Here is a 132,500-nt window from a genome sequence, read left to right as displayed (position 1 = left end):
CTCTCTTGCCGAGTTAACAGATACAGCACAATCGTCTCTACTTAAATGCCAAATAAAACGTCCACATCCCAGTTTATACACATAAATTATTATGCATATGTATTGTTGTGTAGAGCATGTAAAGCAATGAGCCGCCTGTCTGAGAAACAGTGTGATGACGTAGTGACACCTGGTGGAGACCTCAGAGTACTGCGGGGGGGGTTCAGTCCAGACCATGTTATTATCAAACACGTCTTTCCACTGTGATGTGAATGTTTTCCTTTGGTCCTTTCCAGTTCCCAGCCGGCCCCCGGAGAACGTGCAGGCGGCGGCCTCCTCCCCAGAGGTCATCTCTCTCTCCTGGCTGACCCCATCCAAAGAGGCCCTGAACGGGAACCTGATGGGGTTCAGGGTCATCTACTGGGCCAACCTGCCCGATGGAGGTAGACACACACACACACATACACAAACATGCACACACCTGTGTGCAAACATACACACACACAAACACACACACACACACACACACACACACACACACACACACACACACACACACACACACACACACACACACTACCCCAAACACACATGCACATAGCCACACACACTACCCCAAACACATACGCACACAGACACACGCACATAGACACACTCGCACACTCGCACACACACAAATGCACAACATTTAGAACCAAGATGGCCGCTAGGTGAATAGGGCCCATTTAACCCCATTTAAACCACTGCAGAGGGAGAGCAAGGTGGTTACAGTGAGGCTTGGTCGCCCCACAGAGGACCGCCACACAGCGTGGCATGCTACTGTCACATGCCAGGGTTCTCCACAGTGTGATGGGCTGTGACAGCGCCGTTAACTTTGACCCCCTCCGACTGTCACATCGCATCCTCCCCGCCCACCGGGCGTGACGGCTCCTGACTTGACAGCGAGGGGTGAAGGAGGAGGGGGGGGTTAGTCTGCATGGTAACAGTTCAACACGAGGAACCACGCTGTGTCCGCGGGTGGAACCCACTATGTCCAGGGGTACCAGGAGTAATTCAAATGTTATTACCAAAACTAAATTAATATTTGTTTGATATTTTTTCTATTTTTTTCTATCAAACTATGGAGATTAAGTCTTGGGATATAAAAAACGAATTGCGAAAGTCAAAAGTAAGGAAGTGCTGGTAGTCAGCAGCACGCCAGATCATCATAAATCATCCAGCCCTCCAGCAGCTCTGAGGAGCGCGTTGTCAAGGACTGCTGCAGCAGGCCTTGACTGGGGGGGGCTTTGAACAACAACTCTGTGATTGAATACAGCAATATGTACAAGGCTGTGTTGTGATATGTAGCCTATATATATATATAGATATATAGATATGTAATCAACTCTAAAATGGTACATTACTCATATCTTTTCGAGGTACAGTAGCTTGTCATAGGGGCCGCAGCTTGTCATAGGGCTGTGTTTATTCACACACAGCATAGTCTAGCAGGGGCTTTGGTGTTTGACCCCCAGCCTAAAGGTTCCCGGTTTAAATCCCAACATCCACGGCTAACCTATAAAGGGCATCCTTGGGGAAGATGCCTAGCCCCTACGCGCTTTAAAACAAAACGGACTATCTGCACAAACAGCGCAAAAGACTGAGTGGATGTGGATGAACCTCACCTCTGTTCCACTGTCCCACACAGAGCTGGGCGAGATCCGCAACGTGACCACGGCCAACCCCTCCCTGGAGCTGGACGGGCTGGAGAAGTACACCAACTACAGCATCCAGGTGCTGGCCTTCACCAGGGCGGGCGACGGCGTGCGCAGCGAGCAGATCTACACACGCACCAAGGAGGACGGTAGGTCCAAGGCTAGTCGGTCCGACAGTCAAGTCGATCCAGTATGGCAAAGTCGAAATAAACGAGGCAGCGTTGTTTAGTGGGACCCAGCGCCAATCCCTAGACCTGATCCCCGAAACTGCAGCATACCTCTGGGCATTTTTGAGCAAGAAGCTCACTGTGTACTCGCCAGCTGCCACTGAAATACATTTCTTTGAATTCAATGTAAGTCACTTTTAAAAGCATTCAAAATTACTATAATGAAGTACAATATAGCTCATAGTAGCTGCTACTGTTTTTGGAACTGGCTTATATCCCGTATCAGAAGTTATTACAAGATAACTAACAGCATATGCACATAAAAGACAACTTTTCTAGTTGAGAATACATGCTTGGCTGTTTCCTTTTTTCACTTAATGTACGAGGAAAACCCCTGATCCTCAATCCCTGCTGCTCATAGTCCCAGAGGTTCTCGGCCCCAGGTTCTAAACTGTGGTTCAATCTCCCGGCTCAACCCAGTTCCTGGACCCCCGGCCGGCGTGAAGGCCGCTGCAGCGTCCAACTCGGTGGTCTTCGTGTCCTGGCTGCCCCCCCTGAAGGTCAACGGCATCATCAGGAAGTACACCGTCTTCTGCTCCAACCCACATCCTACGGTAGGGACCACTGAACAAGACCTCTAGAACCACAAATGGAGCCTAGCTTCAACTGTATTTACATCTAGAACTACAAATAATGAGCCTAGCTTCAACTGTATTACTATCTATTACTACAAAAGGAGCCTAGCTTCTACTGCATTTAAATCTAGAAATACAAAGGAGACAGTTCCAGCTGTATCCACTCAATGAAGGCAGTTAATCCCCCTTGTGGTGGCATTTGAAAGTAAACACAGAATAACGTATTTTATTTTACTACACACACTTGAATGTGATGAAAACGAGTGCAGTGTCATTCTTTTTTTTTTTTCAAATTTATTTTAATACTAATTACATTCAGTAGATTGTTTTGGGATTACAATCAATCTCTTTTATTTTATCCTCAGAATAAAATGCACTTCACAATATTTTTCTCTTAAAATCTATTAAAATTCAGCGCATGATCTCCATCAGATTCTTTCTCTGACTTCATCATTTGGTTGACCTCAGTTTGGTGATCACGTTACAAAGTCCTCCCCCCTCCTCCCTCCCCCCTCCCCCCTCCTCCCTCCCCCCTCCTCCCTCCCCCCTCCCCCCTCCTCCCTCCCCCCTCCCCCCTCCTCCCTCCCCCCTCCTCCCTCCTCCCTCCTCCCTCCTCCCTCCTCGCAGGTGAGCAGTGAGTTCGAGGCCGCGCCCGACATCTTCTTCTACCGCATCCCCAACCTGTCCAGGAACCGGCAGTACAGCATCTGGGTGGTGGCGGTGACGGCCGCGGGCCGCGGGAACGCCAGCGACATCATCACCGTCAAGCCAATGGCAGAGGGTAGGTGGAGAGGCCCGGGAGGCCAGTTAACCCGAGATCAGGCAGGGCTGTGTGGTGGCGAAGTACCTGGAAAGGTACCGGGTTCGATTACGGATTTATGCAGGCTATCTTGTTGTAGCTGTTTTTTTTAAAGCCATGTTTTGAGTAGGTCGCTTTGGGTTTAAGTGTCTCCCAAATGGCTGGGCACCGATCATGCAGGTGTTTTCAAACTGGTTCCACCACAGACCTAGCCGTTATCGTCAAAAGTGAACCGGTATTGCTAAGCTGGGGAATAAATGTGTTTATGCCATCTATCTGTAAACTGTGGCAGAGAGCTGAAAATAGAGAGATGGTAATTAGATAAGACCTGCTTGGAACTCATCTCGTTTCACGTCTTATCTCAATCCAACACATGTCGTTTCAGAGCACTTTTTTTCGACATGTGGGTTTTCGGTCCATCATGTGAAAATGGTGAATTATTTACAGCCCCTGTATATTTTAAGCATACCGACGGCATCAGTAATAATTGTGGGATAAAGTCAACGGCAAGATTTTTCTGCAAGAAGGTTTCCCAAATGCCTACTAGATTTCCCATAATCCCCAGATACACCAAGGAGATCCCATAGGTGTAGAGGTACAGGCACAGGGAATGAAAACCAAACAGGTCACGGGAACGTCAGACAAATGTTAATAAGCCGCCATTTTGACCCTGTCGGCTCTTCACGCGCTCGCTAGGAGCAGATAAGCTGATGGTTAGCGATGATAGCACCCCCTTCACCACCCCCTCCACCCCCTCCTCCACCCCCACCACCCCCACCCCGCTCTCCTGGCACCCAGAGCTGCGACCCGGAGTCGCTATCTGGACGTCTTTGGCTTCCTGTCTTGTAGTGTGGGTGATGAACGACCTCTCCCCCCCCGATCCCTCCCCCCCCCCCCCCCCACATTACACTCCCAGTTCCCCGTTCTGCTCAGAAGAGGAGAGCCAGGAGGATGACTCCTCACACACCCCCTCACCGACCCACATCGATGACCCCTAACCCACCCCTAACCTTGCTATTATTGCAGCAAGACAGAAGATATTCATAATGAATGTTCTATTTTCGTCTTTTTCTTTATCATCCATTTATTGCGATGTAGTATTCATTCATTCAGGATACAATCCTCCCTTGCACTTCATATACCCAGCGTGATTGTATTGGTGGAACCTTATAGAGGTAGCCGAGATGTAGTCACATTGAAACAGCTGCAATTGATCGTCACTCGGGCGCCGGCTCTGACCACGTCGACCGTTGTCTGTTGGGTGCAGCGCCGGCCAGGATCCTGACCTTCAACCGCACGGTGACCACCCCCTGGATGAGGGACATCGTGCTGCCCTGCAAGGCCGTGGGAGACCCCGCCCCCACCATCAAGTGGCTGAAGGACAAGTGAGTAGCCCAGACCCTCAGAGCCTCAGATCAGACGGGGGACGGACGGGCAGACGCCACCTCACTGTTTTAACTTCAATTAATGTTGTAATTAATGTTCAATTAACGTCCATCCAAGGCGTGTCCTTTCGAGTATGTCCCCGTGTTTTCAATTTCCGACCAATCCTGTTTCGTGTTCCAGCAATGGAACCCCAGCGCCTGTTGTGATTGACAGCCGACGCAGCGTCCACGGCAACGGCAGCCTGGTCATACGCACGGTGAAAGCCGAGGATTCTGGGAACTACACCTGCGTGGCCAGTAACAGCTTTGGGCCGGACAAGATCATCCTGAACCTGCAGGTCCAAGGTAAGTCTGAGGAACCGGGTCTCTGTTGTTGCGGCTCTCTGATGATCACGTTGAGGTGGCGTGTAACAGTTTGGTCTGTTTTGCTTGCGTATCCCCCGCCTCCAGTTCCACCTGACCAGCCCCGCCTCACCGTGACCAAGACCACCACCACGTCCATCACCCTCTCCTGGATCCCAGGGGACAACGGAGGCAGCTCCATCAGAGGTCAGGCAGAAAGACCACAGCCGATGTTCTGTTTTCCTTCTAAAGCTGCTGCTGTGTGTGTGTGTGCGTGTGTCTGTGTGTGTGTGTGTGTGCGTGTGTCTGTGTGTGTGTGTGTGTGTGTGTGCGTGTGTGTGTGTGTGTGTGTGTGTGTGTGTGTGTGTGTGTGTGTGTGTGTGTGTGTGTGTGTGTGTGTGTGTGTGTGTGTGTGTGTGTGTGTGTGTGCGTGTGTCTGTGTGTGCATGCCTGTACAATATTGCATGTGTGTCAAATTTCTTTAAATAATTGTCCGTCCAGAGATTAGGAACATTCCCCTGTCTAAGGGAATCTACCTTTATAAAATGATCGTCACCACATTCCAAACATTTATCACAAAAAATTAAATTTTAGAAATTTAGACTTTAAAAAATCTCAAATGACACCTCGGCTCAATTGCCGATGTGACCATGGGCATCGCAGCTTGATAGATGGCAGAACCCTCACCGTGTGTGTGTGTGGTTTCCCCCCGTGGTCCCAGGCTACATCCTCCAGTACTCGGAGGACAACAGTGAGCAGTGGGGGAACTACGCCATCAGCCCCAGCGAGCGGGCCTACCGCCTGGAGACCCTCAAGTGCGGCACCTGGTACAAGTTCACCCTCACCGCCCAGAATGCAGTGGGGCCAGGGCGCATCAGTGAGATCATCGAGGCCAAGACCCACGGGAAAGGTAAACATCAGCACCTCGGCCATTTTGGATACGCTTGAACACTTTTCTTGTTGTACTGTTGCGTTGTTGGATGTACTGACCTGGGCTGCGGTCATTACAGAGGTATTCCAGGCTGGAAAACAGCCTTCATATCATCTCTTTCATCATTTCATTTCTTTCTTAACAGTCCCACCTTATAATATTTGTTCATCATTATTCTGCTTTCTCTGGGACTCTTGTCACACACGCTAACTCAAAGTCTTGCGTTGGATATCTCCTAACTTGGTAATACATGGTCAAGAAGAGCAGCCATTAACCCTCTCTCTCTCACCCTCTCTCTCTCTCTCTCTCTCCCCCCCCCCCCCCCCCCCCCCCCCCCCCCCCCCAGAGCCCCAGTACTCCAAGGAGCAGGAGCTGTTCACCAGCATCAACGCCACGCGCGTGCGCCTCAACCTGAACGGCTGGAACAACGGCGGCTGCCCCATCAGCTCCTTCACGCTGGAGTACCGGGCGGTGGACTCGCCCACCTGGACCACGGCGCAGCGCACCTCGCTCACCAAGAGCTACATCCTGTACGACCTGCAGGAGGCCACCTGGTACGAGCTGCAGATGAAGGTGCACAACAGCGCCGGCTACGCCGAGAAGAGGGTCAAGTTCGCCACGCTGAGCTACGACGGCAGTGAGTCCCCCTCGCCCATTCTCTCGGATGTTGAAGTTAGACTCTCGATGGTGATGTCAGGGAGAAGAGAATCGCTGAACTCTGCGGGTTCTCCGATAGATTTGTATCACAAAGCGGCACTTGCGTTGGACCGGTTTCGCCTGCGGACCATCTATGATAAGATGTACTTTAATAATCCCAGACGGGGAATTCCGGTTATGGTAAAGGACATACAGAAGAGTAAAGGCCCTCGGGGACCTTTCAGTTTCTATTAAAGAAAGCTTCTGTTCTTTAATGTTCTTTAATATATATTCATAACGCCGTCCTCTAATGCATTGTTCAGTGTGTAAAAGCGTAGGACTCCCGTGACGCGGTCTCCCTCTGCCCAGGCACCATCGCTCCGCTGGTGAAGGCGCCCAACGTGAGTGCGGGCGTGGCCAGCAGTGGCGACGGGCTGAAGATGATGGTGACCATTTCCTGCGTGCTGGTGGGCATCGTCTTCATCTTCATCGGCCTGCTGGTGCTCCGGCGGCGGAGGAGGGAGCAGAGGCTCAAGAGACTGCGAGGTGAGAACCCGAAGGCCACGGTGGTCGTCGAGGGTGACCCCGGTCGTCATGGTGATTGTGGTGGTCACGGCCGCGGTTGTCAATCGTGGTGATCCCGGTACTCATGGGGATTGACGCTGTGAAGGTTGTCCGGGGTGATGGTGGTCGTCACGGTTGTCATGGTGATTGTGGTTGTTAAGATGGTCGTCACGGTAATCACGGCTGTCACGTTTATCCCAGGGACTTTTATTTAGCTGCACATCGCTTTGTGAAGTCACGTGTTCTGCTTGTTTGCTTTTTCATTCTAGATGCAAAAAGTCTGGCCGAAATGCTGATGAGGTAAGATCCCTGTGCAAAGTCAATTCAGACAATGTTGGAATAAACTCTACTGCGACCATATCTATACATCTGCAGCCATGCATGTACATGTTTCTGCCTTGACGGCGTCCTGTATCTCAAACCCCCCCCTCCTCTGTGCTCCCCCAGTAAAAACACACGTCCCGCCGAGCCAATCAACAAGCAGCAGCAGACCCTGCGAATGCACATCGACATCCCCAGAGCCCAGCTCCTCATCGAGGAGAGGGACACCATGGAGACCGTTGGTCAGTGTCCGCCTCGCTTCCTTTATTCAAACTGAATCTATGTGTCACTTGAGAACACACTCTGTTGGCGGTACCTGCTCACGCCTTTCTCTCTGTCTCCCTCCTCTCTGTCCCTCCTCTCTGTCCCTCCTCTCTCTCTCTCTCCTCTCTGTCCCTCCTCTGTCCCTCCTCTCTCTCCTCCTCTCTCTCCCTCCTCTCTCTCCTCCTCTCCTCTCTCTCCCTCCTCTCTGTCCCTCCTCTCTCCCTCCTCTCTGTCCCTCTCTCTCTCCCTCCTCTCTTTCCCTCCTCTCTGTCCCTCCTCTCTCTCCCTCCTCTCTCTCCCTCCTCTCTCTCCCTTCCCTCTGTCCCTCCTCTCTTCCTCCTCTCTGTCCCTCCTCTCTCCCTCCTCTCTGTCCCTCCTCTCTCTCCCTCCTCTCTTTCCCTCCTCTCTGTCCCTCCTCTCTCTCCCTCCTCTCTCCCTCGCCTCTGTCCCTCCTCTCTCTCTTCCCTCTGTCCCTCCTCTGTCCCCTCCTCTCTCCCTTCCCTCTGTCCCTCCTCTCTCTCCCTCCTCTCTTCCCTCCTCCTCTGTCCCTCCTCTCTCCCTCCCCTCTGTCCCTCCTCTCTCCCTTCCCTCTGTCCCTCCTCTGTCCCTCCTCTCTCCCTTCCCTCTGTCCCTCCTCCTCTCCCTCCTCTCTGTCCCTCCTCCTCCTCTCTGTCCCTCCTCGTCCTCTCTCTCCCTCCTCCTCTGTCCCTCCTTCCTTCTCCTCTCTGTCCCTCCTCCTCCTCTCTGTCCCTCCTCCTCCTCTCTGTCCCTCCTCCTCCTCTCTGTCCCTCCTCCTCCTCTCTGTCCCTCCTCCTCCTCTCTGTCCTCCTCTCTGTCCCTGCTCTCTGTCCCTCCTCTCTGTCCTCCTCTCTCCCTTCCCTCTGTCCCTCCTCTCTCCCTCCTCTCTGTCCCTCCTCTCTGTCCCTCCCTCTGTCCCCTCCTCTCTCCCTCCTCTCTCTCCCTCCTCTCTGTCCCTGCTGTGTCCCCACAGACGACCGCTCCACGGTGCTGCTCACAGACAACGACTTCGGGGAGACCCAGAAGCAGAAGTCGTCCACCGTCACCCACACGGTCCACTACCAGTCCCTGTCCCAGGCCACAGGGCCGCTGGTGGATGTGTCTGATGCCAGACCAGGCACCAGTAAGTCCAGTACGGACGTTTCTACTTTACTCCTTAGTTTTTTAAACACAACCCCTGGCAGTTTTTAGAACTTGCTGACCCTTTTCAGAACCTTTATTTACAACGTAACCTATATTTCCTGGTATTTTAATCTGTATCTCTCTTACATTTACATTTTAAACATTTACGCTTTTATGCAAAGCGACTTACAATAAGTACATTTATACTCTCTGTTAATGTACGACATACCAAGCACAGCAAAGCTCAAACAACTACATTAAATAGCACATGAGATGCTAATGCTGCACCAACAAGGGTTCAAGGATCATGGGTCACGGGTCAGCTTTGTTTCAGCGAGCAGATGAGTCCGCAGATGATAAAAAACCTTGACGATCACATATACACAGACACAGACACAGACACAGACACATACACATACACATACACATACACAAACACAAACACAAACACAAACACGTACATGTCACAGCAACATGATATGAATGAATATGACTATATATATATGTTTTCTGTTGCATATCCAGGGTCCAAAATTAACACCTGCCACCAGCCAATGGCAGATAGATTTGACCATTTGGCAGGTAAACAAAAATTCAGGGTTACATGTCAAAACAATTTGCGTGGCCGCAAAAATCGGTCCACTCTGGCGGGTGAAACCACATAAGTGTTAAAGTGAAACTCTGGACACACCTCTCACTCCCCCCCCCCACCCCTTAGACCCCACCGCCCGACGCACCGCCAAGCCCGGGCCCGCCGCCCGCAACCGCTACGCCAGCCAGTGGACGCTGAACCGGCCCCACCCGCCCGTCTCCGCCCACACGCTCAGCACCGACTGGAGGCTGCCCACCCCCAGGGTGGCGGGCTCCGTGGACAAGGAGAGCGACAGCTACAGCGTCAGCCCCTCCCAGGACACAGGTAAGAGGGGGCTGGGGGGCAGGGGGACGGGGGGTGGAGGCTGGAGGCTGGAGGCTGGACACGGGTGGGGAGCGTGTGCATGGGGGAGGAGGGTGCAGGTGTTGCAAGGCTTGTCTCTGGTCCTTGGATTGGGTTGGATTAGATTGTATTCACTGTGAGATTAGATTGGAATATATTAAATTAGGGTATATAACAGAATATTGTATTTTATTGTGTTGCATTATATTGTACTATATCATGTTATATTTCTTTAGAGTAGATCAGACTGGTTTCTACTAGTTTGATTGCTTGCGATTTGATTATATTAGATACAATTAAATTATATTTAATTGATTGGATTCTACTATATTAGATTACATTGTATTCTATTAGATAGATTGTGTTCAATTGTATTCTATGTAATTACATTTCATTAGATTGGATAAAATTGTATTCTTTCTGAACATATGACATTAGATTAGCTACGATTAGATCATATTTGATCATATTCCATTTGATTCAACCCTGCGTTACGTAGGAGCTTGAAACAGACAGCAGGAAACTAAGTTCCATCCTCCCCCCGTCCTAAAACTTAACAGTTTACTACTCTAACTACTAGTCCAACCACTAGTCTAACCACTAGTCTAACCACTAGTATAACCGCTAGTCTAACCACGAGTCTAACTACTTCTGCTTCTTGACTGACACACGTGACATGACACACTCGACTCACTCCCACTAACCCTCACCCCCCCTCACCCTCTCTCCCCCACACCCCGCCCCGCCTCCCCCCCTCAGACCGCGCCCGCAGCAGCATGGTGTCCACGGAGAGCGCGTCCTCCACGTACGAGGAGCTGGCGCGCGCCTACGAGCACGCCAAGATGGAGGAGCAGCTGCGGCACGCCAAGTTCACCATCACCGAGTGCTTCATCTCGGACACGTCCTCGGAGCAGATGACGGCGGGCACCAACGACTACACGGACAGCCTCACCTCCAGCACGCCGTCCGAGTCGGGCATCTGCCGCTTCACCGCCTCGCCGCCCAAGCCCCAGGACGTCAGCCGCGTCATGAACATGGCGGCGCCCAAGGCCCACAGACCGGGTGAGGCTGACACCCCCCCCCCCGTCCGCATCCCCAGTCCCCCACTACCCCCTCTCCCAACCCCGCCCGGAGCCCAGAGGCCGTTCCCTGGTCCTTTAAAGGCCGCCATACACCGCCCCCACCTAGTGCTGCTGTTCACGATGGATTCATAATGAATTCATGGCTCGTTCCTAATCGCAGACCACCAGTGATGACGCCGACACTAAAACCGCAACCTTAGTCTGAGGCTCTTACCCTGAGCAATCTCATGTTTGGCATTCAGAAGGGCCGGGGCTTTGGATTGTTTTCAGGGAAATAATCGATTTATTTTGTGGGGTTTTATGTTTGACACTTTTAAGGGTTGGATGAGAGATGGGTTTAACATGTTAATTCACACGGTTCACCTCAAACAGCTGGGAGATTGCAATAGAACGTAGAACATTCAGTGTACATGTGTGAGCAACTGAAAACAGCATTCTGGAAACAGCAGAAGAAGGTACGGCCTAGGATGATATGTTTGGAATCATATTAAGTCTGACATCTCCGGGAGAGCCCTGTGTCTGTTGTTGTGGACTGTTTGTTTTTGTGTGTACACGACTATGCGTGTAAGCGTGTTTGTGCAGTGTAGTGTACAGTACATGTCTATTTAATTAAAAAATATATATATATATATATATAAATCTTTATATTCGGTTATATCTTTAAATGTAGTTATCCCAAAACACACCCAATTTTCCAGTCGGAAAGTAAAGTAAGCTAACTTGCGTTGGTCATCAGTTCATTCCCTGTCCACTAACCTCCATTCCCTCCCCTGTCCACTAGGTGGCGAGCTGGTGCACTTGCCGCCGTATCTGCGCATGGACTTCTTGCTAAACCGCGGCATGACCTGCTCGGGGTCGTCCAGGGCCACGTCGAGCGGCGAGGGCTCGGCCATGGGCCAGGCGTGCCTGGAGCCCCAGAAGAGCCGCTCGCTGAAGAGGCCCTCCCGCATGGCTCCTCCCACGCCATCGGAGCCGCCGCCGCCGCCGCGGGCTAGCAGCAGGGACCCAGTGGCCCAGTGGCAGCCCGGCGCGGCCGCCACGCTCCCCCACAGGGAGGGCTCGGAGCTGGCCCAGGCCGCCAAGCTCAGCACCTCGCAGGAGTCCCTGCTGGATTCGCGGGGACACCTCAAACAGAGCAACAACCCCTACGCAAAGTCCTACACGCTGGTATAACAGGAGGGGCCGGGGGTGGGTTGGGAGGTGGGGAGGTCGGGAGGGCGGGGTTAGGGGGTGAAGGGCGGAGCCAAGGGTGGGGTGGGGGCGTGGCTCTGCACTCTACGCCTGAAAACACTGGACTTTACACTCAAGTGCAGTAAAGTGACTTTTCACCACGCAGGTCCTGTATATATATATGGCCCTCTTCCTCTTCCAGGGGGAGGAGGGATCACTTTTACTAATCTCCTTTTTATTTATTTTTTAGAGCTTTCGTTTTTCGTCTTTCGTTTGTTTTCTTTTTCACTTGAGGGAATTCACTCACGGGAAAACTGACTCCCAAGGGGAGCCCTGCCAAACTAATTGAGTAAACGAGGGAGCGTTATTTATTCTAACTGTTAATTCTTAATAATTAAACAGTGATTAGTCATTGTTAGTTGTCGGCTAGTAATGATTATCGATTATTGATTACCAAATGATTGGTTATTATGACCATGCTTCGATGTTTTCATAAAAAACAACGGACGTGGTTGATTTTTTTTATTATTATTATTTTTCTGGAGTGGAAGATGACGATTTGGGAGTAATTTTTTTCCTATGGAATACCTTTTTGAAACACTGAATGAAAGTTGAGAGAACTCTTGGAATGAAAGCAATTGACACCAGTCCAAGCTGCTCTCAAATTGTTACTTTTTTTGAAGAAAAAAAAAATCTATTTCCTATGGATGCATGGGGACTGACCAATTAAAAGACAAAGAGGATTACGACCACGGCTGGGCCAATCCCAGTCGAGCATTTTGTCACACTATGAAATGATCCAATGTGAAGATTTATTATTCTTATTACTATAAATATAAATATATATATATAAAAAGAGAAATCACTTTTATTTGTGGATATTACAGGGAATAATTGATTTGGTTAATAAAGTCCTTAGTCATGTTTGCACATATCTCGTTTTGATTAGGAAATGGAGTCTCTGTTGATCTCTCTCTGTCTCTCTCTCTCTCTCTCTTTGTGTCCCATTCTCCGATGGTGCAATATGAAGAAAAGGAAAAAAAAATATGGAAATATGGAAAAAGGTTATATGGAAAAATTATTTGCTCTATGCTGTACTGTATTGATGAGAAGATAAAAAAAATGAAGAGGTATGTTGTGCGTGTACACACACGGGGCGGGGTGCACTCCGGGCTCTGTATTCAGGTGTCGTGCGTTGAGTTTGTTGCTCAAGGGCAGGGGCAGTGAGCGATGATGACGCTGAGGGCTGACAACAAGGGAGGGTTCGGAGCCGAAAGAGCCTGCATTCCCCGAGACCCCCCCCCCCCCCCATATCTAGAGCGTGTCCAGATAGAGCCCCCCTACCCCCGCCTGACACCCCCTCCGCTCCCCCAACCCTCCCTAGCTCTCTCCCCCAGTAGTAGGGCGTGTCCAGATAGAGACCCCCCCACCCTACCAGCCCCCCCCCCCCCCCCCCCCTGACTCCCCCTCTGCTCCACCCACCCTCCCTAGCCCCCTCCCCCAGTTCCCCCGTTCCCTCAGTGCACTAGGTAGAGTCCACGTGGCTCTCATTCCTTCTTAGTAGATCTACTGTTGCTGTGAGCGGCAATGCTGCTCTACAGGGAAATAAATAAAACGTGAGACAATCCAACAGAAGCCCCTCCCCCTCCCGCCACCGTTCAAACCAAACCTAAAGTCTAATGGGAGATACCGAAAAAAAAGTGGATATTAAAAAAAGCTGTTTTAGTTTTTATTTTCTCTTATTTTGTTTCGTCTACCCTGGCCTTTTTATTTTTTGTTCTTTGTGTTTTCTGTTTCTGTTTGGAGTTAGTCCTGATGGGAGACTTTAATCTAAAATGCTGTGAGGTCACTTCTGTCAGTTTCTATGATTACTTCTTCTAAGATTAACTGTCTTCATTATGATTCTACATTTTAACAAAAAAAAATGTCACTTTTTATTTTTAACATGAGTGTTCACTATGGTGGCACTGGAATAAAGAGAAACTAACACACAGTTCGAAAATTTGATTAATAAAATGGCTGTTCCCCAAAAAAAATGTCCTCCACAGTTTGACGTGAATGTGATGAATGCTGGTGGTCTGTTGTCGACAGCCATGTTCTGACCTTGTATGGAAATTTAGAGGTTACTGGTGAGTTAGACATTGATCAATAATTGTAAATATCAAACATAAAAACACCTGAATTTATTTTCTTCATATTTACATAAGAATTGGTTAAATGTAATTTGTAGTCAATTTAAGAAAGGGTATCAGTGATTGGTGATTCAGGTTTACTGACTGTCACCTTTACCACCGATATTTATTCTGTCCACAAGAGGGCAATGTTGCTGTTGGACACAATTATTTGGAACGAAATTCTTCTTTCTGAATCTTATCTTGAATTCGATTTCTGCTTCAGGTCCCATAATAAGTCATTAAGATAAAATAATATATACAGATAAACTTAAAAAATAGAAAAAGAAAATGGAGAAAGAAACAAGCATCTTGCCAAATAAAGATTTGTTTTACAGAAGTCACGGTATTTAGCCTATTCAGTGTTAGTGTAGTGAGGTTTCTTTCTGCGATCGGGGTACTCATAGAAGGTCACGAACTTGAATTTTGCCCGTGGTGATTGTTGCTTACATTAAGTAGGCTACATAGGACACAACATACACAATTCAAGATGAGCAACTGAAAAAGTGACTTTTTGTAATAGGCCTACTGATGTGATTTTCCGTTGCACACGAAACCGCCCAATTCAATTCTGGCCACATTTCTTTAAATCCATGAGTGCATAGACATGTGGATTAAGAAGTAGGCTAAAACAAACATCGGTAACCTAACATCACAGATCTATTTGGTGCATGCATTGTTTGACAAACGCTGCGTCTAATAGGTTATTGCCCTGGAAATCGGTTATTAATTTAGGCCTGTATATCTAGGCTACATCTGCCGACTATAGCAAATCCTGAAGCATCTAAACAAACATAACACAAAGTGCGACGTGATGTAGACGGTGCTTTAGTCTCCTGGGGGTGGAATCTAGCCAATCGCTGGATAGTGAACATTAAATATCACCGAAGACAGTGTTTCCTCACGTCGTGGTTGGTGGGGGTCTGATTTACAGATCGAGTCATGCCGTCCTGAATGCTACATTCATCCTAACCAAGAGATGCAGTTCGCCTCGCTTCCACTAGGGGTCCACACAGGGCAGGATGCAGTTTGCTGTATGTCACTATATAGAATATATCTGAATCTATCTCGACTCGGGATTTTTCATGAGCAAACATTCAATGACTTTTTTGAATGCATTTGCATTTTTCTATGCTTGAGAATGGCTGTCACTTATATTTCTCCAAAGATCCTCCTTCTATAATGTCACACAGCTGTGCAATATCATCACAAAGGTAATAGGTAGAATGCCATTAAAATCGGATTACTTATTCAATTCTTGATGTGTTTTTTAAAATTATTTATTAGTTGTTTTGTTAACAGCCACACTGTAATCTGCAGACTGGGAGATTGTTATTATATGAACGTGAACTGAACAAAGTTAAATTCTGATTACAATTATAACATTCATGAACAATAAATCAAAAATGAAAAAGGCAACACAGTCATGAACGGCTGATGTCATTACAGAATATGCCGATGCATTGGTTCGCCCACAGTGAGATTTCCCGGGAGATTGCTTAGTTGGTGGTGAACTGGGGTCAAACACAGCTTGTACTCAACAGGATTGTTTTGACCCCACTCAGTGGAAAATGTCATCATCAATCCCCAATGCAATCCTGACATGATGCTAACTAGAAGCTAACTGGAGAGCACGGTGTTTGGTATTACGTGTGTGGCTATATATTCATCCCGAGCGTGATGGACATCATCGGATTTTCTTGCTAATACTCAGGAATTTCTTCCTCATGGCTTAATAAACACTCAATTTGACATAAATAATATATATATTTGAATTTTAATTAATGCTACCACTGGGTTTTATCAAAGAATTTGAATAAAAAAAATGAAATGGCACAATTTACAAACGGAATAAACATATCTATCTCTAGGTGCATATATTGAATAATCTATCGTCACTGTACACAGCAATCCATTTAATGGAACTACAAATATAATTGCACAGACATGCGGAGGCCAAAGACGTCACCCAACCAACACCCCCCCCCCCCCCCCCCCCCCAGTTTATGACGGTGCAAGTTTGATTGACATGCAAGATGAGGACTACAGGTGGAGCTGCTGTAGAGCCACGCCCATCAGGTGGTACCGGGGGGCGGGGCCAGGTCACGGCCGCAGACAGACCCTTTACGACTTCACGTCCTGCTTCTTCTTCTGGAACTTCCTGAACTGCGACTGGATGGCCACGGCGGCCTTCTCTGTCTCTGGATCGCGCATATCGATGTCAAAGTCCTCCGCCGGCACATCCTTCTGCTCACCTGAACGGGAGAGGTGAGAGGGGTCACTGAGTGAGGGAGGTCCACCGCCTCCTGTCCAGGCTCCATGTACGCTTGGGTTTTAATACAGGGAGCCGAGACAGTGTTCTCAAGTCGAAACAAGGAAACGCTATATCAGTGAATGTGTGCCAATTTATCTTTTAATGTAGTGCTGAGAACAGCACTCCTTATTTTTGCCTTCAAATACTCTTCTTTTTTATGTTGTAAGCCTCATGCATTTCTTGAGCTTTGTTGGATTGAAGCACTGTACGTCTGCCTGGGAGTAGAAATGGATTTTTAAAATATGTAAGTGGAGGGTTGAATTACGATAAAAAACCTTTGTTAATCCATGAAAGGAACTTCAGGAACATAAACAATTCACCCTTTAGTGTCGGTTGGGACCACTCCAAATAGTGCTGTTATGAGCAAGTATGTACTTTGTGATCCACATTGTGCATCACAAAGTATGTGGCAAGCAATGTAGCATTTAAAATGATGTTCTTATCATGCAAAAAGCTGAACAAATGAATACCCCCTCTGTCCTTCAATGTGCATCATGTCATGCTATTTCCCTGATGTGAAGCCGTGCAAGCTTTGTTAAACACAGTGAGGTGAACAGTTGGTGACATTGCAAAATTCATTATTTTTGGTGCAGAAACCCCAAGGGGGGACATTTGGAAGGAAGGCTGCGTCAAAGTACATGGATTCAAACAAAAGTATGTGCTTCTCCGTGTGCAGATGTGCTTTAGTTAAAGCAGGAAGCAGAAAGGCCCGAAACAAACCACTTACATTTAGCCTGAACCTTCTTCGGAGGACCTTGGGAAAAAGGTGAGTGATAAGGCGAGATGTAACTTTAATCAATACAAAATGCCACGCAGAAAACATCAACACAAAAGTCCTTCTATTTGGTTTAAAGTCTAATTATCTCCTGTGTGTGTGTGTGTGTGTGTGTGTGTGTGTGTGTGTGTGTGTGTGTGTGTGTGTGTGTGTGTGTGTGTGTGTGTGTGTGTGTGTGCGTGCGTGCGTGCGTGCGTGCGTGCGTGCGTGCGTGCGTGCGTGCGTGCGTGCGTGCGTGTGTGTGTGTGCGTGTGTGTGTGTGTGTGTGAGTGTGAGCGTGTGTGTGTGTGTGTGTCTGAGAGAGAGTGGTCCTCATCACAAACTTTAATCTGACTAAGTGCCCCATCTAAAGACGTTACACAAACACCCCTCTACACACAAGGCAATCAAACACAGTTCCATGGTCAATGACTTCCATTGACAGAAATGTGTTAGTGAGAATTGTTATTTTTGCAAAGGATGCAAATTTGCACTCTAAAAAATATATAGTGCTGCTGGCCCACTATCAATCTATCAGCCATTTGCAGCGGAGGATGAGATGCGGGTTATGATTAGGATGTGGTCGTATTTCGGTTGAACCTGAATGTTAGTGTCAGTTAGGTATACCATACCTTGTCCAGATGCTGGCTTGCTGTTGCCAGACATTGGTGCAGATCCTTGTCTCTGCAAAGGGGGCAGAAGAAGGGTAGAATATTTTAAGAAATTGTATGGAAAATAAGCACGTATTTACCAGTTTTTCCAAACAAACAACTTTGCAAGATCTACTTTATGGCTGATGTGTCGAGATGTCTATCACAACCCATTCACGTGACTTCCTCTGACATAAAAATTGGATATAAAGGCTTGAACCGTGTCTTTCTGAAAAGATAGCAAGAAAACTTGCTTTTGCTGCGCTTTCTTTGTAGTGACTCCAATTTCGTAGTCGTAGTCGGGTTTTCTCAGATCCCTTGAATGTCGCCTTGGATAAAGGCGTCTGACTGAATGCAAATGTACCGAATCAGCATCCCACTGAGACACAGCACATTTTATGTTCTTTTTTTTTTTTTTTTACAAATGAGGAGCCCTAGTAATTGATGCGCAGTCCTAATATACATAATGCAGTATATCTAAAGAGAAAGAATATAGAGGCCGGGACAGCCACGTTCTGTCTCTGAATTTGTGGTCTTGAAACAAAACCCTTAATATTTTCTCAAATGTGTTTGTTTTTGCACTGCACCACACTGCTGATCTGCTGTCAACGTTACCCGTCAAAGGAAGCCCTCCTAAATACTTGTGTGCTACCTCGATGCTTCGGAAAACAGTAAACTCTAGGTGGGTCTCGTTTACAAAATGAAATGATGTGTTATTCCCTTCAAATATTATATATTCACTGCAGAAGTTGAACATTTGAAAAGCAATTACTATTTATGATGCTGCACTGACACGCGACAGACGCATTCATTTTTAATTTCACTTTAGGTATTCCTTCATCGATACGGTAGAAGGGAATTATAAAATAACGTTATTCATAGACATGCAATGCGTATTTATTGTATTTGCTTTGTTAACCAAGTTTATGTCTTCTGCAGGGAATAGCCCTTCCGTCTTTATCTGTAGTCTAACATGAATTATTAAACACAGGCTGTTGTTGACATTCCCAAATGTCAGGGCAATGGGAAGAAAAAAATACAGAAACCCTTACTTTATATTACTTGTTATTTCCGCAGCAACATAGAGAGGTCCAATAAATAGGATTAAACAGAACTAGAAAAAAAAGCATGCGCAGTGGAGCCATCTGTTTCTCTGTTTGCATGGGGAAAGCAACAGGGGAAGCTGCAACTGGGGTTCACAAAACACCATGCTGGCTCTCATCTGCTTGCAGTGTCCCTGTTGCTGTCAGTTGACCAGGGGGGGGGGAGGGAACTGCTACACACACAAGACACCTCCACCAACTGTCAACACAGCAGTGAGAATCCCCTGTGATTGCCATGATATCAGCCAGGTGCCCTTTTGCACAGAGAGAAAATAATGCAAACATGGGTGTGGTTTATGCAACAAAGAAAACTATAACAAACACCACTTCTAAAGCAGGCTGTATTTGCTCATTCTTTGGGTGCTTTCATTGAGGCTGACCCACACTGCAATGCTGCGTGCATATATTTCTTTGCCTTTATTTCAGTTCCCAGTGCCTCTAAATCTTTGAGTTCCCCTTTCTGCTCTCCCCCTCCTCTCTCATCCCTCCGTCTTCCAGCAGAATGTATGATACACCGTGCAGCTGGGTCACAGCCTTAAGACCCACAGGGAGAGATACACGCAAGCTAATCCAACTTCAAAGAGATAGGGACGCTCCTTCATATTATCACACATTTGAGGTATAAAGATTTGGAAAGTTTAATTTACCCGTGCATACCAGTGCGGTTAATAATAATAATAAAAACATCCCATTTGCACGTTCAAGTGTGGGAGCCACGTTATGTGTACTGTTTCGCTACAACTGAATAATATATTGTTGAACTGACAATCCTACAATCTACATCATTGCAAGCAGATATGATGGCAGTCTACAGGCAATTTCCTTGCCTTTTTCCCCCTCTTTCTCCCGTCGATCTGTCTGTCTGTCTGGAGGTCTTTCTGTCTGTGTCTCGCTGTCTTCCTCTCTATCTGTTGGCGTGCCTGTCTGGCTGTTGGGTGGAACATCTGTATGCATGTCTGTCTCTCTGTCGGTTGGCTTGTCTGGTTTGAATTCTGCCTGGATACGTCCTGAGGATCTTACATAACTATAATTAAATACATTGAGGCCGTCTATTTTACAAGCCCTAATTCCCCCTTTCAGCTGCGCTTTCATCTCTTTCACCAAGTAATTTGTACTAGCAATGAAGGAACAATCAGTGGAGGTAGAAGCAGTGGTGGTGGTGATGATGCGGTGGGGTTTTATGGAAAGCCATAAGTGATTTTCAAGTGTGAGATGTTAGTCACGACTCGCACAGCCTGCTTTGATGGGCTTATGGCTGCTAGCCGTTATTTCCAGCCACTTACATTCTTCGACAATACTGCAAACTATCAATCTCAAAGTATTTAACAGCCTCATATTTTTTCCCAACTCTTTGAGGTTATAACATTAGATTTGGATCTGCGGTATACCGGACAAAATAAACATTATATCAACTATATACAACATCTAGTACATGAACCCAATGCAAAACCTACACACATATTGGATGTAATTAAGCCCAACAGTTCCATCAAAAAGGGAATAGATTATAAATGTATTTATTTTCTGCAGAATTTGTTGACATTTATTCTTAAATGGAGATTCACCAATTATGATGTTTGCATCCATTATCTTTTCCTTCTGACATTGAGGTTAATTAGTTTAGACAAATTGCAAAATAGGTTAATTACCAATTAAACACCAGGTGTGCCCGTCCCGTGCTGGGCCTCATCACTCAGCTGTTAAAGGTGACATATTATACCACCAGGTGTGTGTATGATTAGCCGTTACAAGCAAGCAACGGCTCAGTTTTTTCTAAATCTGCCTCTTCTGACATCACAAGTGGGCGTGTCCACTTAGATGTGTGCTGATAGATCAGTCTACCAGCCTATCCAGTGGACTGTAGCAAACGTTGCTCATCTATCCGTCATACATATAGTTGGACACGCCCACTTGTGATTTCAGAAGAGGGAGATTTTCTAAACGGCTTGTAATGGTTAATCACTCTCACACCTGGTGGTGTAATATGTCACCTTTAAAGAACAGGAGAAGGTGCGGAAAGGCAGCCATGTTCCCTGACATCCAGACCTAAGGTATTGACAGTGGCGTTGGAAGATAATTCCTGATTTGCCTGAAGTGAATCAGTACGCGGTCCGACATCCTGTAGTGCGTTGTAGTTGTAGTACTGCCTCCGTCTGCCTGACCATCCGTCCGTCTTTCCCCGTTTGGCTCCTTGACAAGATTCAACCCTCACGATCTCTGGATCACTTTAGGAGTGTCACCAGGCTTTTAGGACCTTCCCGTATCTCACGACCAGTGGCTGTAATGTCGTCGATCATCAGAATTTGTTGTGTACGGAGCATCTTCCCAATATACTGGATTTATTTATTATACTATAGTGAGCGATATTCCATCTGGCAATGCTGCCAATTATTGTTGTAAAAGAAATAACAAATGTGTGATTTTTTGTTTCCATCATATATTGGTTCAAACAATACCTATCAGTCTTGCTCTTTATTCACACATCTGAAGTTTTACAGGTGTGAATTACATAAGTCTCTCAATCCAAATCCCGGCTATATACTCACAAAGGTTAGAGGAGGTATATTATACATATTATTATCTTATTGTTATTATATTTTCTTGAATTTCAGTTGTTTCTGTAATTGGCTGCCATAACTCTATATACCAAATAGTTATTGAGCATCTGTTCTGAAAATGCATGTGGAAGCAAAGCAACACAACTACTATGAATGATCTTTACAAAACTAAATCAAACGGGTTCTTTTTTTTTCTCTGGATCTAATTTGCAGATTGTTTCTGCATCAGCATGTGGAGAATCAGCGGCCGTGGGCTGGGGGGCAGAAGCGCCAACTCAGCATCGCCCATAAAGAATGAGGGAACTCATAGTCAGGGATACATTAAAGAAGTGCTTCAATGCAGCGAAAGTATCGATCCTGCATGCTGGCAAGTATACCCCCGACTGAGCTGTGTGCAAATGGGCTGCATGCGTTTTCATTTTTGGCAAATAGACCATTCATCCTTTTTATTTTCTAGCCTCATATTTGTGTTTTGTGTAGGATTGGGCGGGCCATATCTTAAACTTAGTAACACATTGCAAGTTTTATTAAGTTTTTTTATTTTACCTTTATTTGTATGTTGCCTCTAAGTCACTGATGCAATGCAACACAACAGCCCCTTACTTGTCTAGCAGCAGGATATCCGAAAGTTTAGTTGACCGAGTCTAACCAACTGTGCGTGCACAATATCTATCTATTTATCTATCTAACAAATATGCAATTGGGTTGAACGTTCCTATCCACATTAATGCCAAACTCCGGCTCTGGTCGGCCCCCACCCCTGTACAACCAAGGCTATGACATGGCTGCCTCTAAAAGACACGGCTGCCTCCATTGGGCATGTCTGTCATGACTTATTTACGTCCACTAGTGATGGGTAGAAAAGTACTAAATCTCGTTTGTCAGGGATGACAGGGTTCAGACCAGAGGAGGTGCACCAAATAAGATGCTATGAGGAGGAGGATGGCGTCGTAGCATCCAGTTTGTTTGTGCCAAATTCTGTGTTAATTGCATCGCCACATTTCCAAACAGGCAGCATAATGTTTGCTTAGTCCCAAATTCCCAATCCTGTAGATGTGTATAATCCTCCACCTCAATGATGTTGGTAATTATGCTGTATGATTATTATGCTCTACCACAGAGTAATGATGTTGGTCTGAAGGACATGACATTAAAACCCAAAACTTAGGTTTGATGAACAGCAAATATATTTGTTTACTCTTTTTATAAGCTGTCCTAGGTTGTTTAAATACAGAAATAGACAGTGTTGGTGACTACATGATTAATATGTAAAAACTATTAATGTTTGTCTAACTGAGTTTGTCAAATACTCTTGTTTTCCAACGGAGGAGAAATGTAAAATAAATAAATAATCATCCCAGGGTGAGTCTAGCAGCTGTGGTTATTTTGGCGGGGTGGGGATGGATCTATACTCTCTCACTTACTATTAAGAATTTACCAAGAGGAGAGATAAAGTAGGTCAGACGAGGCTCGTCCCAGCATGTGGCAAGCCCTTGGAGGCCGTCATACATCAGTACTACAGCAGAAACATCGAACACGCTATCTGCCATAACCAGCTAGATTGAAAGACAACATGCAACTAGAATACCTAATCAGCTTATTATCCCTGAACGGGTAACACATTGGTGTTTGTTCGTTCAAATCAATCAATAGGAGAAAGTTATTCCTTTTTTAAATTAAATCTAAGCAATATTAAACCGTAAATTTGACATTTATAGGGCCTCTGACCATTTCAAAACATCCTAAAAATGATATTAGACTCACTGTTATACTTAGCATAATTTTACAAATGATAACAAATAAACTGTAAGTGTGTATACATTTCTCCAAAGCCTCCTGGTAACAATTGTTGGGTATCTTCCCCTTTAATACACTAAGTTTTTTTAGTATTGTCATGTTAGACAACAATACATGGATGTTGAGTGTTGGGATATCCTGCTGTTGCTGTTGAAGCAGCACAAATGATGAAGCAGCGTGGCGTTCTCACAGATCTTTAACCTTTTCTGAGAAGCCTGGCTGTCGCAGCAGCATATATATACAGTATACAGTATGCGCTATAATGGATGGGATGGATTTACTCGCTCTCTCTCGCACTAAAAGCACTGGTGCTGCGGTGCAAAGTATAATCAATCCAACACTGTCGCAATAATATTGTTTTGTACAGCCTGCCCAACCAAAGTCTAAAGGCTGTCTTTTTTTTTTGGTTTTGTTCATTTATTTGTCTCGTATGTCTTGCCTTTGTTTTCTGAGATTCTCAGGCCAAAGTTCCCTCTTTCAGCTGCGCTTTCATCTCTTTCAGCAAGTCATTCGTCCTAGCAATGAAGGAACGATGAGGAGAGGTGCTAGTATTGGTGGTGGTGATGATGAGGTGGTGTTTTATACATGAAAAGCCTGAAGTGAATTTCAAGTATGAGATGTTATTTGTCTTAAAACATTCAGTCCTCTCAATTAAATACAAAATCTGTCTCGATTATTCATCTACTTTTATTATATTAAGAACAGGCATAGTAAAAAGAGGCTTTTTGCAAAATAAATATATTTGTCAGTTGAAGTGTATGCTAATCACACCGTTGTTTGATGGCCATCCCATTTGTTAGGTTTGAGTGCATTAAAAAATGAAGTCCAATATAGACTGTGTATTTGAGTAAAGTGGGGTTTCTTTCTACTACTTCGAGCCATGTCTATAAGTACCCTTCAAACAAGTCAGTGTGGAAAACATTATAATAAATCATGTGAGCTTTATGGTATCATAATGTAAATGTTATGTCAGGTTTTTCCTCCTAATTTTCAGTAAAAAGGATGCTTTTACTTTGGAGTTCAGATCCTCTCATTAAGACTTTAGATATTCTACACATTAATGTTTGCCTTCTCCAATCACAGACTGCCGGAGTTGGGATTTAGCCAGGTTACACAGAGTTTAGATGGATTACAGATTATTTCTGTGTAATCTCTGCTCTATGTGAAGGCGATTAGGGTCAGTGACCATAGCTCACAACAACAACTTAAACATTAAAAATGGTAGATTATATTTGTAAGGATGTTGCGATGTAAAAACACTCATTTAAAACACATTTGAGCTTTTTGAAAGAAACTATTCATTTGGTTGTCAAAGTTAATTCTTTATGAGATGTATCGACCAACAAAATGATTCATAATCCCAAAGCTTTATCTGCTATACCACTTGCGTCAAATCCATCCATTGTGGGTACAAACACAGTCCTCACTACAGATGGCCTCGGTGGAGACCAGCTATGTTTACAGCATTGGGCACTTTGGGCCAGAATCGAGGCAAGGAGAGGATTTAGCCAGGGGCATGTAGTACAGGGATAGGGTTGAGTGGAGGAAGATGGGAGGTGAGAGGAAAAGCGAGGGAACGGGGATGGAGGTGAAGAGTTGTTTTGCATTGATTCTCATTTAATTATTCATCGCTGGTCCCATCCTCCCCTCTCAGCGCTGCTTCTTTATGGGCATATAAATCCATCACTGGCACCAGGAGTGCTGCTGGATCTCCGGAGGCAGGGGTTTTCCTTGGCGTAATGTCTTATTTATAACGCGGCTGGGAGGAGCGCTTCAGCGCGTATTAAGCAAGCCTGTGCTGCAGATTTACGGCCACTGCAGGCACAACTTTAGTCTTTACCAGATGACAGAACGCCGAGCTAAAGCGGGCCGAATGCTTAACGTTTTCTAGTCGATGAACAGCGTTGACGTGTGTTTCGCTTTAACACATTTTTGGGATGCGCCCCTGGCGTGGCTCAGCCAGTGCAGCTGTGGAAAAGTGTAGTGATGGGACTACCAAAGCTTCTCCATCTGGCAATGCATGCTGTTTGCCTCTCTAACTCTCCATCTATCTTCCCCTGCCTGTCTGTCTCTCTCCCTGTCTGTCTCACTCTTTCTCTCTGTCTCCCTTTCTCTATCTTTCTCTCTTCCTATCTCTCTCCCTCTCTATCTGTCTCTCTCTCTCTCTCTCTCTCTCTCTCTCTCTCTCTCTCTCTCTCTCTCTCTCTCTCTCTCTCTCTCTCTCTCTCTCTCTCTCTCTCTCTCTCTCTCTCTCTCTCTCTCTCTGTCTCCCTCTGTCTACCTCTCTGTCTCTGTCTCCCTCTGTCTACCTCTCTGTCACTCAATATCTCCCTCTATCCTTTTGTCACTCCCCCTACCTCCCCCATTCTTTCACTCACTCTCTTCCTCTATCTACCTTTATCTTACACTCTTATTCTTAATCATCCTACTTCAATATAACTCTCTATCTATCTACTTATCTACATATATATACACCTATATCTATAGCTATATCATATCAAAGTATTTATCATAGTATTTATGGGCCAAAGGGTTTGTCATTGTAATTCAGAGCATTGTTATTGAGTTTATAGTGATTAATTGTACCCTACTTCAACCACCACCACCAACCACTAAAAAAATATCAAATAATCAAATATAGCCCAAACCTGTCCCTATGTACCTGTCTTAAGAAGCCCTGCTTGTGCTTGGGGTCTTATCTCGGGTCTCCAAATGCTCTTATTGTTTCCATTATTACGAAGACGATAGGATCTTAAGGTTTGAGGCTCACCCGTTTTTCAAGCCCACTGTGAAAATGTTACATTCTCTAGGTCAGCGGCTGCCCTTAAATAATTCAGTAACTATAGGATTTGCTCTTTCACGAGTGCAGGCTTGATCACAGATAGGAGGATGGCTCTAGTACGGCCACTGGGAGGATGGGAGACGCTCTCAACAACAGGATGCGAGTTAATATACGGATTATTCTCTGTGATTTGTTGGGTTGAAGTTTTTTTTGCAATTGCATCTTTTCTTCTGTGATTAAGAGGGCCAATGGAAGTCTGTATTGTGTGCCTCCTCATGGATTGAGAAATAGTTAAAATGATGTGAAGCTAGGAATTATTATGATATCATAATATATACTTCATGCTAGTTGCATAATCATTATATATAACATGATAACAAGTTTTAAAATACATAATAGGCAAACGTGCATAATAAACAGCTACTTGGCTATTCAGAGTGGCAACTTATTGCAAAATAATTTAACAACTAATAATACAACATTTACTGTCATTCACTTCTTGCTTCAGAGTTGTTGCATGGAATGAGCAATGTGCAGGACAATTACTGTCGTTAAACCTTAACACTTCTCTATCAAGTTTCATTTGTCGCATAGACTATAAGTCTGTTATCGTTTATAGTTTGGTAAGGAAAGAAACCCTTTTATATCTGCAATAACGTTTTAGTTGAATCATCATCTTCACGTCAATTAAACGTGTAAGCTACCACTATATTACCGCGTACATACTGTAAGACGCATCCGTGTCGTTTATTTTACGCACTTAATTTTAAAGGAATGGATAACACTCTCGAGTTGAGACTTATCACGTCTATATGCGCATCTCATATGACATGCAAAAAAAGGGTTTGTATTCAAACAATACGAAATAGCACCTACCTCACTCATGGTTAGGGATCGGTAATTTTGTGGAGCGCGTACGGCGTTTCCAGTATCTTTACGCGTGAGGCAGTCGAGTGAAAGTAGTCCTGGGGGCTCGTGGCTGGTGTACTGTGCTGGAGGTTTTATAGGCGGGTTGAGCAGAGGCAAAGCATCTTGTCAGCATTTGCAATAAACCAATGGGGGCTGTTTACCCAAATGTGATTCGAACCTCTATTTTATCTTTTATCTATCTTAGATGGGTCTTAGAGGCAATATCATCTATACTACAATATAATGCATATCAGCTATTATCAAAATGTATTTAGGAGCATGGTCTTATAGTGTGGTAGTTTTGTTTCTAATTCCAGAAATAGGTGTACCAGGTTTCTTCATTTGAATGACGTGTTCGATGGGGATGTCAGAATACTATGAATTGCACAAACAATCATTTTTGGTAATATGAATGAAAAACAGGCTCACAGTCTCAAAATAACTGTGTGTGTGTGTGTGTGTGTGTGTGTGTGTGTGTGTGTGTGTGTGTGTGTGTGTGTGTGTGTGTGTGTGTGTGTGTGTGTGTGTGTGTGTGTGTGTGTGTGTGTGTGTGTGTGTGTGTGTGTGTGTGTGTGTGTGTGTGTGTGAACATTCATCACCGACTACCTCAACGTATTCTCTATCAATCACAGTTTAATCAGAGGACCCCACCTCGCTACGGGGCCCGATGCCACTCAGGGAGTCCACTCCAAGGGCCAGAACCCTTATCTTTCATTGATCACCACTGGCTTCCAGCATGGATTCTATTGGACGGTGTACTGCCACAGAATACATTAAGTCCAAGGCCCTTTGAATACCAGCATGAGTATTCATCTGTAATCACTGCTGAGGAAACAAGCTGCATGCAATGCATCATTTATTAATAACGTCCTCTAAATGGTTGAAACGGTATAGGGCCTCTGTCTTTTTTAGGTTTTAAGTTGTTCAATCTCTATCTCAGTGATATATATATAAAAGTGTGTTTCATTTGTTTATTTTCCAAACTTGATCCACATCACTCATACACCCTTCAGTAGTTTTTGTGTCCTCATTGCCATTTTGCTCACACATTTTAATTGGAGATGCATTTGCATAAAGAGCTCTTAATGACTCATTAGTCCGTTTAAACTCGCAGAAGGGATGATGTCCACGCGATGTGAGATGAATAAATGTCATCGTTTGCGCTGTGCGATGGCTCGGTGATTTACGAGCGCTGCCTGGGCACTGCCATGTTGAATCTGTATTCTAACTGCTCCTCAGGCGCCTGAGCAGAATCACAAGCAAGACATTACTCATTGGTTGGTGGTACCCAGCTTTAAAACTCCACACCTGCCGATGGTATAAATACTTAATGTGTTTTTACCTTCTGTGACTTTTTGAGCGACCCAAGGCTTGTTTGTTCAAGATTTATTCCGATTTATTCCTAAATATATCTTTAAAGCTTTGTGGAAATAGTGGTGAAATCCATCTCCCCGATTGCAATATTGAAATCACTTAAGTTTTGGCAGGACATCAACCTAACCCGAAGAGTGATATTTAACTTTTATTCAATCATAACTGTTAACAGTTCTCTCCTGTACAAATCAATATGACGATGCTGCTCTGTTCTTCTGTATCTGTACTGCAGAAGCCGAATGCACTATGGGGACACATTACGGACTTTAACCTAAAACTCAACAGCTATGGCTCTTGCAGTTCTCGCCCCCTCTTTAAATTGAGACATAAATTACTGGATGAGTCAAGGCTGGGCTCATCCAACTTGGGACCTTGATATAAAAAGCAGGATGCGTGGTCTGGGAAGATTGTACTAGAGATGAGTCCAAATGAGTACCTGACTCTTTTCACCACATGCACTCATCCAATGGCCTCCTAATCATTGACTAGAGGTGCTGAAAACCCAACAGGATACGATTTGCTTTGTTGTTCCCAGATGTTGGTATAGGGGTTTGTTCATTTCATATTTGTTTTTTCCTGCACACATTCTCTTTTCCCCGACATTGGCCGTGAATTTGTTGCTCACACTGCAGTATGTGAAGTGGAACATGGACAAAATACATTCATTCTAAAAATAAATTATATTTATAATGTATGGGATAATGTTATTTTAAGAGCTTGATAAACACAGATGGCACATTAAAATTGCATTCATCAAAATATTCCACTACGGACATTTTAATGAGAAGATATGAAAGGCTTTTATTCGACATTTTTTCTGATGAATTATTACCAATTCACAGGATTGATTGTAAATGTAAACAAAATGTTTCGTTTTCTGCTGATTGATAATGGCAATAAACATTTTACAGCCCATTCCTTTGATTTGTTAAATGGTCATAATCTTAGTCACACATTTGCATTTGCCTAGACTAGTACAGCAAGTGTTGTGTAGCACAGTTTTTCTGTGCACCATCTCAAGATGTGTGTTGTCAATCTATTTAAAGCAGCGCATTTCGGTTTGCTATTTTTGAAAATGACCTGACAGAAAAACAGTACACTCCCCATTATGAAAAGGGCTGTCAGCGGGCACAGAACAGTGCTTCTCAGTAACGATGCATCCTGGGATCTTAATGTTGTGTACACACCTACAGCCCATAAGAGAGGTGCATAGACTCTGTGGGGCTCTCATAGGCATTGGGATTCTGCTCGTGCCCTACACCACCCCCCCCCCCCCCCCCCCCTTGAAGCGCCTTGCCAACTACCAGCCAGACGAACCATCCCCAATCCCTTCAGCACCCAAGTCAATTTGATGATTAAAGGCTGCTTTGATGGGATTAATTTGGTGGGCATCCATTATGTCACGGTGAAAGTGCTTACACGGTCAACCTGAGAGGCAGGATAAGGTGAGAGGGGGCCGCATTACAATTGCATTATATTATGACTTATCAATAGCCATCCCCTGCAGCGCCGTTTATTATTTTTTATTGCTTTCTTTCATTAACTCTTTCAGCCGTTCCCTGCTTAAGTTAATTACCTATATCTCACAGGGCCAGGGAGGAGGGCATTACAGCCCTTGTTTTAAATCCACTCCTTGTTCCCTTGCATGTTTTTCAGAGCTATCTAAAAGGAGATGGATGAAGTACGTCCTGAGAGCTGAAAGCGAAACAGAAACCTTGAGCAGGGATTTGCATGTGGCCCAAATGAGAATTAATTTCTAGTTAGTTTGCCTATACTAAAATTTGCACTTTCTGAAAGCTGACTGTGGTGCAAAAAGAGGGTGGCTGAAACGGGCCTGCCCGATTTTCACATAGAGTAGAACACAATCATATGAACGAATGGCTAAGAGCTGAAGATTGAATGATTCAGATGCGAGGCGCCCCCACCCCCCTCCCTTCCTTCATGTCAAGCTGATGCAGCAGAGCTCTGTCATTTGTCACTTTCATGATGAGGACAATGGCACGCACGGGTATCTCAAGCGCTACCGCTTGAGATGTCGCCAAGGAACCATAGAGAGATCCTGGTAGCTCTCCCCCTCCTTAATAATCGAACGTGAGGCTGCGTGTATCATCAGCGATGCTACATCTGCTGCCAGTGTCCACAGACTCAACTTATTTATTTTGTGTGTAACTTTAAGTACTGCGAGAAATGTCCTGAATTATTCCTGAAAGCTTGCGGCCTCAATGGTGCCCAGAGCCAGGAAAGCTATTAAAAAATGTATATGGGCAACTTAATTAGCTACTTCATCTTTCCTTTTAAATCAAACGTCATTTCAGATGAAGTTAAAGCCTTGCTAGTGAGGAGGGAGCATAACACATGCGTGGTTGCCACACAATGTTGTTTTTACATCGCAGCTGTGAATCTAGCATGTTGAGAGTGGGAAGGGGAGATTGCGCATCCTACACTGAAGGTCAGCTCAGTTAGGTTGAGGCTCGCAGCAGTTCCAGCTACAGAGGTCATTCAAGGTGGCTCAGTGCAGTAGATCCTCATTGGTCACACTGAGGTAGCCTACGTATGTAAAGACTGTTGTGCCATTCAATTGTAGTTAGTAATGATAATAATAAGAATAATAACAGATGTAGCCAGTAATAGCAAATTACGCTTTTCTGGGGATGAGAAAATTCTGTGGAATTCACCGCCAGTGGTCCGGCTATCAGTCTTTTCAGGCTTTGACATTGTCAACATGGGAAGCGGGATGCATTTTACTATGTATGGATGTTTTACGTATCCATCTCTGTCAAGTAGGTAATGTATGTTGCTGTCCATTAGATATGTCACAAGACGGATGAATGTAGAATGTGTCTTTTTTCACCAGGCTCGCTGAACTCATGCCACATATGGCGCTATATATAGACGACATATCACATATACAGCGATGTGTTTGTCTATGATGTGTGTGTGTTTGCGTGTGTGTGTGTGTGTATGCGTCTATGTGTGTGTGTTTGTAATTAAATTATTCTGTTCTTCATACAATGGGCGCCGACAGCCTACTGTTCTTTCAACAGATTTGTTTGGTCTCTATTCCAAAACGTGCATTGCACCAAGCATACCACCACCTTTGCATCATGCATGCATACTTGACACAATGAAGAGTTGGCCCGAGGCTATGCTGACCTAAACACACCAAAGCCAGGAGACATCCTGTGCTAACCAGTTAATTATTCAGTCATTCAATGTTCTCTCACGCAATTCATGTTAACTCTCACGCCTCATCCTTTTCATCCCTCAATGAGCACTGTAGCTTCCAGAAGGTCCTGGCTGTTTGTTCGCATTGCAGTGGAGCTACTCTATGGCCTGTACCCTCTGAAGGGGTCAGCCCACCAGACACAGTCTACATGTTCCTATAGGCTCAATTTCAGTCATAAGTCCAGCTTTTATCGTTTTAACCAGAAGTTAAAGGAATACTCAAAATCTTGAATCTCATAAACCGCCCTGTGTCCACTTGTGTGTATTGTTTTTTTATACTTTTAGTTCTTCTGATTTTGGTTGTTCTTTGTGATCTCAGCTTGCATTTGGCTTTGATGAAAGTGTCAGCTGAATCACTAACTACTATAGTTAACTACTAGTCTATATAACTAGTAGAGTCTTGCATTCTTGCCCCTCATGAATTGCCTACTGTCTAGGGTTATTAAGTAATGTAGGAGAAGGGAAAAAAGAATTCACTCATTTATTAATCATCTAGATATGAAACACTAAGTGTGGCTCAACTTCTGTATTAAAAGTGTCATTAATTCAACACTGTTTGTTGGGAGTGTTTCAAGAGAGAATATGTTAAATGGCAAATATGTTAATGCTTTACCATTAACATTTATTAATGTATTCATCGATTAAGTTTATAAATTAACCTCATCTGAATCCATCTATTAAAACAGGGATCATTAACCCACCAACGATTGGCTATATAAACTGGAAGCAGCATACAGAGGAACCATAATGTGTAACGGGCTTGATTTCGTCACACGATGCGTGGCTAACGTCATACAAAGCTCAAAATGGGACAAGACTGGAGACAGAATCATTAATTGCATCTTAATTAAAACGGTTGTGGTTGTGTCTCGACACATGGCAGGCACATTTTAGGAGGCTTACCGTTGAGCAGCATAAACATAATTTCAGCAGAGCAACCCATAAATATATATATATTAAAGCTTAAAATATGTCAATCTCGAGGCATTGAGATTCACAAATGTATCCTTATCTACCAGAAAATACAAAATACAATATATAATTTACATGCATGGAGGTAAACTGTGTTTTTTCTCTAGCACCTTGATCTCATTTGTGTTTTACATCACAGTGATGGTCCGGTATCACAACTCTGACTGTCTTTTTTTACTTTTGGAGAGAAACATGGTGGCACGTGTAGAGACAGCATCAATATAAAACGCTTAAGTTGAACATCTTCAGACGTGGGTGAGGTGTCTGTGTTTTCGATACTCCATGACATTTTCGCCACCGGGGAAGTCATTGGCTCCGTTCCGGGCTGGGTTATCAACCGGAGGAATCTATAAGTAAAAGTAAAATAAAAAAGGTTGATGTGGATGGATCTCTTTTCCCATATTACATTCCATGTTGTACATTTTTAGCAGACCGTCTGTTTTGGAACCAACCAATGGATTAAATGCAAATGATGTTCTTTAAAATAGAGTGGATAAGTACTACACATACTCATTCCCTATTGTGAATATTTGGTATAGTACAGTTTTATGACAGTAGGAACCGAGGCAAGCACAAAATAAACCTCATGACAATTTGTTATGAGCAATAACAATGTGTAAATAATTCATCGTTTTTTCCCCCCTCCATTGGCCGATGGCATAGCAAGTGTATACTTAGTGTTTAATTTAATGTTTCAATAATATGTTGCAAATAGGGACACATAATTAATATATGTGTCAACGTACAATCCCAACCACACATATCTGCAAATGGAATAGTCATAGTGCAATGCAAACAGCTGTTGCTAACATGCTGTCGACAGTACTATTACTATTTACTATTTATGTTTTCTTGGAAATAACTTTGTTGATTTTGTTACCTGATAAATGCGGGGGTCGTCGTTCTGACTTAGATCCCTTTCAACACTTGGAGTCATGCCTGCAAAAGAGGGGAGAGGAGGGTGTTACAGAATGTGTGTGTGTGTGTGTGTGTGTGTGTGTGTGTGTGTGTGTGTGTGTGTGTGTGTGTGTGTGTGTGTGTGTGTGTGTGTGTGTGTGTGTGTGTGTGTGTGTGTGTGTGTGTGTGTGTGTTTGTGTGTTTGTGCGTGCCTGCGTGCGTGCGTGCGTGCCCGCGTGCGCGCGTGCGTGCGTGCGTGCGTGTGTGGGTGTGTGTGTGAGTGAGTGGTGCTCTCCGTGGATCGGATACATGCTTTAGTACACACAGACACAGGAACTGTTATTTTCTTCAGGTGTAAACGTTAAATATTTGATGTGTTTGTGTGCATGCATGCGTACGTGCGTGCGTGCGAGCAGGCCCTTGGTCTGTACTTGTTCGATCATCCATTGCAAATCCCAGGTTAATGGTTCCATTTCGGGGGCGTGCTGCAACAGCTCGACCCTGCAGCCTTCCTTCCCTGAGAGCATAGTCAATGGTCACGTAGATGTCAATCATAGAGATGGCATTTCAACAAAAAAGAATTGCCAGTAGCTTCACCTTACCTTAATTCCTTTTCTGAAAAAAGCGTAAATAGATAAAGAACAAGAATTAGAAAAATACATAAAATCAAATGTAATCAATTCAAGTATTATTATTAATGGTAAGGGGCTTGGTTGGCGCTGGATTATTTGATGAGTTATGAAATTTTCCTCCTTAAAATATATTCTATAATTAGTAAAAATATATTTTTTACTAATTTACTAAGAAACAACAAGAATATTGAGCAGATTTTTGCAGATGCCATAGTTGTAGTCCCACTTTATAGTCATTGATTACCTTTTTCCTTCTTCCGTCTGATGCAGAAGAAAATCAGTATGATGAGCAACACCAGTAGTGCAGCGATTGAAAAGGACAAAACCACAGCAATGAGGACGGTCCAGTCGGTTGGCGTAGGCACTGTTAACAAAGGTAACACACACACACACACACACACACACACACACACAAACGCACACACACACACACACACACACACACACACACACACACACACACACACACACACACACACACACACACAAACACACAAACCTTTGAGCTTATTTTGTTATAATACTGCAATCTGTAATATGTAGCGTATTTCAATCAAAATTGATATATGGTTGGATATAGCCCTGGGGGCTTGATTGGGTTCAAACAGAAGTGATGGTTGCAGTGTGTGTGTTTGCATTTGTGTTTGCGTGTGTGCATGCTTGCGTGTGTGTCTGTGAATTTGTGTGTAGAATGTTCTTCAAATGTGTCCCTATTAGATTGAAAGAGTTAGCTTCTAGGTAACCCGCCTAGCCCACAATGTAATAATAAAATGGAATGGTTTGGCTCATGCTACTGATGAGGGGGAGTGTAAAATAACTACTAAAGGCCCACTAGTGTGTGTCTATGACACGTATGGAAAGTGTCCATTTCAGAGTTCAGCTACATTCAGAGTACCCTAGTCACCGCACCCTCCTGACCTTCTATCCCCCCCCGGTTCCCCCACTTTATCACAATAGATTGAAGCACTGATAAGACAGAGAAGCCATAAATCCAATTTCCTGTCATTTCTGTTGTTCAGTGTCAAAAACCCGTAGACAATGCAATTAAAACAGATGCAAACAAATGCAATTGTTTTAATTGCATCGATTATTTTTGTCTGTATTGCTTTGAGATTCCTGAAACATGAAGTGCAATCCAAAATTTTTTTGTATTATTAACAGAAGGAAAGCAAGTAACTCACCAACCGACAGGTAGACGGTTTGCAGGTCGTTGGCTGCCGAGAGGAACGCCCGGCACTGCACCGTTGCATCCCGGACCGCCTTCATTGTGAGTACGCTGGTGCCGTTGAAGGTTGACCCCTGTTCCTGGAAGGTGGTGTTGTAGAGGCTGGTGCTGGCCAGCTGACCGTCCAGCAGCCAGCTCACCTCAGGAGCGGGGAACCAGCCGGACAGCTCGCACCGGAACTCCGCCTGTTGGTCCTGGTTCACCGTCTGGTTCCCGGACGAAATTTTTATTGTGCCTCGCTCTGGGAGGGAGAGAGAGAAAGAGAGAAAGAGAAAAAAAGAGAGAGAGAGAGAGAGAGAGAGAGAGAGAGAGAGAGAGAGAGAGAGAGAGAGAGAGAGAGAGAGAGAGAGAGAGAGAGAGAGAGAGAGAGAGAGAGAGAGAGAGAGAGGGAGAGAGAGAGAGAGAGAGAGAGAGAGAGAGAGAGAGAGAGAGAGAGAGAGAGAGAGAGAGAGAGAGAGAGAGAGAGAGACAGACAGACAGACAGACAGACAGACAGACAGACAGACGGACAGAGAGACGGACAGAGAGACAGACAGACAGACAGACAGACAGTCAGTCGTCTTCAAGGTAATTGTCATCGAGAGGGGTCAGGTCATTGGCATACAATACTCTGGGGTCCACAAACTTAGAAATGTTCAAAGATCGATACATGATTGATTGGCTAAATCAACCAATCATCCTCCACATCCATCAGCTCCACAAGTTAAGCAATCACCATTATCTGAACACCACCAAAGCTAAAGGGCAAAAACCTGTCCTAATGCTGCATATATTTAATACAACATTGATAGATATACAATGTATTCATCATACATAACATATATCCAATGCATTATTTATGTTCCCATCAATGTATTGCTGCACTGCTGACTTTAAGTTGCTGGTGTCATTATATGTTTCAGGAACATCGTTAGGAAAACATGGTTATTGTAATAATAATAACCATGATAACACATCCCCGAAGGTTTAAAACCACCACAGGCATGCCAGACTTGGATGAGCCAGGATAACCTCACCGACCAATAAAAAGAGTAAAGACCTGCAAAACTCTGACAGAGCGAACATCTTCATCAACATCTGACTTAGCAAGAAGGATATGTCAGCCATCAATAAAGAAAATGGCATTGTTTTAATTTGAGACATAACGTCCCTCATGTAGAATATGCATGCCTCAAAAATTCCCCATGTCGAAGAAGCAGGTGCATACATGATAAGCACTGCAGTACATGCATTTGTTTTCTTCAGGTACCGCTTACTTTCCTCTATGCTATCATGGAGCCTCACACTACACATCCCTACAGATCCCCTGTCACTCCCCGCTGACATGTTTTGTTGCCACTGAAATAGGAAATGTAGCACAGATGTAACATCCATCCCTGCAGAGCAAGGGATGGATGTTTCTCGATCCGTCCTTTGGGAGCGACCCGTGTCTGATTTAAGTACCCCCTGAAAGGTTGATATCTCAGCGCGTTCTCAAGCACCTCCTTCAACAGAGCTGATTCAGAAAGAATGCTAGTCAGCCGTTTACCACTAAACACACTAAACTGAAAGTCAATCAATGTCGACAACATCCACTCAACTCACTGTCCCTCACAGTCAACGTGTCATCTGCATGACATCAGCATGAACCGTTAAATGCAACATAACCTGGCTGGCACTAATGCAACCAAGAAAAGTGTTAATAATAAATAATACAAAATAAATAATAATAATAATAATAATAATAATAATAATTAAAAATAGCAAAGCGAAACTATTTGTGTTCTTATTATAATTGAATAAGACAAATATTGATATGCTGTGGTTGTTTTGTTGTTGTTGTTGTTGTTGTTGTTGTTGTTGTGTTGTTGTCGTTGTTGGTGGTGGTGGTACCTTGCACCTGAAGCGTTGCTGTCTTGGACCCAATGGGGCCCTGGATGGTGCAGACCACCGGGCCGGTGTCGCTCTTCTGGACGTCAACAATGCTAAACTCCCAGGCGCCCCCTGCGCTGCCGGTGGAGATGTTGCGCGCTACGTAACGCGGCAAGGACTCTATGACGCCGTCGGTGCGGAGGATGGTCAACACCAGCAGTTTGCCGACGTTCCAGGTCATGACCCTCCACACGCCGGTCACGTTGGCTTTAAAGCTCACGTTGGAGCCCCGCAGTACGGCCGCGCTCAGAGGGTCCAGGGAAAGCTGCGCCCCTACTGTGAGAAAAAAACCGCAACCAAGCCATTGCATTACTTGCATTACATAGGAATTTAATCTGTCAACATTTTCTGCGTAATTGGTCTGCCTAAATCAAATCCTACACCAATTCATATTTGCTTATAAACAACCCCTTTAAAGTTGACATTAGGGTGCACAGGATAAATATATTGGGCATGGGGGATGGTAGAGGCTAGGATGTAGGCTGACCCCCAGTCGATGGGCAATGGGTTTGATCCCCAATGTCAACAGCCTACTTGCAGGTTTCCGTGACAAATATACCCCAACCCACCTTCCTCCTTATCTGAATTGACTGAAACTCTGGATTAAGGCATCTCATAAACAGTTGACAGCACCAGCTGTAAATAGCTAAACAATGATACCTTTTGTAGCAATATGAGGTCTAGCAGTTTGGTTAAAGGTATTTCAAATATGTACTGTGTTATGCAACATCTATCATTAGAAATCATAGACAGTACAGAGACACACTGTAGTAAGTAATTATTGCTGATGGCATACATAGTTCACCTCAATTGTCTGTTTCGGTGGTAAATCTTTTAGTTTGAAAAGGGTGAATTGGCCATTGTTACTTCTCGACTAAGATTGACAGTCGAACAATCATCAATCTGGTTTCAGGCTTGGCCTGAACAGGAAAAGAATGTCCTTTACTTTTCTTTCAGTTCGGTGAACCTTTGCTAAAGGCCCCCTTTTCTTTACAACTAGTCCAGAAGCAAACATGCCTTGAACTAATTCAAATATATTAATACATGGTTATTCTATATGCAGAAAATGTTCATCTCTTCTGCCATGGTAAACATTGTATTGTACAAATGGTGTTCAAATATAAAAGAGTGAAAAAATTGGTAGAAATGGTTTCAGTGTAAAAGGTTAGAATGTTAACGCACATACACACACACAAACAAACACAAACACACACACACACACACACACACACACACACACACACACACACACACACACACACACACACAAACAATTTATACGTATTAACCTCCCTTTCCATTATTCTCTTCAACTTATCATCAGCATCAAAAGCACTTAATACGTATGCTGACCTCCAGATCCAAACAGCAGGAGAAAGGCGAGCATGTATTTGTACATAGCGTCCATTATGAGTCATGCAGTTCTTCAGATTCTGAAATACAAAGCAAAAACACTCCACAAATTTCTTATTTTATACAGACCATGATAAAAAATCAGTCACGCGCATGCCCATAGCCAGCTATGAGGTCATTGTCTACTTCTAGAGATAAAACCAAAACGAAATACAACTGTATACAAAATCAGCGGCTGAGAACTTATCAGAGATTAGTAAATGATTAATTTAATCGCTTAATAATTCATGAGACCCCTATTTTTCAAACCTGGCTACGGCCCTGTTTATGCGTTGTGAAGGAAACTCACATTTAATGACAGATTCACTTAGCATTAATACTATACTGATTCCCATTACATCAACTCTGTGATGCAACAAGAATGGGGCCTTTTCAGATGTCAGATGTCAATATGAAGCAAAAATATGAAGCAAAGGAATAAGGAAACATGATATCAATACAAAATACTTAGGCACAGATTCAGTTTTTATCTAATGGATGGAAGTAACTATGACATAATGCATCTTATAACTACCATCGTTATTTTCTATTGTAACTACCACATTTTTTCTCAATGCCTCATGATTCCTAGCCAGACCTACCTTAGAAGTCCTTTATGAAACAAACCTGTCATAAAACAAACAACACTAAGCACACCTAGTAAACCTCATTGTCTGCCATCCCCGCCCCGCATTTTGAAACAAGTTCTGCCGTCAGTTGTGTGTTTCCCTGGTTCGATTTTGATGATTAACGGTGAAAACGGCAGCAAGTTCACAGCGGGAAAAAAGCTAACTTTCATCAGCTGTATAATTAAGCTTTCTCAGTCCAAGTCAGTTTCGAGTGAGCACGGGGCTCATTTCCAACATGGGCTGTTGGATCCCTTGATCCCGAGCTTCAACACATCATTCATCCCATTATGTTTAAATGACAGCCTCTTATTAAGTCAACGGTTCTCCTCAAACCACTTATTATATTTAAAGAAAATAAGGACATAAAATACTCTATACCACATGCACAAGCACAGAAAATCAGCCCCCTAGTAATTGACCCACTTTCACTCACCTCAGGACAGACCTCTCCGTGGGACCGCGACGTCGATCATGACTTCGCTTCCTGAAACACTTGCTGGGCTGAAGGGACTTAACCCTGCCCTCACACACGCACGCAGCGAACAAAGTCCTTCCCTGCAGCTCTATTATGACTTGTATCTGCTTTGCATACCTGGGAGTCACCTGGTTGCCGTAGCACCGCAGTGGTTGGCTGACTAATTTAAGGGTCTGTGTGTGTGTGTGTGTGTGTGTGTGTGTGTGTGTGTGTGTGTATGTGTGTGTGTGTGTGTGTGTGTGTGTGTGTGTGTGTGTGTGTGTGTGTGTGTTTGTGTGTGTGTGTGTGTGTGTGTTTGTGTGTGTGTGTGTGTGTGTGTGTGTGTGTGTGTGTGTGTGTGTGTGTGTGTGTGTGTGTGTGTGTGTGTGTGTGTGTGTGTGTGTGTGTGTGTGTGTGTGTGTGTGTGTGGAGGGAGGGCTTACCCATCTTCAGAGAGGGTTCATAAATATTTGGCCTGTTCAGCCCTTTGAGAATGTAATGGTGATTAAGGGCTATACAAATAAAATGAAATTGAATGACGACCTCTTTTCTTTTCATATTTGGTCACACACAAATACTACTTATTATTATTTATTTATTTCAAAATATAAATATTTTATTTATTATGATTATTAGATGGAAACGGTTGTAGACTGTAACTTTCAAATGTATATCAATATATGTCATTGCTATAGTAAGCAAAGGATATGTGTTATAACACATAGCCTACATATATTTTAACTGACAAATGAAAAACAGGATCATTTTGTATTGTAAACTTACTGTATCCCTCCCTGATTACTCATATATTTTGGTTCGATTAAATACCTTAGCCTCGACCACACCTACATACAAAAATAAAATGTATTTGAAGGATGATAAATTGACCGACAGGGGGTGTTGTTGGTACTCTAAAGATCATACTGCCTTTCATTTACGTCGTTTAAACCGGAATAATCCTTTGATGAAAATCAAAAACTTTAGACAAAGAAAGCGTTTCAAACAAATAGACAATAGATCTTGAAGTAATCAACATTTTTTGTCATCGTTTACGTCACGTTTCTGATTATATCACTGTGTAATCTCTTACCGGGATGCTCCAAATGTGCGTTGTAGGCGAGAGAGAGGGCGGGACTTTCCGTTCTATTGTTTTCGCAGCGGGAGAGGGGGAGGGACTTTTGATATAGGGACATTTGCCACCCGTTGGACAGAAAGGCGCTAGGGAGTCAGGTGACAAATTATAAATGTCAACAAAGTACATACATGGATGAGGTCGTGGTAGATGAATAGGTCAAATAAGAGACTTTCACCCTGGGAACCAGTGTTTTTAACCCGTGTTATTTTTAGGTTAGGATGAGCCAGAACGCCCTGAAGGCAATGGTGTCCCATTTGCTCCAAATGTACGTTATGCCCAGGGAGTGGGCGGGACTTTCCGTGACATTAGTTTAGCGTCGAGAGAGAGGGATATCTGTTTCCGTAATATGTTTCGGACATTACTATATCTCAGTTAAGAAAATGTTTACTCCTCAGACTGTGTAAAGCTCAGAATGTAAGATTCCGGAAGTTGTGTTGCAGTAGACCGGGGTAACGCTACATTTCTGGACCCCCTCTCAGCCTCGTATCAGACTCATGCTCCCGGCTTGAAAAGGCATTTGGTCAGGAGCTATGACAGACTATGACTTTTGGTAGAGGAGGCGGCTAATGAATGAATCACCTCTGCGTCAAAGTCAAACAGCAAACTGATAAGCCTGTGATAAAAACAGTTGTTTTTGTCTAGCGGTGTAGAGATAACGGTTGTGGAACAATAGTTCACAACCTCCAGCAGATCTCTCAGTCAACTATTATCATTGAGGATTGTAGTTAGGCATTTTTACCACTAGAGGACTCTAGAGGATTATCGTACACACAAATGGTAAAGCGCCATAAATGTTCTCATCCACGGTGCTTTCACCTTGGACGGGAAATACATAATAAAGAGATCATGTTGCTCAATGCCTTTACGCGTAGGAGTACGAAGATACGTACGTTTCTATGTAAAGCGATGACGCTTTGCATTGAAACAACAGTATTTTCTGTTGTTTCTTCTGGTACATTCATTAACCATGAATTTTCATTAGTTAATTAGCATTATTATATATAATTAGCATAAGGGTTAGGGTGTGCTTATGTTGTAAGCATGGCATTCGGCCTAAACCCAAATAACAGCTGTGCTAATATTCTGCACAGATCTCCCTCTCTTGTGATGTTGCAAGGCTACATCATTAGTTAACTGTTAATTAACTGTTGATAATGCTCATTACGTCATTAACAAATGGTAGTTATTGGTTAATGAATTTACCAAAATTGTGAAGTGTTCCCTAACATCTAAACGTACGACTACAGATGGACAGGCAACACTAAGGAGAACTGGCCAAATCTCTTTTTTTTGTTATGAGAGCAGGGGCCGACAATTGCGGCCGGGATGTTTTAACCCAGTCCAGACACAGCTGGTATTATGCAGGGAGCAGAAAGTAAGCTTCCATGAAACACAGGAAACACATCAGGGGTGATTGGGCCAGCCATGGAACCCCTCAAGTCTGTCCTGGAGCAGTGGGGTGTCCAACATGTGATCCTGGAGATCATAAGTCAAGGCTTAATGTTTATGGCTTGTTACATTTTCCTGACTTGGTAGCCGAAATCATCCGGTTGTTTCTCACCGCAGCTAGGTTTCACTATATTGTCTCTCCATTCATAGCAGAGACAAGACAGTGAGTGTTTCCACCTCCACGGACCGATGTTGTGACCTTGAGGAAAACCTATGTTGTTAAGAACGTGATGTTCAAGACGCAAGCGTTTTCTTTCTTTTCAGATTGTAACATCGTCCCTTTGTTCTTAGCCATTATTTAAGATTTAACACGACGTAGCAGATGTTTCCGTAAGCTCTGTGTTAATATCACTGATTTCAAGTGTACGTGCTGTTGCAACATGTTTCTTCCTGTTAGCTCACGCTGAGGCAAAACACTTACATCATGTCCCAAAACACTTGGTCATTAGTTATTATAATGCTTAAGAAGCATCCACAAACTGGTGACTCTGAAAACAAGTTCTACATTTCATGTTGACCAAAACTCTTTTCCAAGTCTCAAAGACTAACCTGACACCTGCAAATCTAAACAGAGACTTAACATAAAAAAATAACCCTAACTGCATTCATAATGGAGGGCATAAACCTTTCTAAGACCATTCTTAATGCGTCGGTGTGTTGTGCATCCTATGAATCATAGGAAGTGTCCTGCTGGTGCCCCCGCCCCCTCTCCTTCACCCAGCTATAGAGTAATCTGGCTTACTTGCCACCCCAGATGGGAAGGCCACCGTCCACTCCTGAGTAAAAAATCCACTTAACTATGCCGAGTGCCATGACCTGGTCAGTGGTTCCACATCGGGTTTGCATATCGTTTCATCTACCCCACTTTTCTCTCCTGAAGTGAGAAGGGACAAATAAGTTGCAGAGCGTGTGTGGAGGTCCACTGCATAGAGGTGGACTCTCCCTCTCCCAGAGCCCAGCCTCTACTGTACGAATGCACGGAAGAGGCTGAGACTGCTCTCCCTCCAACCTTGTGTCACACATTCCTGTCGGCCCCAGTCGCACCCTTCCCATCCATGGGCTTCTGTGTGTGTTCGCCTGTAGTGCTTATAACTCACTCATAAATTGGAGAGGCAAACATTTGTTTTGTAGGCAGCTCAACCTGTCCAACGAGTACCGCAGGGTCACTCGCTGAAGGGGAATTAGCATTAACGTCCAAGTGGCTTTGTTCATGGCTAATACTCATCACAGCTGTGCACACACCTCCCACCTGTTGTTGGACAGCAAGACCAACCAACACACTGTGACACTTGTGAGAGAGAGAGAGAGAGAGAGAGAGAGAGAGAGAGAGAGAGAGAGAGAGAGAGAGAGAGAGAGAGAGAGAGAGAGAGAGAGAGAGAGAGAGAGAGAGAGAGAGAGAGAGAGAGATTTCATCAATGGAGGATTTGTCTAAGGTCACCTTTACTTTCATCCTTCTGGTCCTCCTCTAAGGATTAGGAGGTCTCTATTTCAGTAGGCCTACTCACCGATCAAATGGTTAATTTCATTGCAAATATAAATATTTTGTGCTTCCAAAAAGATATAGCAAGGCCTATATATGCACTTTATGCAAGTTGGTAGGAAATAATTTACCATTGAGATATCCTTAAACGTTTAGACGTCCTTAAAGATTGTGAGATAGGAAGTGGGAGAGGGGGTTCGCTTGCTTCCCCTCATATGGCGGCATGTCGTTATGAGAGGTCTGCCATTTTCTCTTCTTATCTTTTCTCCTTAACCTCCTTGCCATACCTGATGAAGACAGGATCAAATATGGACCCACTAAAACAACAATAACCACCTTTCCCTTTGATCAGAATCTGTAATGCCACGTCTTTGCTTAGTAATTAGGCCTACTTTGTAACGAGGTTGCAAGTATTGGTTACTATTATTGCCCAACTTTCATGATGCGGCCATTCACAGAGATTCCACAAGGAAGCTGGTTTGAGAGAAGATATTTAGTTTAATTGTTCTGTTACGTTTGGCGTAGCCGTAGCAAAAACAAAGGAGATCCTGCCTTCGTAACCCTTCTGCAAACACGGCGATTACTATATGGTAGAATACAGAAGTCATCGAAGATCGCGGATAGTATTCAGCGGACCTGTGAAATGTAATCGTACTTCCCCCCGTTATTTTTTCGGAATAGTATATATGGTAACATTAGGCGAGATACATAATGCATAAGACGGGAGCAAATTTAACCGGGAGCATTTCATATTAGAAGGGTTTTTAGTAAGAATGGCTGCGACACGAGAAATGACTCGGATATCGGCAGGCGTGTTCCCGTCTGCTCAAGGACATGCCCCTTGCCACCGGGGAACTAACGTCGCCATACTTCATCAGGAGCTCTGCCACGATTCGTATTAAATAAATCGACAGAAAGACTGTTTAATTGTTGTCTAAATGATTGAATGATCCTTTAAGAGCAAGTAATTGATGTAAACACTATGTGCAAAGGAGAAGAGCGGGTCCAATACCTAATATACGGATAATATGTCGCCATTTCCCCCAGCTTGTGTAGGCTTTGAAGCTCTGGCTTGACGAGCACACGCCCCTCTTAAGGGCTGATGCCAATATACGTAATGCTAAGGTAATCTTTTGTAAAATGATGATTATAATAAAATGATGAAAGACTGGAGCCTTTTATTGCATTTATTTTTGGAGGGAAAACCCAGGCAACTCAGTATTTTAGATTCCTAAAGTCGAAGCGCCAAAGTCTGTTTTCTAATTTCTAACAGCCACCCATTTTGACTTGGCGGCATATGATGGAGGAAAGACAAATAACCTACATATTTTTGATTGGCATTGAAATTTGCCCACACAGGTAATGGCTAAGATTTGAAATCGTGTTGTTGACGACCGTTTAAGCCAATCAATTGCCACCAGGGGCGGGGAGTGTCCTGTCCATCAGGTCGGCTCTGTAATGATTTGAATAGGGAGGGAGGGGGAGAATCCAATCCGGTTTGAGCTAGTTTTTGTTCCAATGGAACATTATCGTCTCGCTTCGCTGTAATAGACCTTAGTTAGAATCCTAAACAGTATTTCCTACTCTATCTTCGGCTGTATCTAAATACATTTCGCCGCTTTTTCCCGCTCCAAACCACAACAAATCAACCATGCCGAAAAGGAGGATGAAAGTGAGTAAAATTATATTTTCTTTCACGCATGCACTGAATAACATTTATGAACTGTTTCTCAAATTGCGTTTAACTGTTTGCCTGGTGTTCTGCATGAATCCATTCGTGTGCATTGTTTTCTACTGCGAGAATGGCAACGTCTTGGCGCTTGCAGCAAGTAGTTTTGAACGTATCCACTGGTTTGGTTTTTAAAGTGGCAGGATCGAGTTTTATATTTCCGTGCAGTGATTAAATCTGTTGAAATGTTTCTTAAGGTTCAGCTGCATTTATTTGGGTTCAACATCACGATTGCAACGAGCATATTTCAATGGGGAAAAAACATTTCCCCCCCAATGCCAGAGTTTTTTTCTTTGTCGTTTGGTCGTAAATGTGCAGAGAAAGTTAAGACGTATCGACCGTTGCATTTTTATCTGTTGTTTCCGCCATTCTGAAGTTTACTGGTGAAAATTTGATCGAAAGCGTGATTAAGATCGTACTGAGATACGGTAACGTCGGGCTATGAATCATGGCATTTCGGAAGATTGCCATGGCTTATTCGAACTGGCCATGTCTCTTTATGTCTTCCCGCTTAGAAAGAGACGCCCTCGGACGATATTCCTACTTCCGTAATGCCACACTTAGAAATAAACAATGAGACGCAATTATTTCGCAATCGTGATTAAATGCACGTTTCTCATAGCATTGGTGGAATGTGTTTATTATAGCATTCGCCGTCTTCCTTATTGTCTTCTCGATTTATTCTTGGCTCATGCCTGCCAGTTGCAGGTTATGCAATGGCGATCGTTCAACATCACAGCGCCACTCTTGTTGCTGGGGGTTGTCGTGTTTTCTGCTATCCATTCGGGGGCATCTCGGAGTTTACAATTTCAAATGGATGGCGGGAACATGTATTATTCTAGCTGACTCGGTGGGGGTGGGGGCGGACTGTGGATGTTTGGAGATCCTCGTAATGCCAGCGAATGGGCCGCAAGGAGGCGTGGTAGACGCTTGCCACGCCTCATTCAATGTTACAATGCTCTTCTAAATAACCACGGACACATTATTTCATTAATGGATAATTTGATTAAATGACTTCGATGCATATTGGAGTTAACCCAAATGCGTTTACGCCCATTGCTAATACTCTTCTTCTCTTTACAGAATGATGAAGCTGAAGCCGGTGATTCGGTAAGTTTCATTACGTTGTGTTGGTTGGTTGTTTTATTTTTGTCAAATTTCACACATTTTTGTGTATCCCCTCCAGGGGGAGCTATACTCACCATTTATTTATTTCAAATCTATTTGTTTCTCTGTAGGCCAGGAGGACGTCGTCAAGACTAAAGGACGTGAGTACAAATCTCTACCCAATTATATATATATGCTGCTCTATATTCGTCTTGAAGTGAAAGGTAACCTTGTATTTATTTATTTTAGAGAGCTGCCCCAGCACCCGTTGTAACAGCAGAGCCCAAGCAAAAGATAAAGGTAAGATCTTCACAGGACATCTCAATTCATTGTATTTCATATCAACAACCAAACCGCATTTGCTATGAGTTTCCCTGAACCAACCGGTTCCATATCGTCACCATGTGGTTTTAACTACCTGCAGAAGGCCCCCGCCAAGCCCAAAAAGGCCAAGGAGGTGGAGAAGCCCAAGCCAGAGGAGGAAGCAGAGGCCCCCGCGGAAAATGGCGAGGCCAAGGATGAGGTGAGGCCCAGAGGTCACATAGCTGTGGCGCTAACGCTAGGTGTTCACCAAACGACCACAATGGAACTCTAAAATGAGAGATGTTTTCACTATAAATGTGATAGTGACAATGCGACCATTCTGCCATGTTGGGCGTTGACGCTGATATTCATCCCTTTCCTTTTCGGTCCAGGCTCCATCTACAGACGAGGACAAAAAGAAGGAAGATGCAGAGTAGCGGTTCGCCGTCACCGGACTTGTTTGACCCAGCGCTCCCTGTTCCTCCTTTTATTTCTTTTCTTGTACAATTCAGGGGAATATTTTTACCAACTATTTTCTAAATACTGTTTTTTTTAGTAGTGTGATTTGTAGAAACGGGTGGGAAGGGGGGGAGGGGAGAGACACAAGCTTTTCAGTTGTTTTTTTTAGATGACGAGAATATAAGTTTCAAGATCAACATCCACAAATTGGACGCCGTGGGATGACTTGTACAAATAATTTGACACCATTGGTTTTCTTTGGGTGGGATGGGATGGGGGGTTAGTTGTGTGGGGCAAGTTACCGTCTGAAAAACGTATATAATTTCCAGGTTGAGCTTAATTGTTAACTCGGGAGCGCTTACCTGAGTGGATAACATTCCATTAGATGCTTTTTTTAATGGTCAGTATACTGTAAGTATCGAGGGCAGTAGGGCTGATACTCACAGCAGGGCAACACGCTTTGTGTCATATTGTTTTATGAGGAGAAAATACAGTGTTTTAGGGCGTTTTTAAGCTTTTTATCCCTATTCCTTATCTCTTGTACACGTGCAGTTTTCTTAACCCATCCGTACAATGGACCCCCACCCCACCCCTCCACCCCAATAAAACCCTTACTTTTACCGAGGACTTCTCAGAGTAGTTAAGCTAATGAGGTACATGCTCATGGCCAATAATGGCTTTGTTAATGCCGAGAAACAAAAGTACACTCTTGAGCGGTTTAATGCATACCAGCACTAGCGATATTAATGTGGGTTTTTAGGTATCTGTATCATGGATATGCGAACGTTTTCTTTAATTTCTTGTTTATAGATGTATCTTCTGTGTGATTGTTATAAATAAACAAAAAAAATGTTGTCAGTCTATGCTTTTTTGCAATCCATTGCGGAAAACTAAATGCAAACTAGAGTAAATGGACTATATAAAGGTGTGCAATTGTATGTTTTATTTATTTTACATTGCATTTTATACCTGTCCCATTTTTATATATGTGTTGTGAGTGAAATGAATGCATTACAATGGAAAATTGGTTATGATAGACCATGGTAGCAAGATCATTTTGAAATTGCTTAAGAGCACAATGTTTCCGCATGGCTGACGTGAATATATAGCGCTTCTTGACATTCCAAATCATCCATCTACTAAATTGTCACAAAGGAAGGGTCAAAACATAGATTCTGTCGACTTTTCTGTTTTTAATACAATACGGTGCTGTACAAAAATAACTTATTTTCAGATTTTTTTTTAAAGAATGAATGAGATGTGTATGTATTGAGTGTCTTATACTCAAACATCCATCAACCCATATATGTAGATGTTATAAAAAAAAGTTAAGTCTTCAGTAAACATTCTGTAACTTCAAGAAAATGTATCACTGAAAGCGTACTAAGCAATGAATGGCATACATTCAGTGAATTAAGTCCACCAAATAAGTTTCTGTTTGGTGTTTACATCTTTTTTTTTAATAAAGTGATCAAACAACCAGCAACTGGTACAACAGTGGAACCTGCAGTTACTATATTGGTTATAAATTGTAAGTTGTTTCACGTGGCTATTGCAACTGTTATTTAACATCTAGAACTGAATAGTTTGTCATCATAATGAATACAAGGTCTGTTAATACAAAGATAAGATCTGAAATGGTTTCTTGGGATGAGTCGTCCAAAGATACAGTGGTTGGTTCTTTCGGATTAGTTTTGCAGTCAGCAGTCCAAGCTTCTGCTTTCAGAGTGGGGACTCGAAAACATTGTACCCAGGAAAAATATCAGTCCATTTTCTCTGCAATCCGTCCCATTTTGGTACGCATGTTGCGCATAAGGAAGAAACAGACAGTGGCTGCGGCCATCGCCACCTCAGCTACCCAGAAGGCCATGTCCCAGCTGTGATTTTTGGCAATGGTACTGAACGGGAGTCCGGCCACAAAAGCACCAACTGTGGAACAAAGCAAATGTAGAATATATTAGTAGAATTAACTATAACTGGGAAGTCTTTAGTATAAACTGAGTGTTTGGCCCCTGGCTGAAAACCACCCCAATGTCCCCAAACTACCGTTGAGCATCCTTGAGCAACAAGCCCCGTCCCTACTTGCTCGTCGTGAATGACCGTCATCAGCATGCCATGTACCGTAATTCACCTTTAGTTAAAGGCTCCCCGGGATGATTGGTGAAATAGGACGGCTTACCGTTAGCCATTAGAGCGACCACAGCATGGGACGTTCCGCAGAAGTTTGACGGAGCACTCTCACTGGCTATTACGCCGAAGAGAGCTATTGGTCCATAAGAAGAGAATCCGAACAAAGCACCCAGGAACAGGATCCATATCTGTTAGGGATTCAATCAATTACGACAAAGGGGTCAATTGTCGCTCATAATTTCCAAGATAAGTATACTGGTGGTTAACTGTACTGTACTTTTAACCAGGGGAGTTCAAAAGCATACCTCCTTCTCCGACAGGCCAATCAAAACTGAGATAGGGTGAAGGGCTTGGAGCCAAAGAGGGGCCTCCTGAAAAACAACAGCAAACACTTGCGGTCATTCATTGACCCCCCACGAATAATGGTGATGGGGATTTTAACGTAAATCTGATGGTATGAATTGGAGTGCTCAAATTACCTCAGGGACCTCAGCTGTGATGGTGACTCTAAAGAGGTACATGGACACGAACATGCCAGACATCATGCAGAGGAGCAGGCCATGGCGAGGGTTTCCGTGGGTGCCCAGACCTTGCTGTCAGCCAGGGCGGGATGGAATTAAAATTGGAGGAAAGTTGAGATTGTGCAGAAGAAGACTGCAACATTTCTCAATTATCGCAGTTCCTATTTGCACCGAAGACACAGTTAATACAGAGTGTGAGTGAAGATAAGAGACAGGTACTAAGCAGTCTCCCCAGATGGGGAAGCACTGCCATGACATGACAAGGTTCATGATGTCAATCAAATTAAGTGCAAACATTTATAATGATGCATGATATCCAACCGAATGCCACGCTTTGAATCAATTACCCGAAAATGTGTAAGCCATTTAAAAGTTTGAAGGCCAATTTGTAGGGACGAGGCGGAGCTCCAATCGATTCGTTGGTAGAACCCTTTAGGATCTAGTGCTGTGTGCGATACAGAGACTAACAGCCGTCTGTGTGGACGGTCGGCCAAACCCTGTACTGTCACTCACCCGTGCCACGGCTCGGTCAGAGAGGAGCCCCGAAGCCAGGCTGCCAACGAAGCCCCCAACCTCAAGGGCACTCATGTAGGAACTGCCTGTTGGCAAACCAGTCAACAGCCTCAGAGACGTAGAGAACCAACCCCCGGCCAGGCTACACAAACACCAGTAAGAAGGTTTTCCTATTTTAATGTTTTAACCGGCACATATTCTTACTTTAACGATAAAGATAATGATATTTCAAATTGTACCGATGTTTAGCTATTTTAAAGAGACTATGTTACATTTCTTTGAGTAGCTCGAAAAGAAAATTGTCAATATAGAATATAGAAAAATAAACGAAACAACGATAAGAACGAAAGAACAAACACACTGATTAAAATATAAATAAAGGCGTGACCAATAAGATATGAGCTAAAATAACTGACCCATGAGCACTGATTGGCCCTTCTCCTGTATGAGGAACAGCTGTCCCCAGTCTGTGGCAGCCGTCTTCACCCCAAACACCACCATGTAGCCCAGGGACAGCACCCACAGGAATGGGGACGTCAGGAACTCCCGCAGTGTGCTTTCGTTGTTTCCTTTTCAAAATGGAGAACAGAAAGGATTATGGTGACGACCGGCAACGCATGTCATACCCCACTTATACGTTGTTATATTAAACAGTGAAATGCAATAATCTGAAGAAATAGATTGTGTAAGCTATAGTAAGCTAACAATAGGTCAACTGTTACCCAATTCATACGTTTTTCCAAATTACCAATGACACAGCAACTGTCTCCATGTTATGAAGTTAGATATTGCATAGTAAAATGAGCGCAATGGCCTTCCTCGTATCCCTACCTCCCTTCGCTCCCTTTTTCTTCGCTGCTTCGACGGCGGGCAGGCCCACATCTGTGGGCTCATTCTTGACGAACACGATGCACACGAGCGAGAAGGCGGCGCAGACGACGCCGGAGGCAGACAGTACGGTCCTCCAGTCGTAGTACTGCAGCAGCACGGTGGCCATGAGCGGGCCCAGGCTGCCGGCCAGGTTCATGCTGCAGGACAGCACCGCCCAATACGTACCGAACTGGGACGGCTCAAACCACTGGGACGCAAACCACACATGGAGAGGGGTTGGTTGTTATGGCAATTTTTTGTTGTGGCAATTTTTTTTGTGGCAACCCTTTGTTAGAAAAAAAAATTGGTTTACAACCAAGTTTCGTTAGGTAGCAGTAAGGCTACAGGAATCAGACATCATTCTTTTTCATTTGGCATGTGCGTTTATCCAAAGCGACTTAGAATGAATTCAGATACAGGGTAGGGGTTGGGACATCCTAGCAACCCTTTTTAAAGCAATCTTATGATCTTTTTATATATACACATTGAATTGTAATTCACTCAATAAAATGTTTATAATAGTTGGACCCTTAAGAATAACAAAGTCGGTAGATTAATATTGACTCCAAACTCAAGAGTAAAAAAGGTGGTACATCTTGTCTGTGTTCAGGTCACCATTAGGAGAATTGCAACACATTAGGTCATTAGGAGACGTTTATGAGGCACCTAGTGTGCTTGTGGTCAGGTTTATGGTGGTGACTTTATGCTGAGTTGGTTGCATGCCTGAGAATAGTGTCGATATAATTCTGGCCTTTGACAACCCTCTGGCACCAGTAACGTGAGACTACTCTGAGCTTGGCATTCAGGCTGCTGACCACACGCTGGTTGAATCACCTGCTATGGGTGGCTGACCCTGGCCTGATTATCATCCTGAATATCTATTGCGTTTCATTGCATAATGCAGTCTGAAGTTTCTTCCGTCTAAGTTTTTTTTTTTTTTTTTTTCATCTGAGACTGGGCCCGGGGTCGCTTCAACCCAACTGAACAACAAGAAGATAACGATTGCGCAAGTAACATTTTTCTCCGTTTTTGATTTGAGAACCAATATTTCAGTTTGTTTTTTAAAACATCCTCAACAGCAAAATCCGAACCCTTCGCTTCTAGACGAGCCGTGTTGTCATTATGGTGACACGGATTCCATCAGCAAATGTTCTTCAAGTCCCGCCTACAAGATGCTGGTTATCAGAGCTGATGTGACCTGAAGATAGCTCAAGCAAATGACACCATACTCTGAATTGCAGACATTTTATTCAAAGGGGGTAGGGATTCAGGTGCTGGAACCAGGCAAGCTTGACCTCAAATGATGGGGGCCACGGTGGCTAGATAGACTCAACGATTGCTACTATCTGCCACAGAGAGGGAAACTTTTGATTTAAGTTGTTCTGGCTGAAGATGCTATAACCAGAAGTGTCCTCCTGTAATCTGATCCTCATTGCTTGTAGGCTACACTCTGGCCCACAGGTCACATGCCAAGGCCTATTTTTGTTCCCCCAAACTTAAACTTTAACGCTTTGACAGCCTCTCTAGGGGCCCCCTGCAAGGTGTAGTGCTAGAGAAGATTAGAAATATGTGTCACTAGAGTAAAAAGACTAAATGTAGCTTTTTGAAAATTAACACCATGACATATGCTAGCTTGATATTTATTTTTACACCACATAGAGTCACACATTTGTTTAAGTATATTATGTAAAGTATCAAGACAATAGACTTCAAAACAATTCCAAAAGCAAATAAAAAAGTTACACTAGAAAATGTCTACCTATACACCTATACACAGCCACTATTATATCAGTGTTTGTTAATCCATTGCGACCATAAAATGACATTGTACTGGGAAAAATCAATGCATTTTGTTTTGCCATTCATGCCCATCATCTGCTCTGGACCTCCTCCAGGCCAAAAAGTTGTCTCAGGACAGTCCTACCACCTATCTGAGAACAGGGGGTAGGATTCTCCCCTCCCATTTTTGAACCGTATCCAAAACCAACTGATGGAATGTGTACTCTTCCTCCGACACCTAAGACAATGCCAACCCATAGTAGTGGAGTATCATAAACAACATATGCATGTGTGTAGCACATTTCCTCTGACTGATGACGGCTGCAGACGGTTAGAGATCTCTCAGAGACAGAGAGGTAAATGATAGACAGTGTTGCTCCACGAACTCGGGGGAAGATAGCGTAGTGGTTAAGGTGTTTGACTCCCAGCCCAAAGTTACTGGGTTCGATCCCCCATATCTGCATGCCTGCATGCAATCATCCTAGTGCATGATGCGCATAATGCTAACCCCACTCTGCACATGCATCTGAATTCAAAGTGTGACTTTGGATAAAAACGTCTGCTAAAGGACTTAATAAATAATAAGTGCAAATGGCGCTAGAGGGGCACTTTTCTTTAGCCAGCTGATTTTGCTCATCTTGCGTGTTGTTGAATATAACCAGAGTTTTCTGAGGCCTACCTTGCGGAGGACCTTCCCACAGGGGGGCCAGCCACAGCCCTGTCCCAGGCCATTGATGAACCACAGCAGGGAGAACATGGCCACTGTGGAGGACCATGAGAACACCACATTGATGCCCCCCACCACAAAGAGGCCAATGGAGAAGAGCCAGCGGGCGCTGATCCGGTCCGACAGGACGCCACTGATGAACTTACTGATGGCGTAGGCCATTGTCTGGCTGCTAGCGATCAGGCCTGCACGCGCACAGACACACAAAGAAAACATGAACCATGTAACACCATAGCCAATTGGATGCATGATCTCAGATATCAACCTAAAATCATATTGAGAAACAACAAGGAAATAAGCACTGACGAACCTTAACATACCACAATTTTTTTTTTGTTATTTTAAGAAGAAGAAAAACAACAACGTCATACCCAGGTCATCCTTGTCAAGTTCGATTTCCTCCATCACAGAAGGCATGACAAAGGAAAAGGTCTTCCTGTTGAAGAAGTATAGCGAGTATCCAATAAACATGCAGATAAAGATGGTGACTCTGTAGTAGCCATATCCAGTGGCCCCCATGATTCCAGTTGTATTGCTTGTTTAGGTTTAGAGAAAAGCTGGTACTGCCACTGTGTACCAGAACAATTATTAAAATCCCCTCCTCAGTTCAGTGTGGGACTCGAGTCCGTCGGCATCTGCAAGGGGAGGCAGGGAGAGAAAGGGAGAGGGAGAGAAAGGGAGAGGGAGAGAGCGAGTGAGAGAGAGAAATGAGTGCAACACACTGTTCTTGACTCTGTCAAGTGTAGAAGTCCTTGACTTTTTCAACAGTGTGACAAACTGCGTTTAGTAGAACAGGTCGAGTAGATTGGTCGACAGTAAGGGTTTAATTATCACACGAGTGAAACATCCAAAGTTAGAAAGATTGAATTAAATTTGATCTGGACTTTACTTGCTTTAACTAAATGTGTGTTACCCAAGCCTCTTTGATTGGCTTTTAATTTATCTGGCTGTCTGATCAACTGAATAATGTGGCAGTTAAACATCTTAAATTAACCACTAATAAAGTACAGACTACGTTTCTAGAGAAAACAACACAGATTTGGCCTACCCGATAACAAAGCATAATTACGAAGTTTCTTAGATGCACATCTATGTAAACATCTCCATTCACTGCATACAGTAACTCATCATGTGTTCCACGTATGACGAAGTGATTTGTGGGCGCTGCGCCAGTTTGCGACTTTTCAAGGATACACTTTAGTACACCAATAACACCTACAGATCGGAGGCATATCCGACCCCTAAACTAGGCCTACATCGATACATACATTTGCAACATGTCTATAACTACCACTGATATGAATCGTTACAAGTCCTGTAGCCTAAGCTCGTACCTTTCATTCAAATCTCTACTGCTGCAGTTCTGTGGCGCTATTTCCCATTCGTCTGTGGCGACGCGGCTTTGCGTGTGATCGTCACGCAGTAGGCGTGTGACCTCAGCACGTCGTTAAACGCTTCAACCTAAGGGCTCACATATTGTATTGTTTCTCTCTGATACTTTAAGTACATTTGAAAACACATGGGTAGGCTAATAAACGTGCTCAGTGAGCAATTTGTCAACATTTCTGGATTGCGTCAGTATAAACCCAATTGTTTTATTGTTCCCCGTTTATTTGGGTAGCTTTACAGGTTTATATAGGCATACAAATGTTGGTATCGGTTTGTATTATCCATCTCAATTCAGGGTTTATTTCGAAGGAACTCGGTTGTCTTTAAACGTTAACGGGTGTTGCACTTACATGTGCGTCCTATCGGATTTTTGGCAGCAGTAGGTCTAGATCAATTATTTTATAAATAGCCTTACACATCAAGGATTTTTTTAATGTTTCAATAACCAAGTGGTTTATAAAGTTGACCGTTTGTGTGGTTATTCTGATTTGTTTTGATGTGTAAACGTATTGCGTCCTAATATCGCCAAGAGATGGCACTAAATGAACGCAATCTTTATCTCTACCTCAAGCTTAAGCAAGACTACAGCGCCATCCGATGGAAAGTCATCTATTGCGCACGCACATATTTCTGATTCCCTCAAACTATTGGGATTTCGTCCAAATCGTAAAAAATCTCACCATCCATTTCGGAAGCATAGGAATTGTATTGCTAGCAATGGAGTTTTTGTCAATGTTTAGCATTTAATCGTGAAGTTATTTGTACATTATACATTGTCGACGTGTTTGAAACTGCCATAGCGTTTCTCATGCGAGACTTGGCTAAACAACACTTTCATTTGCCTAGGTCACGGTCAATTAACGTTTGATTGGGATTTTACATTCTACACTCTGTCGATGCATGCAATAAAACAATTATATGATGCATTCTTATGTATAAGCCCTTTAGACAAAATGCATACTGTACTGTCCAGCATGTTTTCCAAACCAGTGACACTATTTAATTAAAGATTTGATTAAAATAATTGAATTCATGTGTCCCCAGTGTCTGCAATCTACCAGTAGCCATCCCTGGACAATGTGTACTGCATCTCTACTCTATTCACTTTGGATAAAAGCATCTGACATCTGAATAGAGAGCCTAATTTAGATTCAGGACTCTCTCTCAGAAACACCACAATACGACTGTGAGGGGATATTTATATCGGGAAGGGTCTAGTGTGACACCAAAGCCTGACAGGGAGTGGTCTACTGCGCCACATAGGCAGGGAAGGGTCTCGTGGCCCACCAAGGTCTCACAGGGAAGGGTCTAGTGGGCTACCAAGTTCTCACAGGGAAGGCTCTAGAGGGCCATTAAGGCCTCAAAGGGAACAGTCTAGAGGGCCACTAAGGCAGAGAAGGGTAGGGGGTGAATGAAGAGTAGACCTGAAGTTGATGATGGTAGTCCGATCTGGCCTTGAAGATATCGGGCTAGAAGGCCGACAAGCCCCCATTATGTTACAGTCGGCCTAGGGGAACCGGTCAGCAACAAGGATGATGTCCCTTCCCTTATCTGCCTCCCACGAATGCAGACATACAAATGGATGCTGAACCCAGAGGACAAAGCAGTCATTTATACGACTGAAATGAACCAAACTGGAACTGAACGATTGTTGCTGAGTAGGGAGAGGCAAAATAGGTGTGGTTTGGTTTACTTTTGATATTTAAACATAGCTACCAACTAGCCAGCCAATCACAAGGAGGGACATTAATACCAACCCTGATAACTTACAACGACGACCAAGGGTTAAAACCACTTGGGTAAAACAGGGATATTTAAAAATTGCTTATGGCCAGTAGGCAATTTTAACAATGCATTATTTATCAAATGAACAGGCAGTGCACTCATTTATTGTGTCCAGAGAGCAGTGTTTTATCAATATTGCAGAGACTTTAACTCATGTACCTTTGTTTGCATTATGCACCATTGGCTAAAAACTCCCTGTTCCATAAAATATAGCAAATTAAATTTTGATGGATGATTTTTTCTTCATTGCTATTGTACTGATAATGATGAAAGCTTATTTGTTTGTGATATAAGAAACGTAGTCAAAATGATGATGCTTTATTTTTCTATTATATCTGCAGAAAAATCTCCAAAAAATTCAAGTTAAATGGAATTTAATACAGTAACCTCTTATTCTAACAATATAAAATATAGCTGGGCTGCCTATAGTAACTAGCAGATGAATGGGCAGTTAAAATGGGGGATGTGCTTAAGCAAAATGTGTGTGTGTGTGTGTGTGTGTGTGTGTGTGTGTGTGTGTGTGTGTGTGTGTGTGTGTGTGTGTGTGTGTGTGTGTGTGTGCGTGTGCATGCGTGTGCGTGTGCGTGTGTGTGTGCGTGTGCGTGTGTGTGTGTGTGTGTGTGTGTGTGTGTGTGTGTGTGTGTGTGTGTGTGTATGCCATTATTATATCTATATGCATAGTTGTATCTCATTCTTACCTCAATCTTCTCTGTTCAACCCCTCCATCCCCTGCATAACTCTGCACCCTCAAATAATACAACAGACAAAAGGGTGCGGCAACCATGACTCCGCCCACCAAGAAAACTTCCCACTCTGATTAATATTAATGACAGTTTATTCATTCTCTTTACTCTCACACCCCAGTGGGGATGGTGGCAGAGTGAGGCAGAATAAAATGAACGCTGTATCCAGTAAATGCATCAGAAATGCATCAGAATATGTATATATATATATAATATATATATATATATAATATATATATATATATATATAGATATATATATATTGTTAACCCTGCCTCCGGTCCGGAGACATAGCAGATGATTAAAGTTCCTTCTGATTCAGCCCTGTTCTAAGTATGTAACTTATCTCTACGTTTCTTTTGAATGGAGTAGACTGCCCTCTGGGGTGGAATATATATTTCCTGTTGGAACCAACTTCACCTGTGGGCATGCAGCACTATGATCACAATTCCAGAAAAAAAAAATATTTCCCATCCCCTTTTCTCCCCAAACAGGGAATAGAGTGAGGGCACAGTGTGTCAATAATCTGTGGGATGGTTGTAATCTCAGCTGTTTGGCTTCCTTACCCAAGGTGTGCTAACGTATCACACTCTGATAGGGCCAGAGAATGCCGATGGGGATTGAAGAAGCACAAATACTCAAATACAACACAGCAAATTCAGTAAATATGCTAATGGCCTACACAAACCCGGAAAGCCCTCTGAGAATTCCAGGTCTAAAAATAACGTTCTTGTTGATATATTATGATCATGTCTTTAATTGAATGGCGGCATGGGGAAGCAAGGGCCAGCCTCTGGTCTCTTCAGCTATTCCACTCAGGTGCATGGACAGCTGCCAAATTGTGGAATCACGGAATCACCTCCAGCATACAGGGATGAACGATCACATCAGCAAGTCGACCACTCCCATTAACCATATGTAGCCAAGCATTCACTCAAAGGTTGTAAGGATTCAAGAAGGCCAACACTGTACCATGGATTATTAAAATAACATTCAGGGTTGCCATGATGACCTCCAAAATGTTCTAACTATAGGAACACTATCTCCTTAACATATGATGACGTATGGCTGTTTCTTTGAACATTTGGATGGTTGCGATTCGGTTGCGCGGCTAATGTCAATGTGGATACAAAGAAAGGCAGGTTCACATCATTATTTCACCATAAACCCCTAATAAAAACAAAAATGATGGTTGCTTTATAACCTACTGCGGAAGCAACGGGCGTCATATCTCTGTAGATCTTATGGAAACTACAGGGACACAATAATATGGGAGGGGCCCTAGGCCAAGTTTCGTTGCTTGTAGCAACAGAAGGGAGGGAGGACTAGACGGGTCTGTTAACCTGACTCATCTAATACACAGAGGTACCCTGTGTAAGCTGTCGGATCAATATTATCATTATTCATTAATTACCCAGCCATCATGATTTATAAGAGTCTCTCTCTCTCTCTCTCTCTCTCTCTCTCTCTCTCTCTCTCTCTCTCTCTCTCTCTCTCTCTCTCTCTCTCTCTCTCTCTCTGTCTACCATGGGTGTAGTATTAGAACATAGAAGAAAGACTCCATTGGTCGTGATCGTGTCTCTTTATTAAAGCCACAGTGTCGTTGTGGTGTGTTATTGTGATGTGTGGGGGTATGGACGATTAGTTGAGGAAACATGTTCGACCAACGTCGAACATGTGGTGTTGGACCTCTATGCATCCTCATGTCAGATGGTCCCTGATATTTGTACATCAAACACACTCACACCCATATCAAATGCTGATGCCTGATCTCTAGGAACTCTGCGAACATAGATGTTTTGGCAGATTATTTCATTGAAAGTGTAATAGCCAAGGCCTGAAGATTGAAGATCCTCTTGAATTTGTGAATGACCTTTTTGCCTCCAACAGCTGATTACTACACAGGAGAACAGGGAGTACTCCAGTTGAAACAGAAGTTTAAATTATGGACCATAGAGGACTGGGGGTGGGGGGGTGTTCCCAGAAAGGCTGAACCCCTTGTTCTTTTCCCACATACTGTTTGACACAAGCGCCCCATATTGTCCCTGTTTTGCTCAACAGTAGAGGATCTGGTGGTAACAATGATGTGTAGGGCGGAGGTTTTTATGGCACAAATTACGGCCCTTGATACCCATTACAGAACATGTGTAATGAGAAAATCTCCAATCCTCTCACTCTGGTATCCTAAAGGAATGAGATTTTTCGTTAAAAACCTCACCTCGTCATCAACCCTCACCCACCAACGCACCCCACCCAACACCAACATGGCTGATCATGAATAATAAACCATTGGCCATTTGGTCGGTGAATAATTTAGGCCGTGACATACAAATTACATCGGCCCTTGGCCGAAAAAAATAGATAAGGGCGCAACTACGAACGAAAGCAATTTTTTTAAAGGCGGAAAGCAATACCTGAAGGTGTAGTTCTAAGCCATAATCACATGCATGGATACTGACAAGAGGCCCGGTGCAATTATTTTCGCAATTAAATAACTGTTTTGTCTTGCAAAGCATTGATTTATTTTACTCCAGTAGGTGCTTGAATCCTGCACGTTCACATGTATTCCGTAGGAATCCAATCATTGTTTGTGGGAGGTTTAATGTGAAATTATGAGTAGGCTACTTTCAGCTCATAGGCTAAATGCTTTAATCAGGAGAGACAAGTATTTAAAATTAACAATAAATACTAGGCTAGCGATTAGACAAGAGATTAGATCAAATTATTCTTTATGGGGGACGATGGATCCATGAAGTATGTCGGGTATGAGTTCCCCCTGATGCCTACGCGCTGCAGGTGGCGGCGGACTATGGATGGAGTGCTTCGGCCCTGGGGGATGTTATCTCTTTTGCCGTAGACAGGCGGAGCTTAGTTCCGGAGGTGAAGGGGATGGCGGAGGGTTGCAACGAGTCACTGACAACAACAGACAAGCGACGAACACGATTTAGAGACGTTTATATACGTTTATATATACTTAGATACAATTTTAATCTTGTGAATACATGAGTTCCTGATTGGTTTAGAGTTGGAGGGGAGCGGCCTGCAATGACACACGGGATTTTAGAACCGAACATGGATCGATGATAAACAAAGGGGAACGTAATTCCGTTGAGAAAATGATAACATTTTCTCATCTACTGGGCAGCCGTTTGCATTTGTTGAGCTGTCAAACCTTAAATTGTCTTTCTTCTGCAGCATTTTGTGTTGAGCCCAGGTGAACCTGTTTGGGTGGAGTGCATGTCAGAATATCTTTGTCAGATATGTGCAGGTTTTTGTGTAGGCCTACTCTTTTTACTTTTCATGTGTTTGTGTGAATGTGCTTGAAATCATGTTATCATGCTAATTTAAGTAAGTATTGTATTATGTATTTCCACATTCAGCAGAATACTGATGGAGAAGTCTACTCTATTTCTTTGCTTGGGTAAAAAACTATTGAGTATTATGTTTTGGTGATATTTGATAGATTTACCCAGGCCAAGCTATTCTATGTTCTTTCACCACTTCATTGCCACTTCCTGTTGTCTTGTTCTTTCCCGTCTGCCGTTCATGTTCACCTTAATGTCTACCCTGTTAGTTCTCTCAGGTTTCCCATGGTAACAGCCCATGGGTTCTAGGTGTGCGATGCTAGGTGTGTGAGGATTGCTATTTTTGGTGGAAGAACTTCATTTGTATGCTGAATCACTTTTTGTGCTCCTTTGCGTAGGGGCCCCTCAACTTATTTGTGCAGGCGTACAAGCTCACACAACCTCTGCTTAAATGCGTCCATCTCTAATAAACCAAAACAACAGCAGCAGAAGAATATTGTAGCCTAGTAGTAGAAACAGCATGCGATACGGCAGCTGAAATCCTCCAGTCACATTCATATTTTGAGCGCGCAGTTCGCCACGGAGCTTCAACCTTTCAGACACTGCTCGGAGTCTAACTGACGAATCCACACCGACCACAGGCTTGTATAGGCAATTCCAGGACGGAATGGTGTGTGTGTGTGTGTGTGTGTGTGTGTGTGTGTGTGTGTGTGTGTGTGTGTGTGTGTGTGTGTGTGTGTGTGTGTGTGTGTGTGTGTGTGTGTGTGTGTGTGTGTGTGTGTGTGTGTGTGTGTGTGTGTGTGTATGCGGGACGCAGCGTCGGTGGGCATTTGGTGACATGTTGTGAAGAAAGTGAAGGACCTTTTGTCTCTCTCTTCGCTTACGGGGTTTATTTACAATCGAGTGGGGGGGATTTATAGGAGTGGGAGGGATGCTACGACGCAAATCCAGGTATGTAGCCTAATCTCTGCTTTCTCGGCCAATTTTTTCTTCATTCCGCTATTCCATATTTCTCGGTATAGCCTACGTTTGCTGTGACTAAATGGCGATAGAGCTGCTGTGCATAAAGTGAAAAGTTATTCAGCAAAACGAGCGTGCGTGTATCCGTGCGTGTCCTGAGAGAGAGAGAGAGAGAGAGAGAGAGAGAGAGAGAGAGAGAGAGAGAGAGAGAGAGAGAGAGAGAGAGAGAGAGAGAGAGAGAGATTTGCGACTTAGGCTATTGTTAACTATGTAGTTCTTCATTTGTGTGGAGTGGTGAGTGTTTCGCCGAAAAATTAAATTTCCTCATTGAGATTCGTGATTTTCCCATTTCACTGCATGATCAGGTAGGCTCCGGTTCATTTTGTTGGATTGTTGTTTGGTGATCGAATTTGATATCGACCCGTCATGGGCTTAGAAACGAATCTAGGTGTTCTTCATTTCTGCGGCGCTGTCCAGAGCCCTGAAACCAAGCAGGGGAAATCGATGCAAAAGTTTCTGAACTAAATCTTATATGTTGCGTATTGAGTCTGTGTATGCATTCAAACACTGGATCACTAGGTAGCAAGGTAATTTGAAATGGTTCATAATTGACCTAGGGCCTAGGCTCTCTCCAACTCTCTTTCTCTCTCGCTCTCTTGCTCACTCTCGCTTTCTCTCGCTCTCTCTCGCTCTCTAAACGTCTGCTACATTTGATAGATTCTTCATCATTCTTTAATTTGTGGAAATAGTACTTTTTGTAGGTGAATCTATAACACATGGCTGGCTCATTCACTTTTAAAAATTCTCCTTAAATTTTTTGAGAAGAGTAACATATCCAAAAGCATAAGATGCACGACAGATTATACTGATTGTATCCAAGACACACAGTGGATAATGTTGTCGTGGTTTTCAATGACAATCAGTTTTAACATCTGATCAACTTAGTGGATGTTAAAAAAATTATGTTTCTCATTGAAAGAGAAAGATTTCCACCAAGCCTATGATACATTTTGATACATTTATCAATGTTCTGCACTTTTACACAGCATATTTTGAGCTTCTGTGTTTTGAATTTCTTGTATTTTTTTAGTAAATCAAATCAATTTTTAATGACGTTGATAGGACTACCACTGATACTGTTAAAATCACAACAGCTAATAATAATAATCATAAATGTCCCTAACTTATGAATCTGTTAAATATTTGGAGGGGTCATTTTTCAAAAATGTTGTTGACAAGAATGAGCCTTTCTTCCTGGTAGAATGTGATGAATACTCCCAACTCAGTTCTTGGAATTCACACTGTTGGAGGCAAAGTCACACCTTCTACTGACAACTCTCTTTTGAAGTCAGTAGAGGAAGCAAAAGTGGGAATAGAAAGACAATGAAACAAAACATATAAAATATTAATTAAAGTTGAAAGAAAAGAAAAAATATGGAGGACTATGTATAAATAAATATGTACATGAATTAACACAATTGACTATAATAAGGATATTGGCCATATTTAATGTAAAGTTTGGGAGACACTGCATGTTAAATGTGGCTGTCGTGGTCGCTAAGCAGACAAGGGATAAGAAATATAGTCAGAAAAGGGGAAGACAGAATGGTAAGAATGTGGACAGTAAAGATCTTTAGCTTGCAATGAAGAATCAGTAAGTGAATTATACCCATACACATAGGTTGACAATTGAAATAATCAGATTACTCTTCAAATGCTATGATTTCAGTCACTGAATGAATGAAGAGGCTGGAAAGTGTTGTGTAAGCCTACTTAGGCTAGTTTGTGTGACAGCTATAGCTCTGGATGAGTAACAATTCAGCAATATCACACGAGAGAGAGTGCTGGTGTACCGAATATCAGCACGGCTGTGATTCGGTCAAAGGTACGAGGCCGTATACTGCATGCCGAAGATAATCACAGCCGTGCTGATATTCAGTACAACAGCAAGACTTCGAGTGTGGTATTGCTTTTATACAAAGTTCTACAAGCACAGTAATAAGCAACAACAGATTATGATTTGTTTGTTAATTTCATGATTTATTTGGCTCCGCCAACAAAAATAGATCCGCAACTGGACTGGGACTGAACTGTTACCAAGCAACACATAAACACAGTAGCTACCTTGTAACGCCTCTCCAAACCTACCACCCCCTTTACTTGAGGATGTTTTTCAATAGAAAACAATGTGTCGTAAATTTCCTGTATACGTCTATTTGGCTGAGTGGAAAAACTGATACTGCCCGAGAGGTGTGCCTGTAGGGGTCATGTTCCAACACAGCGAGTATATATAGCAGTTGGCTGAGTGGGAGGAAAGGTGGGATGACAAAGTATTATTGATGCTTTATCAGCGTTGACAACGAGGTTGACTGATTCAGGTATTCACCTCCACGTGCCTCAGTTTAGGCTCCAATACACCATACACCACGCGAATTAAACATTTATGTCATCATTTAAAAAACACAGACGCAAACATGCATGCACACGCACACGCGCACACACACACACACACACACACACACACACACACACACACACACACACACACACACACACACACACACACACACACACATACAAACACACACATGCAAACACATGCACACATGAAAACATGCAAATGCACACACGCACATACACACACACACACACACACACACACACACACACCTTTATAACTGTGTTTTTGAGGGTCGGTGTGTTACTGCAATGTGAAATATGATGAAGAACAATTGCATGACTATGTTATGGAGGCAGTTGAGTTACAGAGACATGCACTACCGCTCAAACAATGTCTAGCTGTGAGTTTGCTGAATGGAAAGGTGTAGGCATTAAGCTTGTATACCGTTGCCAGGCTCACAAACACTATCCCCAATGAGAAACATGCTGTTCTTGTTTGCTGACTGTTATTGGGTGGTATGAAATAATTCATGTCATCCTCGATCCTGCCATCATTGTCATGTCGTAAAACTCTTTCTTATTCATAAAGTCTTTCTCATGGTGAATGAGAAATGAGAAACAATCAGAGGCTTTTCTTTGAGATGCATGTCCAGCACATCATGTGGTCACTTTTTATCGGTATGCAAGAATAAAGCATAATCCAGAAAATGATCTGCACACTTTACTTGTGATAATCCCCCTCAGATAATTCCCCATCCATATGTTGAATGTAATTCCTCCTTGGGTCCAAACTTTTAGCTCCCATGAAACCAAGTCTTATTTATAACCGTGTGTGTGTGTGTGTGTGTGTGTGTGTGTGTGTGTGTGTGTGTGTGTGTGTGTGTGTGTGTGTGTGTGTGTGTGTGTGTGTGTGTGTGTGTGTGTGTGTGTGTGTGTGTGTGTGTGTGTGTGTGTGTGTGTGTGTGTGTGTGTGTGTGTGCATGCATGCATGTGTGCGGATTAGGCGTTTGAAGATCTACCTTTTGCTTGAGCCTGTGGCACGGCCCTGTCGAGGAGACTCCCTCACGTCAGGCACCTGCTCTGAGCCCATGCACCACGCTGGCCGCTCAGCAGAGCAGCCTACATGCTCCACTGAGGCATCCCTCGTGCTAGATTGGGTAATTTAGTTCTGTGTATAATAGAATAGGTACAGCCAGGGAAACGCAGGGATCAATTTCACCAAATCCCGCTCGAAGGGATTCCACAAATATGTTATGTCTGTGTTACGACGTTAACAAAACAAAAAAAAGAATTATGAAATCTATTAAATTGTCCGGAATCCCCCAGCTATGGTGCTCCGTCCCGCTCCCCTCTTGCCCCGTCAGCTGTGACAATCCCAGCCTTTGTTTTGCCGATGAGAAGCCACATTCTTCCGAGGGTTTGACCTCCTGTGTGCGTCTCTCACCACAGGGCCGGCAGTGAGGACGCGACCCGACCCATGGGATTGGTTAGCGGATCCGGCCGCTAGACACTTGGACCACACTGTTTGTCACCCGCTTGCTCCGGCGCTGATCTGAGGGCAAGAAACAACCGTTTTTAGTGGAAGTGTTTTTTTAACCAGCGTGATGGATGTAGCTGGATAGCGATAACCGGGGAACCACCACATTTGGCCACATTTGGGATCCTACTCTGTGGCAAAAGGGCATCTTTTTATTTGTTAATCAGTGAGTATGACTTCTTGGATGCGTTGTTTCTGGTGTTTGTTGGAGCTCATCCGTTGGACAGCAAATCCTTATCATCCTTATATTGAGTGTTTCGAATGTTTTTTGAATGATTTTTCTCCCTCCATGCAATTCATGGGAATTCCTGCGGCTGTCAAGGAAGAAAATAAATGAACTATAAACAACTTCAGAATACCTTCAGCCTGAGAAGCACTCAATAATTGGGTCTCAGAAGTATTTCAATTGTTACAATTCCAACATAGGGGAGTCATTAAGATAGACATAACCTCTAGGAAGTGAGTATCGAGAAGGAAACTTAACTCCACACATAAGGCTTCAAGTTGTCAAGATCTCTGGTAGTTTTGTTTATTTGAACAAAAAACCTGAGGGCACTGAAGTATACAACAGTGTTTGGAGCATAATAACACACCAACGTGGAACTGTGATGCTTTGTGACTTGGCCTGAGACTGAAAAGGTGACACTTTGAAAATGTGAAAAACCGAATTGTAAAGAGAATCCTACAGGAATAGATTGCCCAATGTTATCAACAGTTATGTAGTGTTGATGTGAAAGTGTTGATGAAAGACACACAGTAATTAAAGAAAAAAACACTTTTACCTGATGGCACACCGTACATAATGGTCCCCCAAAGGTGTTATCCATCAAATACAAGCCAACATCTGATTTTGTTCCATGCATGTGTGTTCCCCGAACCCAAGTCCATTTGTTTAAATTGTGTTAATGCAGACAACATTATAATTGATTTGACACTTGGAATATTTCTCAGGAAACTCAGATCCGATATAGCATATAATATTGATTCATGCAGCTGGTATTTGTAATCAAGGGGAGAACAAACACTAAACAAAATAAGGATAATGACAGAACACAGACAATACCATAATCATACTGCAATATCAAACACCTTTCATAAGACTTTCTGTAGAAAAAAGATTTTCAAATGAGAGACTAGGTAAAGGACCAAGCATATTCTTATTCTGGCCCCTATTTATAGTGTGCATTAAGCTGAAGTGGCCCAAAACTACGTTCCTCACACACAACTGAAGGTACCTGCGGCTGATGTTTTAATGGAGTGCTTATAGCCTGCGGTACATTAGAATACAAGTCACAAGGTGTCTCAGTGATAGCCCATTAGATCAGGGAACCAGACTTCCTTGGCCATGAGAGCAACAATACTATTCTATACTGCCCCCTATTTTGTTGGAGTGTGGAGGACTGACTCTAGCCTTTATCTCTTGACCATTCTAACAGTAACCACTGTCCAAACCAAACCAACCTGCTTCAGCCAGCCGTGAGATGGTGACCAATCGAGACTTTGTGACTCTGTTGCTGATCGCCCTGCCCTGGTCGCTCCTCATCTGGCACCTAAGCAACGGCAACCATACGGACCTCTACTGGAAAGGAACGCCGGGTATATATCACCTCTCTTCATCCTTGAGCCAGCTGCTTTCGCCCAAAGCCTCTTACCATTAACTGAGACCCTTTAAAGAATAGGTCTATTATGGCCCTTGGGTGATGAAACCCCGGTGCCTGGAGGCTGGGAGTGGGAAAAACCTAGCTACGACTCTAGTTATGAAAGTTATCAACATATAAAGGAGCATGTTCTATACAGATCCCCAATGAGGGAGTTTTTCTATAACTAAGAAATGCATAACGTATGGAGCCTAAATGTCCAGAAGCTAAAAAAGAGTATCTGGAGCAAATACCAAAACACGAATATCAATCAGATCGGCGTAATTTAGTGTTGGCTGCTACTACTGCCCTACTTTTGATTTGCGGAAGTCTGCAAGAGGGTCTACCAAACAGGGGATGGTCCATTGCATCTTGCAGCTTGAACTGCTCCAAACTTGATTGATCAATATTTAATATCTACAATACAATGGCTCTAGCATGCAATGTGCAAGGAAAGCGCCCACACTTTTAGCCAAGCAATAGGTGGGCCTCAAATGAAGACGGGTATGCACGTTTTCCCGCTAACAAGGTTTAGCTCCTTCATCACATTTGTTTGGCATTGGAATCATGGTTTTGTAAAGCCTCATAGCATAATTACCAAAGTCATATTTTAAGGTTCATCATTTATTTAGCGTAAAATATGCTAGATGACTTAGGCAGATAGTGAAAATGGAATGCAGAAAGCATTCTGATTGGCTTAGAATATAGCCAATGCGGCACAGTGAATCAGCAATGAAGGAGAGTAGAGTAGGGTAAGATATAACAATTTGGCCAAAACATGACTGCCCCCTCGGTGTCCTGAATGCCCACCCCCCCCCCCCCCCTTCCCCACAGACAGAAGGAACGGCAGCCGCCCTGCCTCGGGGGACCCCTCCTCCCCCAGGGAGGGCTGTGCTCCGTGGGGGAGGGCGGCGGCGGGGGCGGGCGGCGGCATCATGGAGGCGGTGCGCACCGAGTACGTCTACAGCCGGCCCCCGCCCTGGTCCGCCGCGCTGGCGCCCCTCTACGTGATCACCGCCACCTTCCAGCGGGCGGTGCAGAAGGCGGAGCTGACGCGGATGGCCAACACCTTCCTCCACGTGGCCAACCTGCACTGGGTCGTGATCGAGGACGCCCGCAACACCTCCGCGCTGGTGCGCCGCCTGCTGAAGGCCACGGGCCTCAACTACACCCACCTCCACCTGGAGACGCCCAGGGTCCTGAGGATGACTGGGTCCTACCCGCGGGGGGGCATCCAGAAGAACTTGGGGCTGCGCTGGCTGCGCCTGACCATGGGCGAGGCGCCCCCCGGGGTGGTGTACTTTGCGGACGATGACAACGTGTACAGCCTGCAGCTGTTTGAGGAGGTGACGACAGACATGCTTTTTTTCCCCGAGGAGGGGCGGGGGTCTTTGAGATGATAACCTAGAGAATTGAAATGTTACACTGAATTGTGTCGATTCTCTTTTGATCTCCAATTTATTCTAAATCTGCCTTTTTGTTCCAACAAATAGTCTGATTTTCATGGATAGGAGTGTGAACATGGCCCCGGTTGAATAGCTACTTATTTGAAATGCATGTAGAACAAACATGGACTTTAGAATCGTTAATTGCTACGGGTCAGGTTAGCAGTAAGTGCTCGTCTGCCTTTTTCCATTCCGCACAATTTGGTATTGCGTGTACGGGTGACCCCAAGCACATGATGGTTCTTCCTCCCTGCTCTCTCGCTCTATCCCCACGCCGCCCAGATGCGCTCCACCACGATGGTGTCGGTGTGGCCCGTGGGCTTCATCGCAGGCCGGAAATACGAGTCGCCCAAGATCAACGCCCAGGGCAAGGTGTGCGGCTGGGTGACGGGGTTCGCACCGAATCGGCCGTTCGCCATCGACATGGCTGGCTTCGCCATTAACCTGAAGCTCCTCATCCGAAAGTCTGAGGTCGTCTTCAAGCTGCGCGACGTCAAGTCGGGTTACCAGGAGACCAACCTGCTCAGTGCGCTGGTTTCCCTCAGCGACCTGGAGCCCAAGGCGGATAACTGCACCAAGGTAAGCCCAGGGAAGGGTCCCCCCCTTCTCTGGGGGGCTGGGTTGGAAACAAGGACATTGGAGTGAAGGATGTCAATGATTTATGCGTCACCAATCGGTGTCATCCGCCGGAGATTAGAAGCTGTTGAAATTGTGTGTTTAGTCGAATTGTCTGTCACTCGCAGGCTTAGCCTCCTAGACTATTTTCAAATATATGCTCCCATGTTTCTTGAATGGGGCCGTGTTTCAACATTGTCATGGTTTATCGATTGTGTGAAGTCATCCTCTCTCTGCTCGGATGTGCGAGTGCATAGCCCATGTGTGTGCATGAGACATCTTTGAAGACTTTTAAAGAAAATATATAACGTCATGTGTCCTCATCCATCTCATGTGCTCTCCTCCCTGTGTTGAAACCAGGTGCTGGTGTGGCATACCAGGACAGAGAGGCCCACACTGGTGAATGAGGGCCAGCGAGGTTTCTCAAATCCCGAGGTTGAAGTATGACGACATGTACCGGGCAACCCAGGTAACCACACTGATATGGTGCATTTCCACAGGCGGTACGCTTTGGCCCAGCACGCCTTGGCTCAGTAGTGAAGGTGCTGTATAGCCCAACTCAGTTACGGCTCGCGTTTCCACCGCCGACAGTACCCTGCGATTAAGCCGTATGTCGATTGCCGCGGCAGCTATGTAAGCATTGTGGCCTCATAGCATCCTGACACAGTGTAGCCTGCTAATAAATCCAAGGAAAAAGAAGAACGTGACACAATGAACAAAGAGCAACAATGTAGGATGTCGAAGAAGGACATCAAACTTTTGAGTGACATTTTCTTCAATCAACAAAGCTTTCGCTGTTTTTACCCTTGCGGGTATTGTGTTTGTTTGTTATTATCCCCGTTGCACGGAAGAGACGGTTCTGTCGACTAATTAACGGACGGCGTGTGTAGCTCGAACATGCCGGCATCCTTTCAGGCGTCTTAGTACCCCAACGGAGGATTACTGCGAGACGAGTACGGCTCAATACGGCTCAGTCCGGATCATGCCCACTTTTGCACGCGAACCATGCCACACCTTTGCATACTGAACCGACCCGCACCCTCCGGTGGAAATGCCCCAAGATAGTATTATTCTTGTCCTGATTCTTATCCTAGCTAGCTTTGTTGAATACAGTGAATGGGGTAAACCTAGCGATTGTAAATGCTTGGCACTTGGTTCTATGAACATCTTTACTGTACCGACAGTGATATATTGTTTCTCTTTCTTCTGACAAATGTACTTATAGTAAGTCGCTTCGGATAACAGCGTCTGCTAAACGCCCTAAATGTTAATGTAAAATCATGTTACGTGCGTTGAAAAGTTTAAATAATAATAATAATTTAATGATAATAACCTTTCATCGTTTGTTACATTTTATTATATTTTAAGCATTGAGACAAAGGGACACCATACCATCAGTCTGGAAGGCGTGAAGAGGGGGTTCAGCCACACCATAAAGAGCTCTCTCAGCGACCTACAGCAGCAGGCCGGGCCCCTGCTCGGCAGAACATAGGGGCCCTTTTTGTTGTCGCGGCTCCTAACTAGTTGTTTGGGGCACAGGGCGGCCATGCAGGGAAGTAATTGGGCCCTTGTCTTGTGACAAGGCAGCAGCAAATGACAATCAGAGACATGATGGAGGGCATTTCTGCAATATTCCTGTTTTTTATGTTATGGGGTATATGGATTTGTGTGTGCTACTGAATGTTAACTGTAGTTTGATAGTAGATGGAGATGGATAGATTGTGTGTATATGCAGACTTTGTGCTGCTTTGTCATCTGCGTTCTCTCGAACGCTTAAGGGAGATTATAAAGGCTAATCCAATCACACACACACTAGTGGTTTGGTAATGTCGGGAGATGGAGTATAGGTATCCATATTTGGACAGTTGATTGGGTTTGATTGACTTGTTGCAATATCTTGCGAGCCGAGGGAAATCAATTCATATTGTCTTTACATGTTCCAGCACAGTTTAGAGAGAGGTGTGTTTCAAAGGTTCCTCACAAAGAAACCTACCTTACCTGCCATGTCCTTCCAAAGTATGAATGGGACTTTTTCTCCAGTATGGATTGGATTTGGATGTGGTGCTGGTTCGTTTTGTGTTTCTTTTCCATCCACTATTTATATGATCGTCTGCCTAAGGGTTTCCTCCATCGGTCATTGAGTTCATTGAAGTTACTTAATACTATTCCAAACTTTTGTAACTACTGCTGTTGTTCTGACAGCACTTGGGTCAACATGAGTCAGGGTATTTTCATTTTTTCAGAGAAATGTGCCAACTTTGCCTTTCTTTTAGAGACTTTGTAGTTGTTATGTGCAGTACTGTGCAGTATATTCACAAATGACGATGGTAACACTTTACATACATTAATTAACCATTAATTAACATTTGTTAGTGCAGTAATACGCCTTAGTGAATAGCATTAGCATAGGCGTTAGTGTTTACAAGTGATTATGAGTAGGGGGCTAGGGTTAGCCCTAGCCATATTAAATAATGTATCAATTGACACCATCAGTAAACGATGACCCCATTAGTTGATTACTAGACCATTACTTTACTGTTAGTTAATGCTTATAACTGCATTATCTTATGTTTATTAAATGAACATATGTTATTAATGTTCCCAATGGATGTGTCTCATGCTGATCATGTTTTAGCATTCCAGGAGGCATTCCACAGACCGATGGTGAAGCATTTATTTGGTTATTTTTGGTCCATGTTTAAAAGGGCTGGCATAACAAAGAGGTACGGTTATACATGTTATAAAAATCCCTCTCAATGTAAACCTGTGTCTGGGTTTTTTATTTTATATTAAATGGGCATTTGATTACCTATATATGCGAATGTCTAAGCAAATACCCTAGTCTGTATGGTCATTTCATCGTCCAGTAATGGTAGGCAGGGACAAAACCAAAAACGTTCAAACATACAAATAAATAATGTGGCAACACATTCACTTGATGTCGGCGGTCATGCCCAGGTCGTGCGTATCTTCCAGCTGGATCTTGTAGTCTGCTTCTTGCTCCTCGAATGCGATGATCTTCAAACACAGTAAACAACACCTCAGAGAGGGAGAGGGAGGGAGAGAGAGAGAGAGAGAGAGAGAGAGAGAGAGAGAGAGAGAGAGAGAGAGAGAGAGAGAGAGAGAGAGAGAGAGAGAGAGAGAGAGAGAGAGAGAGAGAGAGAGAGAGAGAGAGAGAGAGAGAGAGAGAGAGAGAGAGAGAGAGAGAGAGAGAGAGAGAGAGAGCGCAAAAACAAGACCAAGTGGACAAAATGATTGCGACTGATTTATATTTCAGACCTGATTCATTCCACTGTTGAGAAAGGGCCCCGGCAGATAGAGGGCCTGCTGGGGCCCACTGGACCAGTAGCGGCCAAGGTTCAGCCCGTTAATAAACACAACTCCTCTGCCCCATCCCTGCGGTTTCATAAAAGAAAAAGGAAAGAAAAATGGACTTGTGCTCAACAAAACACATAATTACGTTGCCAACGTTTCTGGGGAAAACAACATGAACAGAAGGCGTCAAAGCCAGTGTATCATCACTTTGGCATTCACTCACAGGAAGCTTCACAAATGTGTCACTGGGGTAGCCGTAGGCAAACAGTGCTCCCATGAGAAAGGCAGGGTAGAGGGGTACCTCGGGCCGAGCTTTCCACTGCGCCCGGTAAAGACTAGGACAAAGCATCTGTCACTGTTTTATGCACACAGAAATCCTTTGACAAAGTATTTTTACATTTTTTGCCGTTCGCATATAGGAAGTATTATCTCAACAAACCTATCGATGAAGCTGGGTTTCATATCAAGGCTGTAGATCGTGAAATCTCGCAGAGGCGTTCCGTTTAATAAAACGTCTCCCACCAAGCCTGCAACAAAGCATAATAAATGAACACGAGCGTGCAGGCGACGGATGCGCGTTCAACGAGGGAGTGGTTTGATGGGAGGAAAGGCGGTGGAGTGGAACTATAACCTTTGCGTTGCTTGTCAAGGTCTTTGCCACGGTGTACCCGGCCACAGTTCTCCACCAAAAGGCTCAAAGTCCGCTTCCCCTTTTGGGGGTGAAATGATTTTTTGTTTGGTTTTATGTCAGTGAGTCACCAGTCACGATACATCAGCCCACCCAGGCAGGCAATGCTAATCAAGAATGGCAGAGTGTTGATAGATGGATAGCCTACCTCGCCATCAGGGACTGCCATCTCTAGAGTGTTGCGCTTAAAAAACCCAATATACCTTCTGTCCACAAAGACCTGAAGAAGAAAAAACACATTTATTAAGGCAGACAGAAAATAAACTGAACGAAATACAGTCAAGCTATTGTTAATATGGGATAAGTCTGTCAAGCACATCACTCTCACAAGAATTTAAGTTAGATAAAAAAGTTGAATCCAAACTAATTTTTCATTTGTGGTTGAAGACCACTCAATAAACAAACTGTCAATAATTCATATTAAAGGCAATGCTGTATGCATCTGTGTGTGTTAATGTTTTTATCTGCGTGCGTGCATGTGGATGTGTGAGTGTGTGTGTGCATGGGTGTGTGTGCGTGCACCAACTTTTGTTTTTGTGAGTGTGTCTGTAGTGTGTGTGAGTGTGTGTGCATGCATGTGTCTATGGTGTGTTGGTGTGTGTGTGTGAGTTTGCACAAGTGTGTGCATGTGCATGTGTGTTAGGATTTGTGCACATGCGTGTGCATGCGATGGTGCATGGGTATGCGTGAGCATAAAGAACGTGTCTTGTAAAGGGATTCCATGGTAACCAGACTATAGAATTCCATGGCGGCTGTTGAAAGGTCACTCACCAGGGCACGGTCGCGAACATTGTCCCCAGACTTCAGTAAGCCCCCGCTAGTGATGGTTGTCTCATACAGTGTGTATCCTTGCGACTGGCCGTTTTTATTATTCACTGGTAGGTTCTCCATATTGACCGGTGTGGCGGATTTAAACGGCTAAGATAGGGAAATTATATTTTAGTCAGATTTTAAGTTTGCTCCAAATACGATTTGTCATAGAAAAAATAGATCCCAGCAAATCTACAGACACATACGTAAATATATAGGTCTACATACACAGACACACACACACGCGCGCGCGCACGCACACACACACGCACACACACACGCACACACACACACACACACACACACACACACACACACACACACACACAAACACACACACACACACACACACACACACACAATAACTTTGCACTTACTTCTTCAGTGAAGCTCAGAGCATCCCACAGGGACAGGTGGTTATACATGATAGCTGGCTCATAGGGCTCTCTATAACGCAGTGCAGGCATATCAGGCACAGACTCATCACCCATAAATAAAGATACAAACAGGTAATCAGGCAACGACGTCTTCAACTGTTTCTGTGTAGTAATCAGGTCATAAAACAATGATATTACATAGACACAAGACACAAAATAAGAGTCATGGTGTGCATATGAAGTGTTTTGTTGTAGCTTTGTTCTGACTCACTGTTGTATCGACTGAAAAGATCTCTAAGAAGATGGTACTTCGGTGTGTACTCTCCTGCCTCAGACAAGGGAGCGTCATAATCTGGAAGACACCAAAAAAAAGAAGTGGTCAAACAATTACCCTGCACTGCCATCTAGTTCACACGATGAATAGTGCGGCTTTGAAATAAAGGCAAATATGCTTTCTAATAGGACATAAGACGGACAGAAGCAGACATTATACAAATGGTTTAAGGCTAAGGCAAAATATCACATAGCAACCAACCATAGCTTGGAACTATTGCTTTGTATGAAGGGATTCCAAGTGCACCACTCATAAAGCCAAAACTGGTGCCTCCGTGGAACATGTAGAGATTGATGGACATTCCTCTTCTCAGAATCTCCCTCACAGTGGACACCATGTCTACAACAAAACAAAGGTCACGTTATGATGCAACTCATCTTTGGCCCTCGCTGCCACCAGCCAGGAGCGCTGGAGGCAGTTTTATTAATGTAAAAAAAAACATTAGTTTAAATGTGTTTACTCTGATATTCCATTTCATAGTAAACGTAACCTTAGCCCAATAGTGCTGCCTTTTCTGAATCAAATCAGTAGCACCTTTCAAAGATGTCCGTCACAAAGGTCCTTCTTACCTTCGGGAGCAAGCACATGGTGAAGATCACCCCAGGCGTCGGCCATGCCGCTCCAGATGTCCGTTACCATGGCGGGGCTGTTGGGCTAACACACAGCACAACGGAGGAGCTATACAGTGATCACTTCTACAGTGATCCCCACACTATGGCAGGACTCCGGGCGTCGGACAATCAGTACTGATACCTGGACAGAGTTCAGCTCCTGCATGTCCTTCGTACGGAGCTTCCAAAGCTTCATCGTTCTGATGGCTGCCAGAGAAGGGTTATACATTACGGTCTGTATGTGTGTGTGTGTTTGTGCGTGTGTGCGTCCTAGTGTGTGTGTGTGTGTGTGTGTGTTTGTGCGTCCTAGTGTGTGTGTGTGCGTCCTGCTGTGTGTGTGTGTGTCTGCCTGTTTGTGTTATTTACATTTAATTGTTTAATGTAATTGTGTGCGAAGGTGCATGATTCCATGTATGTGTATGTGTGCTTGAGTAAGCGTATTTGTGTGTGTATTTGTGTGTGTGCTTGAATTGATGTGTATGCCTGTGTCCTTGAGTGTATAATTTAAATTAACATCTAATTGTTTAATGTAATTTTGTGCGAACGTGCATGATACCATTTATGTGTATGTGTGCTAGAGAATGGGTCTGTGTGTGTGTGTGTGTGTGCTTGAATCTATGCCTGTGTGTCCTTGAGTGTGTAACTTAAAATTAGCTGTAATTTTTTGTGTGTGCCTGCGTTAGTGCCTCCATGTGTGCCTGCGTGACTACATGACTCTGTGCATGTGTATGTTTGCTTGAACTTTACCCATGTGTAATATGTGTACAATGAATGTCTTAGTGAAGTATACCTCCATTAACACCGCCTGCCTTCAGTCCATTGGAAAGGTCTGATGTGAGCAGCATTTCACTGACACCCCTGGACGTCAAGGCCTTTGAGAAAACAATACAGTCACACAACACACCCGCATTACCTGTACCTATGTGTGAGGTCACATGGCTCGCTACCTCCTTGATGAAAGCCATATAGCGGTTGTCCTTGGCATAGGACCCATAGCTATCGTCCAACTGTATTGCAATGATTGGGCCTCCCTTCTTGAACTGAAATCAAAACCGTAACAGGGGGTTATGCAAAAGAAAATCCAAAACAACCACATATTTCTGTGAAGCTTGTCGCCTGCAGTGACCTGAAGTGGAACTATTTTTGGGATGAGCTTATCAAAGAAGACGTTGACGGCGTCCGTGAAGCCCGGGTATGTTGTCCTCAGCCGCATGTTCTCATCTTGAAGAAGCCAGCTGCATACAAATTTAGTGAAAGGCAATCAATCTCTAACGCAGAACAATGTGCACTTTGTGCGGCTGGGTCAATTGGCTTCTGTGTGTGCAAATTTCTAAAGTTTATAAAGTTGATAGCTTCATTAATATTTTTTTACGCAACATTTTTTCAGGAAATTGCTGATTCGTTAACCGATTTATTTCGTTTTTATTGTTCACCAGTTGATTATCGTGTACACAGAGTAGATAGCACCACATGTTTTCCACACTCGCTGAAAGATGAGTCATAGTATGTATCACAATAGATATTAGAACCTGAAGAAGCTATAGAAACTATAGAGGTTGTATATGAAAACATTAGACCAACCTTGGAAGTCCGCCCAGGTCCAGCTCAGCAGAGATATAAGGCCCTGGTCGCAGGATTACCCAGAGTCCCAGCTCAGCCACTAGACTGATGTAAGACCTGCCATCAAGACCACAGAACACTATCAGAGAAAGAGTTCAAACTCAATCAATACCAAAGAGAGAGATAGAAGGAGAGAGGGCACAAATTCCCACTCCGGAAATGTATTAATTGTGACATCCCAAACACAAGTAACCAAACACATTATCCCTGTCATCTGGGACCATCTAGGGGGGAACAAAAACAAGTTATCGAAAGACCCCTTCTCTAATTGGCTGAAATTGTGTCATGTGATATCATTTGCCATACAAACACTTACATCAGCACTAATAATAGTTTTTATATTCAACTTTAAGATGCATATAGGGCATTGGCCACACAGCCGCATATCTCCAGGGTTGTAAGTCTGAAAGCCTGGGCACTGAGTTTGCGGCCACAACACTAGCTGATACAGCATCCCTTGGCTGCTCCTTACTCTCCAATAGCGCTAATTGCCCTGCTGCGCGTTGCTGTTGTTGTGGAAATGCTGCATCGGTTGTCAGGTGGCTTCGTCCCCTACCTGGTCTCCCCTGGGCTCGGCGGCTTACGGGCGGTAATGGTGAGGACGATGATGATATGAACGTGACACCAGACGCAATGTGGGGCATTCCCCAAACACACCAGAGCTATTGATAACTCAGCACCCTAATGGCTGTAAGGTAAGTCTGGGGTGAGCTGGATGGCTGGATGGCTCACAGATTCCATGCAACTTGGAGCTTGTGTGAGGGTCGATTGTGCGGACAGACAGACAAACAAGGAACAGATTTCGGCGCTCACTCTAAGTCCAGCTGAGTCTGAAAGTTGAAGACGTCTCTCTCCGGCTGATGCAGACTCCACGGCACATATCTGCAGGGATTCAAACCAACACAGCCCAGAATCCCCCCCCCCCCCCGCTCTATGTTAGTATGCTAGTACTCATTCCATCAAGCGACCCCAGATCCCCCTGTGAATATGACAGCCACACAAAGAGGTTGTTTACAGATGTCTGCCTTACGTGGTGATGGTGTTGATGCCACAGGCCTTGGCCTTCATCAGACGGTCCCTCCAGTATGCGCTGGGGACCCGGAAGTAGTGCACGGACCCCCCTAGGATGCGGAAGGGCTCCCCAGCTAGGGTGAACTGAGAGTTGTTGGCGTGCAGGCCCAGTTTCCTGCTCAACCTCCTCCCCCCCACTGGTGTCCTGGAGAAGAATTGGGGCATTTGTGTCTCGTTGCGTTATCCGCCCATTATGCTTTTGTGTTTTGAATAGGGCACTCATGACATGAGCGAAAGGAATTTGCATGGCACAAGTAAAAGGACAAGAATCTTGTCTAAACAAGTAAATGGGCAGTATGCGTATTTATAACAAGGCATAGGACGAGGCATATGCAAAAAGATTTCAAAAAATGCAAATGAGTGTAAAAAAAAGAAATCAAGTCTTAACAATCAACTTGATTTATCTTCTTTATGCTTTTTTTATTTGGAATGCCTACAGTTTTTCCAATGCAAAGACATTACCATAGAAAAACAGCAAAACCAGTCTCATGAAAAAGTTTAGCAGCATAATGTTGTAGTAATGTAGCAAATAAGATGCAACCCTCGTTGTTCGTGCAATATGTATACTCACCCTAAATATCGGTACATGATGAATCCAAAGATGCTCAAACAGATAAAAGCATATTTCCTTTTGTGGGAATTTCTTATTCTCAAAACAACCATTGATAAACTTTAAGATGCTTTCCAATAAACGTCCGCTGAAATAAATTTAGTTGGGAAAGCAACAGACCCAGGAACAGAGATGGAGAGAGTGTGTTGTCTGTGTGAGGTATGTGTGTGGGTAAGAGAAAGAGAGGGAAAGAGAGAGAGTACAAGTTGTGAAGAGAGAGAGAGAGAGAGAGAGAGAGAGAGAGAGAGAGAGAGAGAGAGAGAGAGAGAGAGAGAGAGAGAGAGAGAGAGAGAGAGAGAGAGAGAGAGAGAGAGAGAGAGAGAGAGAGAGAGAGAGAGAGAGAGAGAGAGAGAGAGGGTTGGGGGTGGGGGGAGGGAGTTATGTCTATGTTGAGGGCTTTTCAATGTGTTAAGGGCCTCATAAACATTGTAAGATACCCTCAATATAGTTTATTTTATAGTATTATATTGTTATATTAATACAACTGTATATGAATATATTTGTATATTACAATCAAATATGATTTATATATTATATTATTTTATAACCTTAGCTTCCTTATAATAAATGACCGGGGTAGCTAAGGTTATATATGAACTCCAACCAGATCGACTTAACCAATTAAATGTTAACTCAATATGATAGTATTTACTGTCCATCCATACGGGTCTGAAAAACCTACATTTACTACACTTCCCATGGTACTTTGAGGTCGGAGCTTGCGCAATACCCACGGGCCTGGCACCCAGCGTTTGTTTGGTTTTGTTTTTGTCACTTACTGGGTTGAAAAAAACGAATTGCTGAAGTTCATATACGTTGAGCTTGTCGCATGAGGTAAGTTCAGATCTTCATTACACGTACTCATGTTCTTTGACATCACTCGCGTGTTAAGAGTGTTGTCTTTACGAAAAAACATCAGTCGCGAAGCATAATGCACACATAACGTAAGGCGTAGCTGACAGTGAACAAAACATAAGGAGTCATGCAGTCTTAACATCCTGAGAGCCCAGATAACACGATCTCTGGCATTATGGTGCAGGAAACAACAACAAAATGTGCTTATGCGTCTTTGTAGGCCGAAAGGAGCCGTCTAACGTTACATTTGAGCTACCATCTAAGCTATGTGGTTGAGCTCACTAACCAAGCACCAGCCAGCTAATGTTACAGATTTAAGGAGCCATTGCCTAACGCGTATGGACGATTCTAAGAAGATCTGGGTCGAATATGCTCCTGATTATGTACATAATGTTTGGGTATTAGTTCAAACATGTAGTCTGACTTCATGCAACCACCCTTTTGTAAAACAAATGGTCGTCTGCTAAATGTGGTCTGAAATAAATCTCAAATTGTGTGTTAGATTGTATTTCTGCTTTACTGTAATCTAGTCTATTGGACAATGTAGTTATGGATCATTACGCAGCACAAAGTGATCTGACGTAACGATCCATAAGCTCTTACAGCATTCCGTATTATAAATATATAGCCCTATGTCATCAAAATAAAACACGAAAAAACAGAATCGGCCAGGTCTGGTCCACGACGCAAACCCAGATATTAACGTTAGTAAAATTATCATTGTTTTGACATGGACTGTTTACTCGACATGTATTTCCAAAAATAATTCCCAGAGACAGGAAGGAGGCAGTCTACATTGTTCTGTCTTACATCCGACTATCGGGGGGGATACTAGTAATTATTCAGTAATATATTTGTTCAGTAAAATGTATTTGGTATAGGCTATGGTACAAAACTACCACTACTACAAAAACACTGAATATGTGTTTAAAAACAGGATTATAAATAAACAGTCTCACAGACACTACAGAGACCATATTGACAGCTGACAGGCATATCATAAATAAGGGGAAATTCTGTTTAATGATAACTTGTGATTACTCATACTATTAAACATTAAAACCTGCTGTTGTGTGGCCTCGCCCCAATTTTCCTCTGTTGTCCCAGGTTACTGGGAAAGCTCCTCCCTGCCATGAGAACTGACCACCAGGTCGCAAACCCCCCCTCCTTTAGCAGTTGATGGATCTGCAGCTGGTCCAGAGATGACAGACAGCGCCCGGGCCTTCCTCCGCAATGTTGCGACGGTAAGCTGGTCAACATACTCCTCCTCATCATCACGATCATCATCATTACTATCATGCTAAACACATATACGCTTCACATGTTCCTCCTCAACTATTGTGAAATGTTAATACAAATTCTTAATTTAATCAAAATTAAAGTAAAATCCTACTCGGTTCCCCTGAACAGTTTGATAAGATGACAGATTATAAACACTATATGAATGATCTTGTCATATTCCACATTGTGGTGTGAAGACAAACATATCTATCTATTAATAATTAGTTGCATTATTGCAAGTCATTTGGCAAATATTTTCTCTCCCTAGTGGTAATGATAATTTGTTCAATTTAACATCAGCATTATATATTGAAGAAGGCCTTGCTGTTGTCTCCCTTCCTAAAGATCCCATTTCAGAAATAAAGTAATGATATGTATTCTCATATGGCTTTTATTTCCGTATCTGCACAACTTTAATTGTGTAACAACCTGCATACACATGCGCTTATTTTCCCCTAGGGAATCAAGGACTCCATTTTGGGGATTGGAACCATCTCAAAGCTGGACGCTCGCATCCAGCAGAAGAGGGAGGAGCAGAGAAGGAGGAGGGCCAGCGGGGCCCTGGCACAGAGACGGGCACAGAGCGAGGAGCGCAAACCTGACAAGTAGGTCCCGGCCTCCAAGTGAAATCACACACCCCACCCTTCTTCTCTTGGGTGACCCTCCATAAAAGGTGATGGTCTTGACTGATGGTGACGGATTGTTAACTGTTATTCCCCTTTCCACTTCTCTGCTTCCAGTGAACCCAAGTTAGCCAGTAGGATTTTTCAATGCTGTGCCTGGAATGGAGGTGTATTCTGGGTAATTACGAGTGTATACCTAATACAAATCGCGTGTCTCTTTATTCTTTAAGCAAACATGATGAGATATTTTTTAACATGATGACCTCATCTACATTTCTGACTGAACCAATCAAATCCCCCTTGATTCAATCATACTAGTTCTTAAAATAAAAAAAAGTATGATGTACAATTACTTTAGCTCCAAGAATAATACTAAGCAGTCTTTGTTTCCAATACAATTCTAATAGTCTTTAAACCTATCCTCCTCAGCTCAGTCTGTTTCTCTTCTATCGGCTGTTCATCCCGCTGCTGCAGATGATTACAGCCCGAATCATCGGTATGTACCCCTATCACTAGCAACTCCAAACACAGCCTATGCACGACTAGGTGTTGTGTTTTGCAACAGTATGTACAAACAGAATTACCAGATGGCTTACGCCACACCTTTGATAATCATCCCATTGACTTTATCTTCCTACATACCAGTGGTTAAAACTACTACCTGACATCCAGAGCTTATGTCTACATTGGACCATGTGTCCCCCTCAGGTGACCCGTCCCTCCACGGCAGTGTGTGGTCCTGGCTAGAGTTTATCCTCACCTCCGTCTTCAGCGCCCTCTGGGTGCTCCCCCTGTTTGTGCTCAGCAAGATCGTCAACGCCATCTGGTTCCAGGTGAGGCCTCACAAGGACTAGGCCGTAAATCACAATGCTTGTTCTCGTCCCGGTAGTTTATCAATGAAGTAGGGCCAATGGATCTACTCAAGTATCTCCCTCGAGTATATGCTCGGGTAGGGTTTCCCTTCGTCTTAAGAATCCCTGTTGAGTCTAAAGCTAGGTTGGCTGGATCACAACCCATGAAAGTATCTTGGATATTGATTAGGTGTCGGATTACCATCGGCCATAAAATAACGATACAAGAGAGCTTCACACAGTGGTCAAAATAAGAGACTTTATGTGCAAACAACTGTCAATTCTTTGACCCTTTGAGGGGGATTTTGGTCAATCGCTGTCCTGTTTTGTTTTTTAGGACATAGCTGACCTGGCGTTTGAGGTGTCCGGCAGAAAGGCCCAGTCGTTTCCCAGCGTCAGCAAGATCATCGCAGACATGCTGTTTAACCTCCTGCTTCAGGCTCTATTCCTCATCCAGGTACACACCTTGTACCTTTTACAGGGTCAAAGCGGCTTCAAGGATGCTTGCCGTAACCAACTCATGTATTTGCCAAAAACTGCAATAAATGGGCATTATGTAAGCTGAACTAGTGTTGTGACACTCAGTGTTCATGTGACACTCAAGGTTGAAATTGAAAGAAATATCATGACTTGACACTTTCCTGGTGTTGGCTAACCTTCAATGTATTGTCTGTTAGCTAAACTTAAAGTAAGTCAATTTACTTTTCTGATAAACTTGACGAGTCTGATTTGTTTTATTGGATTTACAGTATGTCTTCAGCATATGTAGCACATGCAATTGTGGAAATGGCAAAACCACCTCTGGCCAATCAACGTTGGTATAACCTTGCACTATGCTACCTAACGTGATTGTTTCCCCATCAGTGTAATGGGGATTGAAGGTGCTCTGTGTAACTCTGTAACTCTGTGTGCTTGACGGCGTGCCGCACCAGGGTATGGTGGTCAGCCTCTTCCCCATCGATGCCATCGGGCAGATGGTCAGCCTGCTGCACATGTCCCTGCTGTACTCCCTCTACTGCTTCGAGTACCGCTGGTTCAACCACGGTGGGACACCGCGTCCGTTCCTACACGCATACATCACCAACGATTTACTCTTCCACGCTTACTTTCTAACATTGCTACGGTTTGTAACTTGTACGGTTTTCAGGCGTTGAGATGCACCAGCGGCTGTCCAACATCGAGAGGAACTGGCCCTACTACTTTGGCTTCGGGTTGCCCATGGCACTTCTGACCGCTCTGCCCTCTTCCTATATAATCAGGTATTCCACACTCTTGTCCCAGATGTCTTTTGGAAGAACAATATCTGCAGTCCTTTAATCACACATATTTCCATATGGTCTCCAATCAGTCGCTCCAGTTTTCATTGCATAAATGATTTTTCTTGAGTGTTTTAAATCTTGGTTTTCGTGTTTTGTATTGCAGCGGCTGCCTGTTCTCTATCCTCTTCCCTCTGTTCATCATCAGCGCTAATGAGGCCCAGACGCCCACAAAGCTATAGTGAGTATAGATAGGTGTGTGTGTGTGTGTGTGTGTGTGTGTGTGTGTGTGTGTGTGTGTGTGTGTGTGTGTGTGTGTGTGTGTGTGTGTGTGTGTGTGTGTGTGTGTGTGTGTGTGTGTGGTCAGTCAGCTATGATGATAAATCATTCAAAAAGAGCCCATGTAGCTTGCCCAGCATCGTCCCGTCACTAACCCACGCGACCGTGTCTCCTCCTGGGTCTCCCACAGCCACTTCCAGCTGCGCCTCTTCTCCCTTGTGGTGATGATCAGCAACAAGCTCTTCCACAAGACCGTCCACCTGCAGACCTCGCTCACGCCTTCCCCCTCCGTCGAGAGGCTGCCATCGCCCCACACATCGCCCGCGCGCCAAAAACCGCCGCCCGCCAGCCACTGAAGGATGGTCACTCGGAGGACGGGCCCCGGAGGACGGGCCCCGGAGGACAGTCCCCGGAGGACGGGCCCCGGACGAGGCTCGGCAGCTGAGGCGTGGGGACAAGAGGAAAAGGATTCTGGGAGATGGATTTGTATTTGGGTTGAGGGTGGTGGTGAGGATGCTGACATTTGATTAAGGACAATGGGTCTACGATTTAATTTTTGTAATATTTTTTTTACTAATCTGCGGCCCTTTTTAATGTGGATTTGGCATGCCCATCACTTTTTTTTTTTTTTAACAAGACTGGATAATCGAACTGACTTGCCTGTGCCTCTCACTTAAATCCCATTTTAATTATTTATTCATTTTCCGGTTATGTGCCATTTGTAATGTCCCTCTGTTAATTACCTACAGCACAAGATTTTATCCATGGTGTTCAGAAAAGGTTAAAGAAATGGAGTGATGTACCCTGAAAGAGGGTGTCTTTGTGTTCTCTTTTAAGGGACATGTTTGCCTGTAAAGAAAGTAAGCACACTTGTAGTTGAGCTTCGTTAGTAGAGATGGAAGAACTTCAACAGATGTCAAATGCAAAGTAGCAGGAGAACAGTGTCTATGATTCCTTCAGAGTAGCAATGCTTTGGGGTCCAGTGGAGCACCTTTCTATGGTATTTTTATTATTAAGTGCTTTGTTTTTAGCTGAATTTCTTTTAAAACCGCAAGGATGCTGGCAAAATGTCAGTAAAGAAAACATTGTATGCCCCGAAAAATTAATCTTGATTTGTTAATTGCATAAAGTAGATTGTGTTGATTTGTACCTCATTCTTCATCCCAAAGTACCATTTCACTCCCCTCTGGGCACCGCAATTCAGGGATGATATGACCTGTATGAGATGATAATGATGTTTCCGTCTTTCCTAGGTAGTTTAAGTTAAACGACTCTACTGGAGTCAGACGACACTGCCAAACTTTTTATTCATGTTTATTTTTATTTTTTTCCATTTATCGAAGTTGATAAAACAACTGAGGGGGAGTAGTGGAGTTAGCTTCTATTCAAGGATCAGAAGGAGACTTTACTAGTCCATGCAGACAGACCATGGGCCTCTGGTTGCTAGTGCTGCCGATGATGACTGTGTGTTATGAAGGTGTAACTTGAAATCCACAATAAGTCAATCACCATAACTGACTATATTTGTAAGGGATTTGGAAGTGGCCATCTTTTGGAAGAGGTGACATACAAGTGATGGATGGCGTTTGTGGAGACTGATATTTGTCAGTGAGGTTTTGTAAAAGTAACATGTCTAATTTCAATAAAATTGGTCAGTATTCTACATTTCCTGTTTCCCTTATTACACGTCGTATTTTTAAATTCTCGGAATATAATATTTAGAGGATCAATGTTTGCTTTAATAAAAAAACATATAAAATAGCCAGTTAAACAATTCAGAGTGGCTTATTTTTTTGCATTAGTGGTGGCCTTTTTACTTTATTACAGTTAGTTCAAAAAGGTCAAAATCGGATACTTAAACTAATTCAATGTGTGATCGTGTTCGCCGCCTGGAGGACAACAACCTTCTCCTGAAGACTGCTTAAAAGAAAAGGACCGGCTGGAGTCAAAATGCTAAGGACACGTCACTAGACTACAGCATCAAGTTTTCCGCCCGGGTTCCGTTTCTACAGCACAGGAACGACCGCGGATAAACGAATCACAGACGTGCGAGTTTGCACTTTAAGGAGCCGCAGCCAATAAACACACTCATGTAGTTGGTGGAGGCGGGATTATTGTACACCGAGGTTGTGTGTGAAACGTGAATGAGATACTGGAGTGGAGAGGAGTGGGTGAGTGAACATACAATTTCAAACCACCTTATTGAATGAATTCAATATTCTACAAATATTTCTTGGCATCCTATTTCTGTAGACGGACTTGCTGTTTTGATTGCACTAAAAGCGGAATAGAGCATCGCTTTCCTTTTCAGTGCACATCAGCTAGCTAGCTTGCCTTGCTAGTCGTATAGTTATAGCATGCATTCATTTATTGATTGAAATTATCATTGATATGAACCCATCCGTTTGGTAGAAGACACAGACTATTAATCTAAAATATCAGCAGACGCTAAATACTCGTAATGTGCACATATATAATGTTGTAACTACAGATGCAACGGATCTTTGTTGGTTTGTTCTTTGATGGTCAAATATTTTTAGGGGTTAGTGAGACGAAACTTTAAATAGTGATCTCATCTGATATTTTTGGGAATTTCTTTCGCTATTTTGGATTCTATTATCGTATTGTGTGTGCGATGCAGATGTGGAATTCCTGCAGAAAAGTCAATATGAGCTTGGCCGCTTCCTGGTTCCAGACGCCACATCAACCTATGCGTGGCCTTATCTGGTTGGGCTGGACATAAAGCGTTGGGAAAAATATGCTCGCATTGATTTATTTAATATATCTCAACTTTTAAAAAGTGCTGTATTGGACAGAGAATCTAGACTCTTTTCTATGCTGTAAACGTTATAATATTCTCACACTCCTGGACCGGGATAAGAGTTTCAACCCTGGTTTAAATATAATGTGCATTACCTGTGTTCCCCAGGTAATACGGTAAGCTGTCCCCAACCTCATCCAAAATGACTAAGTTGGGCTTCCTGCGCCTCTCTTATGAGAAACAGGACACGCTGCTCAAGTTGCTCATTCTGTCTATGGCAGCTATTCTTTGTAAGTAATCTAAAGACGACATATTATTGACATTTGCAGTTGTAGTTTTCATACCTAGTTTGTGGTTATGACTTTTTTTCTTTTCTTCTGTACAGCATTTTCTACCAGACTGTTTTCTGTGTTGCGGTTTGAAAGTGTCATCCATGAGTTTGATCCGTAAGTCCCTGTTTGTTTAGTTGTTTGGATATTTCCTAAACTTTTGTCATATGCCAGCATTCATGACTTCATCAGTCATTATACCCATTGCTTGTCCTCCCAAGGTACTTCAACTACCGCACAACCCGTTTCCTGACAGAGGAAGGATTCTACAAGTTCCATAACTGGTTTGATGACCGGGCATGGTATCCCTTGGGCAGAATCATCGGAGGAACCATTTACCCAGGTAGGAATTGGGAGTAGTGTAAAGTGCAACCTAGGATGCGAAATACTTGGTGTAGTATTTGTATGTATATGCAAGACATTGTCGTCCATGCCTTTTTTGATCCTGTATCAATTTGGCAACATTTCTTCTTTTCTTCCTCAAGGGTTGATGGTCACATCTGCAGCCCTGTATCATGTCCTCCACTTTTTCCACATCACGATTGACATCCGCAACGTGTGCGTCTTCCTGGCCCCCCTCTTCTCTTCCTTCACCACCATCGTCACCTACCACTTCACCAAGGAGCTCAAGGTACAGACTCCAATGAATGCCTATAAGCCTACACACTCCGTCGTTTTTTGATCCAAAACCCAATTCTAAACCATTGACAAAAGTGGAGGCGAATGGCCCCGTAAAAAATGAGCACAGTGAATGATTCTCCGCTCTTTTCTCTGACGCTTGCTCCCTCCACAGGATGCGGGCGCTGGGCTCCTGGCTGCAGCCATGATTGCCATCGTGCCCGGCTACATCTCTCGCTCTGTAGCCGGCTCCTATGATAACGAAGGTAGGGCAGCTCAGACGGGGTATGCCGAAAAAGGCACGGTTTTTCCTCCAGGAATATGGGGAGGTTCTGCTGACATTGAATTGAATCTAACGCCACTGCTGCCTCCAACCCAGGCATCGCCATCTTCTGCATGCTGTTGACCTACTACATGTGGATCAAGGCTGTCAACACCGGCTCGGTGTACTGGTCTTCCATCTGTGCCTTGGCTTACTTCTACATGGTAAGCGGCAGCTAGAGGCGGCCAGCGAACAAACGGCACTCACCAGCTCCCGAAACGGCGGTGCCATTTAGCTCTCTTAGTCATTCATTGATATCCAAAAGTGTACCTGTTTATTAGATTCAGATTTAAAGTGTGTGTGTGTGTGTGTGTGTGTGTGTGTGTGTGTGTGTGTGTGTGTGTGTGTGTGTGTGTGTGTGTGTGTGTGTGTGTGTGTGTGTGTGTGTGTGTGTGTGTGTGTGTGTGTGTTGGGGGTTTTCTCTACACACAGGTGTCCTCCTGGGGTGGCTACGTGTTCCTTATCAACCTGATCCCCCTCCACGTGCTGGTCTTGATGCTCACGGGCCGCTTCTCTCACCGCATCTACGTGGCCTACTGCACCGTGTACTGCCTGGGCACCATCCTCTCCATGCAGATCTCCTTTGTTGGCTTCCAGGTAACCCGCCTTCCACCCTCCACTTCCCCTCCTTGACCTGGGAGAGGTTGCAATAAATTATTGCTGCATATATATATTCGATGTCATGTGCCGATTTTGTTACGGGGCTGATCATAATGACCCAGGTCTAATTGCGGTGTGAATTTCCCGTACCATCTTATGTTTAGTTTTTGTTAAGCACATACGATTGCATTTTACGGCTACAGAAGTGGTCACAGCAAGCTGCATAGTAAATGTTCTGCAGAGCCTTTTCCTCGTGTTGCTAACCAACTCCTCCCCGGGTCCGTGCAACCAGCCCGTGCAGTCCTCGGAACACATGGCGGCCTTCGGCGTGTTCGGCCTGTGCCAGATCCACGCCTTTGTGGACTACCTGCGCAGCAAGCTCAACACCCAGCAGTTTGAGGTGCTCTTCAAGAGCGTCATCTCCCTGGTGGGCTTCGTCATCCTCTCCGCCGGAACCGTCCTCATGCTGACTGGTAAGGGGCGGTGTGTGTGTGTGTGTGTGTGTGTGTGTGTGTGTGTGTGTGTGTGTGTGTGTGTGTGTGCCTGTGGGTAAGGATCTGTGATGTATATCATTCTAGAATGTCTGGCGAAACGGCACAAACCACGTCATAATTCCGTGTCTGACTTGTTTTAATATTGCCTATGATCGTAACGTTTAGATTCCCCACAACTAGTCGTCATTTAATCTTCGATCATAATTGATTATTTCTTTAATGCAATTCCTGCCGTGCATTTTTAAACTTTTGCTTGATGAGAGGCCTTTAAGGGGGGGTATCTGAGTTGTGGGTCCTGGTGTCTTACTGTATGCGTGTGTCTTGTTGTCATCAGGTAAGATCTCTCCCTGGACGGGTCGCTTCTACTCGCTGCTGGACCCCTCCTACGCCAAGAACAACATCCCCATCATCGCCTCCGTCTCTGAGCACCAGCCCACCACCTGGTCCTCCTACTACTTTGACCTGCAGCTGCTGGTCTTCATGTTCCCCGGTACGTAGAGAGACACCCATGCACACACACACACACACACCCCACATGTGGATCACCACGATAAATAAGGGCCTGGGAAATCTAGTGGTTAGGGCAGTTTGACCCCAGCTCTGGGTTCGATCCCCAAGGTCCATGTTATACCTGTACGCATCCCTGAGCAAGCTACCCGGGCCCCCACCTGCTCCTCAATGACGTAGATCTGAACTCACTGCAAGTCATTTGGGTCAAAATCTGCTAAATGGTTCAATAGTTCATAGTTGTGTTCGGGCCATTCCTAGACGGTGTGCTTTTACAACTCATGAAGAATAATAGTTTATTATTGTGTAAGATATACTGTAGTGTACATGTGGGTGCCTCAAAATGGACTTTGAATTTACTAGTTCAACATCTTAAAGGCTTTAGTACTTTCATTGCTGTATAATTGACCCTCTCTTATTTCCCTGAACTTCCAGTGGGTCTATACTACTGCTTCAACAACCTTTCCGATGCCCGCATCTTCATCATCATGTATGGAGTCACCAGCATGTACTTCTCCGCCGTCATGGTAAGGCCTTAACGTGTATACTCAATCTCCTCAAACCTAACACTGCTTACCTCCAGTCCTTCGTGGTTTTGGATCCCAACTCATAACCCCTTTTTAGTTTGATGTCAATGGAAAGTGCATATATTTTAAACCCTCAGGCGATTTTTAGTATTGTATAAATACTCAAATGTATATTAATTTAGATTTAAGTCAATAATTAAAGGTACAATGTGTAACATTGACACAGAGCGTTTAAAATTGTTACAGCCTGTATTCAAAAATATTGGAGAAAGTTGTCTCGGGGATACTCGGAGAGTAGTGAATCATAACGCATGATATACCAGTACAGTGCACGTTTTACACATAGCTCTAACTACCTTTCAATAATTATGGCTTGTTGAATAAATGACAACATGGCTTGGAACCAGCCACCCCACCATTCTTCCCCTTTGCAGTGGAGGCAGGGGAAAATTTCAGCCTCGAACATCAGTCATGCTTCTAAAAAAAAAGGGTGGAAGCCATGTTTGTAGTCCTTGACGCACCACATTCTCCATCCTTCCAGGTGCGTCTGATGCTGGTGCTGGCCCCAGTCATGTGCATCCTGTCGGGCATCGGCGTGTCGCAGGTGCTGACCACCTACATGAAGAACCTGGACGTGAGCCGGCCGGACAAGAAGAGCAAGAAGCAGCAGGACGCCACCTACCCCATCAAGAACGAGGTAGGCAGAGCCCGGCTGCCACCAGATGGCACCAGCGTTCACTTCTGCATGGCTTTTGGTTTATTTGCAGAATAATAATTTTCTGGACCCTAAAGCACACAACAGAAGAGTTGTTGACACAGTTTGTGTACATTGGTAGCAAAGTGTAATTCCTTTTAAAAAGTTGTGCTTTTTAATAATTCAAGGTTTATTTTAATCGGCTTTGGCAAATTGTCACTTGACATGTCGTCACAGAACAATTTGCCAACATTGTTTACTTAAGGGAGAAGCCTCACAGTAGCAGACCTCTCGCTAGGTGCATAGTCGCATTGCGTGTTATCGGCGCATGTCAATATTTGAGCGGCTCGGAGTTGAACCACCACCTTGGTGTAGATGTGGAAGGTGTGGTAGCAGAAATCCTCATGGAACCTAACATGCATTTACATTCCTGCTGTGCCGATATTTAACGACACGTTTTATGTTTTTATGAATGATTTAGGACCCTTTTTTGAAAACGATCAAAAACCCACATTATCATAAAGTTTTTATTGTAGTAGTGTAATGCTAATAAGCAATTGAAAGCGTAACATAATTGTAAACAAAAATGTAACTGGTAATAAACCACACTTTATTTAATTGCCTTAACTCAACAAAAGGACAATAAAACGTATAGAGTTAATGTGAATATAACTATAAATATGAATATAAATCCATCAAGTCAGATCTTTCATATTGTGCTCCTGCTCCAACAGATGGCATCACATCACGTCCGTTAAAGGTCATTTTGTTAACCCCTCCTTCACGTCCCCGCCCTTCCCTCCCTCTCCACTAGGTGGCCAGTGGGATGATTCTGGTCATGGCCTTCTTCCTGATCACCTACACCTTCCACTCCACCTGGGTGACCAGCGAGGCGTACTCCTCCCCCTCCATCGTGCTGTCAGCCCGCGGTGGCGACGGCAGCCGCATCATCTTCGACGACTTCAGAGAGGCCTACTACTGGCTGCGCCACAACACCCCCGAGGTGAGCCCCCGTGCGGGCAGTCCCGGGCAAGCAGCCCCGTGCAGTCAGAGAGTGCCTGTGCAGCTAACAAGTTCAAGTTCAGCGAATGAATGGGCGTTTATCAAGGGCAGAGTTGTAATGGTTGCCATTGATGGTTATCGCTAGATGGCGTAACAGAATACTATTATAACTTTTTAATGGGACTGGGTAATTATCGTCTGTATGTTCCTTCTAGTGTTGTTTAGGCCTTTGTTCAGAAAAAGCAAACCAAGCACCAGGGTTTTAGCAATAATCCAATACAATAGAGGCCTAGCATCTGACAGGTGAATAGTTTACCATTCAGCAACTCTCTCTGGTGCCTTAATGGTTATGGAATGAAATGTAATATTGATGCATTTCACAAATTGGTCAAATATTGTTGTATTTAGACTTATTGGACATTGATGTTGAAGAGGATATATTTTACTGAACTTTGCGGTTTCCTCCTGTCTCCAGGATGCCAAGGTCATGTCCTGGTGGGATTACGGCTATCAGATTACGGCCATGGCTAATCGAACAATTTTAGTTGACAACAACACGTGGAACAACACTCACATCTCCCGCGTGGGACAGGTGAGCTGCCCTGCTCCGGGTCTCAATCCCAAACTGTTAACCGCATCCGCTCTCAAGGCAGCATGCCTCACCTTGCCCACTTCTTGTCCACGTGAAGGCCATGGCGTCGACGGAGGAGAAGGCCTATGATATCATGAGGGAGCTGGACGTCAGCTACGTCCTGGTCATCTTCGGCGGACTCACAGGCTACTCCTCAGACGGTAGGTCGGGATGAAGCAGCCACTGCCTGGTTGATTGGCTGGTTTGAATTTCTGGGTTAAGCGTGAGTGGTTGGATTTGAATTGTTTTTGATGTGACATCACAGCTGGTGTCTGGAGTCTCACTTGCACATTCTACTGACATGTCAAGTCAAAGAGGCGTTTTCACATCAGTGAAAATGCCATCGCAGGCAGCAACACACCTGCCAAAACCTGTTTTCAATCGCATGACAAGAAAACGACACAGCCTTGTTCCAACTGCTGCCTTGTCTTTCTCTATTCCTCTTCCTCTCTCCTTAAGGGGGGCCTGAAAAAATACCAGTTTTATTACCTGTAACTACATCGCTCTGTAGAACCCCTGTCTTTTCTCCAACCAGGGTGGCAGTAGCTCAGGAGGTAGAGCGGGTTGGCTGGTAACCGCTAAAGTATGCTAGTTCTATCCCTGGCGCCTCCTACCTTTTAGTGTTGAGGTGTCCCTGAGCAAGGCACCTTATCCTTACTGCTCCCGACGAGCTGGCTGTCACCTTGCATGGCTGACTCCACCGTCAGTGTGTGAATGTTAGGCAATATTGTGAGGCGCTTTGGTTGGCCTGGTTACAAAAAAGCGCTATATAAATGCAGTCCATGTACCATGTCGGCCCCCCCCTCCAGACATCAACAAGTTCCTGTGGATGGTGCGAATCGGAGGCAGCACGGACACGGGAAAGCACATCAAAGAGCACGACTACTACACGCCCACCGGGGAGTTCCGGGTGGACCGCGAGGGCTCCCCCGTGCTGCTCAACTGCCTCATGTACAAGATGTGCTACTACCGCTTCGGACAGGTCTACACCGAAGCCAGTGAGTCACAAAAAACCAAACTCAAGGATCCAGGCTCCTACCCTTACGTGCTCTCACGGCTCCCTTTTTTGTTTAGATGCTCTAGTTGGGATTCAGGGGAGACTTATTTTTGGATCCCCTATTCTCGTTGCTGGTGCTAGGAACATATGCGCTTATGAACATATGCGATATGACCTCAATATTTACTGTCTTTCGATAATTGAACACTGTTCTATTCATGGGCATTGTGGCTAATGCTAAGATGTTAAGTTTGACCCCAGTGTAATGCCTTGTATCTGCAGAGCGCCCACCCGGTTACGACAGGGTGAGGAACGCAGAGATCGGGAACAAAGACTTTGAGCTGGACGTGTTGGAGGAAGCCTACACAACAGAACACTGGCTAGTTAGGATATACAAGGTAAACACTTTGCTTTCCCATCTGGTCATCCCTATTGTTGACATGCATGCACGCACGCACACTACTTTACTTTTTGCTTGAAAATATAAAAATGGTTATATTTTCAAAATAAATGGTTATATGCTATCCTTGATAACCAGTGATCTGTTTATTTCTGCCAGGTGAAAGACCTGGACAACCGAGGTCTCTCCAGGACATAATGCCTTCAGTTCCGTCCTCAATCACTCAGCCCCTTCTAGCGAAAAGCACTGAACAGCCTTCCCCTGTGGCCAGACGAATTGGGGGGGAAAACAAGAACTTTTTATACTTTGGTTGGGGAGGGCAAGATGCAGTAAAGAGATTTTGGTTTTGTGGTTGAGCTTCTTTTTTTTTTTGGGAGGGGGGTGGTTTATTTTGTTATGTCATCTGGTCTCAGAGAGCTTGTGTTTAAAAGTATGAAACAATTCAAGAAATATGGAGCAGTGAAGTCTGCCATCATGTGGCCAAAATAAAGTGTTTGAGAGGGTTTTGGATTAAAATTTGGAATAAATGTGACCTTTTGTCCTTTTTTTCACTAAATGGAGCCCATATTTGGAACTTTTATGTTCCTTCCTTTTGGTGGTCCATAAATAAATCCCCTCCGCCCCCCTAATTATATTAGTTCTGATTTTGTAGGATTCAGGTTATGGTCCAATTACAGCTTTGAATTAAACACAAGATCCGGCTAAAGACCTAACAAACTCAGTTAAATATTCAAGAATATGAATTACACTAAGGTCTGCACGGAATTTTTGTTTTAATGGCATGCTCTGACTGCCTACTCAACTCTAGTCTATGAAAGCAACCTGGTACGGTACATTTTTTAAAATGAGTTTTTTCCCGAAAGTAGAGTACAGGGTTGTTTCACTGACCTAAGTGTCGGTACAGATCAGAAGCAATTTTACCAAAATTGCACTGATTCGTCTTTTTGCATTTCAAGACTTGGTCGAAAAGTTGATCAGTGCTTAGATCAGAAATTGGTAACAGATGAAGGATCTGGGCAATTTGTTGAATTGAAACAAACCTGATTGTATACTAGGATTTATTTTCCAATCAATGGTCATGCAAAAGTCATGGTGTGAAAAGTACAAGGCTTGCAACCATTATTAAATATATAATTCAGGTTTTATTGAGTAGTCTATCCCGTTACACACGTCTGTTTTATACATCACAAGTTGGTGGCATGTATCAGTTTGCACATTTAAGGTGTCATTCCGACAAATTGAACCCAGGGTCTTTTTCGGCATGAAACCATAAAATAAGCCCCCAGACACTTTTTTTCCATTGATAATCGGGTATAGAGCTTGCCCAAAGTTCCCCCGAGCAAGGCAACAGCCCAAATGACTTCCATGTTATTGGCTAGGGGCACTGCCAACGCTTCCAAATCTTCATTTCTTTAACCACTAATATTGCTCAAAATGGCACCAAACCTTCACAGTAGCACACATTAAACGAAGCTTCAACAACTTAGCTTATAAGACTTGGAAAACACTCTTTAATATACTCCGGTATGCTATTTAAGTTGTTGATGCTTTGTTTTATGTGCAGGGACCCTAATCATGCTACTGCAGAGATTTAGTTCTATTTTGAGCAAGATTAGTGGTTAAAAGCGTTCGCTGTGCCCCTAGCCAATAACATGGAAGCCATTTGGGAGGTCAAATTGCTCCGGGCAACTTTGGGCAAGCTCTATACTCGACTTATTTTATGGGTTTTCATGCCGAAAAAGACTCAGGGCTCAACTTTCGCTGGATTTCACTTTAAGGCAAACCAAACCTAACCCTACTAATATTAGTATCATTGACATTTTTACATAAAGAACTTATCTGTAGCTTGGTTATTTTAGTGTATAACATTGATATAATCATCGCTTTAAAACTACTGGAACTAATCTGCCGAGAAGTTCCAGTAACTGAAACCCCCCCACCCCAATACAGTCAACTCATTTAAAAATACTCTGAATCATTTAAAAGTTCTTTCTCGGGATCCGGCGAGTCCTTGAGCAAGGCAGGGTTTTTCCTGTAAATGTAGGCGTTGGAGTCGTCGTCGCCGTCCAGCTGGACAAGCTCAGCCAGCGAGGTCACGCAGGGGTCGTGGTCCAGCACCAGGGGAGGCAGCCGGCAGGAGTTGCGGTGGATGCGGCTGGAGCGACGCACGGGGGTGAGGAACTTGAGGTCCTTGATGCCCAGCCTCTTCCTGGAGCCGGCGCACGCGCTGCGGACCTCGCCCTGCAGGCCCTTCTTCACACTGAAGCACAGACAAAAAAAGGTGTCAATAATATATGAATTATATGCATTGCACACACACATGATGGCTTCCACATTCAAGGTTTGTTTCGATTTTGTAAAAAGGATGAAACACTGAACTCCGCTTTCTGTCTACGTTTATGGAAATTTCATAAGTAATGTAATTCACTCCCATCTCCACCACGCGGTCACCCACAATATGTTTGCAACCATTCAAAATTGAGGAAGACGGGTGTGTCACGGTCCTAGATAATGAACTTCTCAGGACCTCTGAACTCACCTTTGCAGGTAGGGGGTGGTTTTAACGTTGTACTTCACAGACGACGCATCCTCCATCATCGGTGTCGCCTCAGTCTTCTTCATTTCACTCTCCTCTTCATCAATTTCATATTCCTTGCAGTCATCTTCCTCCTCTGAATCACTTTCTGTCTCTTCTTCCTCCTTAACCTCCACCTCCGTTTCTTCATCCTCCTTCACCTCCTTGCAATCAGCGACATTCTCAGACAGTTCCTTTTTGTCTTGGTTTGCCATGCCGTCAGCCATTTCACAATCGTCAGACTGATCCTTCTGTTGAAGTTCTAAAAAGGAATACACAGGTTAGATAAACTATAAAGTGTGACCCATTTTATCCTTAACAATGTAAATAAATAGTTATAATATTCCAGGGAGGTCTGGAGAGTATGAGTCGTACATGCTGCACATTCTCACAAATGCCTGATTTAACCCGAGACACTTACCATCTTCATCTGTTGCCAGGGCTGACAGGGCCTCGCACAGGTTCACCACAATCTGCGTTGAGCACAACAGAAAGGGCAGAGTCAGGGACAGCTCTCAAATGAGGAAGAAAAAACTAAAATTACAAATAACTATTATTTATTAGAAAATAGCAGTTCAAACTATCCCCTTACGTCATTCACTCCAGCTTCCGGGTAAACGGGTAGATCCAAATCAGAGTTATCCAGCAGGTCCAGGGTGGCGTTCATGGTGAGGGGCGACGATGCATCTATGGCTGGGTCTTCACCCCTCGCGGCCTCTCCAGGCTGGCTAGCACTGGGAACAGGAACCACAGCCGTAGTAGTGGGGACCTGGCTGGGCTCAGGCTCGACACGACTCGTTTTGGCTGGCAGTGTTTTGGCTGTTAATGTTGCAGACATTACTGGTCTCTTCGGAACCTTGCCCTTGGACGCAAGCCAGTCGGCCAATTTTGCCCTTGGGGGGGGGGGGGGGGGGGGGGTGAAATGGAAAATGCATGTTATTGCGAATGCCATATGTATAACCCAAATAATGAAATTTTAATATTTTAAGTAACTATTAACCTTCTTTCTGCGGCAGACTCCATGGGCACCCTATACTGACTGAGGCTGCTAGAAACCGAAGGCTGGTAGACTTTCTTGTCTCTTACATTCCTATTCTCCGTTTCTTTGGTCATCACACTGGTCTTAGCAGAGATGGGGGGCGCTGGCCTTGTGCTACGGTGGGGAGGGGGAGCAGTGCGCAATGCAGTTGTGGGCCGGCTAGTGACCGGCCGCTTGGGGACTGGCAATGGCCTGTCCGACACAGACTTAGATCTTGTAGATTTGGGCTTGTGGTCAGCTCGGCATGGCAAGTCTGCGACAGACATGGTCAACCTCTTCGATAAGTGGTCAACCCTTCGGCTTTCTACTTTTGCGGTTGAAGGCCTGGCAGTAGGTTTCTTATCCCCCTCATTAGCTACAACACTTGTCTTCCAAATAGATCCAATTTTGGACTGGATCACTTTGCCCTTATACAGTCCCGGGGCTGGTTTGGTGTGGGGCTGAGGTGGCTTGGCAGACTCAATGATTTTCTTCTGTTTGACTGCCTGTTCTGTGAGAAAAGCCTTACTGAGAGTCTGTCTTTTATTGGCGTTTCCGGCGGGCATTGCTTTGGCATTTTTCTGCACGGTATTGATGACAGTTTTTATTAACTGCATGTCACCCTGCGTGGAATCACCATCTTGGTTCGGTTGCGTTTCAATCCTTTTGAAGGGTCGAGGGGCCACCGGATCCGTTCTTGTTTTGGAAGGCTTGGGCTCATGCGCTGGTTCCGCATTTTCCTTATTTCCCTAATGCAAAAACGAGACATTTTCATAGATCCATTTTCCTTTTTTAGGGCCATTGAGATCGAAACAAATATTAAATTAGCACGTTTCTTACTTTTTTGGTTGGATTTCGTCGTGAAACATCCATGTTGTTTGTAGTCAAAAAGCTATAGTGAAAATACGAAATAACGGTTACTATTAACTTTTTCAAAACACAACATTAATCCCATGTAAATGCAGTAACTGTTAAGAGTAACAATACAAAGATCATAAATAGTCGAATATTAATCAACGTTCGTTAAAACGTTAGCCTAGCCACGTTCTCGTTCATGACTGGTATTTGGGTGTTGGCATGCAGTAGACTAGTCACGAACTGAACTGCCAATACACTGAAGTAAACGTGCGTTAGAAAATATAAACTCACTATTTGTACGATCAATATCAGACATGCAAAACAAAACCTATGGTTAACTTACCCTTCTACTGCCTCTGACCTTTCTGGAACACACAGTACGACTGTCCGTAGGAAAATAACAACGCGTCTTTTTGACTTTGGCGGTTATGCGTTGGCATTGGTCAATGTGTTATCGCGAGAATGGACATCCAACCAATTCAAACTGTGTTTCAGGCAGGCGGAGGCGGTCCTTAGAGGTCTCCTTTTTGAATGTTTGAAACTAAATAGAATTCCTATGTTACTGGTCTACAGCAACACAAAACGCCCAAAGCGTAATTATGTTCACATGGTGAAGGAAAAAAAGATGGGAGATGTTAAGAAACATTTTCAAACATGTTGAAACATGTCCTTACTGGGGCTAAACGGCATTATTTTATTAATAATAATGTAATCTTATAATTCACATTATTTGTATTATTTCATTTTCACTTAAAATTATACGGTTGAGATTAATAATTTATTATTCATTAATATTTACATTTTTGGGTAACATTTAAATAAACAATGTAACGTCCTTGTGTTGAAGATAATTGTTCCTACCCACCTTTTGTTTTAGGTGGAACAGGTAAGTGGGCAAATAAGTTGAAGAGTGACCGATGCAGGTGTACTATGTGTTTGTTATTATAATTAAAGAAGATATAAACGCAGAGAACAACTGTATTTACTTATTTATTGTAACTCGAATGTTCCCAAGATCAAGAAGTAACCGGAGGATACCACACCAAAAATAAGGGTTACAATAATATCAACATTAAGAACAGAGCCAATATGTAATTTAAAGCAGGCCAGCCAATAACATAACTGATAACCAGGGCTTTGTAGACCTAAATACAAATGAAATAACCAACTATTTACGTCTAAAGATTTTAATAAGCAAAATATTCATCACATGCCTGTAATGTGATGAATAAGTGTAGTGAGAACTGTATGGATTACTGCAGGGGAATTAGCCATTTCTAATGGCTATTTCTAGTTAAAGAAATGTACACATTTACAAATTATGTACAAATATACAAATTATTCATAATTTGTATATTGCCGAAGATTTATTGAATCATGGTTTACATATAGGGCTTGTAAATCCCAGGATACATTTTGCTGTATTTTATATGCATTTCAATTTACACACATTATCTATTAAAATTGTGGCTGTGATATAAAATATATTAAGATAGTGGTATAATAAATGTTTTTTAGTTATATAAAAAAAGGTAAGAGGATCGCATAATGTTTTGAAAGAAAGCGGAAATCCATTCATTCGTCCATTCATTTCTAAGCATTATGGGTAAATAAGATTCGCGCGTCATTCACTGCGCGCACCCTAGTTTCCGTAGCACGCCTGCTGTGTTTGGATCGAGTTATGGGATTGAGATTCCGCGTCCGCTATTAAATTGCTTTTCTTGAATCGTAACAGGGGATCATGCAGTATTTCTGCGTTGCTCCTAACTGTGCGACCAAGAAATCGAACCAGCATCCCCTCTTCAGATTTCCAAAGGACGCTGAAAGGTAAAGATAGCAAAATAGCGCGTGGATTTACGTTGTAAGATAGAATTGGCTAACACAAACACAAATCTTTTTATGTAAATACAAAATAATGATCCCTTTGCTTTTTTTTCTGCTTAGATGCAAACAGTGGGTTGACAAATGCAATCACGAGGACCTCAACGACAAATCGCCAGAACAGTTGTACAGATACTACAGACTTTGTGTCAAACACTTCGATCCTTCCTCTTATGATAGTAACGCTACTGTAAGTAACACGAACATGCTGCATTACACTTGAATATGCGTGTATAGTCATTCTATTCCACATACCCTATACCCTATGTGGAAGAACTATTATTTGCAAAAGGATGCCGTTCGAGATCCCTAACCTAATCTCTGATCACTAACGTCTAGCAATCATGCAGAGATGAGAAGCATGATCCTTTGATTGATAGATGATAAGCAGTCATCTTAATGTCCTTGTCAAAACCTTTACTGCCTAGCGCTTTAACCTTTTGTATGTAGTGTTATCCTTTTTTTTTTTTCCTATTTCAGGAGTATCTCAGTACAGTACTGAAGGACGATGCCATACCATCTATTTTTGATGTGCCAAGCCAACCTAATTCTACACAGCTGAAGCGCAATAAAGCAATGGTAAATATATCGGACTGCCATTGTTTTAAGTAAGCGTCTTAACTGTACATAAATATTCATTTGAATCTAACGTTTGACCTCTTTTTTCTCTCATTGTATAGGCTGAAATTGCTGAAAGGGACATACAAATGAGGAAAAGTGGGTATTATTCAATCTTTATTCTCTACGTTTTATGTTATTTTGCCTTGATGCAATGAATTAATCACTTATTAAACTCTTGAATATCTCAGTGTTAGTGTGATAATGGAAACTACATCAACAAGGTATGCATCATGAGTTTGTTTGTGTGGATTTCCTCTGCAGAAGTCAAAAAGTCCCAAACGGAGACAACCACAGATCCTCCGGAGCCCTCTGAGGAGGAGGGGTACAAAGAGTACCTCAAAGCTTTGTTTGAATTACTCGTTCTGTTGGGGGAGCAAAACATTCCTGTCGGAGGATCTCTCGATACCAAAAAGGAGAGCATGACTTCGAGCAACTTTGTAGAGTTGCTTGACTACCGCATGAATGCCGGAGAGGAAGCCTTGAAGAAGAGGTGGGCAGAGGATAAAGACGGCAATCTTCCTACTAGATTGACTGAGCTGATCGACGTGTGTGAGAAATGCGTTCGAAGTGAGCTTCTGGAAGAAGTTGGGCAAAATGGCTTCTTCTCATTAATCACGGACGAGGTGGTGGTTATTTCAGACGAGTGGCACTTGCCCGTCTTCCTGCGTTATGTGGACAAAAAAAACAGCCAGCAGGAAATCTTTTTGGGTTTTCTGAATTTTGAGGATGAGGGAGACAGCGTGGCAGGAAAACTGCTCTCCGAGCTGACTGAAAAATGGGGTGTGAAAATGGAACAATGCAGAGCTCAGTCCCATTCCTGTTCCGCTACTCATTTTAGCCAAGTTAAAGATGTTGTTGCTAAGCTAAAGGAGCAGTACCCAAAGGCAGTCATCACACCAAGATCAACCTGCCCCTTAAACATCTCACTGGCCAACACTTTGGGTTTGACAGGAGTTCAGCTTGTCATGTCTACCTTCAAGAAAATTCATTCATTTTTCACCGATTCAACAGCTCTGCAATTAGAGTTGGAGAACGCCATTGCTATTTTCTATCCGTACAAGGAAGAGAAAGCCAATGAACTCAAAGAGCTCTGTCACACTGCTTGGACCACAAGCGGTGAGGCATTTGAGGTGGCAGTCGACATCATAGAGTCTCTCCTACTCTGTGTGGACAGCGTGCATGACAACGAAGACATGCGATGGAACGATCAGGTGATCCAGGATGCTCTGGAGATCTCCAAAGCGCTAGCTGACTTTGAGTTCATCATGAGCTTGGTGGTGCTGAAAAGCACCCTCTCGCTCACGCGCGCCTTCGGTGCCAACCTGCAGGGGTCGGCGGAGGAAGCTCATTTCGCGGCCGACAACTTCGAGTCGGTGCTGCAGTCGGTCCTCGAGGTGGCCGCCAACATCGACGTGTACCACGAGTTCTGGTATGACGAAGCGGTCAACCTGGCCAACGCCATGGAGGTCCCCATCAGGGCGCCGCGCTGCTTCACAAAGAGGCAGGGTTTAGCGCCCGGCGTGACCGTCCTGCCCGACCACTACTACAAGGAACACGTCTCGGCCCCCGTGTTGAGGCACGTCGTGGACGAGCTGAAGGAGCTCTTCGGCGACGAGCACCTGAAGGCGCTGGGCAGCCAGTCGCTCATCCCCGGCCTTCGGAGCAAGAAGGCCGGGGAGGAAACCGAAGAGGGGAACCTGCAGATGTACAAGGACGACATCCCGAACGCTGGAACCCTCTCGGCCGAGCTGCACTGCTGGTGGGTCAAGTGGAAGGGCCCGAGGGGCAAGGGCGAGGCCCTCCCAGAGAGTCTCGGGGAGACGCTGGGCCTGGCCGACTTGAAGTTCTTCCCGAACGTGCTGGCCGTGCTGAGGTTGCTCGGGATACTGCCCACACTCCCTCTCGAGGAAGACTGTGGTCTGGCCTACAGGCGCTACCGGAGATACATCAAGAACACACCGGACCACTGCAGGTCCAAAAGCCTTGCTCTCCTAAATGTCAACATTGACGTTAATCATGACTTGGACGCCATGGTCCAGGCTTACATGAAGGCGTACCCGGAAAAGGAGAAGGAGAAGGAGAAGAACAAAGAACCAGAGAAGAGCACGGAACCAGAGACTGAGAAGCTTTAGGCCGGATTCTCTGGTGTTGCTCAACATTGATACTGGATTCTGTTCTAATAGTGCAAAAGTATATTGAAGCTGGCTTTTTAATCTGTACATTTTTTTTTTTTTACTCGAGGTCATACATAATGAGGGAAGTTTTGTTTTTTTCCTACTGACCAGTTGCTATTCCTTCAAACTCTTTTGTAGGCCAACCCATCCCTTATACAAATACCCCACCAGAAGGTCACCAAACTTGAACATCATGCAAATAACCATTAGAAATTAACGTTTGGGGAAAAAAAATACAACTAATTGTTCAGAAGATCTACGATTAATATGCAGTAGTGCTTTTATACAAGGTATCAGAATAATTGTTCCCCGAGATCCTTTATATAGCAGTGACTCTTTATTTGAAAAGTAGTGTGTACAGCTGTGATGTTTGACATGTTTGTTAAGATGTCGAGTTCAATAATAAAAAAAATCTGATCATTGTTATGATTGAGTTACCACAGTGAGTGAAGCAGAAAAAAATAATCTTCTCGTACACATTCAACAATATATTTTACTGTTGAGATCAAGACTATCTTTGACTGTTTAGATCAAGACCATACTTTCCCATGGAAAGTATGGTAAAACAACCGCACACCGATCTGGACCCCACAGGGTGGAACAAACGGGCTATGGTTTAGTGATTTAATTTAGTTAAATTTAGTAGATGTATTGTTTTTCTTAGCTGATGCTATGCAAGCGTCAGCATGTATCTGGTTCCTCCACAGCCAACGTATAATATGTTGAATCTGCTGCATCAATATGATTACAACGGTCCTCTGAGGTTCATTCATTGATAGATTCAGTGTTATTCAATTTCCGGCAACACTAGTGATCAGGCTTTCTTTGTTCAGTGATGGCCTGCTAATTGTCTTGGACTGGGGAAACCCCTGTAACTTGACATTTAATAGAAAGTTGCCAGACCGATCTAATCTCAAACGTTTCCTGAGAGGCATAACATGTTATTTATTTTATAACCGTTTTCATTTGCCACCCCAAACCTTTTACCAGCCACTCGACACACCCCATCCAAATGTTGCTTTCTTCGGTCTTGGTAAACCCAATACCTAATAATTAACGCATCTCGAGTTCTTACACCAACTTTATAGTTCCAACATATGCAGAAACGGTGCAACGGAAATATCCTTGCACCTATGCATTATCCTGGATAAAAGGTTGGTGTTTGGAAATGGCTCTAAAATGAACGGTTTAATTACGGTTAAATAAACCTAAATATAAGAATACAAGCATCCCCTCATGTGGACGGATTCACGACTCGGCACAGCACACCAATCACAGCAGTGAATCCGTTGGAGGAAGACACAAGGTACAAAGCCGAAGAACGCGACTCCATTCCGCGCTCTAGTGGTGAAATAATGTATTGTACATCTTAGTTCCTGGTTTATGTGTAGGTACATGCTCTCGGCACACCGCGCACCATCAACTTTTTAAAAGAATGGAATAAGTCCATTCTCTATTCCGCGTAGATACGTCCCGTGAGCGTTGCAATAAACTCGACGTGTTGGTCGCAAATACCGCACCAGGCATGACTTTGTAGGCTACTCTGCAGGCTTTTCTCCAGAGTAGGCTTGTCAGCTTGCAACCGCCAGCGAGCTAACTTGCTAGCCATATACATGCAGTCCAAGATGACTGACTGCTGTGCTGCGACGAACTGTGGGTCTGACCAGGGGAAAACGGATTCAGATGTAACCCTTTTCAGTTTTCCTTCGGACCCTGACCGGTAAGTTCTTTCCTATTTAATTTGGATGCGATTTAAAAAATAAAATCCTGGAGAGTGAGTACTCTAGCCATCCACCATTAGCCGGAACATGATGTTAGCTAATAGAAACACCAACTCCATTGAAAATGGCGCAGACTAGTGTTGAAAGAAAAGTCCCACATAAAATGGGTTCTATTTTTTTTTTTTACTTTATGATCTAAACTCATTTATATGACCTGCTATCAATGCCCTCTTGGCCGATCAGTCTAACCATGACATATAAACAGCCCGTAAACTTCAGTTATGTAAATAGCCGTTTGAGAGAGAGAGTGTGTGCAGGGGTGGTTGTGTTAGGTTAGGTCAGCTAGCAAAGATCATTTCTCAATAACTCTATAATGTCCTTTTCAATGATAGATTTGCAAGCAGGATTAAATCGGACTGACAACGGCTATCACATCTCAGTAAATTGCAGATCATAATAATTTGAATGGGGATACACTATTACTACTATACTATATTAATCCAAGCATACGGCTATCCACGGCCACAATACTGAGTGTAGGATGTACTAAAAGTCACTATCTGCAATCTGGCGCCTCCACAAGCTGCGCTGTTCAAATCAGCTTGCTTTTATTTTGAGACCACATATATCCAACCTATATTCTTATACATGGACGAAAAGAAAAATAAGATAGAAAAATCAACAAGCATACTATTTATCATTTAGAACTGGCACTGGCGTTGATGGCCATTGAGTTAGGAATAATTATTAACTATTTTAAATCATACAAATTTGGCTACCCTTATTAGTTGATGATACCATCATCAACGTCATATATATTCGTAATGTATTATTGTAGACCCCCTTTTGGTACCTCTATACATTTATATTTTCACTGTATAAAATCAATTATTAAATCAATGCATAGGGAGAGAAATTCTTCAAATCTACCAATTGAGTGAAATTGTTTAAAGGCCTACCAATTTGTAAGAATAAGCTTACTGTAGCTAGTTTACCATTATGCCAAAATAACAACCCTATAATTGGAGACCCGTACTACATTTTTATATATTCTCCTCTTTGCAGCTGTAAACAATGGCTGGACAACTGCCATCGTCCAGACTTGGCATCAAAAGGTCCTGAAGAGTTGCATAAACTCTACAAACTTTGTGCCAAACACTTTGAGCCCTCCTTAATTTCCCATGAGGTAAGAGCCCGAATTGATCATTTTGGTAATTGGTTGGTATTTTTTATTTATACATCTAATGTAATGCTAATGCAACACTACAATGCAAGCACACAATCAATAATTCCATGTTATTTCTTATCAGGCCAACTGATGAATCCCCATTAGATAGTTGGTTTAATTGATTAACCTAAATAAATTTGTTTTGTAAATAATTCTAAGTTAATTACTTACTTAATTGGATGCCAAAGGGTAAACTATACTATAAAGACTTTTATACTAAAAAGACTTTTAATGTCACAATGTGTAAGATTGAGCCCCTCCCAGTTGGCATATATCCTTCAGAATTCGAAAGACTCAATAACGGCATTCTGTCCACTATAGCTATCTGTGCAGCTGTGTGACACGATGTAGCGTTGCTTAGCTTTCGGGATGGCATGTGTCGGAGGGGTTTTGGGAGTGTCGTTGTTTATAAGTACGATTCTTATAAGCAAAGGGGGTAAAGGGCTGGCAAGCATTTTTTAATTGATAGAATATATCAGGTAAAGAATGTGATTTTTGTTGACAATTAATTAAATCACCATCGATCATTATTTACTACAGATATGTCCAGATTATTTTAAGCAACAGCCAGTGGAAATAGACATCGCAACTTTAAAGTGGTGATCTCGAAGATCTCAGTTTCGTTGTCTTTGGTGGCACCTATGATGAAAATAAATGGTACGCCGCTACACACTCAAGGGAGTTTAAGAGCAGGGCTGTTGCCCTAGCTCCTCCAAGCCCTCTCTGGACCACCACTGCTGGGTGATGGAAATTGCAGCTTGTGATTTGAATGCATGCCCAGAATGACGCCACTAGCACTCAGTTTGAAACATTCGTACTGCTACAAATTAAAGGGCTTTCATCAGTGGGCCATAGGCTCAATCACCATTGTGATACCTCATTTTGCAAAAGATAGTAACTGATATCTAGTTACATCTAAATCTTAACTAGCCAATACTTTAAATTAGCATTTATTGTGTTGATGCAATATGTCACATTTCATCTAAAATTTTGTGGAAATTACCTTAATATATCTGTAGTCCATGCTGATCCATGGTGATTTAAATAATATAAACACATCCTATAACGGGATTTATTTACAATTATCTTACTATCAACACTCTCAAAATCCCTCCAAGTCAATCTGCCGACACAAGCTATGTTAGTTAGCTAACAGTTGCAGTAGAGTGTAACTGAAAACAGTGATTCAGGTTTCTGAATCCTTAAAGCCTCCCGCCTACTTACTGTGGGCACTCAATATTTCACATTTCATCTATAATACCTTTCCTCTAACATTAGTATTGCTGGTTCCATTGATATCTGACAGTGACTTTGATGATTGTATTGTATTTTTTAATCATGCTTTCTCTGTGAAGTTACTTCTCTAGTATATGTATTTTGTCATGTTGTTTGTACCAATCTCTTGTGTTTTCTATTTTAGGGGACTTCCGATTTTGTGTTGAAGGAAGATGCAGTTCCGACAGTGTTTGAAGACACAGAACCATCAACCATTCCAACAACCACCGATAGAAAACGAGCTGGTGATCCTGTAAGTGTTTCATAGAACTTCAGTAGGATTTTTATATTTTAGTAATATTGTACAATAAATGCATGTCAACAAACCTAATCTCCTCTTATCATGACCTTAGCTTGAGGAGGAACCTGCTTCTGTCAAGAAATCAAAAGGTAGACCGACCACCTTACCTAAAGCCTCAATGTATACAAGCAGAAATATTACATCAAAATATGATTGGACATGACAATTTGTAATTAGTTATGCTTAAAAAATGTTCTATCGATATGTATTTTTGTAATATAATTTTTTCAACGTTATTTTTGTTTGTCAGAAAATACCGAATCCCATGAGGTCCATGAAGAGTCTGAGGTATCCGGACAAAACAGCACAACGTGTGTATCCCTACCACGAGATGATCCGATGCAAGAGGACACGGCGGGCTCCAAAGCCCGAGAGTCTCTCAAAGTCTATTTTAAGGAAGTCCTTGCTCTAACCGGGTTCAGCATCAATGGCACGAATATAGATGAACCGATGATGCAGCTGGGAGAATCCCGGGGCAGGCCGGAACTCAATCCGATCTGTGTGGAGAAAATCGACCAGAAAGAGATCCTCCAGTTCAGCGAGGACCTCATGCGTGACGAGATCCAGAACAGCCTGCAAATGGCGCGCTTCTTCTCCATCCTGCTGCAGGACGCCACCAACATGGAGGGCAAGGAGCAGATCCCGGTGTTTGTACGCTCCGTCACGGTCGAGGGCTTCCCCCAGAAGCACCTCATCGGCTTCCTCCCCTGCGAGTTGGACACGGAGAACCTGTTTTACACTCTTCTCACGGAGCTGCGGAACAAGTGGGGCCTGAGGATGGAGCATTGCCGCGGGCTCTCCTACCTGGTGACCGGCGGCATGTGCCAGAAGATCAGGGACCTCACCTGCAGGATCCTCCAGGAGTTCCCACAGGTGGTGCTCTCTCCCAGCGACCCCTACGTCTTCAACATCTGGATCATCCGCTGCATGCCGGTCCCCTTCATCCAGAGTGTCGCGGACGCCGTCGAGGAGGTGGCCGGGCTCATCAGGAGAACGCCGGAGCTCAGCCAGAGGCTCGAGGGCAAGATCCAGATGACGTACGGGCACGTGAAGGGCCGGGTGGACGGCATCAAGGAGGCCTGCCGGGGGAACTGGGAGTACCGCACGGACGCCTTCCAGACCATGCTGGACATCCTGGAGCCGTTCCTCAATGTCATCAACGAAGTGATCTCCAAGGTGGACGAGGACACCGCCGAGCAACTGGCCAAGCTCCGGCCCACGCTGAAGAACTTCAACTTCATCGTCACCCTGGTGGTCCTGAAGAACACCCTTTGTTGCGTGAGCATACTGAACTCGAGTCTCAGGGGCATCATCAGCATCAGCAGCACATTGCAGTACACCATCTCCAACGCCTTAAAGCTGGTCACCAAGTACCAGCAGGAGATCGCCATTTTCCACCGGAAGTGGTTTGGCGACGCGATGGGCCGGGCCAAGAAGCTCGGCGTGGAGGTCACGGTGCCCGAGCCCTCGCTTGCCGCGCTGGCGGCGGACAGCGCGACCGCCACCGACACCCCCCTGGAGGACATGTTCCGCGAGAACCTGAGCCGGCCCATCCTGCAGTATCTGGTGGCGGAGGTCAAGCGGGTGTTCAGCGTGGAGATGGTGCGCATCCTCCGGTGGCTGTCTCTGGTGCCGTCGTACATGGCGGACCACAACTTCAGCATCCGCCGGGACAAGGTGGCGGACGCCAACCTGAACAACCTCGCCCGGCCGGACACCTTCTACGAGGAGCTGGGCTGCTGGGAGCTCAAGTGGAGACACGCCAGCAAGCGTCGGATCCTGCCCACCACCGTGTTTGCCACTCTGAAGATCCAAGACATCGGCTTCTACCCCAACGTGCAGAGTCTGCTGAGGGTCTTGGGCACCGTCCCCTGCGTGAACGCCGAGGCCGACGTCTACGGCCAGTACAACATGGTCCTGGAGAGATGTCAATTCTACCTCAAAGGCACACCGCCGGAGCTGAGACGATGCCATTTGGCATACGTGTTTGTGAACCAAGACGTGCACTTCAACGTGGAGCAGATGGTCGAGACCTATGCGAAAACCCATCCGGAAATCATGCAGTTGTTACAAACGGTAAGTGTGATTCTTCAGATGTCTGCCAGTTGCCTCATGTATTTTGCATGTCTGATCTCTGTTTGTTCCTTGGTCACAGGAAAATGCAGTTAAAGCAAAGCAACCCAAAGGTAAGGAAAGCTAGTTTCACTTTCATTTTTGATACATCTTTTATCAATAATAACACTTTTCTGGAATGTATATAAAAAAAGTATAGTTTTTTTACTTTTGACAGTTTGGTTACTGTACCTTATTAACCAGACGTTTTTTCTTCTTAAATAATAAAAATGGTAAATTTTGAAAAATGTAGATCATTATGGTAATCATTTGTTTTGAATGAATGAAACGACCTGACCCGTATAATAATTTTAGCAGTTGCAAATGATGGAAACCATGTGGAAAAGGACAACGAAGACGAGTCGAAACCGATGACCATAGAAATGGAGGGCGAAAAACTGGTCGAGCTGAAGTGTGCCGAGACCGACCGAGAGGCGCTCAAGTCCGCCCTTCAGGCAGCGGTGACCGCCGCGTACAACAGCCAGAGCCGGCAAAATACCGAAGTCTCCGCCGAACAAGAAAGCGAGGTGTCCAAGTACGTGTCCAAGTCGGAGATGAAGGAGGTCCTGAACGTTTGCGAGAACACGGTCCGGGACGGCATCCTACTGGAGGTGGGGAGCTCCTTCTTCTCCCTGTTCATCGACCGCGTGGTGACGCTCGGGGAGAAGGACTACCTCCCGCTCTTCCTGAGGTTCGTGGACAGCTTTGACGTCATGCGCTTGGAGCTGATGGGGTTCGCCGAGGCCGACCTCGAGTGCGACGCCATGGTCAAGCGCCTGTTGGAGATCCTCACCGTGGAGTGGCGCCTGGATCTGAAGTACTGCCGGGGCCAGGCCTACCTGGGCTCCGGGGACATATCCTACAAGCTGAAGGCCTTTGCGTGCAAGGTCCAAGAGAAGTCCCCGCTGGCGATAAGCACACACAGCTCCTGCTACTCCTTCAACACGTGGTGGTCCAAGACGATCCCGGTGCCGGCCATCACCAAAGCCCTCGAGGTGTTTGAGGAGGTGCTCGTGTTTTTCGGTAGCAGCTCGCTGCTTGAGAAGCAGGTCGACCACGTCATCGCCTACGGCCTCAGGGAAAGCTACGAGAAGGTCCAAGAGTTGCAAGGGAAGTTCTGCTCCCTGTGGCAAGAGAAGCACGACTCTTATGAAGTCTTTGTCCAAATAATGGAGCCTCTGGTTGAGTGTCTGGAGAAGATCAAAAACAACCCGCAGCGATGGAAGGAATCATTGTCCGAACAAGCGGGCTCGCTGCTCCGGAAGATAATGGACTTTGATTTCATCATCGCCATGGTGATCCTGAAAAACACCTCGTCCTTCACCAAGGAGCTCAGCGCGGGCCTGCAGAAGGACCACTTCAGCGCCGCCTCCCAGCTGTGTCAGATCAGCGGCATCCTGGCTACCCTGAGCCGGGTGAAGACCAACATGAAGGTGTTCCACCAGAACTGGTTCGACGAGGCCTGCGCCGTGGCCCAGAGCCTCCGGGTCCAGGTGGAGGAGCCCGAGTGCCCCGGCCAGCCCCGGGACGCGGCCAGGAAGCCCCTGGGCTACTTCAAGGACGCCCTGAGCGTGCCCCTCATGGACAACCTCATGACGGCCGTGAAGGACCACTTCTCCGAGGACCACAAGGAGGCGCTCAACTTCCTGTCGCTGGTGCCCTGCTCGGTCACCGTCAGCTACATGTTCGAGAGCCTGAAGTCGAAGCCACCGCTGTACAGCACGGACCTGCCCGACGCCGACAACTTCTTCACAGAGCTGTGCTGCTGGCGGGTGAAGTGGAAGACCAAGGTGACCCTCACCATCCCCGACACCATCTTCCACACGCTGCGGCTGCCCGTCATGCAGTACTTTGGCAACATCAACACCCTTCTGAGGATCATGTCGGTGCTGCCCAGCACGGCGCTGGAGGACTGCGGCGCCAAGATGCGGCACAAGTTGTTCCAGGAGTTCCTGAAGAACACGGAGCCCAAGGACCGCACCCCGTGTCTGGCCATGCTCCAGGTGGGCACCGACTTCAACCGGGACCTGGACCGCATGGTCACCCAGTGCCTGAAGGTCACCCCTCAGACTCTAGAGGGCATCTGTCTGGTATGTTTTGAATATAATTATATTTTGATTTTGATTTTGATTATTTTTTCATACATTTTCACAAAAGGAGAACATGAATAATGTATCCAACATCTAGTGTTCACAATGGTCAGCTGCCTGTCTACTGCAACAATAGTATTTGGACGTACCGGGACTATTGTCATGGCATAATTACAGTAAATCCATGGAGATAATGTGTGTTTTAATATTGTGTATTACATTATTTATTTTTTTTCTTTGCAGGATAAGGAATCCAAAACGTTAATGAAGAACTCTGAAAATAACATGGAAGGTATTGTACTCGCATCAGATAATAAAACACACAATTGTAAATTTAAATATCATTATACTCAACCAAATGTAATCACAAAGCTTGTTGTAGCTTGTTCTTTATCAGGTAGAAAAGACAAACAATTATTTGCCAAGGTCAGCCTGATTTGGATTGTAAAAGAAAGGACTCGTACAAAGAAATGTACGTGCATGTTGACGCATGCAAAAAGTATAAAACTACAAATATGTACATAAATTCCATGAAGCAATCTTTCCTTTTCACAAAGTGGAGGACAAGAAATAAAATAAACAGAAGACATGACTCTGCAATTTCTGTAGTTGATATTGTATGAGTAACCACTAGCCTAAAATAACACCAGTGGAAAAACCAATGCTGTTGCATCATGCATGCAAGGCCATTCATTATTTCTCTCTTGTTTCTGTCTTTGCACTGTCTTCCTTTGCCGTGTTCAGTTGACCATCTAAAAGATGAGGCCGAGGAGGTTGTGGTCCAGCCACCTGTCGACGCCACGGACGAGCAACCAGCCGAAGAGAACGGCCACACCGGGGACAACCAGCAGAGTCTGGAGACGGTGTTCCGCCTGGCCGCGCAGCTGGCCAAGAAGAACGGCGCCCTGGCCGAGATCACCACAGACGAAACGGAGGGCATCGTCCAGGAGCTGGGCCTGTGTCGCTGGCTCGGTGCCGACGGCCGAGGCAAACTCAACATGGGGGAGACGGAAATAGCCATGCTGTTGACGAAAGGGATCCGCGACGTGATCCGCGACGTGATCCTTCAGGAGATACAGGAGTCCCCCTTCTTCTCCCTCGTCACCGACCGGCCCGTCAGAGTCGCCGACGGCAGCCATTTGCCCGTCTTCGTCCGGTACGTCGGCGGATCGGCCCCGAAAGTGGAGCTTCTCGGCTTCCTGCCTTTCGACGAGTCCTCCGTCGACGACGACGGACAAGCGAAGGCCCTCGCTAAGATTCTGACCGAGGACTGGGGGCTGCCGATGTCCCAGTGCCGCGGACAGGCCTATATGCGGTCGGGCTCCGGCTGCCAGAGTCTGAAGATCATGGCTCTGGATTTCCTGAAGAGCTACCCGCTGTCGGTCGTCACGCCGAGCGAGTCCTGCGGCCTGGCCTACTGGCTGGCCGGATGCGTGCCTTGCCCCCCGGTGACCAGGATGCTGGACGTGGCGGAGGACCTGCTGCGCTTCTTCGACAGGTCCCCGGGCCTGGAGGCGCAGCTGGCGCAGGCGGTCGACGGGCTGCTCAACGCCCCCATGGAGGCGCTGGAGGAGAGCCCCGAGACCTGCTGCTCGCGCTGGAAAAGGCGGGACGACTTCTTCGACGCCCTCGCCGACACGCTGGAGGGCGTCCTCAGCTGCCTCGACGCGGTCAGCGCCGCCGCCTCCGTCGGCACCACGGCGCTCTACGCCCAGGTGCTGGCAACGGCGGTGCGCAGCATGGACTTCATCGTGGCCCTGGTGATCCTCAGGAACGCCTGCGCCCCGCTCCGCAACTGCAGCACCGTCTTCCGCTGCGGCAACCCGGCGGACATCATCGGCGAGGCGGAGAAGATCCCCCAGATCATCGAGGCGCTGAGCAAGATGCTGGAGAACATCGGCGCCGTGCACGGGCCCTGGTTCGAGCACGCCTTCCAGCTGGCCTCCAAGTTGGGGCCCGAGCAGGTGTGCTTCCCCGAGGAGGCCAGCAACTACGAGTCGGTGGAGATCTACTACCGGGAGACCCTGAGCATCCCCGTGCTCAAGTGCCTCATCGAGGAGATGAAGCACAGCTTCTCGGAGAGCCACCTGCAGGCCCTCTCGGTGCTCTCCCTGCTGCCCTCGTGCAACCCCCAGTCCAGCCTCGAGTCCACGGACAAGCCCTTCGGCGCGTACCTGACCGACCTCACGGACCCCGACACGGCGGAGATGGAGATCAACGCCTGGGCCGTGGCCTGGAGGGAGAAGTACCAGGAGGCCGCGCCGCCGGCGTCAATATCGGAGACGCTGCTCCACCCGGAGGCCCTGAGCCACCCCACCGTGACCTCCCTGCTGCGGCTGGTGGCGGTGCTGCCCAGCGTCAGCATCGAGTGCGACCTGATGAGGTCCAGCCTCAACGCCATGAGGGACCTGCTGGAGGCCACCGTGTGCAGGGGCAGCAGGACGGAGCGCGTGATGCTGCTCATGCACCAGCAGACGCTGCGGAGGCTGCCGGAGCTCATCCAGAGGTGCATGGAGATGGATCCCGAGAGCAGGCCGTGTCTGGCCCAGGTAATCTTTTATTTCTTTCTTTTTCTAAAGACTACTGGCTTGGGTTGTATGAAGGTATTGGAGTGTACCAGGGTGTTGAGAAATCCTGAAGGTAGGATTTTCAAAACCAGCAACATCAGAGACGCTCTGCTTTCTATTAAACCGATGCGGAGCTACTGTGTTGATGTAGTGTAGTACACAGCACGGGCCACCAGAGGTCAGGCTATACTCGAAGCTGGGCTGAGAAAGATGGCAGTGGGGGGGATAACTTTCCAGGACTAGGATGCAATGTAAATATGTAAACATTAACCCATATCATACCTTTTAACTTCAGATTACCTCTTCCAAAAACCAACTCCTTTTAATTTCCTCACCTAATTTTGTTCAGCCACACATCTCTGTTCAGCCCACTGATGTCTCTGTAACAGGGTCCTCCATCTATTGATGATTTTATTTATTTATCCAGGCAAACTAGTCTGAGCAGGGTTATTGAAGGTAAGACAGTATTTTAGGCAAGACGATGTCATACATGCTATAATGACTTCCCAGCAGCTTAGCTTTTATGTTTTTGTTTTTCCGTGGGTGGTAAATCCCATTGTATACCCGGGGAAATGTCAGGAAGATATGAAGAAATGTTTTATCACCAAAGCCTTCTATGCACCATACCATTGATCAAACTTATTGACACAATTTTTATATTTAATGCAAATGTATTTGTGCTCAATGCAATGTAGGTCCTGGAAACCTTTCGAGGACTAAAGCTGATCAAAGGCAAGTACATTTAAAAAGCATTCACTACAGAACACAAGAGTATACTCCCTCCTTTTTCTTTGTAAAATAAAAAAGTTGTGCACTGAAAAATACAATATTGGAATCTTAATAATCCTGTAATTTTTGTAATTCTTAACGGAATCATGGATCACAAAGACTTGTCATCATGACTTACTTTTCCTTTCTGAAATCAGGCGCTGCCATCGTTGAATCCATGGAAGAGGAACCGAGCGGCCCCGCAGTAGCGGACCCTCCCGCCGACGCCGTGGCGGCCCCCCAGGAGGGCAACGGCGTGCCGCTGCAGGAGGCCCTCCCGGAGGCCCTCCCGGGCCCCCGCGGGCCCGTGTCCTTCTACGGGCCGCAGCTGCGCGAGGAGATGCTGAAGGAGCTGTGGGACTCGCAGTTCTTCACCATCATCATGGAGCAGGCGGCGGAGGTGGACGGCGAGCTCTACGTGCCGCTCTGCCTCCGCTACCTCAACAAGGAGGACATCCAGTGCGAGGAGACGCTGGCCTTCATCCCCTGCCACGCCGACGCCGGCGCCCTAGCGGACGCCGTGGAGACGGCGCTCTCCGAGAAGTGGGGGCTCAACATGGCGTACTGCCGGGGCCTGGCCCTGCTCAGCGTGGGCCAGGCGGGCGCCCAGATGCGGGCGGTGTGCGCGTCGCTCGCCGCCAAGTACCCGCAGGCGGTGCGCGCCGTCAGCTCGGCCGTGTCGCTCAACGTGTGGCTGGCGCGCTCCTCGCCGGTGCCGGAGGCGGCGGATGCCGCCGCGCTGACGGAGAACCTGCTGACGTGGTTCACGGCGGACGCGCGCCGGCAGAACAGGCTGGAGGACGCCATCCTCGGCGCCTTCCCCCGCGACGAGGCGCGGGGCCACGAGCTGCGGGACAAGCTGGTGAAGAGCTGGGAGCGGAGCCACGACATGCAGGAGCTGACGGCGGAGCTCCTAGAGCCTCTGATGCTCTGCCTGAACGACCTCAAGGACGAGGGCGAGGGCGGCGGCGCTGCCGAGCGGCAGCAGGCCGGCGAGTTCTTCGACGCCGTGCGCCGCTTCGAGTTCCTCTTCGCCACGGTGGTGGGCAAGCACGTGCTGGCCGCCACGGGCAAGCTGAGCGCGTCGCTGCAGGGCAAGCCCCTGGACATGCTGCTCGCCGTGGACACGCTGCCCGACCTCAACGAGGCCCTCGGCAAGCTGCGCTGCGACGTGGACGTCCTCCACAAGGCCTGGTTCCAGGAGGCCGTGGCCCTGGCCGCCCGGCTCCAGGTGCCCACGCTGCACCCCGTGCTGCTGGAGCCCCTGAGCGACTTTTACGCCGAGTCGGTCAGCGGCAGGGCGATCGAGCACTCTGTCGCCGAGGTGGCCGACCTGTTCGCCGAGAAGGTCCTGGACACCCTGCGGGCGCTGGAGATAGTGCCTTACGCCATGTCCCGGGTGGAGACGCCGACCCTCGGCGGCCTTCTGTTCCGCCTGTACAGCGAGGACCTGCCGGACAAAGTGTCTCTGTTTCAGGAGATCAAGTCGTGGAAGGAGAAGTGGCTGGACCCCTTGGCGGGGTACCTGCCCACCACCGTCCTGGACACGCTGAAGACGTCGCAGATCCGCAGCTTCAGCAACATCGAGACGCTGCTCAGACTGCAGGTGGTGCTGCCCTTCTCTCGCAAGGAGAGCTCCTTCAGGGTGGGCAAGAGGAGCCTGCAGGCATTCATGCTGCAGCAGAAGAGGTCGCTGGCCGAGCTGCATCCTCTGTGAAAATGTTGATGGTGTTGAAGCCCCTCCCCCAGCCCCGCCCAACACAAGATCATGTAAACTAGCAAAGCTCTTGAGAGGTTGTTGACAGCGCCACACCTCTGATTCAATGTTCCTTAGCCCCCCCCCCCCCCCCCCCCCCCTCTAACTTTTGAACTTGACCAGATAATTGAGTGGGTACAATATTAATCAAGATACTTTTGAACTCTTTTCTTTTCCTGTGTGCAGAGGGAAGACATTTTTGTAATTTTATTTTTCTCCTGTAGTTTGAACGGTTGTACTGCCCCTTGGGACCAATGTCTTGCCAAAAAAAAAAAGAGTAATGCTCAACGGAGGGTTATCGAAGCTTGTGTGCCTTTATGCAATTCTACCCAACCATCGGCTGCACCCTACAGATGCAGGAAGTGACACAACCCCATTAGGCATTTGTTTTTAGCATTACCAAAAATGACGACTGTAAAGATCACATTATGAAATTGTTACAAAGTCATTTCAAATTGTTAAATTGCACCATTGTTTTTCTTTTTAGGCACACATAGGTTAGATTAGATTAATCATTTAATGTTTTTTTGATTCCCCCTGTCATCATGTCCATATACAGGGGTCTATTTGCTGTAACTGTATCTTTGAAAGAATGTTTCCATGATAGGAAATCCCTCATATATATATTTGTCAAAAAAAGTAATAAAATGCTTCTAAAAGATGTCCTTCTCAGATGATCTTTACGTCCGTTTTTTGGTCTGTACTGTGTTAGACTACGTTACCACAAGGGGGCGCCAGCAGACCTTTATAAGTCTACTCCCAATCAATGCATGCAGTCCCAAAAGTGAGCTTTTTTTATGTATATATATCTCCAAAGAAATAAGGCATATTATATTTATATTTTACAGAGTAAATAAAATAATGTGTAGACTTGACAGACTTCTTCAAACTAGGTATATGATATATATTTGAAATGATTCTTTGTAATATTACTGTGATTTCTTAACCCAGTTTGTCTTGAATATGTGCTCATGGTTAGATTTAATCAGTTGCTGAAGGGTTAAATTGAGGTAAGCGAAAACAGCTTCTTGCACTTAAGTTAGTCATCCTTCAAAAACGAAGTCAATCTTTGTTTAATTACTAGACTTAAGAGCCTAAATTCTGGAACTAACACTATCCATGCAAATGTTCTTAAATAATTCAAAAAAATGTTTGCTCTTGGATTAACTCAAATCATCCTTTCGTAGCCAGAGTTGTTTCAGTCAGAAATGTCCAACATCCTCAACTGGTGATTTAATGTCGTCTTGAGTTCTTCTATTCTTCACCGACTGTTCCGGCCATTGTATAATTATGGTTAACAATTAATCTCCCCAGACAAATGAGCCACGGCACCGGTGTCTCTTAGCTGTCAATCATTTGCCAGTGACAATGGTGGGCCTTTGCACCAGACCGCCAACTCACAGAGAATCATAGTTCATGTTGATAGAAACCCTGAGGTCTGAAGTCAAATATTCCCATTTATTCTCTTGTTTTAAATAGGAGGGGCGGGAAATGCTTTAGGAACGGCTTGGCTATAATAGTCATAACACCCTTACTCGTTTTACTACATCATCAGCCCACCCAAACCTCTTTGAATTTTTTGTTATTATATATTGAATGTTAGGTTATTTATAATAACCTAACATTAAAATAGCATTCTACAATGATGAACTCAAGTTTTCTCTTGGTATGAGTTTCTCAAGGGGATTATGGCAAGTTTAATTTATGAGCGTCCCTCGACCTGCCTATCTGAAAGAGACGAGCGTGGGGGCTCTCTGTAGATGACCCCTCATCCCAGGTCCTAGTGGTCAGGTAGGCCTACCTCGTGTTTGTATTTACCAGCTCTATACATCAAGTTGGCCACTATTAACCTCACCCATAGCGACTTGATATGAGCAGACATGTACTGTATTCCTCCTGCGAGTTGTGACAACAGACAAAGCCTGATCGCGTGTGTCTAGCTCAGTGTGAAACGGGGATCAACACGTCTCTCTCTCCCTCTCTGTGTCTCTCTGTGTCTCTTCAAACGGATCCGTCTCAGCTGCTGTGGACCGCCAACAGCCCATGGTCCCTATGCTGGCAGTATGGGGCCGGTCTGAGAGCCCCACGACAGGGTTTACCGCAGGAACATCCTCCACTTTATAACACCCCTCGTCCCCTTTTAATAAGACAAGTAGGCCTTACTGACTCTCTACGCAGTAGCTGCTGTGCTCTGATCTCACTTTAATGGGGAGGGGGGGGTCATGAAGGTCTTAACGTCTTGATGGATGGAAGGGTGGTTTGGCCGGGGATACATGACACACAGACAGTGCTACGGTGGAGACAATCTGTAAACACATTCATCGTACTTGCACAGAAAACAAGCTTTATTTTCATCAGTGACGCATGTGCTGGAATGCTGCTGGAAGTCCAAGTTTTTTGGGGGGGCTAAGGTTGTGGCTATGGATCCGCCAGCATGGATTTAGCTCCAACATGGGGGACAACAGGAGGTTTTAAGTGGGGTTCGGTTCAATGTTCCCCTTCAAAAGGAACAGAAAAAATGCACTGGCATTTAGGGGAAGATTTCAAAGGCTGCTGTAAACACACCATTTGGTTTGTTTTGGGGTGTTGCTGATTTGACTCTAAACACCATTTTTTTGGTGTTCTGCTCATCTAAACTTTCTACATATAAACCATTATGTTTATTGGACTATAGACAAGATACCATTTTTAGTTTGATAGGGTGTGTTTTTGGTTTGTTCGTTTTTTCACCTTGGCATTCAGGGCATATATTATGTACTCAGAATGTGTGTTTACACAGTAGAGTTTAACCATTAAATTGCAGTTAATCTTTTCCTCATTTTATTTGTTCGTTAGCTTTCAGTACTTTTGCCGACCCATTTTCTCTAAAGAATAGCACAAATTTAGCAGGCAAAATGAATTTAATTTGTAGTAAAATATAATATAAAATATGTTAAAATATAAATTCTCTTTAAATGAATCCTTGAGCCGTTTCCTTAATAAAAATTATGAAATCTTGAACCTCAAAGATTAAACCTCTATACTGTTAACCACAACCTGTGAGGCAGTTCAATATTCTGTCACATCCCAAAGACAGAGACCGACTACTTGAAAAAGAAGAAAAAAACAAACCATGTATCTGTTGTGTTTACAGCGAGGACACCTCGCTGTAAACACATGTCTGTGTGTCTGTGTGTGTCTGTGTGTCACATGTCTGTGTGTCTGTGTGTGTTTTTTGACATACAGACACACATGTCTGTATGTGTGTGTGTGTGTGTGTGTGTGTGTTTGTGTGTGTGTAGAGCGTAGGTGGGGGATGGGGAAGCGTCTCTGCTCAGGTCATCATTCATCAGCCACACAGTAAGACCCAGATCTCCTCCACCACCCACCCTCCATCCCACCCATCACCTGGCTGCAGATCCAGCTCGTCTTTCCCCAACACCTCATCACTGGGCCCTAGGATGGGGTACCACAACCCCCACCAGCACCAGCACCAGCACCAGCGGGTGTCGTGATGGGAGGACTGGTGGGAGTTCTGCATGGGTGGAAGTGATTGGGTTTCCTATTTTTAAAGATTTATTCTTGAAGGTTTTATCCTTTTATTGTAGAGCCAGACAGGTGTGGGAGAGAGAGGGGAAGACATGCAGCAAAGGACCGTGGGCAGGCATTGAACCCCGGGCCGCTGCGGTAAGGACTGAGTGTTAATGGTATGCTCTCTTCCTCTTTTTAAACACGTGTCCGGCACGGGGGCTCCTCCACGCTAGGGCCCAGAATGAAGTGGTGGATGAGTAGGAGTAGCCTTCTCTTTACTTTCATCTTTTTTTGGGGAGCTTACAGACATGGAGGTTTATATATTATAAAAGTATATTATTTTTTTTAACGTTTTTACAATGTGTTAAGTTTAAATAAAAGCATATATATAATTTGGTTGAACTTTGTGCAGAAGATCATACCTGAGACGAGGGTGGGGTATGGTCTTTGTAGGGGTTAAAGGTCAACGTTTTGAGGCGGTCCCCTGTTTTTTACATATTTATTCATTACCCGAGACAACAATAATAATAATAATAATAATAATAATATCAAGAGACCTACGCAGTTTTGACTGTATTAACAAACTGGGGTCTTTAGTGGTGTCCTCCCTCGCTGGCCTGGTGAACAGATAGTAAACAAACAGGCCCACATGGTAGGTACATGTGGACGGGGCCGCTCTGAAGTCTCCTGGAAGACCACATGACGTGTTCAAAAGTGCCCCCCATCTGTCACTTGAAAGAAGGGCAGTCCTCAAAGCACAATAGAGAGAGAGGCAGTAAACAAATGGTGCACAAAAGACACTTGGGTCCAATCTCGTCCCGCTGGATAGAGATTGTTGTTTCTGCAGCAAATCCCTACTGTGAGCCCCGGAAGCTCCTCAGAAGAGCGGGGGGGGCACCGCCGGAGAATGTTGCTGAGTGCATGATTGAATTTTCACATGGTCCCCCCCCCCCTTACACACACACACACACATACACACACACCCCTGCTCCAAAGCACTTTGTCGGGTTGGGGGGGTGTTCTCAAGGGATGAAGAGCGCTCTTCTTTGTTCAGAAAAGATCGCCCAGGTCCTTGTCAAGTTTGGTGTAGGACTGACTAAAGTTTTTTCAGAGTTATTGTAATTCTGAATCCTAATTTTTATCCTAAACCTGTCCAAACCACTTTAAAATCTATGATCTGTCTATAGTTTGAAATAATCGTTTATTTAAGTCTTTTTTTTTAATGCAGGAATATAAAAATTCAAATGAATAGCATATTATTGAAATATTCTCAGATTTTTTGTGAGTTTACTATTACTGGTATTACAAATTAAGTTTATTTATTCATCTCTAAAGAATTTTTTATAAAAGTTAAAAGAAAATAGATTCATTCAATGTCTGGGTTTTCTAATTCTCCGATGTTCTTCCCCACTCTCCATGCCAGCCCTGGTGGCGGTCTGCTGGACCTCCATCTTGGTGTCGGGAACATACTCCAGAATTCTCCATCTCGAGGGGGACTATTGTGGCTTCTAGACCATTCAGGTTCAAATCTCCTGGGTGAAAGTTGAACGCCGCTATCTCCCGGTGTAAGGCCTCTGGACTCTTGGTATAACCCTGATCCTCTTCCGATAGAGGGACAATGGCAAAACATTGTGTGCCATAGGGGCCTTTCCTCCCACACCAACGCTGCTGAATTCCTAGCTTGACTGCCTGCCATTCACGCTCTCCTCTTTGAGTCGGGCCACCAAGCTCTTACCCCTGCAGATTGTACGTGTGGAAAATCCCTTATTTATTTGAATTGATCTTAGATTCAATTCATTCGAAAGATTGAAAGATTGTAATACCTACCAAAATACGGCTCTAGATTTTATGATTTTCATTGTGGTTGCAATTTCCACATGAGTATGTGATGTGTCACCTGCAATAAATTAACTACAGATTTATACAAATAATATGAAATAAATGAGAGCAGGCGTAACCGCACACACCAGTCATTGTGTTTGGGGTGAATACAGTTTTTATATTACAAACAAAAAGTATTTGAATTCAATAACATGTACCTATATATTGTGAACTGGCGAACTTTGAAGGATAATTACATTCCAGAAGTTCCAATCTTAACATTTCCCGATAAACCTTTCTGAAGATCACCTTCAGGTAATCGTTACCATATAATGACTGCTTTGATTTCCTCCACAGAAAACCTTGGTCCACGGCCAACTGATTCTGCTGCAGCACAGTTCGGATGAAAGAAAATAAAAGTCTTACTAGGATATTAATCATCACAACCATCTCTTGTCTGAGAAAACAAGGCTTCGTCTTTGAAATGTGTGTCGGCCCTGGGTGAGTGGGGAACGGAGAGAGGCGAGAGAGCCTGGCTCTCTGATGTTGTCTCCACTGTCAGTGACGCCCACGCACCACAGAACAGTGCCATTCACAGTGGGCCGACATGCAGCATGGAGAGTCACCCTGGATCAAGGATCACTGGCACCGGGCTAGAGAAGCCAACAGAGAGAGACACTTGCTCCAGATGTTATGTTTTAATTGGTGCCATTTAGTCAGCATGTCAGGTAAAAAGTCTGTGAATGTTATTTATTTGGAATAGAATAGAGTTATAGGGGATGCTGTACCAATAGTATCACATTAAAATATATAGTAATATTTTTTATATTGTCATGCATGTATGAGATATATTATGAAGTATTTATGTGTATTTGTTGATTATGCATAACACTGCATTATAACAATAAAAGCAGTCATGGCATTGCTTTTATGCAATGACAATTGTTAACTGACGTGGTTTGAAATACTGTATCGTTTGGAAATAGAACATAGACCTTGTTCCATGTATTTCGTGGAAATTATTATCACTTCATAAAAGTGTGTAATTGTTTTAAAGGAATGAATAAAAGACAATATACCTACATGTCTTATCATTGTGAATGATTTATATTTTTGCCTCTACGATTTAACTGGTTTTATACTCAAGAAGCCGTGGTAATGTGACATTTTTACGTTCAGTTTTTGTGTGTTATTTCAGCTGTGCATTGGTATAGATAGGCTCAGCTCTTGTATCACAAGTTAATTTAACCACCAGTAGGTCACTTTTACCCTCAAAAAATAGAGGTTCCTGGAAAGCCTCAAATTTGAAGAAAGAAAAAATTGGGACAGAGATGGGAAGTCTTGAACTCAATATTAAACCAAACGGTACTGCTAGTATTTCGGGTTCCTCTGGCAAGTCTCCACGCTATCCGCTTTCTTATGCTAATCGCAGCTGACGTCACCAATGAGTTCAAAGCCCCGCAGGAGTACATATTAGTGGAGGCTGCCCCTCCGTCCCACAGTCCCACACACACTTCGCTCTTTGCAGGACCTACGAGACACAACGCTGCTGGTGACAACTAAATGATGCTTTCCTGCTTGGAGTTATTCTGTTGCGTTTGTGGATTTACATATATCTCTGGCTGATACCTCAGGAAAAGGATATTTCGCTTGTCTTTTTTTGATTCACCCCAAAGTTTGAGCACTCCTATAAAAGGTGAGTGCACGTTTTATAGCATAATGATGAAATGATAGTGGTGTAATGTGTGGCTTATTAAACCCATTTATTATTATTATTGTACATTTTAACGGATTTGCAACAGACTTATTTAGTCTGTACAGATGATATTAGTAGGCTATTGTCCGGTAATTTTAAATACAATTTTAAATAAAAGGCCAATCTATATCCAATGTGTAAGAAAAAATACATTCTTCTTTTATTGCCTTGGCTGAATATTTAGTTTTATTTCAAGTCAGATTAAAGTAACATTTTGGCTAAATTATGCATTGGATTTATATTGGCTACTGGAGACCGTGTTGCAAAAACAAGGAAAAACAATAACGAATGTAAAGTTACGGTTGCTTCAACTTTTCCAAAGTTACACATATCCAAGCAATGCATATCGCTAGGAATGGGAAAGTTATAAATAGGCGCAGTTTACGTGATATGTTAATCAGTAGCTCGGTAGATCTCCAGCGAGAGATCGCGGATAAACTGTCAGTGTGTCAGTACTATCTTCTGGTGGGAAACAGATCTGCATTCTGAGAGCCAAGTGGGCTATCCGTAGGCACATCATAGTCGATCGGGGCGTTTTAACGCACACATTTTTAACGCTGTTCAAAGAGATCTCTTATCAACACACAACAATAGCCCCATCAGATACTGCACCTGAGATGCTCTGCTACTGTCCACTGGAGGGTAGTGTGTATACGACTCGCTGAACACGTTCAGCTTTAAAATCTCGCTCCTTGGTTGTTTAAGTTATATATACTGTATATAAAAATGGAAATTAGCCCTCAAAGTTGATATTAATCCTTCCTATATTTATTATGGTTAGGCCTACTTTAAAAAAAAGTAGGCTATGCATCAAAGTGCAGTCATATTTATATGTTTTAAGCCTAAACCGAAGAATGTATTCGACCCTTGAAACGTGTACCTATATCGTATAATATTGTTAACTGCTATTATACTGCTATAAACTCCAAAATAACAAGTGGATTTTTTTAGGCCACGGATAGTTTCTCGTTAAGTAGGCTATAACGTTTCCTTACTATTAACCCCGGCGCACATAACCGGATAGGCCCGCTCCATTCAGTTTTTACCGTGGTGACAAACCATAAGTTAAGAGATAGGCCTCTTACTCACTGACCAGGGCATCTAATAACATGCTGAATGCTATGACTTCACCCGTGATAGGTGCTCACCACCGAAGAAAGAGAGACAGACACAGGGGGAGAGACACAGAGAGAGAGAGCGAGAAAGAGATGCGTACCACAGCCGCTGCCTTTTGAGTTCAACCCTCTGAATCTGAGCAGAGAAGCCAGACGGTCTGCTGTAGGCCTACTCTTCTTGTACCTTCCCTGGATCTTCCCTGGGACCTCCATTGTGATCATGAGGAAGGCCTCCCGCACCCTGCCTCTCGGAGTCCTCACCGTGTTGCTGCTTTCCCAGGTCTGCTCTGGCATCAAATGGCTGTAAGTACACCTATTATCACCTCTACAATAAAAAATAAATACAAATCGCAAAAAAACTAAAAAATAAGGATTTTAAAATTTGTGTAGCCTAATTAGTACCAGGTGATTCTTTGTTGAGAATGAAATATCAAGCGCCGGTAGAGTAGGCCTGCAGGAGTCCAATTGTCGTCAAAAAGGGGTCGCAAGAGCTTCTTCACGCATTGTGATGCAAACGCGCGGTGTTGAGCGGGAACCCAGATAGGACAATCAGGAAGGCTTAATATACTGTTTGAAGCGCTGAAAGGGGGATTACGACACTTTCTTAAAGTCTTTGACGGGTACTAATGTCACAACGTGTCACAAGTCCGCATTTACATGTGGATGTGATGTGAGTGACAGTGGAGTGTCTGGCAAATCCGAATGGTTAAGAATGGGAGAATAGCCTTTAATTGTTTAAGGATGAAATAAAATAATAATAAGAAAAAAACGGTGTAAAAACACTCCTAAGCAGTGAGCTGTATTTCTCTATGTTCTGACACTGTATGACAATACATGGAGGGCTGGGGGGAATCAATGATTGGCCAGTTCTCGTTGCTGACGTTATGCATTATGCATTTTGTCTAGCCTTGTGAGGTGTTTTGTCATGTATCGTCTCCCATTATACAATACCGTTTTCTTTTTGTGAAATAGCGTATCTTTAAGCCTCAGAATTTTGTTGAGGGATCAAGGATTGCCTTTTTTTGGTTTATCGTTGAACAAGGTGTGTGATGGGTTTTAATTGCAATGGTATTTTAATTGTGAAGAACTTTATGATTTCAGTATTTTTTGTTTTCTTCAAAAGTAAACTAAAGTAAACATATTGACCTATCAGCCTGCAGACTCCCACAGACCCCATGCCATTGGAGCAGATGTGGTCTGTGGAGCACAGACTGAGTGTTTGGCATGTACTAAATCGTAGGTCGATCTCCAGCTATAATCCTCGATAAAGCGCAGCGTTGCGATCCAAAACAGATGGGGCCGTAAACACCTGTGAGTGCTGGGTTACCACAGACACAAGGGGGTGAGGTGTGTGTGGGGGGGGGGGGGGGGGGGGGGGGGGGGGGGGGGGGGGGGGGGGGGGGGGGGGGGGGGGGGGGGGGGGGGGGGGGGGGAAGTTTATCACCGGGCACCCTCCGACCATCCCCACCACCGGCCCCTAACCCCACCACCAACACCACCCTCTCCTGCTAGGCCCCTAATGTGAAACAGGCCAAGACGCAGGGCCAGTGCTGTGTGCTTCACATGAGCTCCCGGCAGAGAGCCAGCCATGGAGAATGGAGATCAGTGCCCCGGTCCCCCCACCCCCGGCCAACCACCCCCCGCCCACCCGTCCATGTTTCTATAATGTTAATCCTCCATGCTTTTAAATGGCTTCAGATGAAATGTCCCCCTGAAATGAGTGTGACCCCCCACCCCCCACCTTATAAATGCTTGTTAACAGACGAGCCACGTCCACAGATGAGCCATGTGAACTTCAGGACACAGTGCGCTGTATAGGTCATTCGGGGTCTCGTATAGGAGCAGTTGTTTAGTTTGAAACTAGCCCCCCCCCCCCCCCCCCCTCTCCCTGTTTCTCCATCAGAATCCTGGAGCCAAGAAGGTTTGTATCTGATCAAAGCCACACAGTGACTTTCCTTTGGCATGGGCTCTAGAATAAGATGGGCTTTTTTCTTTCTGTGTGATGCCGGCCAACATTCTTCCCCATTGGCAGTTTTATCCGGTTTAATGTTTTCTTTTGTTTGCCAGTAGCTGATAAAAAGAGTCAAACAATTAAAAAAAAAACAAAAAAAACAAAAAAACGTCCAGCATGCAACCGGAACGAAACGGTCGAAAACCGGAATGGAACAGACCCTATCCCAGGGAGACAAGCAAACGTAGAGGCAGCCAGGCCGGTTTACTTTTCTCGACCCCCCCCCTCATTCATTTTCCTCCCCCTGTCTCCTCCATCAGAGCGCTGTCCCACACTCCGGCCTCGCTGCACATCAACCAGACCCTGCACTGTAAGCAGCTGGCGGGCATGGTGTCGTCACAGGCCCAGCTGTGCCGCAGCAACCTGGAGCTCATGCAGACCATCATCCAGGCGGCCCGCGAGGTCAAGAAGACCTGCCAGAAGACGTTCGCCGACATGCGCTGGAACTGCTCCTCCATCGACATCCCCGCCGACTCGACCAAGTACAGCCCCGACCTGGAGCGAGGTATGTGGCCCCGCTGAGTTGGGTCAGAGTAGGCCCAGAGCGGTGAGGGTTAGGGCTGGGGGGTTTCTTATTCCAAGCGAATTGTCCTGGGATTTGTCTGTGTTCACTGTGAGCCCGCTAGATGGTAAATAGTTCTTAAAATCTCTTTGGACGTGGTTGGATGTAAAGATGTGAGCAAGTGTTTCGTTTCTTTGTTTAGTAGGAGTTTAAAACAATGGATTCGGTGTCCAGAATGGAAGTCTGGGATTTTGGGAGGAAATAATGTGGAGCACATTGCAATAGTTATGGCTCTGTTTCAAGAGCCCGTCTGTGTGGTTTATTTTCGGTGTCCTTGGTGTTCATAACTCTGAACCAATACCCCAAGCCAAGGTTATTGCTCTCTTCCGCGTGCTACACATGTTTCCAGTTCAGTGTTTCACTATTTACAATAATGACTCGCATCATCTTAATGATTTCTATTGCTTGCTCGTCTCAGCCAATTTTACTCAAGCATTTGAAAGCAAAACCATTGGGGGAAAGACTTTGTTTTTAATTAGCTACGTTGTGTCCCGTTTCACATTCAGAGAGGCCAACCAACACAAAGAATCATCAACTGTACTTTTCTCGAGCCCGCAATATGCATCTCGGATAACATTTTAATTGGAGAATACTTCTCCGTAGAACATGTGCATGTTGTGGAATTAACTTCCTAATTGTCTCATTATTTTCCAATTCTACTTTGTTACGTGCTGCAATGATGACTCCGTTGCAATTGTTTTTCATCACCAAAATATTATCGAGGTCGATCACGGAGAGAAAGACGTCCACCGTGTCGTGAGCCAAAGTTTGGAAATAACTATTTAGTACTATTGATAAAAAGGGAAGTTGTATTTCTACGATGTAGCCCTGAGGAAGACAAGAGTAGTTGCCCCTCGGCGAATAGATTCCTCCAAGGCTCCTGAAGACAGGAGACAGTTTATCTCTTCATGTTGCTCTTTGATCTAGCTGCTCTTTGCTCAGACATGATTTCTTCTTTATCTCCATGCGCTCCTCAGCCCTAAACATCTGTGCCCTCATATGTGCGCACGTCTGCACCAATTGCACCGGAGAGCCGTCTCTTCTCGTGTACGGTCGGCCAGACTGTTTTCCGTTAGAGCCTTTTGCTTTGTGTATGGGCCGAACGGCCCGACAGTATTTCTTGTCTCCACGGGGGCTGCGTCATGACATGGCAGAGTACAGAGATGGACAGGCGTAAGAGGTTCCAGGGGGCTCTAAAGGCCCTGAAGGGACTCAACACATCGTGACGATCGCTTGAAATCCACTTTGCCTCGGTTCTACACTGTCTAGCTAATAAACGAGTGGTTCTAAACTGTGACGCTAGAACCACTCGCCACTAACCGAGTGGTTCTAAACAGTTTAGCTAACAAAACGAGTGTTTCGAAACTATATCTCTACAAAATAAAATTGTTCGCTTCTTAAGAAGGTTGTTCAAAACTGTTTCGCTGCTAAATGAATAGTTTCAAACAGTTACGCTGCGAACCGATAGGATTCAACCTGTTTTGCTAGTAAATGCTTGGTTCTGAACTCTTCCGCTGCTAAGCGAGCTGTTGTGAATCGTTGAAGGGAAAACCCGCCGACAACATCGGCCGTGCAGTCGAAGACGTCCGTAGTGCTCATCACGTTGAGTCATTCTGTCCGTTGTCACCACCAGGCACGAGGGAGTCGGCGTTTGTCTACGCCCTGTCGGCCGCGGCCATCAGCCACACCATCGCGCGGGCGTGCACCTCGGGCGACCTGCGGCTGTGCTCCTGCGGCCCCATCCCCGGGGAGATCCCCGAGCCGGGCTACCGCTGGGGGGGCTGCGCGGACAACCTGCACTACGGTCTGATCATGGGCTCCAAGTTCTCCGACGCGCCCATGAAGATGAAGAAGGCGGGCTCCCACGCTAATAAACTGATGCACCTCCACAACAGCGAGGTCGGCAGACAGGTGAGAACGCCGGGGTCTTCGTCGCACATCGTAAATGCCTCCTGTTGTTATGAATTATATTGTTTTGTTCCTAAACTTCCTAAAAAATATAAAAATCTATACTGTAGATTTTCTTGATATAACCTGTGCAATTATATGTTGAAATGTGTTGCGTTATTAAGCGCCGTATCTAACCTGACTTTCCCTCTTTCCCCCCTAAAGGCCCTGCGCGACGCGGTGGTGATGAAGTGCAAGTGCCACGGCGTGTCGGGCTCCTGCTCCATCAGGACCTGCTGGAGGGGCCTGCAGGACCTGAGGGACATCGCCATGGACCTGAAGACCAAGTACCTGTCCGCCACCAAGGTGGTCCACCGACCCATGGGCACGCGCAAGCAGCTGGTGCCCAAAGACATCGACATCCGGCCGGTCAGGGAGAACGAGCTGGTGTACCTGCAGAGCTCCCCGGACTTCTGCGCCAAGAACGACAAAATGGGCTCCGTCGGCACACAGGACAGGTGAGGGGCACCGTGGGACACATGGAACCGTCTAACCTCTCCTCTTCTTCTCGCTTCTGGAACTCTTTCTCTGGAAATGTCCACGGAAATTTTGAGTCGAGAAGCCCGATCAGCCTGGCAGTGGCTCATTCGTTTTGACGGCGGTGCTGGGGGATTTGTTGACTTAACTGAACTGCTGGCCTGCCTGGTGGCACCGTTTAGTTTGTGGAGCGGCTGATAAGGACCAGAGGTCCCTGAGACTGGCTCGCCTGTGGCATGTCTAAGCACGTGTCACTGACGAGGCCATTGTGACTGGGGCCCCTGTGCCACTATCAGAACCGGTGACTAATGCAGTTATTCTTAGGACCAGAGTGCACTCAGCCCATATCCTTTGGAGAGCACCACACATAGAGGGAAATTGGCAATGTTTTTTTTCTGGAGATAAGAGAAAGAGTCGCTCCATTCACAGGGCTCGTGTTTGATTTGGGACTTGTTTGGTCCTGTAGCGCGCGGCTCTGGATGGAGTGGTGGGGAGCAGGGAGCCTTTTTGTCTGAGGGTCCAAAAAGACAAAGAGCTCTGATGCAACCACTGTCTATTCAAATAGGATGGAAGTCTGCTTACCTTTACCTACACCGACAAGATTGTCCCTACATTTTGTGTGATGTTTCTAGTAAATCATGCATCCAATCATACATCATCCGAGGCATCAGAAATCGGTTTTTTTTTCTGTCAGGTTATTTCAGTTAAAGGGTTGTAACTAGCCCTCTAATCAGGTAATCTAATTGCTTGCTTGATTTGCTTTCTGCTAGACTAAAGGTCAACGTCTGATGATTGAGTCATGCCATAGTTTACCAGCCCTCGGCGCCTCTCAGGCTAACCAAAAAGAGATGCTTCAGGTCAAGTTCACCATATGTGAACATGCAACGTCTGTTTCCCAGTTAGATAACACACAGTCACATTTTTCTCTTCTACAGCATAACTATCCTTTCATGTCAGGTCACAAGGGAGCCAATGTCTGTGTATGTTGCTTAGGCATGTCACAGAAATTAAATGTGTGTGTATGTGTGTGTGTGTGTGTGTGTGTGTGTGTGTGTGTGTGTGTGTGTGTGTGTGTGTGTGTGTGTGTGTGTGTGTGTGTGTGTGTGTGTGTGTGTGTGTGTGTGTGTGTGTGTGTTGACACACTCACACACATATATACATCCCACCCACCATCTGATAGCAAAATGCCTGTCATCTCGTGCCTACCCACAATCCTCCAGCGGCCCATCAGAAGCAGCTGGGACCGGCTCATTGATGGCCACATTAGTATGGTGCTGTCTAGCCTTAGCCCCTGACTGACTCCTAATCTGACTCACTCATCAACATTGATAGCCCTTGGCCCATGATGAGAACTATAAACGGGGTTAGTTGACAGAGGCCAAAACAAAATCACACTTCAGCTACACTTATTTTGGCAAATTGTTGAATTGAGACGAAGGTAAACAACTTCTTACCAACATTTCTATTTTGACCATTTAATACCTTGTCTAAAGTGCTAGCACAGTAAAACAAAGAATTGCACTGCACAGCATTTTTGGTATCAAATTCCAAATTCCCGCCTCCCCAGTAAACCCACAGCTTTGCACCAGAGAACACACTGGTCTGCCTGCATATTATGCTTACAGCATCAAGCGGTGAAACAGGATAGATTCTAATGTCCGACAAACTCTAGTACTTAATGTCTATTCCCTCGTGACTACTACCCAACCCCCCCCCCCCCCCCCCCCCGCCCCTCCTCCTACTACACCTCCTCCTCCTCCACCTTCTCCTCCCTGTACTCCTAAACCAGCGGCCCACTTCCAAGTGCCTCTCTCAGCACAGCGCTCATTAACACTGTGCTATTATATAACAGTGCAATTAGGTGGAGAGGGCAAGCTAAACAGTGGGAGGGCTCCTCTGTGTATTCAATGTGATTTATGGCGGGGGCCATTCTCAGCTCCCTAAAAAAAAAAAAGGCCCTGGGCATCTCAAATGAAAGACTCCCGCAAGGCAAAGTCGACCGGCTCGAAGAGGGGAGGGAAAAAAAAGAAGAAAATGTTTAAAGTGAACGAAAAGCACAAAAGCACAAGCATTATTAAATGAG

General features: G+C 44.7%; 13 protein-coding genes across 20 annotated transcripts in view; 8 read left to right on the top strand and 5 right to left on the bottom strand.

Annotated features, from left to right (window-relative positions):
* The window catches only part of dscama (Down syndrome cell adhesion molecule a), a 90,589-nt gene extending 78,511 nt beyond the window's left edge, over positions 1–12,078 (top strand). The window contains exons 18-34 of one of the 3 annotated variants that reach the window (XM_030362217.1): positions 276–422; positions 1,667–1,822; positions 2,321–2,454; positions 3,103–3,256; positions 4,542–4,659; positions 4,841–5,004; positions 5,110–5,208; positions 5,723–5,911; positions 6,279–6,569; positions 6,938–7,114; positions 7,402–7,432; positions 7,580–7,695; positions 8,709–8,858; positions 9,383–9,439; positions 9,576–9,773; positions 10,551–10,853; positions 11,655–12,078. In XM_030362217.1, the coding sequence (XP_030218077.1) occupies positions 276–422; positions 1,667–1,822; positions 2,321–2,454; positions 3,103–3,256; positions 4,542–4,659; positions 4,841–5,004; positions 5,110–5,208; positions 5,723–5,911; positions 6,279–6,569; positions 6,938–7,114; positions 7,402–7,432; positions 7,580–7,695; positions 8,709–8,858; positions 9,383–9,439; positions 9,576–9,773; positions 10,551–10,853; positions 11,655–12,046 (2,876 nt within the window). In that variant the 3' untranslated portion in view covers positions 12,047–12,078. Of the gene's footprint in view, positions 1–275; positions 423–1,666; positions 1,823–2,320; positions 2,455–3,102; positions 3,257–4,541; positions 4,660–4,840; positions 5,005–5,109; positions 5,209–5,722; positions 5,912–6,278; positions 6,570–6,937; positions 7,115–7,401; positions 7,433–7,579; positions 7,696–8,708; positions 8,868–9,382; positions 9,440–9,575; positions 9,774–10,550; positions 10,854–11,654 lie in introns of all 3 variants that reach the window. The other 2 variants (XM_030362216.1, XM_030362218.1) reach the window with 2 other exon arrangements.
* A 3,400-nt stretch (positions 12,079–15,478) lies between these two features.
* pcp4a (Purkinje cell protein 4a) lies at positions 15,479–27,188 on the bottom strand. Of its 2 annotated transcripts, XM_030362392.1 has the most exons (4): positions 27,049–27,188; positions 17,915–17,966; positions 17,256–17,282; positions 15,479–16,469 (listed from the first exon to the last, which is right to left on the bottom strand). In XM_030362392.1, the coding sequence occupies exons 1-4, from the start codon at positions 27,055–27,057 to the stop codon at positions 16,339–16,341; spliced, it is 219 nt and encodes a 72-aa protein (XP_030218252.1). In that variant the 5' UTR covers positions 27,058–27,188; the 3' UTR covers positions 15,479–16,338. The 2 variants fall into 2 exon arrangements, with proteins under 2 accessions (XP_030218252.1, XP_030218253.1); XM_030362393.1 differs by lacking the exon at positions 17,256–17,282 and having other exon boundaries at positions 27,049–27,175.
* A 4,959-nt stretch (positions 27,189–32,147) lies between these two features.
* On the bottom strand, positions 32,148–40,004 carry igsf5a (immunoglobulin superfamily, member 5a). Of its 2 annotated transcripts, none has more exons than XM_030362428.1 (9): positions 39,772–40,004; positions 38,671–38,750; positions 37,279–37,593; positions 35,363–35,647; positions 34,426–34,545; positions 34,152–34,164; positions 33,981–34,066; positions 33,533–33,591; positions 32,148–32,999 (listed from the first exon to the last, which is right to left on the bottom strand). In XM_030362428.1, exons 2-9 carry the CDS (start codon positions 38,723–38,725, stop codon positions 32,898–32,900), a joined length of 1,035 nt encoding a protein of 344 aa, XP_030218288.1. In that variant the 5' UTR covers positions 38,726–38,750; positions 39,772–40,004; the 3' UTR covers positions 32,148–32,897. The 2 variants fall into 2 exon arrangements, with proteins under 2 accessions (XP_030218288.1, XP_030218287.1); XM_030362427.1 differs by having other exon boundaries at positions 33,948–34,066; positions 39,772–40,001.
* Positions 40,005–45,259: 5,255 nt separating this feature from the next.
* Positions 45,260–48,308, top strand: hmgn1b (high mobility group nucleosome binding domain 1b). Its single transcript, XM_030360918.1, has 6 exons — positions 45,260–45,528; positions 46,669–46,695; positions 46,824–46,853; positions 46,942–46,992; positions 47,117–47,215; positions 47,388–48,308. The coding sequence occupies exons 1-6, from the start codon at positions 45,508–45,510 to the stop codon at positions 47,430–47,432; spliced, it is 273 nt and encodes a 90-aa protein (XP_030216778.1). The 5' UTR covers positions 45,260–45,507; the 3' UTR covers positions 47,433–48,308.
* Positions 48,013–55,415, bottom strand: slc37a4b (solute carrier family 37 member 4b). Its single transcript, XM_030360917.1, has 10 exons — positions 55,329–55,415; positions 54,366–54,629; positions 53,947–54,179; positions 51,450–51,696; positions 51,035–51,187; positions 50,619–50,704; positions 50,064–50,177; positions 49,890–49,955; positions 49,634–49,772; positions 48,013–49,383 (listed from the first exon to the last, which is right to left on the bottom strand). Exons 2-10 carry the CDS (start codon positions 54,511–54,513, stop codon positions 49,217–49,219), a joined length of 1,353 nt encoding a protein of 450 aa, XP_030216777.1. The 5' UTR covers positions 54,514–54,629; positions 55,329–55,415; the 3' UTR covers positions 48,013–49,216.
* A 10,589-nt stretch (positions 55,416–66,004) lies between these two features.
* Positions 66,005–71,844, top strand: b3gat1b (beta-1,3-glucuronyltransferase 1 (glucuronosyltransferase P) b). The gene is made up of 6 exons (XM_030360916.1): positions 66,005–66,279; positions 67,550–67,709; positions 68,585–69,096; positions 69,478–69,774; positions 70,171–70,279; positions 71,179–71,844. The coding sequence occupies exons 2-5, from the start codon at positions 67,595–67,597 to the stop codon at positions 70,255–70,257; spliced, it is 1,011 nt and encodes a 336-aa protein (XP_030216776.1). The 5' UTR covers positions 66,005–66,279; positions 67,550–67,594; the 3' UTR covers positions 70,258–70,279; positions 71,179–71,844.
* Positions 71,845–72,462: 618 nt separating this feature from the next.
* LOC115547013 (beta-galactosidase-1-like protein 2) lies at positions 72,463–79,421 on the bottom strand. Its single transcript, XM_030360915.1, has 19 exons — positions 79,208–79,421; positions 78,596–78,781; positions 78,379–78,447; positions 77,527–77,622; positions 77,072–77,180; positions 76,893–76,985; positions 76,736–76,817; positions 76,088–76,152; positions 75,904–75,988; positions 75,536–75,673; positions 75,272–75,352; positions 75,001–75,110; positions 74,585–74,731; positions 73,962–74,033; positions 73,757–73,835; positions 73,565–73,652; positions 73,349–73,460; positions 73,090–73,206; positions 72,463–72,828 (listed from the first exon to the last, which is right to left on the bottom strand). Exons 1-19 carry the CDS (start codon positions 79,297–79,299, stop codon positions 72,742–72,744), a joined length of 1,908 nt encoding a protein of 635 aa, XP_030216775.1. The 5' UTR covers positions 79,300–79,421; the 3' UTR covers positions 72,463–72,741.
* A 517-nt stretch (positions 79,422–79,938) lies between these two features.
* ei24 (EI24 autophagy associated transmembrane protein) lies at positions 79,939–86,056 on the top strand. The gene is made up of 11 exons (XM_030360415.1): positions 79,939–80,080; positions 81,209–81,345; positions 81,842–81,987; positions 82,123–82,183; positions 82,435–82,501; positions 82,714–82,838; positions 83,194–83,313; positions 83,789–83,900; positions 84,004–84,115; positions 84,279–84,353; positions 84,582–86,056. The coding sequence occupies exons 2-11, from the start codon at positions 81,304–81,306 to the stop codon at positions 84,745–84,747; spliced, it is 1,026 nt and encodes a 341-aa protein (XP_030216275.1). The 5' UTR covers positions 79,939–80,080; positions 81,209–81,303; the 3' UTR covers positions 84,748–86,056.
* Positions 86,057–86,410: 354 nt separating this feature from the next.
* Positions 86,411–94,805, top strand: stt3a (STT3 oligosaccharyltransferase complex catalytic subunit A). Of its 2 annotated transcripts, XM_030360413.1 has the most exons (18): positions 86,411–86,562; positions 87,321–87,442; positions 87,538–87,598; positions 87,703–87,824; positions 87,967–88,112; positions 88,275–88,365; positions 88,479–88,585; positions 88,854–89,018; positions 89,314–89,494; positions 89,850–90,005; positions 90,458–90,549; positions 91,091–91,246; positions 92,058–92,246; positions 92,721–92,837; positions 92,935–93,037; positions 93,686–93,874; positions 94,156–94,271; positions 94,433–94,471. In XM_030360413.1, exons 2-18 carry the CDS (start codon positions 87,355–87,357, stop codon positions 94,469–94,471), a joined length of 2,118 nt encoding a protein of 705 aa, XP_030216273.1. In that variant the 5' UTR covers positions 86,411–86,562; positions 87,321–87,354. The 2 variants fall into 2 exon arrangements, with proteins under 2 accessions (XP_030216273.1, XP_030216272.1); XM_030360412.1 differs by lacking the exon at positions 86,411–86,562 and having other exon boundaries at positions 87,355–87,442; positions 94,433–94,805.
* Positions 94,806–95,395: 590 nt separating this feature from the next.
* si:ch211-266i6.3 (nucleolar protein dao-5) lies at positions 95,396–99,176 on the bottom strand. Its single transcript, XM_030360414.1, has 7 exons — positions 99,068–99,176; positions 98,707–98,758; positions 97,849–98,615; positions 97,441–97,741; positions 97,270–97,321; positions 96,813–97,110; positions 95,396–96,533 (listed from the first exon to the last, which is right to left on the bottom strand). Exons 2-7 carry the CDS (start codon positions 98,737–98,739, stop codon positions 96,233–96,235), a joined length of 1,752 nt encoding a protein of 583 aa, XP_030216274.1. The 5' UTR covers positions 98,740–98,758; positions 99,068–99,176; the 3' UTR covers positions 95,396–96,232.
* Positions 99,177–100,329: 1,153 nt separating this feature from the next.
* On the top strand, positions 100,330–103,826 carry thap12a (THAP domain containing 12a). Its single transcript, XM_030361959.1, has 5 exons — positions 100,330–100,551; positions 100,669–100,795; positions 101,086–101,184; positions 101,286–101,322; positions 101,488–103,826. Exons 1-5 carry the CDS (start codon positions 100,466–100,468, stop codon positions 103,356–103,358), a joined length of 2,220 nt encoding a protein of 739 aa, XP_030217819.1. The 5' UTR covers positions 100,330–100,465; the 3' UTR covers positions 103,359–103,826.
* A 928-nt stretch (positions 103,827–104,754) lies between these two features.
* Positions 104,755–117,890, top strand: si:dkey-250d21.1 (uncharacterized). Of its 2 annotated transcripts, none has more exons than XM_030360933.1 (11): positions 104,755–105,120; positions 106,187–106,307; positions 107,770–107,877; positions 107,978–108,014; positions 108,176–110,001; positions 110,081–110,111; positions 110,356–112,127; positions 112,371–112,419; positions 112,872–114,676; positions 115,390–115,426; positions 115,621–117,890. In XM_030360933.1, exons 1-11 carry the CDS (start codon positions 105,014–105,016, stop codon positions 117,177–117,179), a joined length of 7,452 nt encoding a protein of 2,483 aa, XP_030216793.1. In that variant the 5' UTR covers positions 104,755–105,013; the 3' UTR covers positions 117,180–117,890. The 2 variants fall into 2 exon arrangements, with proteins under 2 accessions (XP_030216793.1, XP_030216792.1); XM_030360932.1 differs by having other exon boundaries at positions 110,353–112,127.
* A 6,138-nt stretch (positions 117,891–124,028) lies between these two features.
* The window catches only part of wnt11 (wingless-type MMTV integration site family, member 11), a 10,035-nt gene continuing 1,563 nt past the window's right edge, over positions 124,029–132,500 (top strand). Inside the window, exons 1-5 of one of the 2 annotated variants that reach the window (XM_030362266.1) lie at positions 124,029–124,245; positions 125,565–125,723; positions 127,692–127,936; positions 129,627–129,904; positions 130,106–130,398. In XM_030362266.1, the coding sequence (XP_030218126.1) occupies positions 125,641–125,723; positions 127,692–127,936; positions 129,627–129,904; positions 130,106–130,398 (899 nt within the window). In that variant the 5' untranslated portion in view covers positions 124,029–124,245; positions 125,565–125,640. Of the gene's footprint in view, positions 124,246–125,445; positions 125,724–127,691; positions 127,937–129,626; positions 129,905–130,105; positions 130,399–132,500 lie in introns of both variants that reach the window. The other variant, XM_030362265.1, reaches the window with a different exon arrangement.

The sequence above is a fragment of the Gadus morhua genome, chromosome 7 (genome assembly GCF_902167405.1).
Source record: "Gadus morhua chromosome 7, gadMor3.0, whole genome shotgun sequence".
NCBI classification, from domain to species: Eukaryota; Metazoa; Chordata; class Actinopteri; order Gadiformes; family Gadidae; genus Gadus; species Gadus morhua.
This window is presented reverse-complemented; position numbering and strand designations above follow the sequence as displayed.

What these genes read in the sequence shown, in the direction of transcription:
- pcp4a (XM_030362392.1), bottom strand. An exon ending in CAAGCCAGCATCTGGACAAG is followed by an intron (nt 17,283 to 17,914) that starts GTATGGTATACC and finishes CTTTTTCCCAAG; the next exon opens with GTCCTCCGAAGAAGGTTCAG. An exon ending in GAAGAAGGTTCAGGCTAAAT is followed by an intron (nt 16,470 to 17,255) that starts GTAAGTGGTTTG and finishes TCTCCCGTTCAG; the next exon opens with GTGAGCAGAAGGATGTGCCG.
- igsf5a (XM_030362427.1), bottom strand. Translation starts at nt 38,725, where the DNA reads ATGGACGCTATGTACAAATACATGCTCGCCTTTCTCCTGCTGTTTGGA. An exon ending in CCTGCTGTTTGGATCTGGAG is followed by an intron (nt 37,594 to 38,670) that starts GTCAGCATACGT and finishes TTTTTCTCACAG; the next exon opens with TAGGGGCGCAGCTTTCCCTG. An exon ending in GCCTGCTCGCACGCACGCAC is followed by an intron (nt 33,592 to 33,947) that starts GTACGCATGCAT and finishes CCTCTTTTGCAG; the next exon opens with GCATGACTCCAAGTGTTGAA.
- hmgn1b (XM_030360918.1), top strand. Translation starts at nt 45,508, where the DNA reads ATGCCGAAAAGGAGGATGAAA. An exon ending in AAGCTGAAGCCGGTGATTCG is followed by an intron (nt 46,696 to 46,823) that starts GTAAGTTTCATT and finishes GTTTCTCTGTAG; the next exon opens with GCCAGGAGGACGTCGTCAAG. An exon ending in AGCCCAAGCAAAAGATAAAG is followed by an intron (nt 46,993 to 47,116) that starts GTAAGATCTTCA and finishes AACTACCTGCAG; the next exon opens with AAGGCCCCCGCCAAGCCCAA.
- slc37a4b (XM_030360917.1), bottom strand. Translation starts at nt 54,513, where the DNA reads ATGGGGGCCACTGGATATGGCTACTACAGAGTCACCATCTTTATCTGC. An exon ending in GTGGGAAGGTCCTCCGCAAG is followed by an intron (nt 51,697 to 53,946) that starts GTAGGCCTCAGA and finishes TTTGCGTCCCAG; the next exon opens with TGGTTTGAGCCGTCCCAGTT. An exon ending in GGGCCAATCAGTGCTCATGG is followed by an intron (nt 50,705 to 51,034) that starts GTCAGTTATTTT and finishes GTTTGCCAACAG; the next exon opens with GCAGTTCCTACATGAGTGCC.
- b3gat1b (XM_030360916.1), top strand. Translation starts at nt 67,595, where the DNA reads ATGGTGACCAATCGAGACTTTGTGACTCTGTTGCTGATCGCCCTGCCC. An exon ending in GCCTGCAGCTGTTTGAGGAG is followed by an intron (nt 69,097 to 69,477) that starts GTGACGACAGAC and finishes CACGCCGCCCAG; the next exon opens with ATGCGCTCCACCACGATGGT. An exon ending in AGGCGGATAACTGCACCAAG is followed by an intron (nt 69,775 to 70,170) that starts GTAAGCCCAGGG and finishes TGTTGAAACCAG; the next exon opens with GTGCTGGTGTGGCATACCAG.
- LOC115547013 (XM_030360915.1), bottom strand. Translation starts at nt 79,299, where the DNA reads ATGGTTGTTTTGAGAATAAGAAATTCCCACAAAAGGAAATATGCTTTT. An exon ending in GGCATCAACACCATCACCAC is followed by an intron (nt 78,448 to 78,595) that starts GTAAGGCAGACA and finishes GAATCCCTGCAG; the next exon opens with ATATGTGCCGTGGAGTCTGC. An exon ending in TCTTTTCAGTCGATACAACA is followed by an intron (nt 75,111 to 75,271) that starts GTGAGTCAGAAC and finishes CTTTATTTATGG; the next exon opens with GTGATGAGTCTGTGCCTGAT.
- ei24 (XM_030360415.1), top strand. Translation starts at nt 81,304, where the DNA reads ATGACAGACAGCGCCCGGGCCTTCCTCCGCAATGTTGCGACG. An exon ending in GGAATGGAGGTGTATTCTGG is followed by an intron (nt 82,184 to 82,434) that starts GTAATTACGAGT and finishes TATCCTCCTCAG; the next exon opens with CTCAGTCTGTTTCTCTTCTA. An exon ending in CCCTCTTCCTATATAATCAG is followed by an intron (nt 84,116 to 84,278) that starts GTATTCCACACT and finishes TTTGTATTGCAG; the next exon opens with CGGCTGCCTGTTCTCTATCC.
- stt3a (XM_030360412.1), top strand. Translation starts at nt 87,355, where the DNA reads ATGACTAAGTTGGGCTTCCTGCGCCTCTCTTATGAGAAACAGGACACG. An exon ending in ACTTCACCAAGGAGCTCAAG is followed by an intron (nt 88,113 to 88,274) that starts GTACAGACTCCA and finishes CTCCCTCCACAG; the next exon opens with GATGCGGGCGCTGGGCTCCT. An exon ending in TCTCCTTTGTTGGCTTCCAG is followed by an intron (nt 89,019 to 89,313) that starts GTAACCCGCCTT and finishes CCGTGCAACCAG; the next exon opens with CCCGTGCAGTCCTCGGAACA.
- si:ch211-266i6.3 (XM_030360414.1), bottom strand. Translation starts at nt 98,739, where the DNA reads ATGGATGTTTCACGACGAAATCCAACCAAAAAA. An exon ending in GACGAAATCCAACCAAAAAA is followed by an intron (nt 98,616 to 98,706) that starts GTAAGAAACGTG and finishes TTTTTGCATTAG; the next exon opens with GGAAATAAGGAAAATGCGGA. An exon ending in CCTGGCAACAGATGAAGATG is followed by an intron (nt 97,111 to 97,269) that starts GTAAGTGTCTCG and finishes ATTCCTTTTTAG; the next exon opens with AACTTCAACAGAAGGATCAG.
- thap12a (XM_030361959.1), top strand. Translation starts at nt 100,466, where the DNA reads ATGCAGTATTTCTGCGTTGCTCCTAACTGTGCGACCAAGAAATCGAAC. An exon ending in TTTCCAAAGGACGCTGAAAG is followed by an intron (nt 100,552 to 100,668) that starts GTAAAGATAGCA and finishes TTTTCTGCTTAG; the next exon opens with ATGCAAACAGTGGGTTGACA. An exon ending in TGAAGCGCAATAAAGCAATG is followed by an intron (nt 101,185 to 101,285) that starts GTAAATATATCG and finishes CTCATTGTATAG; the next exon opens with GCTGAAATTGCTGAAAGGGA.
- si:dkey-250d21.1 (XM_030360932.1), top strand. Translation starts at nt 105,014, where the DNA reads ATGCAGTCCAAGATGACTGACTGCTGTGCTGCGACGAACTGTGGGTCT. An exon ending in GAAAACGAGCTGGTGATCCT is followed by an intron (nt 107,878 to 107,977) that starts GTAAGTGTTTCA and finishes TCATGACCTTAG; the next exon opens with CTTGAGGAGGAACCTGCTTC. An exon ending in AGGACTAAAGCTGATCAAAG is followed by an intron (nt 115,427 to 115,620) that starts GCAAGTACATTT and finishes TTCTGAAATCAG; the next exon opens with GCGCTGCCATCGTTGAATCC.